Raw genomic sequence first — 144,179 nt, 5'->3', positions numbered from 1 at the left:
GAGAAAATACTGATAAAGGACACATATCTACAATATAGTGTCTTTTTTTTTTTTTTTTTTGAGACGGAGTCTCGCTCTGTGGCCCAGGCTGGAGTGCAGTGGCCGGATCTTAGCTCACTGCAAGCTCTGCCTCCCGGGTTCATGCCATTCTCCTGCCTCAGCCTCCTGAGTAGCTGGGACTACAGGTGCCCGCCACCTCGCCTGGCTAGTTTTTTTGTGTTTTTGTAGTAGAGACGGGGTTTCACCGTGTTAGCCAGGATAGTCTCCATCTCTTGACCTCGTGATCCGCCCGTCTTGGCCTCCCAAAGTGCTGGGATTACAGGCTTGAGCCACTGCGCCCGGCCAGCTTTATTTGCAGTAGCGGAAAACTGGAAAGAGCCCAGATGTCCTTCAACAGGTGAGCAGTTAAACAAGCTGGTACATCCACACCATGAAATACTACTCAGCAACAAAAGGGAATAAACTCTTGATAAACCCAACAACTTGGATGGATCTTGAGGGCTGTATGCTCAGTGAAAAAGCCCATCTTGACCCAGAAGGTGTAACTCCCTTTATATAACATTCTTGAAAGGACAGAATTAATGGAGAACAGATTAGTGTCTGCCAGGAATTAGGGATGGGAGGGAGAAGAGGGTGTAGGTGTGACTATAAAGGCATTGCTCAAGGGAGAGCTTTGACGGCGGTTGTGGTCACCCTGATCTACCTATGTGATGAAATGACATTGAACTATACATACTCTTTCTGCCAGTGTCAATTTCCGGCTTTTGATACAGTTATGGAAAATACAACCAATGGGAAGAAGTGGATTGGTCCACGGGACCCACTGAAAATGCTGTTTCTTTGCAACGTTCAGTGAATCCATAATTATTTCGAAATAAAAAGTGAAAAAAAAAAAAACTAGCCGGGCGAGGTGGCGGGCGCCTGTAGTCCCAGCTACTCGGGAGGCTGAGGCAGGAGAATGGCGGGAACCCGGGAGGCGGAGCTTGCAGTGAGCTGAGATCCGACCACTGCACTCCAGCCTGGGAGACAGAGCGAGACTGCGTCTCAAAAAAAAAAAAAAAAAAAAAAAAAAAAAAAAAAAAAAAAAAAAAAAAAAAAAAAACCTTGGCAAAAAACAAAAGAAATGAAGCTTGCATCGGTGTCAGGTAGGAGCAGCTATATAAATTGTGGGGCCATCCAGCTCCGTCTTTGTACCAGGGAGAGCAGAGCAACTGTTATCATTGAGGGCAGGAAGTCGACATCAAGATAAGTGTAAATAGGCCGGGCGCGGTGGCTCAAGCCTGTAATCCCAGCACTTTGGGAGGCCAAGACGGGCGGATCACGAGGTCAGGAGATCGAGACCATCCTGGCTAATGCGGTGAAACCCCGTCTCTACTAAAAAGAAATACAAAAAACTAGCCGGGCGAGGTGGCGGGCCTGAACCCGGGAGGCGGAGCTTGCAGTGAGCTGAGATCCGGCCACTGCACTCCAGCCTGGGCGGCAGAGCCAGGCTCCGTCTCAAAAAAAAAAAAAAAAAAAAAAAAAGATGAGTGTAAATAAACAGACCTTATTAAAATAGCCGTTCACTTCCCCTATCTATTTCCTGGTCACTTTCCCACAGTTTATCGTCATCCCTTGAAGCCCGAATCCTCTTTCCTCTGTTAAAAGGGTACAAAGTCTCCAGTATAACCACGTCTTTGAGTTTCACTTCCGTTACTTCCCCTACACATAATAATAAACGCTACGTGCCACTGAGCGCGGTGGTGGCTCATGCTTGTAATCCCAGCACTTTGGAGGCCGAGGCAGGTGGATCACCTGAGGTCAGGAGTTCGAGACCAGCCTGGCCAACATGACGAAACCCCATCTCTAGTAAAATACAAAAAATAAGCCGGGCATGGTAGTGGGCGCCTGTAATTCTAGCTACTTGGGAGGTTGAGGCAAGGGAATCGCATGAACCCGTGAGGCAGAGGTTGCAGTGACCTGAGATCGTGCCACTGCACTCCAGCCTGGCGACAGGGTAAGACTCCATCTCAAAAACAAAAAACAAAACAAAACAAAACCAAAATTATGTGCCTGTTCTCCTGTTAATCTGCCTTTTGTTATTTGAATTCACAGGCCTGCAGACACTGAACCTAAGAGGAAAGGAAAACTTTTTCCTCCTTGACACCCATAAAACTTCTGTATTATAACAAGCTGTATCACTGGATTTTATACTTAAGTCCCATAGACTTCAACTACTTTAGCAGACAATTACTCCTCAAATTCTTGTTACAAAGAGACACTCTTCTTGAGCTATTTCAGGAACCTTAGCAGGGGGAGGGAACTGTCCCAAGATATCCTAATTAAACACCTTATCACATAATTGTAAAAGAAACGATTCTAAATAAATAAATGCCCTGGCTAGTGCTGTGGCACAGGCCTGTAATCCCAGCACTTTCGGAGGCTGAGGCAGGAGGATAGCTTGAGCCCAGGAGTTTGAGACCAGCGTAGGCAACACAGGGAGACCTTATCTCTACAGAAAATGTAGGTGTGGTGGTGTGCACCTGTAGTCTCAGCTACCGGGGGATGCTGAGGTGGGAGATTTGCTTGAGCCTGGGAGTTCCAGGCTGCAATGAACCACGATTGCACCACTGCACTCCAGCTTGCGAGGCAAAGCGAGACCCTGCTTCAAAATAGATAGATAAATACCCCCTTGAATTCCTTTATTACAGTAAAAGAGGCGAGATTGAAGACGTGTTTGAGCATCTGCTTGTTCATTCATGCATTAATTCAAAAGGCTTTGTTTTTGAAATGGAGTCTCGCTCTGTTAGCCATGCTGGAGTGTAGTGGCGTGATCTCAGCTCACTGCAACCTCTGCCTCCTGGGTTCAAGTGATTCTCCTGCCTCAGCCTCCTGAGTAGCTGGGAGTATAGGCGCCCGCCACCACGCCGGGCTAAGTTTTGTATTTTTAGTAGAGATGGGGTTTCACCATGTTGGCCAGGTTGGTCTCAAACTCCTGAGCTCAGGTCATCTGCCTGCCTCGGCCTCCCAAAGTGCTGGGATTATAGGCGTGAGGCACTGCACCTGGCCATGAATCAAAAGGCTTTCTATTTTTTTTTTTTTTTTTGAGACGGAGTCTCGCTCTGTCGCCCAGGCTGGAGTGCAGTGGCGCGATCTCGGCTCACTGCAAGCTCCGACTCCCGGGTTCCGGCCATTCTCCTGCCTCAGGCTCCCGAGTAGCTGGGACTACAGGCGCCCGCCACCGCGCCGGGCTAATTTTTTGTATTTTTAGTAGAGACGGGGTTTCACCGTGGTCTCGATCTCCTGACCTTGTGATCCGCCCGCCTCGGCCTCCCAAAGTGCTGGGATTACAGGCGTGAGCCACCGCGCCCGGCCCTCAAAAGGCTTTCTAAAGAAGGTTATACAAATTGATACTTTACGTTTTTCTTTTATTAATACTGATTTTATTTATTTATTTTGTGTGAAAATTGTCAGGATAGAAATGAAGTCGTCTGTGTTTTAGGAAACCCTGACACGTAGAATCGGAGAAGGCTGTGAAGAGAGGATTCAAGCTTGTCTGCCCGATAACAAAAACCGTCACAACTGACTCTGCAAGGTTGGGCGCAGTGGCTAACGCCTGTAATCCCAGCACTTTGGAAGCCGAGGTGGGAGGACCACTTGAAGCCTAGAGTATGAGACCAGCCTGGACAACAGGATGAGACCTCATCTCTTTTTTTTTTTTTTTTTTTTGAGTAAAAAGACTGCAAAAACCACAGCATTGCACAAAGACTGTTGCAATCTTACACAAAAGATACTTCTGTAGGGACATCTAGGCAGCAACTGCCTGTGTAACCTTGGACTGGTGCCACCCTACTAGTAATCCTTGCAGCCAAGGATCATGAGCTCAAAACAATGTATAATCATCATTCTTTCCTTTATTATTATTATTATTTTTTGAGATGGAGGCTTGCTCTGTCACCCAGGCTGGAGTGCAGTGGCACGATCTTGGTTCACTGCAACCTCTGCCTCCAGGGTTCAAGCAATTCTCCTGCCTCAGCCTCCTGAGTAGCTGGGATTACAGGCGCCGGCCACTATGCCCAGCTAATTTTTTTGCATTTTTGGTAGAGACGGAGTTTCACCATGTTGGCCAGGTTGGTCTTGAACTCCTGACCTCAAGTGATCCACTCACCTCGGCCTCCCAAAGTGCTGGGATTACAGGCTTGAGCCACTACACATGGCAAAAACATATATATATACACACACACACACACACACATATATATATACATATATATATAATTTTTTATAGGCACAGGGTCTCACTATGTTGCCCAGGCTGGTCTTGAGCTCCTGGGCTCAAGCAATCCACCCGCCTTGGCCTCCCAAGGTGCTAGAATTACAGGCATGAGCCACTGCGCCTGTCCTGTCCAGGGAATTCTAAAGCCACCAAGGTTTGAGACTGAATTGTGTCTCCCCAGCACCACACAATCTGCCGGTTAAAGCCCTAGACCCTATGCAACTGTGTCTGCAGGTAGGATCTTCAGGAGGAATTAAGGTTAAATGAGGCCATCAGGGTGGAGCTCTAATCTGACAGGACTGTAGCCTTATAAGAAGAGGAAGGAGTGGCCAGGCGCAGTGGCTCACGCCTGTAATACCAGCACTTTGGGAGGCCGAGGTGGGTGGATCACGAGGTCAGGAGTTCAAGACCAGCCTGGCCAATAGGGCGAAACCCTGTCTCTACTAAAAATACAAAATTAGCCGGCTGTGGTGGCTCACACCTGTAATCCTAGCTATTCGGGAGGCTGAGGCAGGAGAATCGCTTGAACGCAGGAGAATCGCTTGAACTGGGGACGTGGACGTTGCAGTGAGCCGAGGTTGAACCACTGCACTCCAACCTGGGTGACAGTGAAATTCCACCTCAAAAAAAAAAAAAAAAAACGGAAGAGGAGGGGAGATATCCCCACTCCAGTCCTGCCCTGTGAGGACACCAGCAAGCCAGGAAGAGGGTCCTCAGCAGAGGCGAGTTGGCCAGCGCCCTGGAGGGTCCTCAGCTGAAGAGGGTCCTCAGCAGAGGCGAATTGGCCAGCGCCCTGATCTTGGATTGCCGGCCTCCAGAACCGCAAGAAACGAATGCCTGTTGTTTCACCATCCAGTCTGCAGGATTTTGTTTTTGCAGCCCAGGATGGCCAAGACAGCTTTGGAAATGAAAATGGCCACTGTTATCTGCGGAGAAGAGACCCTCATTCTAGACTCGTGACTCTCCAGTGCTGCACTCCCATTGAATTTCCCCAGTGCTGTGTTTAGAACGTATCCTCAGGGTTTGCCGATGCTGGTCATTCTCTGGAAGCCTTGCTTCCAGCACTCCTGGGAAATGTCAGCTCTGGCACAGACGGCTCTGGCCTTCACGTCAGGAGGCCTGGATTTGTGCCTGAGCTTTGCTGCTTTGCCTTCAAATAAGACGCTTTCCAGCTCTGGTCTCAGTCTCCTCATTTGTAGAATAAAGGAATTGGATTACATTTAGGGTTTTTAACTCCTAAGAAGCAAAACCCTCTTTTCAAAAATAATCTGCGGACTCCCAATATGAACACCTAAAAGTAGGCCGGGCGCGGCGGCTCACACCTGCAATCCCAGCACTTTCAGAGGCCGAGGCGAGTGGATCACAAGGTCAGGAGTTCAAGACCAGCCTGGCCAACATGGTGAAACCCCGTCTCTACTAATAATACTTAGCTGTGCGTGGTGACCGGCGCCTGTAATCCCAGCTACTTGAGAGGCTGAGGTAGGAGAATCGCTTGAACCTGGGAGGTGGAGGTTGCAGTGAGCTGAGATCATGCCTTTGCACTCCAGCCTGGGCGACAGAGCAAGACTTTCTCGAAAAAGAAAAGAAAAGAAAAAAGAAAAAAAGGCATATATACACTTTATTATTTATTTATTTATTTATTTATTTATTTATTTATTTATTTATTTACTGAGACGGAGTTTCACTCTTGTTGCCCAGGCTGGAGTGCGATGGCACCATGTCGACTCACCACAACCTCCACCTCCTGGGTTCAAGCGATTCTCCTGCCTCAGCCTCCTGAGTAGCTGAGATTACAGGCACGCGCCACCACACCTGGCTAATTTTATATTTTTAGTAGAGATGGGGTTTCTCCATGTTGGTCAGGCTGGTCTCAAACTCCCGACCTCAGGTGATTCACCCACCTTGGCTCCCAAAATGCTGGGATGACAGGCGTGAGCCACCATGCCCAGGCTTTATTTTTTTAAAGACAGGATCTGAATGTGTCTCCCAGGCTGAAGTGGCCAATCTTGGCTCATTGCAACCCAAGGTTCAAGTGATCCTCCCATCTCAGCTTCTCGAGTAGCTGGGACCACAGGCATGCACCACCATACCTGGCTATTTTTAAAATTTTTTCTAAAGATGGAGTTTCGCTATGTTGCCCAGGCTGGTCTTGAATTCCTGGGCTCAAGCGATCAGGCTGCTTTGGCCTCCCAAAGTGCTGGGATTACAGGTGTGAGCCACCATGCCTGGCCATATACACATTTTAAAGAGACAGAAGGAAACAGAATAATGGCTACGAACAAGGGCTTTGTGGAGACCCCAGGTCAAAGTCCCATGTCTGCCATTTTATTAGTTGTATGACTTGGGGCAAGTCAGTTTCTCACAGTGAGTCTCAATATTCGCACCTGATAAATGGGTACAGATGGTAGTGGAGACAGAACATCACAACAGTGCTGGCTGCACACATAACAAGTAATAGCAGCTCTGTCGCTGTGAGTGATGATAAAATATTACTTGTGTTTATCCCTGCGTCAGCTTTTAAGAGACTCATTTGTCTTCTCAACTCCTATAATGGGCCGTATACATTTATAAGAGTTTAAAAAAGAAAGAAGTTAAAAGAAGGGCTCTGCCGGACGTGATGGCTCACATCCGTAATCCCAGCACTTTGGGAGGCCAAGGCAGGAGGATCACTTGAGACCAGAAGTTCAAGACCAGCCTGGGCAAAATAATGAGATCTCATCTCTCCAAAAAAATTTAAAAACTAGCCAGGCGTGATGGCGTGCGCCTGTAGTCCCAGCTACTCGGGAGGAGGGCTGGAGCCCAGGAGTTCGAGGCCGCAGTGAGCTACACACTCCAGCCTGGTATGCACTATGCCACTGCACTCCAGCCTGGGGAGGAGACTGAGACCCTGTCTCTAAAAACAAAAAGAAGTGGTCTAGGAAGAGATGCTATGCCTGTGTGAGAACCTGTCTTCCTGCCAGAGTGGGAAGGGCCCAGAGCCTGCAGCGCTCTGGAAGGAGGAGCAGGGCGCTCTGGGTTCCAGACTCTGGAGGTAAGTTGGAGGCAGGGGATGTGACAGCGCATGCACAAGCCAAGGGCAGGTGATGGCAACAACCCCCCACTTGCTCCTTTCACTTAGAAATAAATTGTGGGGGCCGGGCGCGGTGGCTCAAGCCTGTAATCCCAGCACTTTGGGAGGCTGAGGCGGGTGGATCACGAGGTCAGGAGATCGAGACTATCCTGGCTAACATGGTGAAACCCCGTCTCTACTAAAAATACAAAAAAAAAAAAACTAGCCGGGCGTGGTGGCGGGCGCCTGTAGTCTCAGCTACTTGGGAGGCTGAGGCGGGAGAATGGCGTGAACCCGGGAGGCGGAGCTTGCAGTGAGCCGAGATCACGCCACTGCACTCCAGCCTGGGAGACACAGCGAGACTCCGTCTCAAAAAAAAAAAAAAAAAAAAAAAAGAAATAAATTGTGGGGTGCAATGGCTCAAGCCTGTAATCCCAGCACTTTGGGAGGCCAAGGTGGGCAGATCACAAGGTCAGGAGATCAAGACCACGGTGAAACTCCGTCTCTACTAAAAATACCAAAAATTAGCCGGGCACAGTGGCGGGCGCCTATAGTCCCAGCTACTCAGGAGGCTGAGGCAGGAGAATGGCGTGAACCTGGGAGGCGGAGCTTGCAGTGAGCCACTGCACTCCAGCCTGGGGGACAGAGCGAGACTATCTCAAAAAATAAATTAAATAAATAAATAAATAAATAAATAAATAAATAAATTGTGGGGGCTGGGTGCAGTGGCTCACACCTGTAATCCCAGCACTTTGGGAGGCCGAGGCAGGCGGATCACCTGAGGTCAGGAGTTCAAGGCCAGCTTGGACAACATGGTGAAACCCCATCTCTAAAAAAAAATACAAAAATTAGCTGGGTGGGTGGCGTGTGCCTGTAATCCCAGCTACTTGGGAGGCTGAGGCAGGAGAATCACTTGAACCCGGGAGGCGGAGGTTGCAGTGAGCCAAGATTGCGCTGCTGCACTCCAGTCTGGGTGACAGAGTGAGACCCTGTCTCAAAAAAAAAGAAAGAAAGAAATTGTGGGGTGGTCAAACTAATTAGGGTGAGTAGCTATCTAAAGACAGTGAAAAAATGTAAAACAAAGAAGCCCAGTGAAAGTGGAGGTAAAACAGGGGAACGTGAGAAATGGGATCCATGGCCCCATGGGAGGGCAGCGCTCCTGAACCAAGGCTGAGCTGGTGTTCCTACGCACCCAGTTCTGGGCTCACAGCATCTGGCAAATGTTAGGCAAGCTGACAGGAAAACACCGATGTTGGATCAAACAGGCGTATTCGTTTGCTCCTGTGGTTTAACCAGCAGCAATTTGTTTTTTCACTGCGCTGAGACTGGAAGTAAAAGAGCAAAGTGCCAGCAGGTTGGTTTCTCCCAGCACCTCTGCCCTTGGTTTGCAGCAGGCGCCTTCTTGCTTTCCTCACATGGTCACCCTTGGATCTGTGTGGTGTCTGTGTCCTAATCGCCCCTGCTGACAAGGCCACAGCCACACTGGCCTAAGACCCACTCACATGATCTCATTTTACCTTACTTATCTCTTTAGCGCCCCGTCTCCAAACACAGTCACGCAGTGGGGTACTAGGGCTGGGAATTCCATGGGTGAATTTGGGTGGGGAGGCAGGTCAGTCAAGAGCAACAAGCATGACCACACCCACTGAGTGAGGCTCAAGTACTTCCGCTAGAAAACAATGACAGCAGGGTGGTCCCATGATAGGACAAACCCTAGGAGACGTAACATTGTATAATAAACAATTTGCCGGCCAGGCGCGGTGGCTCAAACCTGTAATCCCAGCACTTTTCGGAGGCCAAGGCGGGCAGATCACATGGTCAGGAGATCGAGACCATCCTGGCCAACATGGTGAAACCCCGTCTCTACTAAAAATACAAAAAAATCAGCTGGGCGTGGTGGCACGTGCCTGTAATCCCAGCTACTTGGGAGGCTGAGGCAGAAGAATCACTCAAACCGGGGAGCTGGAGTTTGCGGTGAGCTGAGATCGCGCCACTGCACTCCAGCCTGGTAACAGAGCGAAACTCTGTCTCAAAAACAAAAACCAAAAAACAATTTGCTATCCCCTGTTTGTGGGAGGGAGTCTCTAAATCTTCAGAATTTTCTCAGTAATAGGAATGTCTTTGTTTGGGCCCGTTTGAAACGACCTGAGTGTCTGCTGGAGGCAGATGATTCAGGATGCGGCTGGTCCTAGAAAGACCACCCATGTGATTGGAGGGCTGGGGTTTGAGCCAGCTGGAACTCCGCAGAGGCGAGGGGGCTGCAGAGCATGTGCAATCAGGTGGCCATCGTTCAGTCATGCCTACACGGTCCAGCCCTAAGCTTGGTGGAACTTCCAAGCTGGTTAGCACGCCCGTGTGCCAGGAGGGCGCTGCGTTCTGAGTCCGCAGGGAGAGAGCCGGGAAGCTCCACATCCGGGAGTCCCAGGCCTCTCCCCACGTGGCTTCTTACTTGGCTGTTCTGGTTGTATCCTTTGTAATTAAACTGTAATTGTATGTGTAGTGCTTTCCTGAGCTCTGTGAGTCATTTTAGTGAACTATCAAGCCTGATGGGGATCCTGGGTATCTCCCAGATTTGTACCCAGTCTGTCAGAAGTGCAGATGTCCTGGGGACCCCGCTTGTGGGTGGCGTCTGCAGTGAGGAAGTCTTATGGCCCATGTCCTTAACGCTGTGGAGTCTGATGCCCATCACTGTGGGTGGTTCGCGTGGGGAAAAGAGCCGCAGTACGCCAGGCACTGAGCTATCTCTAAGCTGCCAGAATAGGCGGTGATGTTGGAAGGCTGTCAGCTCCACAGAAGTCCAGCAGGACAGGAACACTTTTACACTGTTGGTGGGATTGTAAACTAGTTCAACCATTATGGAAAACAGCATGGCGATTCCTCAAGGATCTAGAACTAGAAATACCATATGACCCAGCCATCCCATTACTGGGCATATACCCAAAGGATTACAAATCATGCTGCTATAAAGACACAGGCACATGTATGTTCACTGAGGCACTATTCACAATAGCAAAGACTTGGAATCAACCCAAATGTCCATGAGTGACAGACTGGATTAAGAAAATGTGGCACATATACACCATGGAATACTATGCAGCCATAAAAAAGGATGAGTTCGTGTCCTTTGTAGGGACATGGGTGCAGCTGGAAACCATCATTCTCAGCAAACTATCGCAAGAACAGAAAACCAAACACCGCATGTTCTCACTCATAAGTGGGAATTGAACAATGAGATCACTTGGACATGGGAAGGGGAACATCACACACCAGGGCCTATTATGGGGATGGGGGAGGGGGGAGGGATGGCATTGGGAGTTATAACTGTTGTAAATGACGAGTTGATGGGTGCTGACGAGTTGATGGGTGCAGCACACCAACATGGCACAAGTATACATATGTAACAAAACTGCACGTTGTGCACATGTACCCTAGAACTTAAAGTATAACAACAAAAAAAAAAGTCCCGCAGGGCACAGATTTACCTGATGGCATCCAGAGGCTTGAAATCATTGCTGGAGTCTACATGTAACATGTAGAGTTGGTTTAACAGAAACTCCTCCTCTGCTTTCCGCCTAATCCAAGTGTCTGAAAGGCAAAGATAGTTTTTTGTTTTGTTTTGTTTTGTTTTGTTTGAGACAAGGTCTCCCTCTGTCACCCAGGCTGGAGTGCAGTGGTACAATCTCAGCTCACTGCAACCTCTGCCACCCAGGTTCAAGCGATTCTCGTGCCTCAGCCTCCCGAGTAGCCAGGATTAGAGGCACACACCACCAGGTTCAGCTATATATATATATATATTTTTTTTTTTTGGTATTTTTAGTGGAGACGGGGTTTTACCATGTTGGCCAGGCTGGTCTCAAACTCCTGACCTCAAGTGATGCACCCACCCCAGCCTCTCAAAGCGCTGAGATTGATTACAGGCGTGAGCCACCATGCCTGGCCAAGAGTTTTAGCTCCATGCACTTTCTGAATTCATCTAGGAGGTAATGGGAGATGCTGTGGTATGATGTGAAGAGCTGGATTCAAATCGTTACTCTGGGTCCTTGGCCAAACTGCTCAATCTTTTTGGGTGTCAGGTTTCTTCTTAACATCAGGATAAATGCCTGTCTCTCATAACCCAAATGCCCATCAACAGTGGAATAGATAGATTGTTTGTGGCATATTCACACGTGCGACAAAAGCAATAAGAATGGGCTGGGTGTGGTGGCTCACACCTATAATCACAGCACTTTGGGAAGCTAAGGCAGGAGGATCACTTGAGCGCATGAGTTCAAGACCAGCCCGGGCAACACAGGGAGACCCTGTCTCTGGAGGGTGGTCAGACAAAAGTATAGAACGACATGTACAATATGGATGAATTTTACGTAATGTTGAACAAAAGAGGTAGACACGCTGTACCTTTACATAGAGTTCAAAAACCAGTTGAATCAAATCTATGATGTTAAGGGCCAGGTATGTGGCTATCCTTGGGGTGGCAGCTGGGACTCATGGCTGGGAGCTTCTGGAATGTTGGTAATGTTCTGTTTCTTGATCTGTTTCTTGAGCTGGGTGTGATTACACAGATGTGTTCACTTGGTGACAGTCCACTGGGTGGTATACTTAGGATTTGTGCTCTGTTATGTATGTAGTTACTGCTCACAAAATAAACAATATCCAGGCTGGGCATGGTGTCCTCCACCTGTAATCCCCAGCCCTTTGGGAGGCTGAGGCAGGAGGATCACTGGAGCCCAGGAGCTCCAGACCAGCCTGGGTAACACGGTGAGAAACAAAAACTTTTTAAAAATTTATTTACTTATGTTTTTCAGACGGAGTCTCACTCTATCGCCCACGCTGGAGTGCAGTGGCGCAATCTCGGCTCACTGCAACCTCCGCCGCCCAGGTTCAAGTGATTCTCATGCCTCAGCCTCCTGAGTAGCTAGGACTACAGGTACGCACCATCACGCCCAGCTAATTTTTTTTTTTTTTTTTTTTTTTTTTTAGTGGAGACAGGGTTTCACCATATTGGCCAGACTGGTCTCGAACTCCTGACCTCAGGTGATCTGCCCGCCTTGGCCTCCCAAAGTAGTGGGAATACAGGTGTGAACCACTGTGCCTGGCCTCACAAAAACTTTTTAAAAGCCAGGTGTGGTGGTGTGTACCTGTAGTCTCAGCTAATCAGGAGGCTGAGGTGGGAGGATCATTTGAACCTAGGTGTTCGAGGCTGCAGTGAGCCATGATTGTATCACTGCACTCCAGCCTGAATGACAGAGCAAGATCCTGTCTCTTAAAATATACATACATAGGCAAGGCGCGGTGGGTCAAGTCTGTAATCCCAGCACTTTGGGAGGCCGAGGCGGGCAGATCACGAGGTCAGGATTTCAAGACCAGCCTGACCAACATGGTGAAACCCTGTCTCTACTAAAAATACAAAAATTAGCCGGGCATGGTGGGACATGCCTGTAATCCCAGCTACTCGAGAGGCTAAGGCAGGAGAATCGCTTGAACCCGGAGGTTGCGGTGAACCGAGATCACATCACTGCACTGCAGCCTAAGCAACAGGGCGAGACTCTGTCTCAAAAAAAAAAAAAAAAAAAAAAAAAAAGAAGCAAGGCCAGATGAATGTGCCAAGGAGCACACTGGGCAGGGAAAAAATCATCAGTGTACAGGGAAGAGCAGAATGGTGCCAGGAGAGAAGGGCACAGACTGGGGGTTTGCATTTACACTCCACCACTGACCAAACAGGTCACGTAACCACTCTGAGCTTCAGCCTTCTCATCAGATTCACGACTGTCCAACAGGTGAGTTGTAAGATTAAATCACCTACGTGAAGCCGCCATCCGGGCACCCGAGGAGCTGCGCACACAGGGCAGCTCAGCAAGCTGTAAGCACAGCGGTGAGGATGCGGGAGGGCCACGGTCTTACAGTCGGTAGCCTCAGCCACTAGACCCACTCGTGGCTCCGACTGTGATGGCCAAGATGACAGGCAGGATCTGACTGGCATGGTCAGCGGGCAGCTGCAAAGAGCGGCTCTCCACGGCTCCCACCCTTCTGCATGTGTCAGCTGGAGCTTTCCACGTTGCTCTAGAAAGCCAACTTTCCAAGAAATGCTGTTCGCAATTTGCCTTCAAGGAAATCATCTGCAGTTACAGCTGCCATGTCCTCACATTAAGCTTATTGCTGGTGACGGTGGTGCCAAGACAGTGGTGCCAAATACGGTCTTCCTGAGTGGCCTTAAAAAGATTAAGCTAATGGCAATTTTAGTCTTATGGAAGCTGTTCTTATCTATTAACTGCCAACATCTCAGCCTGGACATTTCAGGAAACTCAGCAGGAAATTTTGTTTTTAATATTTGTGGGTACATAGTATGGGGTACATGAGTTTTTTGTTTTTGTTTTTGTTTTTTTTGAGATGGAGTTTCACTCTTGTTGCCCAGGCTGGAGTGCAATGGCACGATCTTGGCTCACTGCAACCTTCACATCCTGGGTTCAAGCAATCATCCTGCCTCAGCCTCCTGAGTAGCTGAGACTACAGGCACCCACCACCACACCCAGCTAATTTTTGTATTTTTAGTGGAGACAGGGTTTCACCATGTTGGCCAGGCTGGTCTCGAACTCCAGACCTCAGGTGATCCACCACCTCGGCCTCCCAAAGTGCTGGGATTACAGGCGTGAGCCACTGGGCCCAGCCAAGATATTTTGATACAGATATGCAATGCATAATGATCACATCAGGGCAAATGGGGTATCCATCACCTCAAGCATTTATCCTTTCTTTGTGTTACAGACAATCCAATTATACTATTTTTATTATTTTTATTTATTTTTATTTCTATTTCTTTCTCTCTCTCTTTTTTTTTTTTGAGACACAGTCTTGCTCTGTTGCCCAGGCTGAAGTACAGTGGCACCATCTCAGCTCACTATAGCCTCAACTTCCTGGGCTCAAGTTATCCTCCCACCTCAGCCTCCTGAGTAGCTGGGACTACAGATGTGCACCACTACACCTGGGTAATTTTTATCGTTGTTGCTGTTTTTTGGTAGAGATGGGGTTTTGCCATGTTGCCCCCATGTGGCTCAAGCAATCTGCCCACTTTGGCTTCCCAAAGTGTGGGGATTACAGGCATAAGCCACTGCACCCAGCCTGGTAACCAGCATTCTATTCTCTAGCTCCATGAGTTCAATCATTTTAATTTTTAGCTTACACAAATAAGTGAGAACATGCAGTTTGTCTTTCTATGCCTGGATTATTCTAATTAATGTAATGACCTCCAGTTCCATCCATGTTGTTGTGAATGATGGGATCGCATTCTTTTTTATGGCTGAATAGTACTCTATTGTGTATATGCGTGTCAGCAGGAAATTATGTATGTGCAGATTCAGATGCCACTTAGTTGTACTGTTAATTTTAGGAGATAAAGTCATACAACTAAGTTCCCATGGAAATACAACATTAAATGTACATTAACATGCACAGTAATAACAGCCATCACTTGCTCAGGTCCTGTTAGAAGGCAGACATAATGGCAGGTAGTTTCCACATATTTCTTCAACAACCGTTGCCAATGTTTAGCCACCAGAGGTGCTGAGGAGCTCCTGTCCCTCTCATGTCACTGTGGTCCTGCAAGGACTAAGAGGCCACACATCATAGTTTGCGTATATCAGGTCAATATAATACACTCATAGGCCGGGCGCGGTGGCTCAAGCCTATAATCCCAGCACTTTGGGAGGCTGAGACGGGTGGATCACGAGGTCAGGAGATCGAGACCATCCTGGCTAACACGGTGAAACCCCGTCTCTACTAAAAAAATACAAAAAACTAGCCGGGCGAGGTGGCGGGCGCCTGTAGTCCCAGCTACTCGGGAGGCTGAGGCAGGAGAATGGTGTAAACCCGGGAGGCGGAGCTTGCAGTGAGCTGAGATCCGGCCACTGCACTCCAGCCTGGGCGACAGAGTGAGACTCCGTCTCAAAAAAAAAAAAAAAAAAAAAAATACACTCATAGAACATACATTAGAGACCAAGAATGAACAGTCTTAGGGCCGGGCATAGTGCCTCATGCCTTTGGGAGACCGAGGTGGGAGGATCGCTTGAGCTTGGGAGTTTGAAACCAGCCTGAGCAACACACCAAGACCCTGTCTCTACAAAAAATAAAAATAGCCAGGTGTGGTGGTGCACACCTGTGGTCCCAGCTATTCTAGAGGCTGAGGTGTGAGGATCACTTAGCCCAGGAGGTAGAGGTTGCAGTGAGCTGTGATTGCACCATGGCACTTCAGCCTAGGCAACAGAGTGAAATCCTTTCTTAAGAAAGAAAAGAAAAGAAAAGAAATGAAAAGACAGTGGGCCGGGCACAGTGGCTCACGCCTGTAATCCCAGCACTTCGGGAGGCCGAGGCGGGTGGATCACGAGGTCAGGAGATCGAGACCATCTTGGCTAACATGGAGAAACCCTGTCTGTACTAAAATGTACAAAAAATTAGCCAGGCGTGGTGGCGGGCGCCTGTAGTCCCAGCTACTTGGGAGGCTGAGGCAGGAGAATGGGGTGAACCTGGGAGGTAGAGCTTGCAGTGAGCTGAGATCACGCCACTGTACTCCAGCCTGGGAGACAGAGCGAGACTCCGTCTCAAAAAAAAAAAAAAAAAGAAAGAAAAAAAGAAATGCTTTTAGGAAGTGCTAACTTACATGAATGTTTCATATTCAGATATATGAGAACCTACCTAGTATTTTAAAATGAGAGCAAATTAGGAACTTAGTTTTGTTGTGCTTTTTTCTTGAAGTGAGATGATAACATTATAGTTAATGTTTGCTAACATGATGGTGAATGAAAACGAAGTAGCAAAATTGTTAGGAAAACTCAGCCGAAGAGAAAGTTCTACCCTGGGAAATAAGTATGCAACATTTTTAACAGTCAAAAGGTTAATTTCCAGAGTGATTATAGATTATTGATTGCAAATCAATAAGACAAAAAAAAGAGAAATTGGTCATCACATGAATAGGCAATGCATAGCACAAGTAATGCTAATGGTTAATACACTGCACTAACATGACTGATCATTGTGGCAACCAGGAAGGCGTAAATTAGAACATTTTTCCAACTTAGGCTGGCAAAATTTAAAACCATTGACACTTGCCAATGTAAGAGAGTGTGGAAAAGTGGGGAAATGGTGGTGTGGCCTATTTGGAAGGCAACTTGGCAACATCTATCAAAATCCAACCACGATTCTGCTTTCATGACTACACAGACACCGTGATATATTTCTCTGTATGTATGTATGTATTTGTATACTTTTCTATCTACATGCCCCAGCCTGGAAAAAAAAAAAAGACTGGAAGGACACATAGCAGCTGTTAACAGCAGTTTCCTCTGGAGAGCTGTCACAACATCATTTCTTTCCTTCTTTTTTTTTTTTTTTTGAGACGAAGTCTTGCTCTTGTCCCCCCAGGCTGGAGTGCAATGGTGTGATCTCAGCTCACTGCGACCTCCACCTCCTGGGTTCAAGCGATTCTCTTGCCTCAGCCTCCCAAGTAGCTGGGATTACAGGCACGCGCCACCACACCCAGCTAATTTTTGTATTTTTAGTAGAGACAGGATTTCACCATATTGGCCAGGCTGGTCTCGAACTCCTGACTTCAGGTGATCTGCCTGCCTCGGCCTCCCAAAGTGCTGGGATTACAGGTGTGAGCTACCATGCCTGGCCCACAACATCTTTTTTTTTTTTGAGACGGAGTCTCGCGCTGTTGCCCAGGCTGGACTGCAACGGCACAATCTTGGCTCACTGCAACCTCAGCCTCCCAGGTTCAAGCGACTCCTCTGCCTCAGCCTCCCAAGCAGCTGGGACCACAGGCATGCGCCACCATGCCTGGCTAATTTTTGTATTTTTAGTATGGATGGGGTTTCACCATATTGGCCAGGCTGGTCTCGAACTCCTGACCTTGTGATCCACCCGCCTCGGTCTCCCAAAGTGCTAGGATTACAGGCGTGAACCACCATGCCCAGCCCCCACAACATCGTTTCTAAGTGTCATGCACATGTGCACAAAACACCAATACTAGGTGCACCGTTATTTGTGATGCAGAAAAGAAATTTTGCCACTTGATTTTATCTTTAAGAGAGAGCTTCATCATTAGGGAAAATAAGTCCTGATTTCACTATGACCTGTATTCTTTTGTTTTTTGAGACAGAGTTTTGTTCTTGTCGCCTAGGCTGGAGTGCAATATCACGATCTTGGCTCACAGCAACCTCTGCCTCTCAGGTTCAAGTGATACTCCTGCCTCAGCCCCGCTAGTAGCTGGGATTACAGGCATGAGCCACCATGTCCAGATAATATTTGCATTTTTAGTAGAGACGGGGTTTTGCCATGTTGGCCAGGCTCAAACTCCTGACCTCAGGTGATCTGCCTGCCTCAGCCTCCCAAAGTGCTGGGATTACAGGCATGAGCCACTGCGCCTGGCCTGTAATGTGTTTGTATAAGAAAACTGGGCTGGGAGCGGTGGCTCACGCCTGTAATCCCAGCACTTCAAGAGGCCGAGGTGGGTGGATCACGAGATCAAGAGATCGAGACCATCCTGGACAACATGGTGAAACCCTGTCTCTACTAAAAATACAAAAAAATACCGGGCGTGGTGGTGGGTGCCTGTAGTCCCAGCTACTGAGAAGGCTGAGGCAGGAGAATCACTTAAAGCCAGGAGGCGGAGGTTGCAGTGAGCTGAGATTGCACCACTGCACTCCAGCCTGGTGACAGAGCAGGACTCTGTCTCAGAAAAAGAAAAAGAAAAGAAAAGAAAAGAAAGAAAAACTATACAGCTGGGAAGAAGAGCCAGGTAGATCTCTACCCCCGATAAAGAAATTTTACTATGAAAAAGACAGCTGCACAACAATTACTCAGCCTCGTTCATGAGTGTGAAATCACTGCTATATGTCTCTGTACAACCATTCTTCAGAGACATTGCAGGTTCTGTTCCGGATGACCACAAGAAAGCAAATACTGTAATAAAGTGAGTCACACAATTTTTTTTTGTTTCCCAGAGCATATAAAAGGTATGCTGGCTGTGTGTGGTGGCTCACGGTTGTAATCCCAACAATTTGGGAGGCCGAGGTGGAAGGATCACTTCAGGCCAGGTGTTCAAGACCAGTCTAGGCAACATAGTGGAACCCCATCTCTACAAAACATGGAAAACTTAGCCAGGTGTGGTGGTCCACGCCTATAGTCCTAGCTACTCAGGAGGCTGAGGCAGGAAGATCGCTTGAGCCCAGGAGTTCGAGGCTACAGTCAGCTAGGATTGCACCAATGCACTCCATCCTGGATGACAGAGACACACCTTGCTCTCAGAAAAGAATTGTTTTCACTCTGCTGTAATCTATTAAGTGTGAAATAACATTATGTCTAATAACCACAGTGTACTTACCTTGAGGAAAAATACTTCATTGCTAAAAGATGCTAATGACCATTTCAATCTTCAGCGAATCCCAGTCTTTTTCCTGCTGGGGGGTCTTGCCTTGTTGACGGCTGCGGACGGATCAGGGTGGTGGCTGCTGAAGGCTGGGGTGGCTGTGGCAATTTCTTAAAATCAGACAACAATAATGTCTGCCACATTGATGAACTCTTCCTTTCGTGAAAGATTTCTCTCTCACGTGCAATGCTGTCTGATAGCATTTTATCCACAGTACAACTTCGTTTCAAAATTGAAGTCAATCCTCTCAAACCCTGTCACGGCTTTATCAACTAAATTTATGTCATATTAGAAATCCGTTGTCGTTTCAACAGTGTTCAAGCATCTTCCCTGGGAGGAGATTTCATCTCAAGAAGCCACTTTTGGCCGGGCGGAGTGGCTCATGCTTGTTATCCCAGCACTTTGGGAGGCTGGACGGGAGGATTGCTTGAGCCCAAGAGTTTGAGAGTAGCCTGGGCAACATAGTGAGACCGTGTCTGTATGAAAAATAAAAAATTAGCCAGGAATGATGGTGGTGCGCCTGTCGTCCCAGCTACTTGGGAGGCTAAGGCAGGAGAATCGCTTGAACCCAAGAGGTCAAGGCTGCAGTGAGCCATAGTCACACCACTGCAAGATCCTGCTTCAAAAAAAGCCTCTTTCTTTGCTTCTTCCATAAGAGGCAACTCCTCATCCATACAATTTTTGCTTGTTTGTTTGTTTTTGGTTTTTTTTGAGACCGGGGTCTCCCTCTGTCACCCAGGCTGGCAGGCAGTGGTGCTATCTCAGCTCACTGCAGTCTCTGCCTCCCAGGCTCAACTCTCACCTCAGCCTTCCGTGTGGCTGGGACTACAGGCGTGCACCACCATGCCCAGCTAATTTTTGTATTTTTTTTGTAGAGATGGGGTTTTACCATTTTACCTAGGCTGGTTTCGAACTCCTGGGCTCAAGTGATCCACCCACCTCGGCCTCCCAAAATGCTAGGATTACAGGCATGAGCTACTGCGCCCGGCATCCATACGGGTTTTTTTTTTTTTTTTTCAATTGTTATTGTTTTTTTGAGAGAGTCTCAGTGTGTTGCCCAGATTGGAGTCCAGTGGCATGATCTCGGCTCACTGCAACCTCCATCTCCCAGGCTCAAGAGATTCTCCTGCCTCAGACTCTTGAGTAGTTGGGATTACAGGTGCCCGCCACCACACCTGGCTAACATTTTATATTTTTGGTAGAGACGGGGTTTTACCATGTTGGCCAGGCTGGTCTCAAACTCCTGACCTCAAGTGATCCGCCCGCCTCGGCCTCCCAAAGTGCTGGGATTACAGGTGTGAGCCACCGCACCTGGCCCTCCATACAGTTTTATAATGAGATTGCAGCAATTCAGTCACATCTTCCGGCTCCACGTCTTTTTTTTTTTTTTTTTTTTTTTTTTTTTTTTTGAGACGGAGTCTCGCTCTGACGCCCAGGCTGGAGTGCAGTGGCCGGATCTCAGCTCACTGCAAGCTCCGCCTCCCGGGTTCACGCCATTCTCCTGCCTCAGCCTCCCGAGTAGTTGGGACTACAGGCGCCCGCCACCGTGCCCGGCTAGTTTTTTGTATTTTTTAGTAGAGACGGGGTTTCACCGTGTTAGCCAGGATGGTCTCCATCTCCTGACCTCGTGATCCGCCCGTCTCGGCCTCCCAAAGTGCTGGGATTACAGGCTTGAGCCACCGCGCCCGGCCCCGGCTCCACTTCTAATTCTAGTTCTCTTGCTATTTCCACCACATCAGCAATTACTTTCTCCACTGAAGTCTTGAACCTCTCAAAGTCACCTATGAGGGTTCTACTACTTTCAAAATCAACTACTTCCAAAATCCTATTGGTGTTGATATTTTGACCTTCTCCCATGAACACAGATGTTCTTAATGGCATCTAGAATGGTGAATCCTTTCCAGAAGGTTTTCAATTTACTTTGCCCAGATCCATCAGAGGAATCGCTATCCATGGCAGCTATAGCCTACAAAACGCATTTCTCAAATAAGACTTGAAAATCAAAATTCCTCTTTCATGGCTGGGCACCGTGGCTCAAGCCTGTAGTCCTAAGCACTTTGGGAGGCCGAGATGGGCAGTTCACTTCAGCTCATTGAGTTTGAGACCAGCCTGGGCAACATGGTGAAACCTTGTCTCTACAAAAAATACAAAAAATTAGCCGGGTGTGGTGGTGTGTGCCTGTAGTCCCAGCTACTTGGGAAGCTAAGGGAGGAGGATCACTTGAACCCAGGAGGTCAAGGCTGCAGGGAGCCATGGTCACACCACCGCACTCCAGGCTGGGTGACACAGTGAGATCCTCTCTCAAAAAATAAAAAAAGGCCAGGTGCGGTGGCTCACACCTGTAATCCCGGCAATTTGGGAGGCCGAGGTGAGTGGATCATCTGAGGTCAGGAGTTTGAGACCGGCCTGGCCAACGTTGTGAAACCCCGTTCTCTACTAAAAATAAAAAATTAGCTAGTGTGGTGGCAGGCGCCTGTAATCCCAGTTACTCGGGAGGCTGAGGCAGGAGAATCGCTTGAGCCCGGGAGGCAGAGATTGCAGTGAGCTGAGATCGTATTATTGCAATCTGGCCTGTGCAAAAAGAGTGAAACTCCAACTCAAAAAAAAAAAAAAAAAAATTATCAGGTTGTCCTTTGACGCTTTGAAGCCAGGCATTGACTTCTCCTCTTTAGCTATGCTAGATGACATCTTTTTCCTCTATGAGGCTGTTTTGTCTACATGGAAAATCTGTTGTTGAGTGTTGCCACCTTCATCAATGATCTTAGCTAGATGCTCTGGATAACTGGCTGTAGCTCCTACATTAGCACTTGCTGCTTCTCCATGAGCTTTTATGTCATGGAAAGGGCTTCGTTCCTTAAACCTCATGAACCAGCTTCTGCTAGTTTCAGGGTTTTCTTCTGCGGCTTCCTCACCTCTCTCAGCCTTCATGGAATTGAAGAGTTATTATAGGATCTTGCTGTGGATTAGGCTTTGGCTTTGAGGGAATGTTGTGGCTGGTTTGATCTATCTAGACCACTCCAACTTTTTCCATATCAGCAATAAGGCTGTTTGGCTTTCTTCTTATTTGTGTGTTCACTGGAGCGGCACCTAATTCCCTTCAATGACTTGCCCTTTGCATTACAGCTCGGCTGGTGCAGCAGGCCTTACTTCCAGCCGATCCTGGCTTTCATCAGGCCTTCCTCACTAAGCTTCATCATTTCTAGCTTTTGATTTAAAGTGAGAGTCGTGGGACCCTTCCTTTCACTTGAACACATAGAGATCATGGTAGGGTTATTAATTGGCCTAATTTCCATACTGTTGTGTCTCAGAGAGTGCGGAGACCGGAGGAGAGGGAGAGAGACACCGGGCAGGGGGCTAACGGCCGGTCAGTGGAGCACCCAGAACGCCCACAACATTGATTATTTGCCATCATATATGGGCGCAGTTGGTGGTGCCCCAAAACAATTACAACAGTAACATCAAAGATCACTGATCACAGATCACCTTAACAGATCTAATAATAATGAAAAAGTTTGAAATACTGCAAGTATCACCAAAATGTGACACAAAGTGAGTGCATGCTGTTGGAACGCCACGGCACCAACAGACTTGCTTGATGCAATGTTGCCACACACCTTCAAATCATACAAATGCAGTAGCTGCGAATCGCAATAAAGTGAAGCAATGAAACGAGGCCTGCTCGTGTGTACTGATCTACTGGAAAAAGATGGTAAGGGCACATACAACTGCTTACAGGAGTCCTCTGGAGATCAGAGGGCTATGCACGCAGGGTCTCACCCTGTCCTCCAGGCTGCAGTGGTGCGATCATAGCTCACTGCAGCCTCCAACTCCTGGCCTCAAGCGATCCTCCTGCCTCAGCCTCCCAAAGTGCTGGGATTACAGCTATGAGCCACCACGTCCAGCTAATTTTTTAACTTTTTGTAGAGATGGAGTCTCACTATGTTGCCTGCAATAGGGCTCTTGTTTTGTCCCCTTCCTGTGACTCACCTCGGTCCCTTGTTGCAGGGCGGAGCAGACTCTCATCATGCAAATTAGCCAATGTATCTTTGAGTGTTTTTACCTGTGTAATAAGAATAAAACTAAGTATTACTGGTATAAATTAATAAACACAAAGTATCCAGAATTGATATTAATTTTTATTAAAATAAGAAAATAGGGCCAGGCACGGTGGCTCACATCTGTAACCCCAGCACTTTGGGAGGCTGAGGCGGGTGAATCACGAGGTCAGGAGTTCCAGACAAATCTGGCCAATATGGTGAAACTCCGTCGCTACTAAAAATACAAAAATGTAGCTGGGTGTAGTGGTGGGCACCTATAATCCCAGCTACTTAGGAGGCTGAGGCAGGAGAATCTCTTAAACCCCGGAGGCAGAGGTTGCAGTGAGCCAAGATTGCACCACTGCACTCCAGCCTGGGTGACAGAGTGAGACTCTGTCTCAAAAAAAAAAAAAAAAAAAAGTATATTTATAAAAGAACAGAAGGAAATCCAAAATTTGAATGTTGGTCTTAGTTGCCATAATCATACATAACTGTATCTATTATAGAGAGAAGTGTAACCCCAGAGTTAGAAATTATCTGGTCCAGAAAGTTTGCTGTGCCGATAAGGAATTGAGCCCCAGAAGATATAGTGACCGCAAGTCACAAAATCATGGTCCGCAATGCCAGGAGCACTGGCCAGGTTTCAGAACCCAGGCCAACACTTATCCCAGCACTTTGGGAGGCCGAGGAGGATAGATCATTTGAGCCTCAGAGTTCAGGACCAGCCCGCGCAACATGGTGAATCCACATCTCTACAAAATACAAAAATTAGCCAAGCATGGTGGCGAATGCCTGTAGTGCCAGCTACTTGGGAGGCTGCGGTGGGAGGATCACCTGAGCCTGGGGAGGTCACGGCTGCGGTAGCCATGATAGTCCCACTGCACTCCAGCTAGGGTCACAGAGTGAGACCCTGTCTCAAAAAAGAAAAAAAAAAAAAGGGAAATTAAGTATCCCATTTTTTACATCCAATCTTGGGTCTCTGAGAGCCAAAATAAAAGCCTAATGGAATTATATGGGGATTGGGTCATCTGAAGTTTTCAGTGTTTCTTACTGCCTAGAAACTTTCTTGACACACTTATAATCCCAGTCCTTTCAGAAGCCGAAGCGGGAGGCTTGCTTGAGCCCAGGTGTTTGAGACCAGCCTGGGGAACATGGTGAGACACCATCTCTAACAAAAAAAAAAAAAAAAAGAAAAATTAGCCAGACATGGTGGCATGTGCCTGCAGTCCCAGCTACATGGGAGGCTGAGGTGGGAGGACCGCTTGAGCCTGGGAGGTCAAGCCTGCAGTGAGCCGAGATCACACCACTGCACTCCAGCCTTGGCAGCAGGGCGAGATCTTGCTTCAAAAAAGAAAAAAAAAGTTGTCTTGAAGCTGTGGGTGACCTAATGTCAAACGGACCCACTCTAGATCCTTTCACTGGAGGCCTCTTTGTAGGTGGCGTGCGCTCTACCAGCTTTTAGGAGCCCTTCCTGGGCTCATCAGTCAAGTTGTGGCTTGGCTCTGAGAGTCCCTTGAACAATTTAGCCAGTTTTTTCCCTAATTCAGAGCAGACAACCCAAATCCCTGCAAACATCTGAAAACTGGAATCACCAGCTAGTAGTAATTATCACTTACTGCAACTGCCACCAGTTACCTTTAAACATTGGAACTTGCCAGTGATCCCTTGCTCACCATAAACCCCAAAATGACATTTGCCCTCTCACAGCACTAATGAATCCTCAGTACTTGTACTGTCCATTCTTACATTGCTATAAAGAAACGTCTGGCTAGGCGTGGTGGTTCCCACCTGTAATTCCAGCACTTTGGGAGGCTGAGGTGTGTGGATCACTTGAGGTCAGGAGTTCGAGACCAGCCTGGCCCACATGGTGAAACCCTGTCTCTACAAAAAAAATTCAAAAATTAGCCGGGCATGATGGCGCATGCCCATAATCGCAGCTACTTGGGAGGCTGAGGGACAAGAATCGCTCAAACCCCAGAGGTGGAGGTTGCGGTGAACCAAGATTGCGCCACTGCACCCCAACCTGGGTGACAGAGAGAGACTCTGTCTCCAAAATAATAATAATAAAAAAAGAAATAGATGAGACTGGGTAATTTATAAAGAAAAGAGGTTTAATTGGCTTGCAGTTCTAGGAAGCATGATGCTGGCATCCGCTTGGCTTCTGGGGACCTCACGAAGCTTACAGTCATGGAGGAAGGTGAACGGGGAGCAGGCATGTCTTACGTGGCAGGAGTAGGAGCAAGAGAGAGAGAGAAGGGAGAGGTGCCACACACTTTTAACAACCAGATCTCATGAGAACTCACTATCATGAGAACAGCACCAAGAGGGGATGGTGCTAAACCCTTCATGAGAACTCCACCGCCACGATCCAATCGCCTCCCACCAGGCCCCACCTCCAACACCGGGGATCACAATTCCGCAACACAGATTCAAACGCTATCGGCACCTAAAGGTCATGTGTTCTCTCACAGCACAAATAGACCGTGGTACAAAAGCCAAAAGGATTATTGGGCTCAAGGCAGCCCAGACCTGAGAGGAACCTACTCGTGACCCCAGCTCCGTGAGAAAGAGAGGACCCAGCAGGAGTCAGTGACATCTTGCCTGTGTTCCTTAGGGACCTCAAGGGCCACCAGAAATCTCTTTCAGGTTGCTTCACAGGTCGTCAGAACCGTGAAAAGCCAAAATCACAAATAATTTGGTTAAACGATCCAATTGGCTTTTATTAGCAATTCATGAATAAGGACAGCATTCATTCTAAAAATTTAGAAAAGGTGCTCTGATAAGCTGAGCAGAAGAGATTGGCTTTATAGGTAGAAAAAGGGCGGAAGAAGGCAGATAGAAAACCAAAGGCAGGCCCGGCGCGGTGGCTCACGCCTGTAATCACAGCACTTTGGGAGGCCGAGGCGGGCAGATCACGAGGTCAGGAGTTTGAGACCAGCCCGGCCAACATAGTGAAACCTCGTCTCTAATAAAAATACAACAAATTAGCCAGGCATGGTGGTGGGCACCTGTAATCCCAGCTACTCCAGAGGCTGAGGCAGGAGAATTGCTTGAACCTGGGAGGCGAAGCTTGCAGTGAGCCGAGATCATGCCACTGTACTCCAGACTGGGCGACAGAGCAAGACTCTGTCTCAACAACAACAAAAAGAAAACCAAAGGCAGATTGGTCAGCATCAGGTTACTTCAAGGTATTTTCTTTGTAAGAGTTAAAGCAGAGGGGACTTCCTTAGCAAGCTGGCTAAAACTGGCTTGTTTGGAGATGTGGTTATTACCTTTCTCTCTCCTGACATCCTGGAAGGTCAGATAAAAAACTTAATTTCACTTTGGTGACACAAAACTTTAGCATGAGTGACCCCATTTTGGTTTGGTCTACTGGGGTCTGGTTCAGGAGCTCAGTACAAACCGATGGCTTCCAATACCTTTTATTTAATGTATATTTTTGACACTAAATTGGTATTATTCGAAGTATACTGTCATAAGTTTAGGATCTAAACTGAAATACCCAAGGTAACTCCTAAGAAAAGAACTTTAAAAATATACAGAAAAGTAAAGAAGAAGGGAATCAAAATGGTATATTATAAAAAACCAGCTAACTACAAGAAAAGGTAGTAATGGAGGAATTAAGAAACACAACTAGAAGATGAACAGAAAAAAAAATAGCTAAATAACAGAGGTAAATCCTTCTTTATCAGCAATCACCTTCAATGCAAGTTGACTAAACTCTCCTATTAAAAGACATAGGATGCGGTGGCCAGGTGTGGTGGTTTGCATTTTTGTATTCCCAGCACTTTGGGAGGCTGAGGGGGGAGGATTGCTTGAGCCCAGGAATTTGAGACCAGCCTGAGCAACATAGTGAGACCCTGTCTGTACAAATAATTTAAAAAATTAGCCAGTTTTGGTGGAAGATGCCTGTAATTCTAGCTCTTCAGGAGGCTGAGGTGGGAGGATAGCTTGAGACGGGAGGTCGAGGCTTCAGTGAGCTGTGATTGCGCCACTGCACTCCAGCCTGGGTGACAGAGAGACCCTGTCTCCAAAAAAAAAAAAAAAAAAAAAAGCAAGGCAGAGAATGAGGGGATGAAGAGAGGTTGCTTAATGGGTACAAACATACAGTTAGAAGGAACAAGCTCTTGTGTTCAACAGAACAGTATGGTGACTATAGTTAATAATATACCATACATTTCAAAGAAAACTAGAAGATTTGAAATGTTCCCAACACAAATGTTTGAGTGATGAATATCCTAAAGAACCTGATTCGATCATCACTTATTACATACGTGTATCATAACACTATGTGCACCCCATAAATATGCAATTATTATGTATCAATAAAAAATAAAGAAACATAAAAAAACAGGTTGGGTGCGGTGGCTCATGCCTGTAATCCCAGCACTTTGGGAGACTGAGGTGGGCGGATCACCTGAGGTCAGGAGTTCGAGACTAGCCTGGCCAACATGGTGAAACCCCGTCTTTACTAAAAATACACAATTATCTGGGTGTGGTGGCATGTGCCTGTAACCCCAGCTACTTAGGAGGCTGAGGCAGGAGAAAAGCTTGAACCCGGGATGCAGATTCAAGCGATTAGCACCACTGCACTCCAGCCTGGGTGACAAAAGTGAAACTCTGTCTAAAAAAACAAAAAACAAAAAACCAGAGACTGGCAGAATGAATTAAAATCTGGTCCGGCATGGTGGCTCACGCCTGTAATGCCAGCACTTTGGGAGGCTGAGGCAGGTGAATCACCTGACGTCAGGAGTTCAAGACCAGCCTGGCAAACATGGCAAAACCCTGTGTCTACTAAAAATACAAAACTAGCCAGGCCTGGTGGCAGGCGCCTGTAATCCCAGCTACTCAGGAGGCTGAGGCAGGAGAATCGCTTGAACCTGGGAGGTGGAGATTGTAGTGAGTTGAGATCATGTCACCGTACTACAGCCTGGGCAACAGAGCGAGGCTCTGTCTCAAAAAAAAAAAAAAAAAAAAAAAAAGGCCGGGCGCGGTGGCTCAAGCCTGTAATCCCAGCACTTTGGGAGGCCGAGACGGGTGGATCACGAGGTCAGGAGATCGAGATCATCCTGGCTAACACAATGAAACCCCGTCTCTACTAAAAATACAAAAAAATTAGCCGGGCGCGGTGGCGGGCGCCTGTAGTCCCAGCTACTCAGGAGGCTGAGGCAGGAGAATGGCGTAAACCCGGGAGGCGGAGCTTGCAGTGAGCCGAGATAGCGCCACTGTACTCCAGCCTGGGCGACAGAGCGAGACTCCGTCTCAAAAAAAAAAAAAAAAAAAAAAAAAAATATATATATATATATATATATATGCTGTCCACAAGATACTCATATGTTAAAAAGCAAGGAAGCCGCCAAGGATGGAAAAAGATTTTCCATGCAAATAATAACCAAAAGGGAGCCAAAGTGACTGTATCATTGTTAAACAAAATTGACTCTAAATGAAAAATGGTTTCAAGAGAGAAGGGACATTTCATGTAGATATAATGTTCACTACAGCAAAAAGATATAACAGTTATAAACATATTTATAACTAATAATACAGCCCCCAAATGTACAGAGCAAAAACGGATAGAATTGAAGAGAGAAACAATTCTTCAATAATAGTTAGACACTTCAATATCCCTCTCAGTAATAGATACGACAGATCAATAAGGAAATCAGGAAATTGAATAATACTATAAACCAGTTTGAGCTAACAGACATACATAGACCACCGAGCAACAGCAGAATACACATTTTTCTCCAGTGTATATGGAATATTCTCCAGCATAAACCATATGTTAAGCCATAAAACAAATCTCAATAAATTTAAAAAGACTAACATCAGGCCAGATGTGGTGGCTCATGCCTGTAATCCCAGCACTTTGGAAGGCCAAGGTGGGTGGATCACTTGAGGCCAGGAGTTCAAGACCAGCCTGGACAACATGGTGAAACCCTGTCTCTACTAAAAATACAAAAATCAGCCAGGCATGGTGGCAGACACCTGTAATCCCAGGTACTTGGGAGGCTGAGGCAAGATTTTGCTTTAACCCTGGAGGCCGAGGTTGCAGTGAGCTGCGATTGGGACACTGCACTCCAGCCTTGGCAACAGAATGAGACTGTCTCAAAAAAAATAAAAGAGAGAAAGAAAGACAGAGAGGGGGGAAAAAGACTAACAGTATACGCAGCATCTTTTCCAATCACAATGGAATGAAACTAGAAATGAGTAACACCAGGAAAACCAGAAAGTTCACAAATATGTGGAAATTAAAGTCTTAAACATCCAGTGGGCAAAAGAAGAAATCACAAGGGAAATTAAAAAGTATTTTGAGGCCAGGTGCGGTGGCTCACGCCTGTAATCCCAGCACTTTGGGAGGCCGAGATGTGCGGATTACGAGGTCATGAGATCAAGACCATCCTGGCTAACCCGGTGAAACCCCGTCTCTACTAAAAAATACAAAAAAACTAGCCGGGCAAGGTGGCGGGCGCCTGTAGTCCCAACTACTCGGGAGGCTGAGGCAGGAGAATGGCGTGAACCCGGGAGGCAGAGCTTGCAGTGAGCTGAGATCTGGCCACTGTACTCCAGCCTGGGCTACAGAGCGAGACTCCGTCTCAAAAAAAAAAAAAAAAAAAAAAGTATTTCGAGATGAATAAAAACAAAAACACAACATAGCAGTGCTAAGAGGAACTTATAGCTATAAATGTATGTGTTGAAAAAGAAGAAATATCTCAAATCAATAAACTAATTCTACACCTAAGGAACTAGTAAAAGCAAACTAATGGAGAAAGAAGGAGTCATAACGGTAGGACACAGATTAAGTAGAGAATCAAAAATCAATAGAGAAAACGAAACTAAAAGTTGGTTCTTAGAAAGATCAACAAAACTGACAAGTCTGTAGACTAGGGAAAAAGGGAGGAAACTTAAATTACTAAAATCGTTCATTCTTGAAGGGGGAATTAAAAAAAAGAAAAATTATTACTGAAATGAGAAAATGAAAGTAGAGATACTACTACCAATTTTATAGAAATGGAAAAGATTATAAGAGAATGTTATGAATAGTTACAAACCCACAAATTAGATAACCCAACCTAGCCACAACTTAAGACACCTAATTAGATGAAATAAATAAATTCTAGAAACACACAATCTGCCCGAACTGACTCAAGAAATGAATGCAGGCCGGGCGCGGTGGCTCAAGCCTGTAATCCCAGCACTTTGGGAGGCCGAGACGGGTGGATCACGAGGTCAGGAGATCGAGACCATCCTGGCTAACACGGTGAAACCCCGTCTCTACTAAAAAAATACAAAAAACTAGGCGGGCGTCGTGGTGGCTCCTGTAGTCCCAGCTACTCGGGAGGCTGAGACAGGAGAATGGCGTAAACCCGGGAGGCGGAGCTTGCAGTGAGCTGAGATCTGGCCACAGCACTCCAGCCTGGGTGACAGAGCCAGACTCCGTCACAAAAAAAAAAAAAAAGAAAGAAAGAAAGAAATGAATGCAGGCGGGGGTCCCACGGAAGGCAAGCTAGCGGTGTCGAGGGCTGTTGGGGGTGAAGGTGTCTCACACAACAGGACCAGGCGCAGACATGCGTGTCTTTCTAAAGCGAAACATTCAGTGACAACCTCCCTAATGTAAAGATGCTAACGACAGTTCTCATGCTGAAGAACACAGCCTGTATATCCCGGTATGAGAGCTCAGCTACTGGGGAAGACGGTTCTAGGAAAGCAGGCTTCCAACCAGACGGGGATCACTTTGGACCCACTAGCCTGCATTTTCAGTCAGCTTGACAGGGAGGCTTTTGAAGACTGAACAGTTTTCTATGATCCTTAGAGGAGAAATGCCCCAGAGAAATGCAGTAGTTACATATGGTCCATTGGTATATATTGGATCTCCAGGAGATACCAGAATTATCAGTGTAGAATATATTCAGTGGTTCATGGGTCACTACGAAGCATTATTCTATGGCTTGACAGTACAACTCCCAAAACCAGCTCCTGTTTCTCCTGTGAGGTGTTCTTTCCGAGTCGGTGATAATGGACCAAACCTGCAAATTCATGCATGGCACATTCTGAAGTGAAAAAAACAAAAAGGAAACCTAAAGATGCATTCTGTGTTGCAGGGATAACAATGATTGCTCTTAACCCAAGAGACACCTGGAATTTTGTGTTTGGACAGGCTTCTTTGACAGATGGTGTGGGGAATTCAGCTTGGCCAGGTATGGCAGTGATTTTTATTGTTCATGATATAAAAGCAATGTGAAGAGGTCCCAGAGAACATCTTCAAGGGACAATTACAGTCCTGGAATGGCAAGTACTTTGCCGCTTCAATCCCGCAGGACTTGAGCTGGAGATGGATGACTTACTTAGTGGGCACAGTGTGTGCTCCTCCAGGGATGGATGCCCTGAGGGCCCTGTCTTCACCACAGCGCAATATACCAGTGTAGCAAAACTGTATTTTTATTCCTTGAATATATACAAAGAAAGAAAAAAAGAAAGTTTTTCTGTAAGAATAATTTAGGCTGGGCGCGGTGGCTCAGGTCTGTAATCCCAGCACTTTGGGAGGCTGAGGCGGGCGGATCACCTGAGGTCAGGAGTTCGAGACCAGCCTGGTCAACATGGTGAAACCCTGTTTCTACTAAAAATACAAAAATCAGCCAGGCGTGGTGGTGATCCCAGCTACTCGGGAGGCTGAGGCAGGAGAATCGCTTGAACCTGGGAGGCGGAGGTTGCAGGGAGCTGAGATCACGCCGCTGCACTCCAGCCTGGGCAACAAGAGCGAGACTCCTTCCCAGAAAAAAAAAAAAAAAAAAAGAGAATTTAAACCCGCAATGCATAAAAGCATAACAACTCACCCTCTCTCTATATCATAAAATTCTGAAATTTCCAAAACAAAGGCCAAGTGCACTGGCTCACACCTGCAATCCTAGCACTTTGGGAGTCCAGGACAGGAGTGAGTTCAAGACCAGCTTGAGCAACAGAGCAAGACCCCATTTCTATAAACAAATTAAAAACTTAGCCGGGCATAGTGGCATGTGCTTGTAGAGCAGCTACTCTGGAGGTTCAGCGGCACAATCGCAGCTCACGGCAACCCACCTATTTGCCCGTCTATCTATGCAAGTTGCAATGTGCTATGGCTTCAGCACTAGAAAGATAAGCACGTGCTTGATGATGGCACCTCCTGACACTCCTGGAGTCACTCGGAAACATCATGGGAATAATGTGAATTTACCAGACCCATGGAACCTTTTAAGAGTGGATAATAAAATGCCTTGCAGCCCTCCAAAATAAACAATCTTTTTTTTTTTTTTTTGAGAAGGAGTCTCGGTCTGTCGCCCAGGCTGGCGTGCAGTGGCGCGATCTCGGCTCACTGCAAGCTCCGCCTCCCGGGTTCCCGCCGTTCTCCTGCCTCAGCCTCCCGAGTAGCTGGGACTACAGGCGTCCGCCACCACGCCCGGCTAGTTTTTTGTATTTTTTAGTAGAGACGGGGTTTCACCGTGTTAGCCAGGATGGTCTCGATCTCCTGACCTCGTGATCCGCCCGTCTCGGCCTCCCAAAGTGCTGGGATTACAGGTGTGAGCCACCGCGCCCGGCCACAATCTTTTAATAGGAGTAGTTAAAATGAAATAGTTACACACAAAAGAAAAAAGAAACAGAAAATCTCTAAACAGTCATCTGCCACATAATGACGTTTTGGGCGAGTCAGACCTCATAAATGACTGTGGTCCCATAAGCTTTAATAGAGCTGCGAAATTCCTATTGCCTGCTAATATCGTAGCCATTGTTGAGCAAAGCATTACTCACATGTCTGTGGCGATGCTGGTGTAAACAAACCTACTGCATTGTCAATCACATAAAAGCATAGCACATACAATTAAGCACAGTACATAATACTTGATGATAATAACCAACTATGTTATTGGTTTATGTATTTACTATACTATACTTTCAATCATTATTTTAGAGTATACTTGTTTTTTTTTTTGAAACAGGGTCTCACTGTCACCCAGGCTGGAGTGCAGTGGTGTGATCACAGCTCACTGCAGCCTCAACATCCCAGGCTCAAGCAATACTCCCACCTTAGCCTCCCAAGTAGCTGGGACTACAGGCATGCACCATCATGCCTGGTTAATTTTTTGTATTTTTAGTAGAGATGAGGTTTCGCCATGTTGACCAGGCTGGTCTCGAAATCCTGAACTCAAGGGATCCACCTGCCTTGCCTCCCAAAGTGCTGGGATTATAGTCGTGAGCCACTGTGTCTGGTCAGAAAAAAATTTGTAAGTTAATTTAGTGTAGCCCCAAAGCCCACAGTAGTATATAGTAATGTCCTAGGCCTTCACATTCACTCATCCCTCACTCACCCAAAGCAATTTCTAGTTCTGCATTTTCCATTCGTGGAAAGTGCCCTATATACAAGTACCATTTAAAAATCTTCTACACCATATTTTTACTGTACATTTCCTATGTTTAGATATGCTTAGATACACAAATACTTACCATTATGTTACCACTGCCTACAGTATTCAGTACAGTAACATGCTGTACAGGTTTGTAGCCTAGAAGCAATAGTCTATGCCATACAGCCTAAGTCGGTGTAACTAAAACCTGTGATGTTTGCGCAACAATGAAATTGGCTAATAACACATTTCTCAGAATGTATCCCTGTCATGGAGGGATACATGACTATAGACCTAGAACTATTAAGGAAATTGAATCAATAACAAAAAACCTCTCAACAAATAAACACAACCAAATGGCTTCTCTGATAAATTTTAACAATTCTACAACAATTACTCACAGACACTTCCAACATACTAGGGAAAGGGGAACACTTTCTATATCACCCTGTAAGTCCAGTATTACCCTGATGCTCAAATTAGACAAAAGTACAAGAGAAATATAGACCTATATCCTTTATGAATATACATAAAAAATACTCAATAAAACACTAGTAAACTAAATTCAGTGGCATGTAAAATGGATTATACACCATGACTGAGTAGGATTTATTCTTGGAAAGCAAGGATGGTTCAACATACTAAAATTAATGTAATATATCATATTAATAGAAGGAATAAAACCATATAATGACATTTTAAGCTAGATGATTAAAACAAACAAGTAAAAAAAACAAAAAAAAACACTATATGATCATCTCAATTGATGCAGAAAAAGGATTTGAAAAAATTTAACCTCCTTTTATTATAAAAATATTCAATGAACCAGGAATAGCAAGAAACTTCCTAAACATGGTAAAGCCCATATGAGAAAAATTTACAACTAACATAATAATCAATGAGTGAAAGACTGAAAGCTTTCCCTCTAAGGTCAGGATCAAAGCAATAGTACCCACTTTCACCTCTTAGAGTCTCACTCTGTCGCTCAGGCTGGAGTGCAGTGGTGCGATCTTTGCTCACTGCAACCTCTGCTTCCTGGGTTCAAGTGATTCTCCTGCCTCAGCCTCCTGAGTAGCTGGGATTACAGGCAAGTGCCACCACACTCGGCTAATTTTTGTATTTTTGTAGAGACAGGGTTTCGCCATGTTGGCAAGGCTGGTCTTGAACTCCTGACTTCAGTGATCCACCCGCCTTGGCCTCCCGGGATTACAGGCGTGAGCTACCACACCCAGCCCACTTTCACCTCTTCTGTTCACTGTAGTGGTGGATGTTCTAAGAATAATAATTAGGCAAGAACAAGAAAATGCATCTAAATTAGAAAACAAAGTTATCACTGTTTGCAGATGACAGAATCTTTTTTTGACGATCTTATCTGTGGAAAAACCTAACAACTCCACAAGAACTATTAGAAATAATTTAAAAATTCAGTAAACCTGCAGGATACAAATTAACTCCCAAAAATCAGTTGTATTTTTATACTTTTGCAATAAATAGTCTGAAAGCAAATTTTATTTATTTTATTTTTGGAGACAGAGTCTTGTTCTGTTGCTCAGGCTGGGTGCGATCTCAGCTCACTGCAACCTCCACCTCCCAGGTTCAAGTGATTCTCCTGCCTCAGCCTCCCAAATAGCTGGGATTACAGGCGTGTACCACAACACCCCCCACCCCCAATTTTTGTATTTTTAGTAGAGATGGGGTTTTGCCATGTTGGCTAGGCTGGTCTCAAACTCCTGACCTCAGGTGATCCACCTGCCTCGGCTTCCCAAAGTGCTGAGATTACAGGTATAAGTCACCACGCCTGGCCCGAAAGCAAATTTTTAAAAACAATTCCATTTATAATAGCTTCAAAAGAATACTTAAGAATGTAAAATGGGCCTGGTGCAGTGGCGCATGCCTGTAATCCCAGCACTTCAGGAGGCTGAGGCAGGTGATCACCTGAGCCCAGGAGTTCGAGACCAGCCTGGGTAACATGGCAAAACCCTGTCTTTACAAAAAAATACAAAAATTAGCCGGGCGTGGTGGCACATGCCTGTCGTCCCAGCTACTTGGGAAGCTGAGTTGGGAGGATCACTTGAGCCCAGGAGGTTAAGACTGCAGTAAGCCAAGATTGTAACACTGCACTCTAGCCTGGGTGATATAGAGTGAGACTCTGTCTTAAATAAATAAATAAATAAATAAATAAATTAATAAAATAATTTAAAATGGTGCAGCTACTATGAAAAATAGTTTGGTGGCTATCCACAGAATTATCATGATACAGCAATTCCATTCACAGATATAGATCCAAAGGAATTAGCCACTTACACAGATGCTTGTATGCCAGTGTTCACTGCAGTATTACTTAAAACAGCCAAAAGGTAGAAACAACCAAGTATCCATCAACACATAAATGAATTTAAAAAGTGATATATACAGTGATATATACTTACAATGGAAAATTATTCAGATTTAAAAAGGAATGAATGAAGTCCTGATGCGTGCTACAACATGTATGGACCCAATCACGTGCTACGTGAAATAAGCCCAACACAGAGAACATAGATTGTACAATTCCAGTTATACAAGGTATCTAGAACAGGCAAATCTGTAAAAATAAAGTAGATTAGAGATTACCAGGGGCTTACTGGTTACAAAGGAGTAATGAAAAACTTTTAGAATTAGCTAATGGTAATGTTGCATAACATTGTGAGTATAACGATTGCCAGTGAATTGTACACTTAAAATGGCGAATTTTATGTTACATATATTTTAATACAGTTTTAAAAATTAGCAATTGAATGTATCAAAAATCTTTGAACTGTATATTTAAAATGGGTAAATTGTATAACATATGAATTGTATCTCAATAAAGCTGTTTAAATTTTTTTTTTTTGAGATGGAGTCTGCACTGTTTCCCTGGCTGGAGTGCGGTGGCATGACCTCGGCTCACTGCAACCTCCACCTCCCAGGTTCAAGTGATTCTCCTTGCCTCAGCCTCCAAAGTACCTGGGATTACAGGCACCCGCCACGACGCCTGGCTAATTTTTTTGTATTTTTAGTAGAGAACGGGGTTTCACTCTGTTGGCCAGGCTGGTCTCGAACTCCTGACCTCGTGATCCACCTGCCTCAGCCTCCCAAAGTGCTGGGATTACAGCTGTGAGCCACTGCGCCTGGCCAAAAATGTAAAAAATAAAAAAATCAATTGTATTTCTATTATATACTCACTGGTATTGTAGTACCAGTGAGTACACCAAATATGAAATTAAGAAAACAATTCCGGCCGGGCACAGTGGCTCACGCCTATAATCTGAGCACTTTGGGAGGCTGAGGCGGGCGGATCATCAGGAGTTCAAGACCAGCCTGACCAACATGGTGAAACCCCATCTCTACTAAAAATACAAAAATTAGCTGAGCATGGTGGTGTGTGCCTGTAGTCCCAGATGCTTGGGAGGTTGAGGCAGGAGAATCACTTGAACCTGGGAGGCGGAGGTTGCAATGAGCCAAGATCGCGCCGCTGCACTCCAGCCTGGGCAAGTGAGTGAGACTCCATCTCAAAAAAAAAAAAAAAAAAAAAAATTCAATTTATAATAGCATCAAAAACAATAAAGTCCTTAGAAACAGGTTTAGCAAATGAAGTGAAGAACTTATACTCTGAATACGTCAAATGAAAGAAATTAAAGTAATACTAAATAAATGGAAGGACATCCCATGTTTATGAATCAGAAGTCTTAATACTAAAATGGCAGAATTTCCCAAACTGCTCAATAGATTCAACATAAACCATATCAAAATCTCAGATGACTTATTTGCAGAAGTTGACAGGCTGATCCTAAATTCATGTGGAAATTTAATGAATGCAGAACAGCCAAGTCAATCTTCAGAAAGACTAACAAAATGGAGAACTCACACTTCCCAATTTCAAAACTTTCTACAATGTTACAATAAGTGAAACAGTGGGGTGGTGGCTGTCACATACATAGAGCAATGGAACAGAATTGAGAGTCTATAAATAAATCTTTACACATACAACTTATTGATCTTTGAAAAACTGCCAAGACAATTCAATGGAAAAAGAATGGTTTTTCAACAGATGGTACTGGGACAACTGGTTAGCCACATATAATATTAAGAAAACCAAGTGGAATCCCTTTATATCACATAACATGCCAAAATTAACTCACAATAAACACCAAAATGAGGGTAATAGTTACAGGGTGGAGGATTTGTTTTGGGGGCAACAAAAACGTTCTCAAACTGATTATCATGATGGATGCCCAACTCTGTGACTATGGGACTACGGTAAAAGCCATTGAATTATATACTTCAAGTAGGTGAACTGTATGGTATGTAAATTGTAATATCTCAATAAATCATTTTAAACAATGAAACGACAAAGGGTTATCATTAATGATTCCATGGATGTGACCAGGATGATAAAGGAATTCTATGAACAACTCTATGCCCACAAATCTCATAATTTAGATGAAACGACCCAACTCCTTCAAAGACAGAAACGAGTGAAACATAAGGAGAAACAGACAATCCGACTAGGCCTATATCTATTTTAAATTGAATCAACAATTAATAATCTTCCAAAAAAGAAAATGACAGGTCTAAATGTTTTCACTGCTGAATTTTGCCAGACATTTCAGGAAGAAATACTGATTGTCTACGATCTCCTTCTCAGAAATAGAAGCAGAAGGAACACTTCCTCACTCATTGTATGAGACTAATGTTACTCTGATGCCAAAACCATGCAAAGATAGAGCAAAAAATAAAACCACAAACCACTGACTCTTATGAACATAGATACAATAAAATATTGGCAAGCTGAATCTAACGATGTATAAAAAGAACTGCACATCACAACCCAGTGGGATTCATTCCAGGTATGCTGGTTGGACTGGCTGTATCAGCAATAAAAATTCAGTTAATGTAATCTACTGTGTCAACGGTCTAAAAGGAAAATTCATATGATCATATCAGTTGATGTAAAAAAGCATTTGCCAAAATCTACCATCTATTCAATGGTTGAAAACTCTTAGCAAAGGAGGAATAGAAGGGAGCTTCCTCAACTTGATAAAATAAATCTACAAAAAACCCTACAGTTAACATCATAGTTAATAGTGAGAAACTGGACACCTTACCCTAGGGATTGGGAGGAAGGCAAGAATTTCCCCTCTCTCCAATCCTATTCAACATCTTTCTGGAAGTCCTAGCTAACGTATTGTCAGGAAAAGGAAATACAATTTATACAGATAGGGAAAGAAGAATTAAAACTATGTGTTCACAGATGGAATGACTGATTCTGTAGCAAATCTCTAAGAATTGACAATAAAGGCCACCAAAACAAAACAAAACACCACACTTCTGCAAATATTGCAATATGCAGCACCCAAGGTTAATAACATAGAAATGTCAATTGCTGCCAGGCACGGTGGCTCACGCCTGTAATCCCAGCACTTTGGGAGGCTGAGGCGGATGGATCATGAGAGGTCAGGATTTCGAGACCAGCCTGGCCAACACAGAGAAACCCTGTCTCTACTACAAATACAAAAATTAGCTGGGTGTGGTGGCGTGCGCCTGTAGTCCCAGCTACTCAGGAGGCTGAGGCAGGAGAATTGCTTGAACCCAGGAGGCAGAGGTTGCGGTGAGCTGAGATTGCCCCACTGCACTCCAGCCTGGGCAACAAGAACAAAACTCCGTCTCAGAACAAACAAAAAAAAACAACAAAAAAGAAATATCAATTGTTTTTTCTATATACCACCAGTGAACAACTGGAATTTGAAACTAAAAACCTAGTGCCCTTTACAATAGCACCAAAAAAATCAAACACTTATCAATCTTAGTGAAATATGTATAGGATGTATACGAGGAAAACTGTGAAAACTCTAGTGAAACAAATCAAAGATATAGATAAATGAAGGGATAGTTCATATTTGTGAATTAGAACACACACACTGTTATCAATTATTTGCAACTTGATCTACAAAGTCTACATAATGCTAATCAAAGTCTCAGCAAACTATTTTGTAGATGTCAACAGAGTCTATAATTTATAGGAAAAGACAAAAGACCGGAATAGCCAACACAAGAATGAAGAACAAAGATGAAGAGCTGACACTGCCCAACTTTAGGACTTACTATAAAACTACACTGATGTAGATTCATCAAGGAAGTGGATCCACGGAACAGAAGAGAAGGCCCCACACATAAGTCAGTTGATCTCTGACAAGAGAGCAAAGGCTTATTAGCAAAGGCTTCAAAGAGAAATCTTACTAGGATTTCAGTGGAGCAAGGAGAGGCTTTTCAACAACTGGTGCTGGAACACAACTGGATGCTCATACGACAAAACAAAACACAAAAGCCCTGGTTGATGCCTGTAATCCCGACACTTCGGGAGGTAGAGGAGGGTGGATCGTTTGAGCTCAGGAGTTTGGGACCAGCCTGGACAACATGGTGAAATGCTATCGCCATAAAAAATACAAAAATTAGCTGGACGTGGTGGCATGCGCCTGTAGTCTCAGACACTTCAGAGGCTGAGGTGGGAGGATTGCTTAGGTCCTGAAGATTGAGGCTGCCGTGAGCCGTGATCATGCCACAGCACTCCAGCCTGGATGAGAAAGCGAGACCCCGTCTCAGAACAAAAACAAAAACAAAAAATCCTTGACAGACCTTACATCTTTCATAAAAATCAACTCAAAATGGGTCATAAACCTAAATACAAAACATGAAACTATAAAATTCATAGAAAACAGGAGAAAATCTAGGTGCCTTAGGTTTAGCAATATCTTTAAATGTCCAAAGCACAATTCATGAAAGAAAAAATTAAAAAGTTGTTACTTTATTAAAATTAAAAACTTCTGGCTGGGCGCGGTGGCTCACGCCTGTAATCCCAGCACTTTGGGAGGCCGAGACGGGTGGATCACGAGGTCAGGAGATCGAGACCATCCTGGCTAACACGGTGAAACCCTGTCTCTACTAAAAATACAAAAAATTAGCCGGGCGTCGTGGCGGCGCCTGTAGTCCCAGCTACTCAGGAGGCTGAGGCAGGAGAATGGCGTGAACCTGGGAGGCGGAGCTTGCAGTGAGCTGAGATAGCGCCACTGCACTCCAGCCTGGGTGACAGAGCGAGACTCCGTCTCAAAACAAAACAAAACAAAACAAAACTTCTGCTCTTCGAAAGGTACTACTGGCCAGGCACAGTGCTGTAATCCCAGCACTTTGGGAGGCTGACACGCTGAGGTAGGAGATTCCTTGAGAACCCCTGAGTTTGAGACCAGCTTGGGCAACATAGTGAGACTCCATCTCTACAAAAAATACAAAAATGAGCTGGGTGTGGTGGCGCATGCCTGAAGCCTCAGCTACTCGGGAGACTGAGGTGGGAGCTTTGCTTGAGCCCGGGAGGTCAAGGTTACAGTGATCTGTGATCATGCCACCGTACTCCAGTCTGGGCAACAGAACAAGACCCTGTCTCAATTTAAAATAATAATAATAATAATAATAAAGGCAAAGATGCGAATAGTTATTTCACCTGAGAGGATACTAAAGAAGGCAAATGAACACATGAAAATGCTCAATATCATCTATCACCAGGGAACTGCAAATGAAAATGAAATACCACCACACACCTACTAGAAAGACTAAAATCCAAAAAGCACTGACAACACCAAATACAGGAACTCTCCTTCATTGCTGGTTGTAAAATGATACACTCCATTAGAGGGCAGTTTTGCAGTTCCTTACAAAACTAAACATAGTTTTCCACCTAACAACCCAGCAATCACACGCCTAGATTTTCACCCAACCGATCTGAAAAGTGATTTACACAAAAAGACCTGCACACAAATGTTTGTAGCAGCTTTATTCATAATAGCCAAGAATGGAAAGCAAACCAATGGGTCCTTCAATAGGGGAGTGGACGAACTGCTGCATACTCACACAGAATACCACTCAGCAAGGGAAACAACGTACTGATATTCCTGACAAATGGATGAAGCTCAAATTATGTTGAGCAAAAGAAGCCAGACACAAGTAAGTATGTACTGCATGAATCTATATGAAGTTAACGAACCAAACGAATCTGTGTTAACAGGTGGTAGATCAGTGTTTACGTTTTTTTGTGGGGGGGCGGGGTGAGGCAGAGGGGTACGTCATGACTACAGAGAGCTGCTCCTTTGAGGTTATAGAAATGTCATGTATCTTTATTTGGGTGTTGGCTTGGGTGTATATATTTGTCAAAACACAAGATTTTGACAAATCTTATTAAGAGTTGGACATTCTACTCTGTATTTGTACAATAAAAATGATTATTTGGAAAAAAAAAAGTTACTGGGGCAGTGGAGGGCTGTAATTGGATGTGGCAGTGGCGAAGCTTCTGGAGATGAATGACAAGTTTCTATTTCTTACCATGGGGGTGATCTGAAAGTTGTTCTTAAGTAAGAATTTATGAATCTATACATTTGTTTCATGTACTAGGCTTTCGGATGTGTGGCATTTTATAATGTAAAAAAAAAAAATGTTTTTAAGGAGTCCATTTCATCATTGGTTGGGTTGGACTACATAATCTGTAAATAAATATTCAACCCTATAATTGTATGACTCTGTATTATTACTGACAAAATCAGTAGGCCAGGTGCAGTGGCTCACGCCTGTAACCCCAGCACTTTGGGAGGCTGAGGCAGGAGGACTGCTTGAGGTCAGGAGTTTGAGACTGGCCTGGGCAACATAGTGAGATCCCTCCTCTACAAAAAATTTAAAAACTAGCTAGGCACGGCGGTGTGCGCCTGTAGTTCCAGCTACTCAGGAAACTAAGGCAGGAAGATTGCTCGTACCTGGGAGGTTGAGGCTGTGGTGAGCTGTGTTCGTCTCACTGTATTCCAGCCTGAATGACACCAAGACTATCTCAAAAAAACAAAACAAAACAACACTCGTTATGAAGACATAAAAATATTACAAGACATTTTCTTTCTAAATGTTTTTTGTAGAAGTGGGGTCCCACTATGTTGCCTAGGTTGATCTCGAACCCCTGGGCTCTCAAGAGATCTTCCTGCTTCAGCCTTCCAAAGTGTTGAGATTATAGGCGTGGGCCACGTCCTCTTTAATAAAACTTTGGGAGGCTGAGGCAGGAGGACTGCTTGAGGTACTTTTGTTTGTTTTTAGACAGGGTCTCACTCTGTCACCCAGGCTGGAGTGCAGTGGTGTGATCTCAGCTCACTGCAGCCTCTGCCTACCAGGTTCAAGTGATTCTCCTGCCTCAGCCTCCTGAGCAGCTGGGACTACAGGCGTGTGCCACCAAGCCCTGCTAATTTTTATTTTTTTAGTGGAGACAGGGTTTCACCACATTGGCCAGGTTGGTCTCGAACTCCTGAGCTCAAGTGTTCCGCCTGCCTTGGCCTCCCAAAATGCTGGGACTACAGGTGTGAGCCACTGCGCCCGGCCAATAAAACTATATTCAAAAACCATTGTTTGTCGGCAAGAATCATCCCCTCTGCCTCTCCTAACTGCTGACTGCATTGTCCTCAGAAGGGGAAGACATCCTGAAAACACTATTTTCTTTTTTTTTTTGTTTGTTTGTTTGTTTGTTTTTAAATTTATTTATTATTATTATACTTTAAGTTCTAGGGTACATGTGCATAACGTGCAGGTTTGTTACATATGTATACTTGTGCCATGTTGGTGTGCTGCACCCATCAACTCGTCAGCACCCATCAACTCGTCATTTACATCAGGTATAACTCCCAATGCAATCCCTCCCCCTTCCCCCCTCCCGGTGATAGGCCCCGGTGTGTGATGTTCCCCTTCCCGAGTCCAAGTGATCTCATTGTTCAGTTCCCACCTATGAGTGAGAACATGCGGTGATTGGTTTTCTGTTCTTGTGATAGTTTGCTAAGAATGATGGTTTCCAGCTGCATCCATGTCCCTACAAAGGACACAAACTCATCCTTTTTTATGACTGCATAGTATTCCATGGTGTATATGTGCCACATTTTCTTAATCCAATCCGTCACTGATGGACATTTGGGTTGATTCCAAGTCTTTGCTATTGTGAATAGTGCCGCAATAAACATACGTGTGCATGTGTCTTTATAGCAGCATAATTTATAATCCTTCAGCAAAGTCTCAGGATACAAAATTAATGTGCAAAAATCACAAGCATTCTTATACACCAGTAACAGACAAACACAGAGCCAAATCATGAATGAACTTCCATTCACAATTGCTTCAAAGAGAATAAAATACCTAGGAATCCAACTTACAAGGGATGTAAAGGACCTCTTCAAGGAGAACTACAAACCACTGCTCAGTGAAATAAAAGAGGACACAAACAAATGGAAGAACATACCATGCTCATGGATAGGAAGAATCAATATCGTGAAAATGGCCATACTGCCCAAGGTAATTTATAGATTCAATGCCATCCCCATCAAGCTACCAATGAGTTTCTTCACAGAATTGGAAAAAACTGCTTTAAAGTTCATATGGAACCAAAAAAGAGCCCGCATCTCCAAGACAATCCTAAGTCAAAAGAACAAAGCTGGAGGCATCACGCTACCTGACTTCAAACGATACTACAAGGCTACAGTAACCAAAACAGCATGGTACTGGTACCAAAACAGAGATATAGACCAATGGAACAGAACACAGTCCTCAGAAATAATACCACACATCTACAGCCATCTGATCTTTGACAAACCTGAGAGAAACAAGAAATGGGGAAAGGATTCCCTATTTAATCAATGGTGCTGGGAAAATTGGCTAGCCATAAGTAGAAAGCTGAAACTGGATCCTTTCCTTACTCCTTATACGAAAATTAATTCAAGATGGATTAGAGACTTAAATGTTAGACCTAATACCATAAAAATCCTAGAGGAAAACCTAGGTAGTACCATTCAGGACATAGGCATGGGCAAAGACTTCATGTCTAAAACACCAAAAGCAACGGCAGCAAAAGCCAAAATTGACAAATGGGATCTAATTAAACTAAAGAGCTTCTGCACAGCAAAAGAAACTACCATCAGAGTGAACAGGCAACCTACAGAATGGGAGAAAATTTTTGCAATCTACTCATCTGACAAAGGGCTAATATCCAGAACCTACAAAGAACTCAAACAAATTTACAAGAAAAAAACAAACAACCCCATCAAAAAGTGGGCAAAGGATATGAACAGACATTTCTCAAAAGAAGACATTCATACAGCCAACAGACACATGAAAAAATGCTCATCATCACTGGCCATCAGAGAAATGCAAATCAAAACCACAATGAGATACCATCTCACACCAGTTAGAATGGCGATCATTAAAAAGTCAGGAAACAACAGGTGCTGGAGAGGATGTGGAGAAATAGGAACACTTTTACACTGTTGGTGGGATTGTAAACTAGTTCAACCATTATGGAAAACAGTATGGCGATTCCTCAAGGATCTAGAACTAGATGTACCATATGACCCAGCCATCCCATTACTGGGTATATACCCAAAGGAAAACACTATTTTCTAATCTGCACTGACTTCAAGGCTTGTACTGACAAGCTTTCCGCAAAAAAGTAATCTCTAGCCTGAGCAACACATGACATCCCACCTCTTACAAAGAAAAAAAAAAAAAAATTAGCTGGGTATGGTGGCAAGCACTGGTAGTCCCAGATACTCAAGACACTGAGGCAGAAAAATTGCCTGAGCCCAGGAGTTGGAGGTTGCAGTGAACTATGATTGAGCCACTGCACTCAGCCTGGGTGACAGAGTGAGATCCTGTCTCGAAAAAAAAAAAAAAAAAAGCCATAGAGAACATGTCTATAATATAGGCTCCCACACACCTGAATCCCATCCTGCTCTAGCCAAAGACCCCATGTGACCACTGAGGCAACGTGTACACTGATGAGAAACTCCAGCAAAGGAGCACTGTTCTAGGAGTTACACTAGACTGGCGCCCAGTAAAACCTTTTCGAGTTTTCTCCATATCCTCATGAAATACTCTAGTCCGGCAGCCTCGACTGCGCCCAGGATGTCTTTAGTCTAGGCTCTGCAGGCCTGGGTGGTCTCCCCAATCCCACAGATGACAGCTTACCATTCTACTATGAGGAAGGCTGTCTCAGGCGAGCCAGGGCCTTGGTCCCAAAGGCATGGGCAGAAATGGAACACTGCCCGTCTCAAATCTGTTCAGGTCAGAGCGAAGGGAAGTGCTCCAGCCCCAACCTGGTAGCTGAAAGCAGGTGTCCTAAGGAAGGAGGGTGGTCAGGTCTTGTCTGCAGAGCGGAAGCCTCTGAGAAAAATCTTTCCTGCTCTGTCGCATGGAGGCCAGACAGAGGTGGTTGGTCTTGTGCCCACAGGAAGCGGATCTGAGTGACCTTTCCACTCAGGTTAGTTCACAGGAAGAGGAACCTGTGGAGAGGATCCACCCACTCGAAAGCTCCGCCCCCAGTACTGCAGCCTTAACAGTCCTAGAATTGGACCAATTTATATCCGCACTGGTCCACAATACAGGCTCATATTTAAGGGAGCCAAGATCCAACAGATTTCACCACTGTAGCATATTCTAACTACCCTGATAAGTGAAACTCTATGCAAACAGCGTAACTTCAACAAACAAAGTAGGCTCCCAACGTGTGAAAAACCGAAGCAGGGTAAACATTTCAGCGAAAGTCAGTGTGGCGCTGATTCACTTGACAGAAAGATGCAAACTGCGCATGTACAAAAACCTCTTTGAGTCCTTTATTAACGTCTGGAGATGTGTGGTACATACGATTAACAGCATCACACCAGCTACAGAAGTACAGAGAACCAAGAGAATGTACTTCAGAACAAGGATCTGAGAGCACCTTACGGTGTTGCCTGCTCTGAACCTCCACAAAAACCCAATTCTGACACACGCAAGACAGACGATATAACAATTTCACTTGGGAATGGTTCTTTTAAAAAAATGACAAGAACTAATAGTTCAAACCCTTTAGAGTGTGAGATGCGGCAGCTCGCTTGGTGCCGTGGCACTGCTGTAAAAGGCCAACGTGGGCATTTGAAGGTCAGGCAGAAGAACCGAATGGGGTGGGTGGAAGAGGTTTTATTTTCAGTGTAGAGAGATAACAGATGGTCCGAGTGGATACTTTCAGTCCAGGCTCAGTATGGGGCCTGCAGGAATCCACTAGATAAATACAGTCTATAAACCGGAAGGCTGAACAACCCCAGCCAGCCATCCTTGTCATTGCTTCCAACTGGTGGACACTGACGCATCCGGAGTCACTTATGACACAGAGCAGGTTTAACAGGGGTGCCCCGAACGCAAGGCGGCGGCTCACTGTGTCCAGTCAGCTCTGATCCTTTTACGCCACTGGATGTCACGGGGCCCTTGCTTTCACATGTGAACTAAGGAACACTTCCTTTATTTCAAAGTTCCACTTTGGAAAAACCAAAACCCTCCCCCCACCCCCACCATCATTCTTCATCAATTTGCTTCCAAACTCCTGATTCTTCTGGGTCTAGACTTTTTCCTTTCGCTTCAATTTGGACACTTTTTTGACAGTCCCGTTCTTGTTCAGAAGCTTCAGGACGCGGTCTTTATGATCTAAAACCTTAAGCATGGAGTCTCTGGCTTCACTGATTTGATCCATCACGAGTTTACACCTCTGCATATTTCCCTGAAACAGAAGACATCACATCATCAATCAGTGATCGTGAGGGCAGTGCGGCTTTTTAAAAACCTGCTTGCCTTCGGGCAGAGGCCGCGTTGAGGCTTCCACATAGAGAGAACGTCTTCTTGTTTCTCAGCAGTGCAGGCTGAAGCACATGTTTTTAACTGAAGATATGAGGGATACGGGGGGCAACAGGAGAAGTAGGGCTTTACAGAAAGCAACTTCATAAAGTGGATGATCAGAAGGGAAGGGGCTCACTCAAACCTGTATCAGTTCATTTATTCGGTGGAGATCATCATCGGTTGCTGCTTTTTTCTTTGGGATAATCCCTTCCTGCAGGTTGGTAAGTCTTTCATAGACATCATGTTCTAGATTTGTCTGCAACACACAAAAGGGAGAATATCATGACCTCGGAAATATTTTCCAATGTCAACCCCAGGCAAATGAACCCACCTTGAATCACCTTTGTAAACTGTCTAAGAGTTGTTTGGGTGACAATGTCCTTTCTCCTAAGGACTAAGATACTAAGGTTTAAAAACAGTAAAGGGGCTGGGCATGGTGGCTCACGCCTATAATCCCAGCACTTTGGGAGGTTGAGGCGGGTGGATCACCTGAGGTCCGGAGTTCGAGACCAGCCTGACCAATGTGGTGAAACCCCATCTCTATTAAAAATACAAAATTAGCCGGGCATGGTGGTGCGTGCCTGTAATCCCAGTTACTCGGGAGGCTGAGGCAGAAGAATCGCTTGAACCCGGGAGGCAGAGGTTGCAGTGAGCTGAGATCGCACCATTGCACTCCAGCCTGGGCAACAAGAGTGAAATTCCATCTAAAAAACAAATAAATACAATACAATAAAATAAAGGCAGTAAAGGAAACGGATCAACAAAGATTGACATTATAATTTGCCATAGTTCAGAGCCTATCTTCAAGGATAACTTTTGAATACTGCCTTGAATCCACAATTCTTCTGAAACACAAGTCTCCAAGTTTCACAGAAGTGATTTCTGCTAAGTCAGAAGTAGCCAAGGTACTACATTTTTTAGATACTGACAACAGACAATGTTCTTCAGGTCACTGCTACTGAAAAGAAGGAAAAACTTTATGAGGTTGTTGTCTCCTCTTCACCCAGCTGGTGAAGGAGGGATTCTTGCCCTAGCGTTATAGAAATGGCCAAACATATAAGATCCAACATTGGACAGATAAGATTAACAGCAGTTTATGAATCACAAATACAGTCATGCTCTGCTTTATGACAGGGCTATGTTCTGAGAAATGTCTTTAGGCAACTTTGCTGTTGTGTGAACATCACAGAATGCACTTACACAAACCTAGATGTTATGGACTACCACATACTTAGACTACATGATAGAGCCTACTGCTCCTGGACTACAAACATGTATACCGTGTCACACTGCAAGGAATAGTGCAGGAAACGGAAACACAGTGTTAACTGTTTGTGTGTCCACACATATCTACACATAGAAAAGGTATGGTAAAAATATGGCATGACAGATTAAAAACGGTAAAGAGCACTCACATGAATGCAGTCTATCAGGACGGTGAAGTTGCTCTGGGTGAGTCAGGGGGTGAGCAGTGAGTGAATGTGAAGCTCTAAGACATCACTGTACACTACTGTGGGCTTTACAAGCACTGTGCCCTGAGGCTACACTAAATCTATCAAAAATATTCTTCTTTCTTCAATAACAAATTAACCTTAGCATACTCTTTTTACTTTACAAACTTCTAAACTGTTTCAAACTTTTTGACTCTTTTGCAATAAAACTTAGCTTAAAATACATGTTGTGGGCCAAATGTGGACACTGTTGGGCAGTTACAAAAAATTATTTTCTTTATATCTTTATTCTATAAACTTTGTTTTCTTCCTTTTTTTTGAGATAGTGTCTTACTCTGTTGTCCAGGATGGAGTGCAGTGGGCAGCCTTGGTCTTCCGGGCTCAAGAGATCCTCCTACTTCAGCCTCCCAGGTTGCTGGGACTAGAGGTGTGCACCACTACACCCAGCTAATTAAAACACTTTTGTTTTGTAGAGACAGGGTCCCACTATGTTGCCCGGCGGGCCTCAAACTCCTGGGCCCAAGCAATCCTCTTGCCCCAGCCTCCCAAAGTGCTGGGATCACAGGCCTGAGCCACTGACCTTGGCCCCTTATTTTGGATTAAAAACGTTTTTAACTTGTTTGTTAAAAATTAAAGACACAGGACAGACTGGGCAACACAATGAGACCCCTTCTCTACAATTTTATTTTTCCCCCAAGACGCAGTTTCGCTCTTTTGCCCAGGCTTGAGTGCAGTGGCACAATCTCAGCTCGCTGCAACGTCCGCCTTCTGGTTTCAAGCGATTCTCCTGCCTCAGTCTCCCGAGTAGCTGACGCCTGCCACCATGCCTAGCTTATTTTTGTACTTTTAGTAGAGACGGGGGTTTCACCATGTTAGCCATGGTCTCAAACTCCTGACCTCGTGATCTGCCCACCTCGGCCTCCCAAAGTGCTGGGATTACAGGTTTGAGCCACCACATCTGGCCTCTACAAAAAATGTTTAAAAATCAGCCGGGTGCAGTGACTCACACGTAGTCCCAGCTGTTTGTGGGGGCTGAGGTGAGAGGATTACTTAAGCCCAGCAGGCTGATCATGGCTGTAGTAAGCCATGATCGTGCCACTGCACTCCAACCTGGGCAACAGAGCAAGACTCCGTCTCAAAGAAAAAACAAAAAAACAAAAACAAAAACAAAAAAGAACAAGGAGAGAGGGAGAGGTATGACCCGGTCTCTGAATGACGATGTGTTGACTGGCTTATCTGAATAATATTGGAATATTGGAAGCTGGCAGGGAACTGGAGCCTACTACTCAGCAAGGAGCAGGAGTTGTGTGCCTGGTCCCTGTGGTATGAAGGGCTGTTTGGCTAGGAGACTTCATCTGAGGGAGCAGAGTTGGGAGGAGGGACTCTCAGTTAGGCCATTTGAGGCTCCCCCTATTTCAGATGTCACAACATGACATAACACTGAATCTTAAATTTAGGTCTTACACCACAGTTGTTCCATATATTTTGGATCTGGGTACCAGAACTCAAATATATTTCAGTTTTAATCACATGTAACTGACACAGTGATATTACATAGCACACATAAAAATGCTACCATAACCCATGTTAGCTGGGAATGCTTCACAGTTACTTATAAAAAGTTCTATGAACTCAGCAATCTCCAGTGTCTTCTCCTTTCTTCAGCATGATGAACAACTGCTAGAACTCCACCTACCAGCTGTAGTAACTGGGCGGCACAGAGGTGAACTTTCCAGCCTTGAGCACGACAGGATACTCCTTTCTGATTAGCTATTTCCTGCAGCATAGCTTTCTTCTCCTCTGGAACCATAAAAAACAAAAATATGTGTATTTCAGTGTTTTAAAAGGTAAATGATTCGTGTTTAAGCAGTGTAAATGCCATTATTTTAATAAGAATTTTGTTATGTTTTTGAGACAGTGTCTGGCTGGAGTGCAGTGGTACAATCTCGGCTCACCGCAACCTTCGCCTCCTAGGCTCAAACGATTCTCCCATTTCAGCCTCCCAAGTAGCTGGGACTACAGGTGTGCGCCACCATGCTGGGCTCACTTTTGTGTTTTTTGTAGGGATGGGGTCTTGCTATGTTGACCAGGTTGGTCTTGAACTCCTGGGCTCAAGCAATTTGCCTGCCTTGGCCTCCCAAAGTTTTGGGATTACAGGCATGAACTGCCGTACCGGGCCATAAGAACTTCTTTCTTTGAGGTAATGGTTTCATCTAGGAGAGGTAAACCAAGAGGACTCCAGGCTGCTTACTCCCCTCCTTCCCCCTCCACTAAGTGCTACCTCCTAAAGCAGGGCTGCCACTCAGAGAGAAGCTTGCCACATGTCAAGCCGGGGCCTCCCCCATCTCCAAGGCCCTGGCTCAAACATTTGGCCGGAAGACGTGGGCTATAAAACAGATGCCTTCTAACTTCTTCCTGAAGGAAGTGAGTCCATTTGCAAGAGTGTGAAGAAGTTCAAACCTAAAGGTGCTCCTGAGAGCAGTGGAGGCTGTGGTGAAGGGAACTGCGGGAGATTTGTGGAACTAATGAAGATGTAGCCTAGACCATGTGCAGGCTGGTTTGAAGGAAAGAACAAAGCATAAGAGGTGCTGGGATTACAAGAGGGAGCCTTTCCAAGGGCAAAACAACTTTATCAAATCAAGAAAGAACTTTTTTTTTTTTTTTTTTTTGAGACAGAGTCTCGCTCTGTCACCCAGGCTGGAGTGCAGTGGCCGGATCTCAGCTCACTGCAAGCTCCGCCTCCCGGGTTTACGCCATTCTCCTGCCTCAGCCTCCCAAGTAGCTGGGACTACAGGCGCCCGCCACTTCGCCCGGCTAGTTTTTTGTATCTTTTAGTAGAGACGGGGTTTCACCGTGTTAGCCAGGATGGTCTCGATCTTCTGACCTCGTGATCCGCCCGTCTCGGCCTCCCAAAGTGCTGGGATTACAGGCTTGAGCCACCGCGCCCGGCCGAAAGAACTCTTCTTTTTCTGTTTCGAACACTGTTCATCATGAAAAGGTGTTTAGGCCGGGCGCGGTGGCTCAAGCCTGTAATCCCAGCACTTTGGGAGGCTGAGACGGGCGGATCACGAGGTCAGGAGATCGAGACCATCCTGGCTAACACGGTGAAACCCCGTCTCTACTAAAAGATACAAAAAACTAGCCGGGCGAGGTGGCGGCGCCTATAGTCCCAGCTACTTGGGAGGCTGAGGCAGGAGAATGGCGTAAACCCGGGAGGCGGAGCTTGCAGTGAGCTGAGATCCGGCCACTGCACTCCAGCCCGGGCGACAGAGCGAGACTCCGTCTCAAAAAAAGAAAAAAAAAAAAAAAAAGAAAAGGTGTTTAATTTTGTCAAATTTTCTCTATTGACTGATACAATCATGTGATTTTTCTTCTTTAGCTTTCGTTGTGGGTTGGCTTTCTTCCCGAAAGATATGTTGAAGTTCCTTGGTACCTGTGACTATAACTACACCAGAATGTAATGTAGGCCGAGCGCAGTGGCTCACACTTGTAATCCCAGCACTTTGGAAGGCCGAGGCAGGTGGATCACTTGAGGTCAGGAATTCGAAACCAGCCTGGCCAACATGGTGAAACCCTGTCTGTACTAAAAATACAAAAAATTAGCTGGGTGTGGTGGTGGGTGCCTGTAATCCCAGCTACTCAGGAGGCTGAGGCACAAGAATTGCTTGAACCCGGGAGGCGGAGGTTGCAGTGAGTTAAGACTGCACCATTGTACTCCAGCCTGGGGGACAGAGCAAGACTCCATTGCAAGAAAAAAAAAAAAAAAGGTAATTTGGTTAAGAAGTCATCCTGGATTAAGGTGAGCTGTAAATCCAGTGACTAGTGCCTGTACAAGGGGGGAGGGAGAGAGAGAGAAAAGGAAGGGGAGAGGAGAGGGAGAAAGGGGGATGGGAGAGGCAGAGAGACAAAGAGAAGAACGCCATTTGAAGACGGAGACAGACTGGAGTGGTGCAGGTGCGAGCCAGGAACGCCGAAGATTGCCGGCAATCCCAAGAAACCAGAGAGGCGAGGGAGGATTCTCCTCTACTGCTTTCACAGCCAGCACGATCCTATCAGACCTTTATTCCGGACTTCCAGCCCCCAGAACCATGAGAGAATAATTCGTACTGTTTTATGCCACCCAGTTCACAGTACTTTGTTATGGCAACCCTAGGAAATTAATAAGGCCAGTTAATAGGGTGAATTACTTTGGCTTTCAAATGCTGAACCAGCTTTGTACAGCAAAAATATATTCTACTTGGTCAAGGTATATACTGCTGGATTTCATTTGCTAATATTTTATTAATGCATTTTTACATCTATATTCATGAGGAATATCGATCTGTCGTTTTCTATATTTGTACACTCTGGTTTTGATAGTATGAAAATATTGGCTTCATCAAATAAATTTGGAATGTCCTTGCCTACATTTTAAAAGACACTGCTGAGAAGTGGATCATTACCTGGTGAGCCGATTATCTTATCAGTATGTAATGTCCCTCTCTGTCTCTAGCAATTTTCTTTCCTCAGAAGTTTACTTTATGTGACATTAATATGGCCACTCCTGCTTTTTTGTGAATTGATTTCATATTGTGTGAATTAACTTCGTATTGTGTGCATGCGTGGGTTTTTTTTTTTTTTTTGAGACGGAGTCTCACTCTGTCGCCTAGGCTGGAGAGCAGCGGCATGAACTCGGCTCACTGCAAACCTCCACTTCCCGGGGATTCGTGCGATTCTCCTGCTACAGCCTCCTGAAGAGCTGAAATTACAGGTGTGTACAACCATGCCTGGCTAATTTTTATATTTTCAGTAGGGGTGAGGTTTCACCATGTTGGCCAGGCTGGTCTCGAACTCCTGACCTCAGGTGATCCACCCACCTTGGCCTCCCAAAGTGCTGAGATTACAGGCGTCAGTCACCACACCTGGCTTGCATGTGTTTTTCTAGCCTTTTACTGTCAATCTACCTATGCCACTGTATTCAAAGTGAGTTTCTTGTACCCAGCACAGTTGGATTGTGTTTTTTCATTGATTCTGCCAATCTGTGTTTAATTGGTATGTTTAGACTATTTACATTTATGACAATAACTAGTATGTGAGGCTTAGGTCTGCCACATTACTACGTGTTTTCTGTACTACTTTTCTTTCCTGTGAGGTTTTTTTTTTTTTTGAGACAGAGTCTTGCTCTGTCGCCCAGGCTGGAGTGTGGGGCAGTGGTGCAATCTTGGCTCACTGCAACCTCTGCCTCCCAGGTTCAAGAGATTCTCCTGCCTCACAGCCTCCGGAGTAGCTGGGATTAAAGGCGCCCGCCATCACGCCTGGCTAATTTTTTTGTATTTTTAGTAGAGACAGGGTTTTACCATGTTGGCCAGGCTGATTTTCAACTCCTGACCTCCAGTGATCCACCCGCCTCAGCCTCCCAAAGTGCTGGGATTACAGGCGTGAGTCACCACGCCTGGCCTCCTGTGAGTTTTAGTCTATCTTCATGTATTTATAGATATAATTTATATGTTATTTTGTAGCTCAGGCAAAATAGTTGCACGAAAGTTTCCTAGTCAAGAGGCACTGTGTAAGGGGGTTAGTATGAATATAGTGAAACAAAGATTCAGGATCGTAAAAATTCAGCTGTCAAGTTATCTTTCTTGAGATAGTTTTTGAAGAGCAAGTCCCAATAAACATTTAGACTCTTGTAGTGTGGCTGGAAATGCTACCGAGCAAATTCCTAAATAATTTTTCTATGGAATTTTTGTGGCATGAAGAGCTGTTCAGTGGTTCATATCCTACTTCCACTAAAAGGCAGCACTCCCTGCCCTCTGGAAATCTCATTCCTTCCCAATCTCAGAGCACACTTGTGAGGAAGAAAAGCTGGGAAATGTAGCCGCCTCTGTACTTCCATTCAGAGACTGAACTGTTAGCTTCTCCACCTCTGCTTAATTAGTCAGTACTCCATCCAAGTGGGACTCATCTCGAGCCTTCAAGAAAACCCTTAGAGCAGTTTCCAAATGGAATTTATGTAAGAGAATGGGAAATGTGACCAATTATCTAGAGGCTCACATTTCTTTGTACATATATTATATCTGAGATTAATGGCACTTAAAGTCCATCAGTAGAAATATTTGCAGGTATTTGCAAAGTACTATCAGCACTTTCAATCATATGTGGGTTTATTAAAAGGTTATTCTCAGGTTCTACCAGAACAACAAAACATTCATTGAGGGCTTACCCTAGACCACTCCAAGAGCTTCGTATATATGTTAAACAAAAGATCCTTTGGCAGAAATGCTTACAATGCATGTATATTTTAGCATCTTAGGAACTACTGTGGACTTAACTGTGTTATACAGTAACCCAGTACAGCTCTTCCACAATGACTCTGGAAGCCACCGGTCTCCTCCATCAGTACTTTGGGAGCTGTTAACACGTGGCTTTTACAAAGACCAAGGCTGTCACTTAACCATTAAACTGCAATTCCAATAAATACACACAGCTTGCTAGGGCAAAGGGTAATTTTCTAAGTTTTATATTCTACAGGATATACTTAAACACTGAAGCCTCAAGATTTTGTAACAAAAATTTATGGTTTTTTTGAAACTGGAAAACTGTGGTTCTGTTTTTCTCTTCTATTTTAATTAAGTTTATACCAATTTCATGCATTAATACCAAACATTTCTGGAGAAACTAACCTTTGACCCGGACGTCACTGTACCTCTGAAAGTGGTGGTAAGCAGCTTTCCAGGGGTTCCGATAGTGACGAAGCAAAGTGATGGGGGGTCTTGGACGCACTGGGACATACCTCACACCTTCCTCATCTATTACAGAGAAGACATTAAACAACTTATTAACATTGTCAGCAATCCTCAAAGTTCAATTCCAGTAAGCGAGGCATGAGTGAGGCTGACTATGTAGCGAGCCTCTGGGTGGGACTCTGACTTTACTGGGAAGCGTCATAACACAAGTCAGCCTGTGACCATTACCAATATACTCCTTGGGAGGAGACTTGCGCTTCTCAGCCTTCACCAGAAGACTCTTGGCAGTGGACTTCTCATCGTCAGTGCTGTTTGTCTCCATCATGTCACCTTCTTCTGTTGAGATCACGTGCTGTTGCTTTCGAGGCTTCTTCCTTGGGGAGGCACCAGGTGGTAGGTCACTTGTAGGCATGGACAGGTTGTTTGCCAGCAATGAGAGAGATGGAGACACAGTGTTGGTAGCCAGCGGAGGAACTGCTGTCATAGGAAAAGGAGCACACATAGCTGTAAGAACTCAAACACAACGAAGTTTTACTTCCTTCCTTCCAACAAAGACAATGATTAAGAAGGCAGCACAGAGCACCAACATTTATTGAGTCTTCCTATGTGTCTGGCACTGTGCTAAGCACTCTGAGTCTTCCTATGTGTCTGGCACTGTGCTAAGCACTCTAAGTCTTCCTATATATCTGGCACTGTGCTAAGCACTCTGAGTCTTCCTATGTGTCTGGCACTGTGCTAAGCACTCTGAGTCTTCCTATGTGTCTGGCACTGTGCTAAGCACTCTGAGTCTTCCTATGTGTCTGGCACTGTGCTAAGCACTGTGAGTCGTCCTATGTGTCTGGCACTGTGCTAAGCACTGTGAGTCTTCCTATGTGTCTGGCACTGTGCTAAGCACTCTGAGTCTTCCTATATATCTGGCACTGTGCTAAGCACTCTGAGTCTTCCTATGTGTCTGGCACTGTGCTAAGCACTCTGAGTCTTCCTATGTGTCTGGCACTGTGCTAAGCACTCTGAGTCTTCCTATGTGTCTGGCACTGTGCTAAGCACTCTAAGTCTTCCTATATATCTGGCACTGTGCTAAGCACTCTGAGTCTTCCTATGTGTCTGGCACTGTGCTAAGCACTCTGAGTCTTCCTATGTGTATGGCACTGTGCTAAGCACTCTGAGTCTTCCTATGTGTCTGGCACTGTGCTAAGCACTCTGAGTCTTCCTATGTATCTGGCACTGTGCTAAGCACTCTGAGTCTTCCTATGTGTCCGGCACTGTGCTAAGCACTCTGAGTCTTCCTATGTGTATGGCACCGTGCTAAGCACTCTGAGTCTTCCCATGTGTCTGGCACCGTGCTAAGCACTCTGAGTCTTCCTATGTGTCTGGCACCGTGCTAAGCACTCTGAGTCTTCCTATGTATCTGGCACTGTGCTAAGCACTCTGAGTCTTCCCATGTGTCTGGCACCGTGCTAAGCACTCTGAGTCTTCCTATGTGTATGGCACCGTGCTAAGCACTCTGAGTCTTCCCATGTGTCTGGCACCGTGCTAAGCACTCTGAGTCTTCCTATGTGTCTGGCACCGTGCTAAGCACTCTGAGTCTTCCTATGTATCTGGCACTGTGCTAAGCACTGTGAGTCTTCCTATGTGTCTGGCACTGTGCTAAGCACTGTGAGTCTTCCTATGTGTCTGGCACCGTGCTAAGCACTCTGAGTCTTCCTATGTGTCTGGCACTGTGCTAAGCACTCTGAGTCTTCCTATGTGTCTGGCACCGTGCTAAGCACTCTGAGTCTTCCTATGTGTCTGGCACTGTGCTAAGCACTCTGAGTCTTCCTATGTGTCTGGCACTGTGCTAAGCACTCTGCGGCAGAAGCTGCAAACTCCTCCCTAGTAGCCCATGTCTTCACCTTCCTTAGTTTCAGGACCTCCCTTTGACAAGGGCACAATAATATTCAGCTAAAGAATGTACTTCCTAGCCTCCATGACAGGTGTGGTCATCTCAGATGCAAGTAGAAACATTTTGTAGCACTTTTAGGGGATTTCCAGGAGGGAGAGAGAGAGCAGGTGTGACCTACTCCTTGTGTTCTTTCTGTGATCCTGGAACTCAGATGAGGTGGCTGCAGCACCCCCAGCTGTCCTGAATCAAGAGCATGAAGGTCAAATCCTAGGGGTGGTGGAGTGAAGAGGTGGAAGGCGCCTGGCTTTCTAACAATTTGATGAAGTCCACACACCATCCCTGAACTGTCTGCCTCAGGACTTCTTCCAAAGGAGATAACAGGATCTTATGAGTTAAGCTACTATTTTTCACACTTTTTTTTAACATAAATGTCTAGCAGGTAACCTATTAACTCATTATCGTAAAAATCATCCTAATAAGTAGCCATTATTATTATCCTCCAATTCAGAGATGAGAAAATATGGCACAAGTCACACAAGTATGAAGTGGGCAAGCTGGGACTGACAGAGGCAGTCTGGCTTCAGAGCTTGCACTCTCACCGACCACAGGGTGCTACCTCCAGATAAAAAGATGTGTTGTGAGGATGTAAACATTTGCTTGAGCTTGTATGAATCACACATCTAGGAACTTAAAAATCATGTTAAGGGCTCACCTTAACTCTTATTTTCACTCTACCACATACTTGCCCTATTTTCCTCTACCCACTCTGCTGCCCACTCCCAACAGTCATACCCTAAACTTCCCTGTCGCCGTTAAATAGAAACTGCCTCACACCCAATCTCAATTTCTAGCATCCAACTCCCCAGGTAAATCCAACTCTCTTTCTAGGTTCTTCCCCTCAGTACTCAGCCTCCAGCACTCCTTAGGCCTACAAGGAACTATCACCTGTTCACCCAACCATGTTCCTGCAGTCACCCACCCCTCTCATGTCTATCCTCCCCCATCGCCTATAATCACTGTATTCCTTTTCTTCCTTCATTGTCCCTTCCTTTTCTTGCTTTGCTCACTTAGCAAAAGGACAAGAGGTTAAATCCTATTCTCCAACCAGTCTGCACCTATGCAACTGAATGTCGCCAGAGGGCGACACACTACCATGCTGACTGGCCTCACTCGGACAGCCCTCTCTGCTAAGTCCAGTCTTTCTCGCGATGCCTGCTTCACACCTTCCTCTCCCTCAAACACTCGATGCCTCCGCCACCATTTGTACTCTCAGTGGATGGCCTTGCTTTCTATTTTACTGAAAAAGATAGATGCAATCACAAGAACATGTCCATCAAGTCCCACCACCTCATTTCCCCCTCTCCACTGTGGCCCTATATTCTCCTGTTTTCTCCATGCTTTCAGCAAAGGCCAACCTCTTCAGGTACACACAAATCCCACCCACTCTCACCTCCTCAAACAATGCTCCAGGAATTCACAACTTTCTCCTGCATCCCCAATTCTTCTCAGTCTACTGGATCATTCCCATTAACATACAAAACTCTTATTTGTCCCATCTTAAAAAAATCTTCTTCTTGGCCAAGCGTGGTGGCTCACCTAATCCTAGCACTTTGGGAGGCCAAGGCAGGCAGATCACAAGGTCAGGAGTTCAAGACCAGCCTGGCCAACATGGTGAAAAACCCCATCTCTACTAAAAATACAATTATTAGCCCACTGTGGTGGCAGGTGCCTGTAATCCCCACTACTCAGGAGGTTGAGGCAGGAGAATTGCTTGAAACCAGAAGGCGGAGGTTGCAGTGGGCCGAGATCATGCCCCTGCACTCTAGCCTGGGGGAAAGAGCACAACTCCATCTAAAAAAAAAAAATCTTCTTGACATCATGTCACTTCAAACACCTTTTTTCTCTTCCTTTAGAACAAATGCCTCAAACATGCTGTTTACATATAATGTCTCTATCTCTCCCGGCTTTCTCCTGAACTTGCTCCCAATCATGCTTTTACCCCATCATTACACAGAAACTGCTTTTCTCAAGACCTCTGTGACCTCTGTTTGCCAAATCCAAAGGTCACTGCTCAGACCTCATCTTCCTGATCTCTCAAGAGCATGTGATCCACCTGATCATTCTCTCCTCCCTGAAATATTTTTGTTCTTGCAACTTCCAGGACACCACACACTGTAAGTGATATTCTTACCCTGTGTTCCCTCCATTCAGCCTCCTTTGCTGGACTTTACTTCCTCTCCCATCTCATCATAGTGCACTCTCCTAAGACTACATCATGGACTGCTTCTGTCTTTATCAAGATACATTCATTCCCTAGGTGATCTGAACCACGCATCCAGGCTCATGACTTCAAATACAGTTTATATATATAATGACAACTCTCAAATTTATATCTACAACTTCATTTTCTATTCCAAAAGCCAGCCTCATAGATTCAACTATTTATTTGATGTCTACATTTGAAATGTCTAACTGAAACTTACCCTATCAAAAACGAAACTCCCAATCTTTCCCTACAAAACATGGTCCCCCTGCAGGCTTTCCTGATTCAGTCAATGGCAACTCTGTGGCCTCCAATTGCTAAGGCCAAAATCTTGGAAGTTGTCCCAGATACTGTTCTCTCACACTCAACATCCAAATATGAAACACACTCAGCTCTACCTTAAAAACATAAACAGAATCCTACCACCTCATGCTACTTCCACCACTACTGCCCTGGCTGAGCCTTCATTGTTCCTTGCAATGAATGCAACAGCTGCTTGACAGGTCTCCCTGATTCCATCCCTGCTCCCAGAGTCTGTTCTTTTCCCCAGCAGCCAGTGTTTATCTTCAGTCCTAAGTGAGCGCTTGGCACTGCTCTGCTCACACTCCCTGCTCTGCTCCAACAGCTCCCTGCCAACCCCAGCAAAGCCAAAGCCTTTACAACAGCCTGTGGGCCCTGTTCAACCATGATCTGATCCCGCTGCCACTCCCCTTCTTACTTAGCTCCAGCGACCTTTGGTTCTTTGCTATATTTTGAGCACATCATGCATGCTCCTATCTCCAGATTTTTGTACTTACTGCTCTCTGGCCTGGAATACTCTTTCCCCAGATATCCTCATGGCTAGCAACTTCATTTCTTTAATGTCTCTACTCAATGGTCACTTCTTCAGTGAGGCTTTCTCCTAAAACCTTTATACAAATTCCAGTCCTGGCTACAACTTTCCCCTATATTTCGTCCCTGCTTTGTTTCTCCATAGCACTTATCACCCAAACATACATACACACACACACACACACACACACACACACACACACACGTAATTTAGTCATCTTTTTATCTTTGGTCTCCCTTGCTAGAATGTAAGATCTAACAGGATAAAGCTGCATTTGTCTAACACAAAGCTGCTTCGTCGTGCCCAGAACAATTCCTAGAACAGACCCCTGTAGGTTGAGGTAGGATTATCGGCAGTTCCCTAGCACAGAGAGGTAAAGGGAACCAGCCAAAGAGAGCAGATGAGCAGCATAACTGAGGATGCTTCCTTCCCCCTTCTGGATTCCTCATGGTATCTTTCAAAGAAAGGGCCAAGGGTAAAAATATCCACAGAAAGAGATTTCATGGCAGAATAAATAGATGAGTAAATAAACAGTAGATTAAAAAAACTATACACAGAGCACAATCACACCTCTATCAGGCAAACAACATGAGAAAGAAATGGAGGCCTTCTCACTGAAATAGTAGGTAATACTGGATACCAGAGAACAAATAACTTGCTTTCTTCTTTGGGTTTGTTTCTACTTCACACAGTTTGTATACTGAATATGTTACTTTTGTAGGAAAAACAAAATTACACAATAAATTATTTTTAAAAAAAAGAAAAGAAAAAAAGAAAACCTCTCAAGTGACTTGACCTTCTCAAACTGGAAGTTTAGAGTTAAGATGAAGTGGTAAAGGGAGAAATGAATTGCTTTAAGATTTTACTAATCACATATAGGCTTTTCAGCAACATAAATCTTACTTGATTGCATAATAAGGCAATGAAACTTGGAAATAAACAGTACTATAGCCACATTGTGACCCCTTTTACATAGTAGCATTTTCTTAATGCATGCAAGGAAACTACATTGAAGGATATCCATGGGGAAATATTAATCTCTTTCATGATTTTGGCCAGAAATTAAACTTAATTACAAAAGGAAAGCAAAATAGTTTTAGTTTTCACAATGAGTTTATTGCTTTCTTCTATTTATCAAAAACGAATGACATGCAACATCTAAAATGGGTATCAGGGAGTCTCGGCTGAGGGTCATAGAAGAATCTGGATGCTGAAGGAGAATTAGGGAAGGGGAAGAGGCAACTGCCAATGGAGAGTATTCTATGGACGGACTTACCAGAAACTGGCCTCATGATATCCATTGGTTCTACTTCTTCTTTCACTTTAATTTCAGGAACAGGAGGGCCCAAGACGGAGGACAGACTGCCACCCACAGTGACTGATGGAGGTGGTGCAGCTGCAATGGTGGTGATGGGTGGAGTGATGGGGACCGCTCCAGGAATGGTTGAAAGGGCAACGGCTGGTTGTGATGGGGGACTGGCTGCTGCAATCATAGTTGGAATGGTTGGTGGAGGCTGCTGGGCAGTTGGAGGGACGGCAATGGTAGGCTGATCATTATTTTGATTGGATACAGTCTCCATGGACACAGTGACGGGAGTGGCCATAGACACGTGGATTTCAGACTTGGGTTTGGCACTAAAACACAAAAGAAAAGCACATGTAGCAAATAAGAAAAAAACTGCCTTCATCTACAACATCTCAGAGGATGGGCATTTGTCCAATTATTTCTGTTCAGCACACTGCACAATTGATATTTTAATTTTTAATTTTTAAAAAATTTTGAGACAGGGTCTCACTCTGTTACCCATGCTGGAGTGCAGTGGTGTGATCTTGGCTCACTGCAACCTCTGTCTTCTGGGCTCAAGGGATTCTCCCACCTCATCCTCCCGAGTAGCTGGGACTACAGGTGTGTGCCACCATGCCAGGCTAATTTTTGTATTTTTGGTAGAGATGGGTTTTCACCATGTTGCCCAGGCTGATCTCTAACTCCTCAGCTCAAGTGATCCACCTGCCTCAGCCTCCCAAAGTGCTGGGATTACAGGTGAGAACCACCACGCCCAGCTTTAATACTCTATTTCTTGAGTTTAAAGTTTAACAAAGCAATTTTAAATGTCAATCAGGTTTTAAAAATATACTGTATGTCCTGCTCCCACCCAAGTTTTTATAAGCAGTAACAAAATTAACAAGAAAATAACACTTTAAAGAACTCATTCAAAGTCATATTGTCATAGCACAACCAATTTTCATAATATTAATATACATTTTCCCCCAGAATTCCTTAATATATATGTTGACTTTGGAGTTGTTATTTTTGTTTTTTTTCTTTCTTTTTCTTTAACTACAGTTGTAATTGAGAGGGACTGAGGTTGAGCTGATTACTAATGGCCAATGCCTAATCAACCATTCCTGTGTAAATGGAATTTCCATAAAAACTCGAAAAGACTGGATTCAGGAGCTTCTGGGATAGCTAGCACGTGAAAATTCCTGGAGGGGCGTGCCTGGAGAGGTCATGGAGGCTTCACATCCCTTCTCCCAGGCCTTATGCGTCTGTTCCAGTTGGTTGGTCATCTGCATCCTCTGTAATAGCCTTTATGAAAATACGTTAATGCACATAAAGTGTTTTCCTGAGTTCTGTGTGCTGTTTTAGCAAATTAATCAAAATGCATGGGAACTAGCTGGTCAGAAGAACAAGTAAAACCACCTGGGGCTTGCATTAGGGGGTGAAAGTTTGGTAGTCCTGTGGGACTGAGCCCTCAACCTGTGAGATCTGACACTATCTCCAAGTGTCATAATTGAATTGGAGGGCACCCACCTGGTGTCTTTTGCAAATCTGGTTGGTTGGTTGCCGGGGAGAAATCCTTCCCCAGTTCTTACTAACCAGAGGTAACGGAAGTTTCTGTGTTGTTGTTGAGTGAGAGAAGACAAAAACACTGGCTTTTACTCCTGTATTCTCAGATGAGCAACTGTACACTTGGGATTTTTAACCTATAGAAATGAAAAGACTGAGTTGGGCACAGTGGCTCATGCCTAAAAACTCCCGGCAGTTTGGGAAGCTGAGGCAGAAGAATCACCTGAGGCCAGGAGATCGAGACCAGCCTGGGCAATACAGTAAGACCCCATTTATTAAAAAAAATTTTTTTTTGGCCGGGCGCGGTGGCTCAAGCCTGTAATCCCAGCACTTTGGGAGGCCGAGGCGGGTGGATCACGAGGTCAGGAGATTGAGACTATCCTGGCTAACATGGTGAAACCCCGTCTCTACTAAAAATACAAAAAACTAGCCGGGCGTGGTGGCGGGCGCCTGTAGTCTCAGCTACTCGGGAGGCTGAGGCGGGAGAATGGCATGAACCCGGGAGGCGGAGCTTGCAGTGAGCCGAGATCACGCCACTGCACTCCAGCCTGGGAGACACAGCGAGACTCCATCTCAAAAAAAAAAAAAAAAAAATTTTTTTAAATTAGCCAAGTGCATTGGCGTGCACCTGTAGTTCCAGCTACTAAGGAGGTGGAGGCAAGAGAATTACTAGTGCCCAGGAGTCCGAAGCTGCAATGAGCTATAATTGTAACACTGGCACTCCAAGCCCGGGCAACAGAGGGACTAGAAGTTCCGGAATATAAAAATGTAAATGCTGAAAGAGGAAAAAAAAAGAAAAAACACTAGAGAGTCTGAACTGCATATTTGAATAGGCATAAGAAAGAACTGGCTAGGCATGGTGGCTCACGCCTATAATACCAGTGCTTTGGGAGGCCATGGCAGGAAGATCACTTGAGCCCAGGAATTCGAGACCAGCCTAGTGAACATAGGGAAACCCCAAAACTACAAAAATACAAACATTAGCTGGGCGTGGTGGTGTGTGCCTATGGTCCTAGCGACTCTGGAGGCTGAAGAGCAGGAGGATTGCTTGAACCTGGGAGGCTGAGGCTGCAATGAGTTATGACGGCACCACTGAACTCCAGCCACAACACAGCGAGACCCTGTCTCTTTAAAAAAAAAAAAAAAAGGAGAAGATGAATCACGGCAAAATATTAAAACAGTTACATCTGTTTGATTACTATTATTTTCTCTGTTTTCCCAGACATTTACAGATTTTCATATTGAGAAGGCTTTAAGATAAAAGAAAAAGAGAGAAGAGAAAGAGATAGTAAATAAATGAGAAAAGATAAAGAAATCAATTCTAGAAGTTCACCTAACAAATAAAGAGTTTCCCCCAAAAAAGGGATGAGATGGAAATTGAGTAGCAGAAAACAAATTATGAGAGAAATAATACATTAAGATTTCCCTGTACCGACCAACACAAGTTTTCAGACTGAAGAGACCACTGAGTATCCAGCACATGTAAAAACCACCAACTGGCACAACAAACCACCATGGCACGTGTATATCTATGTAACAAACCTGTACATTCTGCACACGTATCCCAGAACTTAAAGTATAAAACAAGGCCGGGCACAGTGGCTCGCGCCTGTAATCCCAGTACTTTGGGAGGCCGAGGCAGGAGGATCACGAGGTCAGGAGTTCAAGACCAGCCTGGCCAACATGGTGAAACCCTGTCTCTGTTAAAGATACAAAAAATTAGTGGGGCGCAGTGGTGAGCGCCTGTAATCCCAGCTACTCAGGAGGCTGAAGCAGGAGAATCGCTTGAACCTGGAAGGCAGAGGTTGCAGTGAGCTGAGATCGTGCTACTGCACTCCAGCCTGGGCAACAGGGCGAGACTCTGTCTCAAAAAACAACCAACCCAAATTCTACTGTCAAGTTTTTGAACATTGAGAACAAAGATCATTAAAGCGTTCAGAAAGAAATGAACATGTAAGATATAAAGATCAGCACTCAAAAATCGTATCTGGGTTTTCAAAAGTAAAAACAAAATGTAGAAGACAACAGAGTAATACCTTTATATGTATGCCACACTCTCTCTCTCATATATGTGAGAATGAGACAGACATAAGAGACAGAGAGAGAGAGAAAGAGAGAGAGAGAGAGAAAGAGAGAGAGAGAGAGAAAGAGAGAGAGAGAGAGAGAGAGAGAGAGAGAGAGAGAGAGACTCCCTCTCACTGTGTTGCCTAGGCTGGAGTGCAGTGGCATGATTATGGCTCACTGCAGCCTTAAACTCCCAGACTCAGGTGATCCTCCTGCCTCAGCCTCAGTAGCTGGGACTAAAGGTATGTGCCACCACGCTGGACCAGGTTTTGTATTTTTAGAGGCGGAGTTTTGCCATATTGACCGGCTGGTCTCATACTCCTGGTCTCCTGAAGCTCTGGGGTGAGCCACCACACCCAGCTAATATTTTTAAAGAGCAATGATTTCTCATCTAAAATTCTGCCTGCCATTCTATCATTTAAGTGTGAGGAGTTGTGTTTCAGGAATGATGGAGCAGACATACTTTTTCCTATTCCTCCCACAAAGGAGAGCTAAAACTCGGGCGTGTTACATATAAACCAAGCGCAACGACTGCTGAAAAGCGAGGAGAAAAAGGCACATTGTCTAGGGACCTCAGGACCCAGGAGTGGCACGGCAGTCAGTTCCCTGGATTTGCTTGTTGCCTTGTGTGTCCTGGACAGGGCGCTGGAGAAGCTGATAACGTGGAAATGCCAAAGAGCAGAGACAAAAAAAGTCCCAAGAAAAGCCTACTCTGTCTAGCCCAAGAACCAACAAAAAGGAGTGGCTTGACATGACGAAAATCCTGTAGACAATAATTGCTCTACTCCAGTGAAACGTCACAGAAACAACTGCGGCCTTGGCAAAGGCTGAGAAGAGTCTAGACTTCCCTGGCCAGGTTGTAATGAGGGGCCTCAATCTCCTCCCCATCCCACTACTCATGCAGTATCATCAGAGGCCAACCGGGAACCTGGCCTTCACTGATCACCTGGCAGTAACAAGGCAATGCCCCCTCTTCCCTGCTGGGGTAGTTGGAGAGGAGGCCTGCTAAAGTATAACCTATACATAAATCCAGTCTTATAATTTAACACTTAAAATGTCCACTTCCAAACAGAAAATCACTCATCAAGAAACAGGAAAATCACAACTTGAATAAGCCAAGAGATGAATGATAAAGGAATTATCTGACAAGGACTTTAAAGCAGGTATTATAAATATATGTTAATATGCAATTATAAATCCACTTGAAATGAATGAAAAAATAGAAAAATCTTAGTAAACAAATCAAAGTTATAAAAATTTTGGAACCAAATAGAAATTAAAGAAATAAAAAATATAATAACTGAAATAAGATGGTCTTGCTGTGTTGGCGAGGTCTTCACAGGCATGATCATTGAGCACCACAGCCTCCAACTCTTGGCCTCAAATGATCCTCCCTCCTCAGCCTCCTGAGTAGCTGGGACTATACAGGTAAGAGCCATCGTATCTGCCTTAGAATCAGTGAGGCCGAAGACAGATCAGTATAATTAGCCTAATCTGAACAATACAGAGAAAACAGACTGAAGAGTGTGGGTAGAATAAAGATGTTTTCTGATATGCCAAGTATCAAAAACTGACACCCTGGGCATTCTGTCACTGCTACTGAAGAGGTGCTCTTACAAATCGAGGGGGTAAATCAAGAAGAAGGAAGCATACAGGCTCCGGGTGACAAGGTGTAGGGAGTTCAGAGCCTGGCGGAGAGAAGAGGCACCGGGAACAACAGCTGGGCACCGAGACCAGACAGGCACCAACACAGACTGGGGCAGGCAGAAGCAGGGCTTCAGGGAGGGATGTGATCAAGAAAAAGCACAAATGACAGAGATCTGACAGGTTTCTCATTTAGAGCAGTTCTGTAGGTTTGGTGGAAAGTTTGAAGATGAACTAGTGATACCTAGAAAACCTACACAAACATTATAAGCCTTGTAGTACGACATGACTTAAAAAAATTAAACTTACTTATATTGACAGCTATTGGATTTCCTTTTTAAATGTTTTATATTTTTCAATATCTTAATTTTCCTTTAAAGTTTTTTTGTTTTGAATTAATAATACATTCATATGTTTCAAACGATATATGGAGAAAGCTCCTCGATATATTGGATGGGTTCATCCACTATTAACTTCCACACAATATCACTATATCTCAGCATTCCATTGACTCTAAGATGGCAACAGTTATAAAATGAACCATTATTTTGTGCACACTTAAAAATACAGTAACTGAATTCTAGAATATTAAGATGTCATCAGTTTTAAGATACTGATTTTAGAGATGCTATGGTTTTAAAACCTTGTTTCTCACAATTAATAAAATATAATAATTTCTTGTATGACCTTATAGTACTTATGTATGTAGACAAAAGCAAATACAAATGTTTTTTCTTTTCTTTTTTTTAAGACAGAGTCTGGCTCTGTCGCCCAGACTGGAGTGCAGTGGCACGGTCAGGACTCACTGCAGCCTCGACCTCCCAGACTCAAGCAATCCTCCCACCTCAGCCTCCCAGTAGCTCGGGACCACAGGTTTGCACCACCACACCCGACTAACTTTTGTATTGTTTGTAGAGATAAGAGTTTCGCCATGTTGTCCAGCCTAGTCTCAAACTCCTGGGCTCAAGCGATCCACCCGCTTCAGCCTCCCCTCCCCAACCCCTCTGGCAGCTGAGACTACACGGGTGTACCACCATGCCTGGCTAATTTTTTTTTTTTTTCAAATTTTAGTAGAGACAAGATCTTGCTATGTTGCCCAGGCTGGTCTCAAACTCCTGAGCTCAAGTGATCCTCCCATCTTGGCCTCCCAAAATGCTGAGATTACAAGTGTGAGCCACTGCACCTAGCCCAAATGTTACTTTCTTACCCAATTTGCCTGCTTATTTCAAAACTGTCATAGCATATACCTCGTACCTTTTTTTTTTTTTTTTTTGACTCATTTGGGTTGCTTTTTTGACTTGTAACCATATTTTATTTAGCCAGTCCCCTATTCGTGGAGTAGAGTATAAAGACCAATACAGATAACAACATTCGACAGACTAAAAAACTACAAATTTAACTGGGAATATCTGGAGGCGGAAGGTGAGCAGAATGCACACGATTCCCCAGGCTCTCCATCCTATCAAGAAATGCAATGCCCAGCCACGGTGGACAAACCACATGCTGTCAGAGCCAGATTTCCCAAAGTATGTCACTTCCTTGCTTCTCTACACTAAGGACTTTGGGGAAAGTGAAAGTGGAATGAAAACTACGGGGGTGAGAGGAGGTGCTTCTGAGCTCTGGTGCTGACTGTTCAGGAGAGCTGCATTTCAGAGTGGAGCTGTCCAGGGAGCAGCAAGCCAGCTATCTTTCAACAGAGCCCTTCCAACTCTGGCGTGTTAGCTCTCAGCACGTTGACACCTCTGTCATCTGATATGTGTGCTAGTGTATCCGATTAATACATTACCACATATACCTGGGAAAGAAAAATGCCTCTGTAATTTTGGTAAGTATTGCCAAATTGCCTTTCTGTAAGGGTTATAATAGTTTGCACTCTCACCAAGAATAAAAACACCCAATTATCCACAGCTTTTCCAACAGCATATTTCAAACTCCTGGTATTTTGCCAGTATGAAAGGTAAATGATGGTGTCTCAGTGTGCTCTCAGTTTGCTCATCTCTTGATATAAAGCATCATTCCACATGTTATGGACCTTTGATACTTCTTTACCTGTGAACTAATTGTTCAAAAAGGTCGTTCATTTTTCTACTGGACTTCTTTACTATTCACTTCTGGTAGTTATTTATATACTATGAAGATGAGCCGTTAGACTGTGATATGGTTGGAAATATATCTTTCCAATTCATCATTTGCCTTCCACTTTGCTTATAAAGTTTTTTCTTGACAAAAGTAGTTTGTTTCTTAAATAATTTTTACTAAGTCAAATTTCTCTCTCTTATTAAAGACAGGGTCTCACTCTATCACCCAGACTGGAGTACAGTGGCATGATCCTGGCTCACCGTAGCCTCGACCTCCCAGACTCAAGCAATCCTCCCACCTAAGCCTCCTGAGTAGCCAGGACCACAGGTGCGCACCACCATGCCTGGCTAATTTTTGTATCTTTTGTAGAGATGGAGTCAGTCTCGAACTCCTGGGTTAGAAGCAATCCGCCCACCTTGGCCTACCAAATTGCTGGGATTACAGGTGTCAGCCACCACATCCAGCCCTGAGTCAAATTTCCCAAAACTTTCTTTTTATAGATTCTGAATTTTGAGTCATAAAGTGATACGGTTTGGCTCTGTGTCCCACACAAATGGCTCCCGTGATTCCCATGTGTTATGAGAGGGACCCTGTGGGAGATGACTGAATCATGGGGGCGGGTCTTTCTTGTGCTGTTCTCGTGATAGGAACTAAGTCTCATGAGATCCGATGGTTTTAAAAAGGGAGAGTTTCCCCGCACAAGCTCTCTCTTTGCCTGCCACCATCCACGTAAGATGTGACTTTCTCCTCCTTGCCTTCTGCCATGAATGTGGGGCCTCCCCAGCCACATAAATTTATCCATGGGTTTTTCGATCGTTATTTGCATAGAACTACATTAAGTTCAATGTAGAAAAAAACTCCTTTTTAATTTTTTTATGGTTTATCTCGATTGAGTTAGTGTTAGGCAGGCAAACTAGAAATAGGAATGAAAGGAGAAAACAGAAAGCCCTTTTAACCCATTTTAAAATGTTCTCTGAGAGCTGGGCATAGTGGCATGTGCCTGTAGTTCCCTACTCAGGAGCCTGAGGCAGGATGGTGACCTAAGCCGAAGAATTCAAGGCTTTAGTGAACTGTTCACCCACTGCACTCCAGCCTGGATGACACAGTGAGACCCTATCTAAAAAATAAGGAAATTTAGGCCGGGTGCGGTGGCTCACACCTGTAATCCCAGCACTTTGGGAGGCCAAGGCAGGCAGATCACCTGAGGTCAGGAGTTTGAGACCAGCCTGGTCAAGACAGTGAAACCCCGTCTCTACTAAAAATACAAAAATTAGCCAGGTTTGTTGGCACACGCCTGTGATCCCAGCTACTTAGGAGGCTGAGACACAAGAAATCACTTGAACACGGGAGGTGGAGGCTGCAGTGAGCCAAGAATGCGCCACTACCTCACAGCCTGTGCAACAGAATGAGACTCAAAAAAAAAACCAGGCTGGGCACAGTGGCTCACGCCTGTAATCCCAGCACTTTGGAGGCCAAGGCGGGCAGATCATGAGGTCAGGAGATCGAGACCATCCTGGTCAACATGGTAAAACCCTGTCTCTACTAAAAATACAAATAAATTAGCTGAGCGTGGTGGTGGGCACCTGTAGTCCCAGCTACTAGGGAGGCTGAGGCAGGAGAATCGCTTGAATCTGGGAGGCAGAGGTTGCGGTGAGCCGAGATCGCGCCACTGCACTCCAGCTTGGCAACAGAGCAAGACCCTGTCTCAAAACAAAACAAAAGAAACAGAAAAACCCAGACTAACACTAACCCAAGTAGTCCTAGCTACTTTGGAGGCAGAACAGGGAGGATCACCCAAGCCTGGAAGGTCAAGGCTGCAGTGAGCCAAGCCATGATTGTGCCGCTATACTCCAGCTTGAGTGACACAGTGAGATTCTGTCTCAAAAACAAAAAAAGGGGGGGTGGGGGGCGGGGCGGGGAGCGGGCATGGGGGCTCACGCCTGTAATCCCAGCACTGTGGGAGGCCGAGGCGACTGGATCATTTGAGGTCAGGAGTTGGAGACCAGCCTAACCAACATGGGAAAACCCTGTCTCTACTAAAAATACAAAAATTAGCTGGGCACGGTGGCACGTGCCTGTAATCCCAGCCACTCAGGAGGCTGAGGCACAAGAACTGCTTGAACCAGGGAGGTGAAGATTACAGTGCGCCGAGGTCATGCCACTGCACTCCAGCCTGGGCGACAGGGCGAGACTGTCTCAGAAAAGAGAGAGAGAGAGAAAAGTGTAATTAACACGTGGAATTTAATCATATCTATTTCCCCTTATTATGATTTCGATTTATTATTATATCCTATTTATTTGTTGTCTGCTAGAACTGATGAGGCCTGAAAAACGTGAATTAAAGCCCCTGTGCTCCTAATCTGCTCTCTGAAACCCTTCTCACACTTCTTGTAAATTCTGCTTTATGAGCCTTAATGCTACATTATTTGGTACACAGATATTCTTAACTGTTAAAACTTCATTGTAGGCCAGGTATGGAGGCGCACATCTGTAATCACAGCACTTTGGGAGGCTGAGGTGGGCAGATCATGAGGTCAGGAGTTCAAGACCAGCCTGACCAACATGGTGAAACCCTGTCTCTACTAAAATACAAAAAAATAAGCCAGGCATGGTGGTGTGCACCTGTAATCCCAGCTACTCAGGAGGATGAGGCAGGAGATTCTCGCTTGAATCTGGGAGGTGGAGGTTGCAGTGAGCCGAGATCATGCCATTGTACTCCAGCCTAGGCGACAGAGCGAGACTCTGTCTCAAAAAAAAAATAAATAAATAAATAAAATAAACTTCATTGTAAATTAGATTCTTCAGCATTATAAAGGACCCTCTGTGGGCCGGGAGCGACAGCTCACGCCTATAATCCCAGCACTCTGGGAGGCCGAAGCGGGCAGATCATTTGAGGTCAGGAGTTCGAGACAAGCCTGGCCGATATGGTGAAACCCTGTCTTTACTAAAAATACAAAAATTAGCCGGGTGTGGTGGCACGTGCCTGTAATCCCAGCTACTCAAGAGGCTGAGGCAGGAGAAGTGCTTGAACCCAGGAGGTGGAGGCGGCAGTGAGCTGATATTGCGCCACTGCACTCCAGCCTGGGCAACAGGAGTGACATTAAGTCTCATGAAAAGAAAAAAAAAGGACCCTCTGTGTTCTGCTTTTAAGCTGAATTCCACCTTTTCTGATAAGATTTCAATTTGTTTACCTTTGCTTGATAAATCTTTTGAAAAAATATTTGTGTGTGTAACTTGAGTTCTCAGATGACATTATCTTTTTTCACTGGTATTTTAAAATTGGTTACCATGGGATTACAATCAGCAGTCTAAATTCATATCAATCTAGTTTGCATCGATACCAACTTAACTTCAATAACACACAAAATGTGAAAGGATGGAAAAAGATATTTCATGAAAACAGTAACTGAAAGAAAGCTGTGGGCCTGTATCAATATCAGAGAAAATGGATGTTAAATCCAAAACAAGACAAAGGACATACTATATTAATAAAAGATTCATCAAGAAGATCAAAGAACTGGGAGAAATGAGCAGTTACTAATGAAAGGGCATAAAGTTTCAGTTAAGCGAAACGAAATGGTTCTAGAGCTCTGTTGTGTGACACTGTGCCTGCAATGAACAACAGTGTACATTTAAACCTCTCCCCACCAGGGCAGATCTCATGTTAAGTGTTCACACCACACTAAAGAGAAAAAGATACAGCAATTACAAACCTTCACGCATCAAAGAACGGTGCCCCACGTAGCAGAATAAAGGAGATACTGACAGAATTAAAGGGAGAGACAGAGAGGATGACACCCACCCAGGCTGGAGTGCAGTGATGCAATCTCAGCTCACTGCAAATTTCGCTTCCGAGTTTCAAGCGATTCGCTGCCTCAGCCTCCCGAGTAGCTGGGATTACAGGCATCCACCACCACGCCCAGCTAATTTTTGTATTTTTAGTACAGACAGGGTTTCACCATCTTGGACAAGCTGGTCTTGAATTCCTGACCTCGTTATCTACCCGCCTCAGCCTCCCAAAGTGCTGGGATTATAGGTGTGAGCCACTGCACCTGGCTATAGCTGGAAATTTCAATACCCAACTTTCAATAATGGATGAAACATCCAGATGGAAACTTGGCAAGGACACAGAGAACTGGAGCACTAAACAAACTAGACCTAACATATACACAGAATACTCCACCCACCAACAGTGATTGCACGTTCTTCTCAAGGGCACATGGGACAATCTCCAGGACAGACCATACTTTAGGTCAAAATTCAAATTTCAAAAAATGTATAGACTGAACCCAAAGGATCTTTTCCAAGTACAATGGAACAGACCTAAAAAATCAGTATGAGAGAAAATGGAAATATTCACAATGACACGTGAGACTTCTTTCCTGAGTCAGATAATGGTTTCGAACACATGCAGAACGCTTCCTTAACTTTTTGGCATCTTCATAATGTAACAGCTATAGGAAAGCTTTTTTTTTTTTTAAAGACAGGGTTTCACTGTTATTGCCCAGAGTGGAGTGCAATAGCACCATCTCAGCTCACGCAGCCTCCGCCTCCCAGGTTCAAGCGATTCTCCTGCCTCAGCCCCCAGAGTAGCTGGGATTACAGGTGGCCCCCACCACGCCCAGCTAATTTTTTGTATTTCTAGTAGAGATAGGGTTTCGCCATGTTGGCCAGGCTGGTGTCAAACTCCTGGCCTTAGGTGATCTGTCTGCCTCAGCCTCCCAAGTGTTGAGATTACAGACGTGAGCCACCGTGGCTAGAGTTTTTTTTTGTTTGTTTGTTTTTTTAAAGACAGGGTCTTGGGAGGAGGAGGTTGCAATGAGCAGAGATTGCACCACTGCACTCCAGCCTGGGTGACAACAGCAAAGCTCCATCTCAGAAACAAAAAAAAGACAGGGTCTCACTCTGTCGCCCAGGCTGGAGTGCAGTGGCGCGATCTCGGCTCACTGCAGAGATCTGCCTCCTGGGCTCAAGCAAATCTCTCACCTCCCAAGTAGCTGGGACAACAGGTGCACCACCACACCCAGCTCACTTTTGTATTTTTAGTACAGACAGGGTTTCACCATGTTGGCCAGGCTAGCCTCAAACTCCTGACCTCAAGTGATCCACCCGCCTCAGCCTCTCAAAGTGCTGGGGTTACAGGCGTGAGGGCACTGCGTCCAGCCTGACAAGCACTTTCAAGTTGTGTATGACTAATGCTTTCTCCATTCCTTTCTTATGTCTGGACGAGGCGCTGACAAACTAGATCCTGGCCCAACATCAGTTCTGCAGATGAAGTCTTTCAGTACAGCCACACCAGATGTGAGGATTCACGGCAGAGACTACGCAGCTCACAGAACCTAAAATAACTTACTCTTTATTTTTCCCTTTACTGAAAACACGTACCAATCTCTGCTTAGATGATCAACAAAACAGTAAATGAAGTGCTATTGATAACTTCTGTGGAAGAAGTGCTCCGACCAGGGCCAATTTCAAGCTGCCAATGTGTTCTTCAATGTGGAGTGGGGCAGAGGTTGGTGGCGGGCGGGGGGGACGTGAAACAGCACACCATTCTACGTAATTATTCAATGGGAAGAAGGATAAAATGTAGTTGAATAATTAGTAAGTACTGGGTTTTAAGTATTTACTACATTTAATTATGACTTTTTACCCAGTAATACAATTTTTTCAGTGGTTGTCTATGACACCTGCCTCCCTCCCGATAACGTATCAATCTCCTCTTGTGAGTCAGCACAAGTCAAGTTCGCCATCCCTTTACTTACTGTTTCATTTTGACCTTCCTGAATCACTTTGTGTTTGGCCGGCCTCTGTACACAAGGCAGAGCAGAAGTGGGTTCTGCTTGTAATGCAGTCCGGAAACAGGCGAGGTAACACCTGTATTCGTTTGCTAGAGCTACCACGACAAACCATCACAAACGGTGTGGCTTCAACAGAAGCCGCTTGTCTCACAGTTCCGGAGCCAGAAGTCTGGGATCTAAGCGTCAGCAGGGCTGGCTCTTTCTGTGGGCCTGAAGGAAGGACAGACTATTCCAGGCCTCCTCTCCCAGCTGCTGGTGGCTTTGCTGGAAGTCTTCGTTACTCCTCGGCACCTTCCCAGTCTCTGCCTCCACGTTCACATCACGTATTTGTCTGTGTCCTCATTTCCCCTTTTTCTAAGAATACTAGTCACAGGTCAGGTATGGGGGCTCCCGCCTCTAATCCCAGCATTTTGGGAGGCCAAGGCAAGAGGATCACTTGAAGCCAGAGGTTGAGACCAGTCTGTGCCATACAGCAAGACCTTGTCTCTACTAAAAAAATTTATTTAGGCCAGTAGTGGTGGCTCACACCTGTAATCCCAGCACTTTGGGAGGCTTACTGGATATATCACTTGAGGTCAGCAGTTCAAGACTAGCCTGACCAACATGGTGAAACCCGGTCTCTACTAAAAATACAAAAATTAGCTGGGTGTGGTGGTGCGCTCCTGTAGTCCCAGCTACTCAGAAGGCTGAGGCAGGAGAATCTCTTGAACCCAGGAGATGGAGGTTGCAATGAGCCGAGATTGTGCCACTGCACTCCAGTCTAGATGAGAGGGCAGACTCCATCTCAAAAAAAAAAAAATTTTTTTTAATTTAAATTAGCTGGGCATGGGCCAGGCATGGTGGCTCACGCCTGTAATCCCAGCACATTGGGAGGCCAAGGCAGGTGGGCGGATCATGAGGTCAGGAGATTGAGAACATCCTGGCCAACATAGTGAAACCCCGTCTCTACTAAAAATACAAAAATTAGCTGGGCATGGTGGCGTGTGCCTGTAATCCCAGCTACTCAGGAGGCTGAGGCAGGAGAATAGCTTGAACCAGGGTGTCGGAGGTTGCAGTGAGCTGAGATCACACCACTGCACTCCAGCCTGGTGACAGAGCAACTCTGTCTAAAAAAAAAAAAATAAATAATAATAATAATTAGCTGGGCATGGTGATGCATGCCTGGAGTCCCAGGTACTCGGGAGGCTAATGTGGGAGGATCGCTTAAGCCTATATCACACCATATATCACACCACTCACTGTACTCCAGGTTGGGTAACAGAGCAAGACACTGCCTCCAAAAAAAAAAAAAAAGACAACGACCAGTCATATTGAATTGAGGATTCACCCTACTCCAGCAGGGCTTCACCTTGACTAACTACATCTACAATGACCCTATTTCCAAATAAGGTGGCATTCCGAGGTACTGGGAGTTAAGACCTCAACACGACTTTTGGGGGATACAACTCAACCCACAACGAAGCCACTGACACGACATGATATGACGCATGCTTGGTCTTACTTCTATCACAGTATGCTCTGTAGGTTTTTTTTTTTATCTTTCTCTCTTGCTTTTTTTTTTGACAGGTTCTCATTCTGTCACCCAGGCTGCAGTGGAGTGACATGAACACAGCTCACTATAAACTCAACCTGCCAGGCTCAAGTGATCCTCCCACCTCAGCCTTCTGCGTAGCTGGGACTACAGGCCCATACCACCACACCCGGCCAACTTTTTTATTTTTTGTAGAGCTGGGGTTTCGCTATATTGCTCAGGCTGATCTCGAACTCCTGGGCTCCAGCCATCTGTTGACCTCGGCCTCCTAAGGTGCTAGAATTACAGGCATGAGCCACGACACATGACTATCTTTCTTTCTATCTTATCCACTTTTTCATTTCTATCTTCTACGGCCAATAGCATCTTGTGCAGTTTGAATTTTGCCTTCCTTCTGTGGTATCCTCATTAGTTCTCTACTGAGTCCTGTCAACTCCTGTGTCATCGCTTCATGTTTTGCCATTTACTCCAGGAGTCTTTTGTGTTTGAACTTTGTGTTTTCCTCCACAGAGGGGGTTATTTGTTACGTTATTTAAATTCATGGTGGCATGTTTCATTACAAATTTCATCTGTCCCCTGTCAACGTTTTTTGGTCAGTGTCTTAGGGAACAGATTAGTTTACTTTGATGCTCCTTTCTTACGTTTTAATTTTAATTATCTTCGTATTAATCCTTTTTTGCTACTCATCAGTGAATGGAGTGGGGCTAGTTCTAAAACGGCCATTTACATGAGATTACTTTTACTTGGGTGTGGGAGTGTGGGGGGTTCATTCTTCCAGCTAGTTATTTCTTCACAATCCAAGTGCTCTCTACTTCCAGGTGCCACAGATTGCCTACTGCAAATAAAGCCAGTCGGAGTGCCTGTGCGGGCCCCACCTCCACAGCTTCTCTGAAGCATACCAAATCCAACAGCCTGAAAAAGAGCCCTGCTCACCCTACTTCTGCACCTGCTGCTGCTCACGGGGAGACTTTTGTACCTCATGGCAGGTTCTTCACCTCCGGGACCAACACTGGAAAACTAAGTCCATACGAGACTTTGTTTTAAAAAAGACAAAAACAAAAACAGGCCAGGTGCAGTGGCTCATGCCTGTAATCCCAATATTTTGGGAGGCTGAAGTGGGAAGATCAGTTGAGGCCAGGAGTTCAAGACCAGCCTGGGCTACACAGTGAGACCGCCATCTCTACAAAAATAATATGAAAATCAGCTTAGCAGGCTGGGTGTGGTGGCTCACCCCTATAATCCCAGCACTTTGGGAGGCCAAGGCAGGCAGATCACTTGAGGTCAGGAGTTTGAGACCAGCCTGGCCAACATGGTGAAACCTTGTCTCTACCAAAAATACAAAAATTAGCTCCCGGCACTTTGGGAGGCCGAGACGGGCGGATCACGCGGTCAGGAGATCGAGACTATCCTGGCTAACACGGTGAAACCCCGTCTCTACTAAAAACACAAAAAACTAGCCGGGGGAGGTGGCGGGCGCCTGTAGTCCCAGCTACTCGGGAGGCTGAGGCAGGAGAATGGCGTAAACTCAGGAGGCGGAAGCTTGCAGTGAGCTGAGATCAGGCCACTGTACTCCAGCCTGGGCGGCAAAGCGAGACTCCGTCTCAAAAAAAAAAAAAAAATAAGCCAGGCCTGATGGTGGGTGCCTTTAATCCCAGTTACTCGGGAGGCTGAGGCAGGAGAATCACCTGAGCCTGGGAGGCAGAGGCTGTCGTGAGCCAAGATGGTGCCAGTGCACTCCAGCTTGGGCAACAGAGTGAGACTCTGTTTCAAAAAAATAAATAAAATAAAAATAGCTGGGCATAATGATGCCCACCTGCAGTCCCAGCTACTCAGGAGGCTAAGGTGGGAGGATCCTTGTGCCCAGGAGTTCAAGGCTGCAGTGAGCTATGATCACGCCACTGCACTCCAGCCGGGGTGACTGGGCAAGACCCTGTCTCTAAAAATAAAACAAAAATAAGCAAATAAAAACCCGAAGTGTTTTCCTTAGCTGAGGACTAATTGTGGCACCAACACACCTCAGAACATCACATAGTATAGAGAAACAGTCACTTTTTCTGGTTTTTCATTTTCCTGACCTCTAAAGATGCTATGTCCTCAGGTCTGGTCCTTACACCACTTCTGTTCTCTATTTATACCATCTTCCACTCTCACAGCTCTAAAGAACATCTGCTTACAATTCCTAAATCTCTATCACCAGCATGGACTTCTATCTTCAATTCTAGAGCTGTATTACTTCAGAATTTTTTTGTTGCTGTTGTTGAGATGAACTTTTGCTCTTGTTGTCCAGGCTGGAGTGCAGTGGCGCAATCTCGGCTCACTGCAACCTCCGCCTCCCAGGTTCAAGAGATTCTCCTGCCTCAGCCTCCCGAGTAGCTGGGATTACAGGCATGCGCCACCACACCCGGCTAATTTTGTGTTTTTAGTAGAGATGGGGTTTCTCCATATTGGTCAGGCTGGTCTCAAACTCCTGACCTCAGGTGATCCAACCACCTCGGCCTCCCAAAGTGCTGGGATTACAGGCGTGAGCCACTGCGCCCAGCCTACTTCAGAATTTTATATCTGTCTATTTGACACTTCCACTTGGGTGTCCAACCACATAGATATTGCAAAAGTAAAACGACTGAAACTAACCTGATTTTTTTTCCTGCTCTTCTCAGAGCTTTCCTCATTTTAGAATGCTCAGGTAAAATACGGGAGCTATCCTTGACTCCTCTCTTTCTCTCCATTCCATCAGAAAATGTTGTCAGCTGTACCTTCAAATCGTATCCAGAATCCAAACACTTGTTAAGACATATGGGCAGGGTGGGGTGCTCATGCCTGTAATACCAGCACGTTGTGAGGCTGAGGTGGGAATACTGCTTGAGCCCAAGAGTTCCAGACCAGCCTGGGCAACATGGCAAAACCCGGTCTCGACAAAAAAAAATACAGAAAATGAGCTTTGGTATGGTGGCTCTTAAGCTACTCAGGAGGCTGAGGCAGGAGGATTGCTTGAGCCTGAGAGGTTAAGGTTGCAGTGAGCTGAGACTGCACCACTACACTACAGCCTGGGTGACAGAGTGAGACCCTATGTCATTAAACAAATGAACAAACAACAACACTACCTCCATGTAGGTTTAAGCCGTGAAGATAGTTAACGGTTTTATCAGCTCTCACTTGTCTTCCTGCTTCCACCCTTGCTCTGCTGCAGTTTATTCTCAGCACAGTAGCCAGAGGGATTCTTTTAAAATAAGTCAGATCATGTCACTCCTATGCCTTAATCCTCCAATGGCTCTCTGTCTTAGAATAAAATCCAAAGGTTTCTGAACAGCCCACAAGGGCCTAAATAATCCAGCTCTCAGTGTCATCTCTAAGCCATTTTGTGCAGCTCTCCCCTCCGGTTCCAGGCTAGTCTTCCTTCCTGGTCCTGTGATTCCGAATACACAGGTAGTCCTCACTGAGCACGAAGCTCACACGTGTAAATATCAGAATAGTCATGCAGCACATAAGGATGTTTCAATGAACAAGGGACCACGCACATGACAGTGGTCCCATAAGATTACAATTTCTGGCCGGGCACGGTGGCTCACGCCTGTAAACCCGGCACTAGGGGAGGCTGAGGCGGGCAGATCACCTGAGGTCAGGAGTTCAAGATCAGCCTGACCAACATGGAGAAACCCTGTTTCTACTAAAAACACAAAATCCGCCAGGCGTGGTGGTGCATGCCTGTAATCCCAGCTACTCTGGAGGTTGAGGCAGGAGAATCGGTTGAACCCCAGAGGCAGAGGTTGTGCTGAGCCGAGATTGAGCTACTGCACTTTAGCCTGGGGCAGCAAGACTGAAACTCTGTCTCAAAGATAAATAAATAAATAAGATTATAATTTCTATGTTTAGATACACAAATATGTACCACTGTGTTACTACTGCCTACAGTATTCAGTCAAGTCCTGTACAGGTTTTTAGCCTAGGAGCAACAGGTTGGACCATACAGTCTAGGTATGCAGTAGGCCATCCCATCTAGGTTCGTATAGTGACACTCATGATGTTCACACAACAATGAAATTGCCTACTGATGTGTCTCTCAGAATGTATCCCCATTGTTATGTGGCGAGCTCTACGGTCCCCAAATCACCACGGAACTAACAGAGGCCCATGATGATCAGTAACCAATCACATCACCTCTTAAGTCTGGTAATGACCAATCACTGACCATAAACAGTTCCGCATAAACAGTTCATCAAGCAAACAAAGCATGTCATTGTGTTGCTCTGGCGTCCCAGTGATAAACCAATGTGAAATTTTAAGAAAACGGAAGACTGAATGTGAGAATGGGTCAACCAAGATGAAAATGCAGCAAAAGACCAAAAAGGGATGAGGCCAGAAGTGAAATTATATGTGATTTGAAGATTTCAAAATGGACCAGCAAAGAGAAAAAAGGAGAAGACCTACACTTGTAAAAAGCTGTATGGACCATACTGAAAAATGTAGTGAATATAAAAAGGAAGGTAAAGTAGCTTTATATCATCTTTCAGTCTAAACTGCATCAGGAAAGCCACTTAAGGCAGAAATAGAGTGTTTATTTCTATTATGGACTGACAATAGTAATAACCAAAAAAAATTATAATTATTCAAGGCTGAAGTGTTGAAGTTAGCTCCCACACTGAAAGAAAATGGTAATTAGGAAAATGAATTACTGCTAGGGAAGGCTGGTTTTAGCATTTCAGAAGTCAATATGACTGTGAGTGGTGTTGAGTGAATCAGCAAACTGCCATCACACAGAAAGATGGTGCTATAGTGTGTACCCAGAGTCCAAGAAGAAGTGAAGGCAACGTGGTTTTGAGGAAAAGGATGAAGAGGTCTCAGCAGTTATGCTGGCAAAAACCTTCACATTTAATGAAGTCTTAGAGATGTTCCACAACACTGAAGGGCAAAGGGTGAATGATGGAAATAGACCTCAACTTAGAGTGTGACAGTTTGCCAAGGTTCACGAGGTCAAGAGATAAGAGACCACCCTGGCCAACATGGTGAAACTCCGTCTCTATTAAAAATACAAAAATTAGCTGGGTGTGGTGGCACACGCCTGTAGTCCCAGCTACTCCGGAGGCTGAGGCAAGAGAACTTGAACCCAGGAGGCGGAGGTTGCAGTGAGCGCCACTGCACTCCAGCCTGGTGACAGAGCAAGACTCTGTCTCAAAACAAACAAACAAACAAAAAGAATCTATCAATCTATCTACATGTGTATGCAGAAAAAGATGTGGAAAGATACTTATCAGAACTATTTTCCTGACCATAGAGGAAGTCTACAGGAAAAAACAAACAAACAAAACCCCAAAACTGTTACTGGTCAACATTATTCTAGGAAGTGGGATTGGCAATGTGGGTAGAGAATGAGACAATAATTTTCACTTTATACTTTAAGTATTTTTATATTCTCTAATTACTTTTTCCAATATAATATTACTTGTGGAATGAGAAGAGAAAGAACAAACACTGTCATAAGGCCGGGCATGGTGGTTCATGCTTATAATCCCAGCACTCTGGGAGGCTGACGCACGTGGATCACTTGAGGTCAGGAGTTTGAGACCAGCCCGGCTGACATGGCGAAATCCTGTCTCTACTTAAAAAACAAGCAAACAAACAAACAAAAAAACAAAAACAAAGCCAGGTGTGGTGGCACATGCCTGTAATCCCAGCTACGCCCGAGGCTGAGGCAGGAGAATCTCTTGAATGTGGGAGGCAGAAGCTGCAGTGAGCCAAGATTGTGCCACTGCACTCCAGCCTGGGCAACACAGCAAAACTCTGTCTCAAAAACAGAAAAAACAAAAATAAATACTGTCACGATGTCATTTTTGAATGCCATAGCAACTGGGTGTTTGCTATAAGGCACATACAAAGTGTTTTAAATGTATCATTTTGCTTAAATACACAACAATTCTATGAGGTAGATGTTATATGAATGCGCAATGCCCACTTTATGAGGCAAATGGGAATCAGAGAGGTTGAAAAACGCTTTCAGGTGATGCAGCTAGAAAGAGCATGTAAATTGGGGGTGGTGACACATGCCTATAGTCCCAGCTACTCAGGAAGCGAAGGCTTGTTACTTGAGCCCATGAGTTCAAGGCTGTCGTGTGTTACGATTTTCTATGATGGCGGCTGAGCATAGCCACTGCACTCCAGCCTGGGCAACACAACCTAACAAGACTATGTCATGCAGGCATATTAGACTCCCCGCCACTGCAACGACGTGTGGTTACAAGCAAGAGTGCTAAGAACACTTAGGTGCTCACCCTGCAGGCCTAGGTGACCCAGATGTACTCCGCATAGAGCTTTCCACTCGAGGACTAGCAACATCAGGAGGCTGAGGAGGAATGAGGGTTTTCCGAACCGCCATTCTGAAAGAGACAAGAGACAAACCCGGAAAATAGCAGTCCAAGGGCATTCAAGGGTAAGAAATACAAGATACGCATTTGCCAGGCATACCTAGGACAAAATAAAAGCCCTACATTGACTAAGTATTTTTTAAATGGATTTTTATTTTCTCAGATACCACAGACACATTACCAAAAAACCCAAATAGTACAAAAAGTCTTTAAAATAAAGACCCGTTCCCCATTCCTGCTCACTTCCTGTCAGGCTCCCTCCAAGAAGCAACCACTGTGACTCTTTTAGCTGCTGCTAGCATGCCACATCTCCCTTCTGCTGAATGTTATTCACACTGAAAGCCAGATTAAGTGTTTACTACGCCTGTGGTGTTTATAAAGACCTGGAAGCTAGGTGAAAAAACCTGATCCAGGAAGAGCTGGAGATCAATTGTGTTGTACAGCAGAGAGGCCACGGAAGGCTCTGATGGAGAATTAACCATCAGTTTAGCACTATGAAAACGGGAGCAATCTTGACACATTTAGTTTTGGTAAAGTGGTGGGAACAAATACCAGTTGAGAGTGGATTTGAGAGAGAATAACTAGACAAGAATATACCAGTTTACAACACTTAATCACTAATGGATCCGGGTACTGATCTTCAGAGCCACCAACATCTCAAAAAGGGTGACCGCCAGACACTGTGTGCCTTCTGGTAAGAGACCAAATCACCAAACTACGAAGCAGTCTTGCCACAAGCAGCAATAAAAAAAAGAAAAATCAGATCAAACCTTCAGAGTTAAGTAACAACTTACAGAAAATGTGGAGGACAGAACAAGTGAAATTACACTATGGGTGCAACAGGTTGAACTGAGTTCTTTAAGATATATGTAAGTCCCAATCTTTAGTAACTGTGAATGTGACCTTACTTAAAAAAAGGGCCTTTGCAAATGTAATTAATGTAATCTCTTATCTTGAGATCCTTAATTACATTTGGATGTAGAGTTCTGGATGTAGAGTTTAGTTTAAGATCCAGTGACAAGTATCCTAGTAACAGAAAGGGAAGGGAGATTTGAGACACAGGTACGAGGGCAAGGCCATGTGATGACGGAGGCAGAGATTGGGGTGCTGTGCCTGCAAGCCAAGAACACAAAGATCAACAGCAGCCACTGGCAGCCAGCACGAGTAGATTCTCCCTGAGAACCTCCCAGGGGAACCAACCCTGATGACACCTTCATTTCAGATTTCTAGCTACTGGAACTATAAGATATGCATGTCTGTTGCCTTAAGCCAGAAGATTTGTGGTAGTTTGTTACAACAGCCCTAGGAAATGAATATATTGGGGATACCATCAACAAAATCCAGAGAGGGTACGGCCCAGAAGACCAAGTTTCTTCAACAAATAAACTGCAGGAAAAAAAAAAAAAAAAGAGGAAACCTCAATAATAAAATGGTTTTAAAAGTCATATTAACTAATCACAATGTATGCATCTTATCAGAATACTCATTCAAATAAATAATATAAAATATAACAAATTGTGTGACATTTCAGACCACTGGAAACCTGAACAATGACTGGCTATTTGATATTAAGGGGTTATTGGTTTTTTAATGTTATGTATCTCTCCATAGGAACATGCTGAAAGACATACAAATGAAATGACATGGTATCTAGGATTTGCTTCAAAATAATATGATAGGAGCGGGTAGGTAAGCATATAGGTGAAGCAAAATTGGCCAAGAGCTGATAAGCTGAGAACTAAAGTTGGGTGACAGGCATATATTCATGTTCAAAAAAAAATTTTTTTTTTTTGAGACAGAGTCTTGTTCTGTTGTCCAGGCTGCAGTGTGGTGGCACGATCTCAGCTCACTGCAATCTCTGCCTCCTGGGTTCAAGTGATTCTCCTGCCTCAGCCTCCCGAGTAACAGGGACTACAGGCGCCCGCCAGCATGCCCTAGCTATTTTTTGTATTTTTAGTAGAGACGGAGTTTCACCATGTTGGCCAGGCTAGTCTCGATCTCCTGACCTCAGATGATCCGCCTGCCTCGGCCTTCCAAAGTTGTCTTTTGATTTTCTTTTTCTCAAAAAAGGAGCAAGTTTGTCGACTAACAGTGAAGACGGAAGAAGCCTGGGAGTTGTGAAAGAAGGAAACATAAAACAGTTGTCTGGAGTGGTGCAGGCGAGTGTACTTTGATGGGCTGCTTTAAGACCGTAGTGCGTCTGTGAGGCTGAGCAAGGCCAGTTAGTTGGCAAGGTGGCTTTCCCTGCCATAATCTGCTGTACATGCCACATAAACGAAGCAGAAAATTGGACTTAAGTCTGGTTTTGACAAAGTGAAGTGAGGTGGGGGTAAGGCAATGACTGCCAGTGACCACAGACTCTGAATCAGGAAGAGCAGAGAAAGATGCCATGAGAGGCAGGGAGGCACATGAAAAGGTGGATCAATGGACTGGAGGAGGCTGCTGGGGTCCCTCTGGAGCTGGAGTTCCGTTGGGAGGGAGGTGGGAAGAAAGAAGACGGGCGAGGGGCATGGGAGTACACAGACAGGGTCAGGAAGGCTCACTGAGCTTATGTGCTAAGTGCTCACACTGGGGGGTGGCGGTGGTGGAGGCAGGAGAAGCATTCAAGCACCTGAGGGGCCAGGGAGCTGGCAAACCATTTCCGATCATTAAAGGTGAAGACAGGGTTCCACTATCACTAAAAAGTGCCAGCCATCATGTCCTTCCAAAGGGCATACAGATACACCTGCACAATCTAACTTGACTCTCTCAGCCTGTAGCTCTGCCCTGCCCAACAAGAAAGCCGTATGGTACTACTGAGCGCCTGAAATGTGCCAAGGGCAACTCAGGAACAAAATTTTTAATGTCATTTCACTTTAATTAATTTGAATTTTATAATGGATACTTGATCCAGTTATTGAGAAACTTTTTATTGTCTGGAGTAACTTGGTTATGTGAAACTACTTTTTCAATTGTAGGTTTTATGAAATCTAAATGCAGATCAAGTGCTTCTGAGGAGACGTGGTCTGAAAATGGCAGTGAGGCATGACAAGGTCACCTAGCCTACCTCTAGGCTGAGTGACAGCAGGGATGTGGAAGAGAGGCAGGGACCACTTTAGACAGCTGCAGGGCAAGCTGAGTTCCTGAGGAAGAGCCAGGTTTAAGGCAAGAAGGCGTGGAGAAAGAAGAGAGAAGGGCACGGGGGTGAAGGCTGGAGTGTCGCGTGATGACAGGCTGTGAATTAGGGGCACAGTACAAGCGTCTTTGGGAGGAAGTACGGGAGATGCAGGCACATCTTTTTGTCTTCCAGTGCGGCAAAATTTCAAAATACTGGCCTGAGTTTATTGCATCCACCGAATACTGTGCAGGGCATTTCTGTAACCAGGAAACTCATTTCTTTCCATTTTGGTAATTTTCTATTACTTTATAACTCCTCACGTTGTAACGATCCCTGCTCCTTTTCTCTGATCTCTCTTGCTGAAACCCATTACCTGGAGGCTGGATTTCCTGAACTGGTTCTTTTTATTGTTGTTTTAAATTTTCTCCTTTTTCTCCAATTTTCTTGTCTTTTTGTTCTACGTTTGACATTTCTTCAATTTTATCTTCCAACTCTTCTACTGATCTTTCAATTTCTGCTATCTTATTTCAGGACTGGTTCTTTTCTCCTCTGAATGTTCTTTTTGCATAGCACTGTGTTACTGTTTCATGGATGTAACCTTTTGTTTTGTCTTTCTGAAGGCATCACGGATAGTGTTTGCTTATCCTTGTTCATTTGTTTTGTGTTTTATTCTCCCTGCCAAGCCTCTACATCTTCCAAGGTGCTTTGGGCATGTATTTATTGTCGTTTCTGTCGTCCACCATTAGAGGTCCCCTCAAATATGTGTCTATCTTTGGTTGTATGTTCATGATTAAGAGTAGGGGAGTGGGGAAGAGGGACTGAAATGCTGGCTGGGGGCTCTGAGCTTTGGAAGGGCATATCTACTATGAGGTTCACTGCAGGGTCATCTAACCCTGTCCTTAGGGAAGCCCTCGTGTCAGTATCTTTAGAGCTTCCCCTTGGGCCGGAACGACTCCCCAGAAGGAAAGTAGAGTCCTCTTCTCATTTTCTATCAAGAATCAAGTTCACCTGCCACAGTTCTATCAGCTGAAAGCAGGGAGTGGACTGGGAAGTGTTCAGCATTCCATACACTCATGGTGAGTCACAATTTCTTTCTGGTAAAATACCCATGACCTCCATAGCGCTGGGTGATCCCAGCGGACCATCTGCAGAGTTTGAACTTTCAGGCTCCTGCTGAAGCTGGGAAGGGGCAGTACACCACATGGCATACGTAGAAAACGGGATTCTGGGCTCTAACTTTAACACTTTTCAAACTCAAAGGTTTTAACTTATCCTCCTTAAAAGAGAGAGCCCCTTCCTTCGCCCCCAGGATCTTCCTGTTGTTGGTCCTTTTGAAGATTTTCCAATTTTAAAAGAGAATGGTTCTCAACTTTCCCCTATGCAAGCTTCACATTTAGCTTTCTCAGAGCCAGGATGCCATCACCTGACGGTCTGCTTCCCAGCTTCAGTTGCTACTGTGTCCTCTCCTGTTCTCCCCTTCCTTGTGTGTTTACAACTTTTTTGGAAAAAAGTTATATAGGGTTATGAGAGGGAGAGATTTCAGACCTGTGTAATCAATCTGTCATCTTAACCACAAGCTTTGCCTTGTGCTTCTACTTAATAAGGTAACTTTGTCACGGACTGACTTATCCTTTAAAAAAGTACAAAGTATTCACAAGCAGCAAAGATAGGGACTCTGGTCTATGCACAGCTCTGTGGAAATAAAAACCCTGCAGGGACCCTAGTCCCAGCAATTTAAGTTTGCACTTGCTTTAATCTGTTGATGTTGATGCTATTAGCTCAGGTGAGCCACAGAAACTCTGCTCTCTGAAACATATCTGCTCATCTCCCACCTCCAGAATGTTTAAGTTGAACAGCACAGCACATACCTTCCTGCCTATGATCCACCAACTGAGAAGCTTACATGGCAACACAAAACACTATCTGCTACTAAATATGACCCTTACTACACTTCAGAAATTGCCTGCCCACAGTGATTTAGAAGGGGAGCAGGGAAGTGCTGGAAAGGGCAGGTCCCTGGCGAGGACTTTACCCCCGGCTGTGCCCACGGATCTAGGTGATGACAGGCATTTTTGTTTTCCTGCCCAAATGCTGCATTTCCCCCAGACCACCATGGCCTGCAACACCCTGATCCTGTGCCTATAAAAACCTCCGAGACCCTAGCAGGCAGGCACACAAGTGGCTGGACATCAAGAGGAACACCCTGGCGAAGGAAGACACAAGCAGCTGGACGGCAACAGGACGGCGAGGAGAGCATGCCGGTGGGAGAGCACGTGACAGACGCTGGCACGCCAGCAGGCCACCGACCAGCAGAACGACGCAGTTTGGCCAGGGCAGTCAGAGAGCCGGGGCCGTTCCATGTCCCTTCTGGCTCCCCCATCTGCTGAGAGCTACTTCTACTCAGTAAAACCCTACACTCCTTCTCCATGCCCACGCGTGACCCCATTCTTCCAGTACACCAAGGCAAGAACCCTGGGAAACAGAAAGCCCTCTGACCTCGCCATAAGGCAGGGGTCTAATTGGGCTGGTTAATGCAAGTCATCCACGGACGGCTAGAGGAAAAGAGCACTCTGTAACACATGCCCACAGGGTTTCGGCTGTAAACATTCACCTCTAGACACCGCTGCAGGGTTGGAGCCCCACAGTCTGCCCGTCTGTACGCTCCCCTAGAGGCTGGAGCAGCAGGGCAATGAGGAAGCAAGTCACTCCCCCATTGCACGCCCTGAGAGGGGGACAAGGGAACTTCTCCTGTTTCAACAGCAACGATTCATGCTGAATGAAGTATATAGTATGAGTTAATGTAACTACCTACACAAGCCCAAGAGTTAATTATAAACTACTTTAAAAGTTCTATGATTGAAGTTCCAGAACTAGAGAGAATTAAAGCAGTATGCAACAGATGCTTACACACTAACACCTCACTGACTCCAGGATTTGTTAAGATCTCACAGTCTCAGCTGGGTAAGGCTCCATTGAATAATCCTGTGGTCAAGCTGTTTTGGAGGAAATTTTAACATGCCACAGAAAATGAGAGATGAGTCTAATACCAGCATTAGATAAGACTGCCTATTCTGTATACCAGTTATATCCAGAACCAGAGGTGTCATTTGGCACCACCAGGTCTACTCACCCATCTGTGGCAGGTTTCTTGCGGAGTATGCTTGGCCGTGGCGATGAGCCCTGGGCAGGAGCATTGGTGCTAGCACTCTGGCTGTGGGTCTGCACCACGGTTGTTGCTGCTGGAGCAGCACTGAATGGATTGCTAATAGGGTTGGCCACAATTGTGGCTCCATCTGCCAACACCACTGCTAGAGGAGAGAAGCAACAGGAAAGAACATTGAAGAGAGGGAAACAACAGAAACAAAATGCCGCAGAAGACACAAATACAAACGACGAGACCACTAGAATTAGGGATCCATGTTCTAACTGTCCAGTTTCCAACTGATAAGGGACAGGAGCACAATGTCCGTCTGACAAAGAGCAGACAGCTAAACGGGAGCAGTTACTAAGTCTACTGGTGCGTGATCCACACCATTATTTTTTCTTTTTCCTTTTTTTGAGAGGGAGTCTTGCTCTGTTGCCCAGGCTGGAGTGCAGTGGTGCAATCTCAGCTCACAGCAACCTCTGCCTTCCAGGTTCAAGTGATTCTCCTGCCTTAACCACCAGAGTAGCTGGAATTACAGGCACACACTGCCACATCTGGATAATTTTTGTATTTTTAGTAGAGATGGGGTTTCACCATGTTGGCCAGGCTAGTCTCGAATTCTTGACCTTAAGTGATCCGCCCGCCTTGGCCTCCCAAAGTGCCCGAATTACAGGCATGAGCCACTGCGCCTGACCCGTACCATTATTTTTTCTTTGCTCTATAATCACAGTTACTAATAAATGAGATAAGGTGAACAAAGTGTATGGTATCTAGTATAGTCTCTCACTCTACTAGTGACTTCACATTTTTACTGATAGAATTCTTACCATCACTGTAATTCCCATTTCAGAGAAAAGAAACCTGACAGGCGGGAAAGGCTTGATACAAGAGCCACAAATAGAAAACACCATCTACCAGCCTGACAGCACGCTCCCATGTACACTTCAACAAACGTACTCACTCAGTTTTTCTAAAATACCAGCCTCTCTCAGCCCTCAGTAATGGTGCCCTCCCCAGTCTATCCTCACAAACACATTCAACTAACAGATATTTTAACTATACACTTAAAGTGAGCATCGAAATACTGGTGAGCATGAGATCATAATCAGAAAATATCAGTGTCTGACAGTTTTTGACCTATAAAAATGGCAATTTCATAGGAGTCAACTTAATACCATGCATTTTCTGGCAGGTGCCCTTAAAGATGTAGTACACCATCCTACCAGGTGGGTCACTATGGGTAAATTGCATCTCTCTCACAGACAGTTAGTTTAGTAATAAAAAATCGGAGAGACTTTGCTTAAATAGTTGAACTGTCTGCAGAACAATTAAACGCATAGCTCCAGCCAGGCGCAGTGGCTCATGCCTGTAACCGCAAGCACTTTGGGAGGACAAGGCTGAAGGATAGCTTGAACTCTGGAGTTTGAGACCAGCCTGGGAAATGAGCAAAATCCCGTTTCTACAAAAAATCAAAAATAATTAGCCGGGTGTGGTGGCATGCACTTGTAGTTCTTGCTACATGGGCGTCTGAGGCGTAAGGACTGCTTGAGCCCAGAAGGTCAAGGCTACAGTGAGCCACGATTGTACCATTGTACTCCAGCTGGGCAACAGAGTGAGTGAGACCCGGCCTTAAAAAAAATAAATCAGCACGTTGGCTGAGAAACAGCCATTTTGCTTTTTTAAACTACATCAGAGAAATGGCTAATTAATAATAATTCAAGTACATGGAATCTTAAATTCAGCCGGAAAAAAAATAACAACCCGGCTGGTGTAATGACTCATGCTTGTAATCCCAGCACTTTGGGAGGCCAAGGTGAGTAGACTGCTTGAGCCCAGGAATTTGAGACCAGCCTGGGCAACATGGCAAAACTCTGTCTCTATTAAAAATACAAAAATTAGCCGGGCGTGGTGGCACCTATAGTCCTAGTTACTCAGGCGGCTGAGGTGGGAGGATCACTCGAGTCCAGGAGATTGAGGCTATGCTGAGCCAAGATCACACACCACTGCACTCTAGCCTGGGTGACAGAGTGAGACTCTGTTTCTGTCTCAAAAAGATCTAATTACAGTGACTTATTCCACTTTTCTTTTTTTTTTTTTTTTTTTTTTGAGACGGAGTCTCACGCTGTTGCCCAGGCTGGAGTGCAGTGGCGCGATCTCGGCTCACTGCAAGCTCCGCCTCCTGGGTTCCCGCCATTCTCCTGCCTCAGCCTCCTGAGTAGCTGGGACTACAGGCACCCACCACCGCGCCCGGCTAATTTTTTGTATTTTTAGTAGAGACGGGGTTTCACTGTGGTCTCGATCTCCTGACCTTGTGATCCGCCCGCCTCGGCCTCCCAAAGTGCTGGGATTACAGGCTTGAGCCACCGCGCCCGGCCTTTATTCCACTTTTCAAAATGCTATTCCACTAGTATTTCTTTTTAAGCATTCATAATATTAGCTAACATCAGCATAAGATTTTACAGCTTTATGTACAACTCTGAAGAAAATCTTCAATGAGAACACTACTTATAAGGTGAATTTTTCCCCACAACTAGGAGCTTTTAAAAAAGATAACACTTCTCATTATGTGCAAATGAATACTAGGGCTGCTGATGTTTATTATTTCTTTTTTTTTTTTTTTGGAGACAGAGTTTCACTGTTGCCCAGGCTGGAGTGCAGCAGTGCGATCTCAGCTCACTCCGCCTCCCGGGTTCACGCCATTCTCCTGCCTCAGCCTCCCGAGTAGCTGGGACTACAGGTGCCCGCCACCACACCTGGCTAATTTTTTTGTATTTTTAGTAGCGACGGGGTTTCACCATGTTAGCCAGGATGGTCTCGATCTCCGACCTCATGATTCACCCACCTCGGCCTCCCAAAGTGCTGGGATTACAGGAGTGAGGTATATTATTTCTAACGTTTACAATGACCCTGAAATTATAAGTTCTAAGCAACTCATTATTAATACAAAGAAACGAAGGCCTAGAGAAATTATAAGACGACAAAGCCAGTGGCAGAGAAAGGATTTAAACCCAAATGTATTTCTTTTCTCCAAACCACCTTCTATGCAAAAATTTAAAATTACCTGAAGTCTTTCCTTCAGGCTGAGGCTGCTGAGTACCAATTGGTGCAGGCTGAAGCCCTTGTGTGTTGATTGGGGTTGCTGAGTGAATTCCCTGTGTGCCAAGTGGTGCGGGCTGTATCCCTGGGGTCCCGATGGGGGCCGGCTGGATGCCCTGGGTACTGATGGGGGCTGGCTGGATCCCTTGAATATGTCGAGCATGTGATGCATCCACTGTCATCAACTGCATGGGGTTTAGGTGGACGGTAGACGCTACCCCCACACCAGTCTGAGCTGTGATGGCAGAGTTTGGAGCCTGAGCTGAAACTAAAAATGATGTAAAAGGTAACTACAAGAAGGTTAGCTTCATTCCACACACTCCACATAAAGAGAAAAACACTAAAATAAACACGGATTTCTTCCATTGTATAAGATCTAAATTCACGGTTTGAAAAAAAAAAATAAACACTGTTACTTGAACCTTCATATACTTGGGATTGTTATTTCCTTTCACTTCCTACCAATATGATGTTGTCTTTCTACAGATTACTAGAAACATGATAAAAACCAGAAAAAAGGCAATCAGCGGCCGGGCGCGGTGGCTCAAGCCTGCAATCCCAGCACTTTGGGAGGCCGAGACGGGCGGATCACGAGGTCAGGAGATCGAGACCATCCTGGCTAACACAGTGAAACCCCGTCTCTACTAAAAAATACAAAAAACTAGCCGGGCGCGGTGGCAGGCACCTGTAGTCCCAACTACTCGGGAGGCTGAGGCAGGAGAATGGCGTGAACCCGGGAGGCGGAGCTTGCAGTGAGCTGAGATCCGGCCACTGCACTCCAGCCTGGGCGGCAGAGCGAGACTCCGTCTCAAAAAAAAAAAAAAAAAAAAAAAAAAAAAAAGGCAATCAGCTATTCAATTGCAAATATTAGTCAGGCAACTGTGTTAAATAATTAATATAAAACGTCAGAAAAACACCCAGGGGTCCCAGGTCAAGAACCTCTGCTTTACTTGATAGGGCCACTAGCACAGGCAGTTTTGAAATATGGCAGTTATGAATTTCAAATGGCATGTATCCACCAGAAAGAGAGAACGAGCAAGTGTCCTGTGTCCTACAAGGCACACACCCCATCTACTGTGTATATTTAAAAAAAAAAAAAAAAAAAAAAAAAAAAAAAAAAGAAAACAAGAGCATTCACAGAAAGCAACAAAAAAAGGAGGAATTTCTCACTATCTGTGGAAAGAAAATAAACACAGAGGACTTTTTCCTTAGTCATCAAAACAATCCAGAGACGTAGGAACTTGTTTTCAAAGCCATTTAAATATCTTACACTTATAAGCTACCTTTTCCCTAAATAAACAAGTATCTTACAATGTTTGAAATTTTAGACCAGCACTGTTCAATGGCATATTGGGTCACTCACGCAACTTTAAATTTTCCAGTGGCTACAAAAAAAAAGTAAGAAGAGCCCGGTGTGGTGATTTCTGCCTTTGATCCCAACATTTTGGGAGACTAAGATATGAGGAATGTTTGAACCCAGGAGTTGGAGACCAGCCTGTGCAACATAGCAAGACCCCATTTCTATGAAAAATTAAAGAATTAGCTTGGCATCATAACACAGGCCTGTGGTTCCAGCTTGGCCCACCTCGGCCTCCCAAAGTGCTGGGATTACAGGCACGAGGTATGTCAGGTTGAGATGGGAGGATTCCCTTGAACTCAGGAATCTGAGCAGGCAGTGAGGTGTTATTGCACCACTGCACCCCAGCCTGAGTGACAGAGAAAGACTGTCTCAAAGAAGAAAAAAAAAAAGTTTGAAACAGGCCAGGTGCGGTGGCTCACGCCGGTAATCCCACCACTTTGGGAGGCCGAGGCGGGCGATCATTTGAGAGAAGGAGTTTAAAACCAGCCTGGTCAACAGGGTGAAACCCCATCCCTACTAAAAATACAAAAATTAGCTGGGTGTGGTCGCGCATGCCTGTAATACCATCCACTGGGGACAGTGAAGCAGGAGAGTCGCTTGAAGCTTGGAGGCGGAAGCTGCAGTGAGCCGAGATCACGACACTGCACTCCAGCCTGGGCAACAGAGTGAAACTCCGTCTCAAAAAAAACAAATAAATAAACAGGCCAAATTAATTTTGATCATATATTTTATTTAACCCAATATATTCAAAATATTACCATTTCAATATGTTATTAATAAACTTTTTTTTTTTTTTGAGACAAGGGTCTCGCTTTCTTACCTAGACTTGAGTGCAGCGGCGCAAACAACATGGCTCACTGCATCCTCAACCTCTTGGGGTCAAGCAATCCTCCTGCCTCAGCCTCCCAAGCAGCTGGGACTACAGGCACGCACCACCATGCCTGGCTAAGTTTTGTATTTTTGGTAGAGGCTAGGTCTCATCTAGCTTGATCTCAAACTCCTGGTCTCAAGCGATCCTTCCTCCTCAGCCTCCCAAAGTGCTAGGATTACAGGCGTGAGCCACTGCGCCTGGCCTAAAAATTCTTAACAAGATATTTCACATTCTCTTTTCTATACTATGTCTTCAAAATCTAGGGTATATTTTGCTCTTCGAGTACATCTCATGAATTTTTATCAGATGTGCTTAATCTGTATTTTGATTTCATAAAGCCTACAACTGAAAAAGTAGTTTTGCATTGCTAAGTTGTTCCAAACATACTTGAAATTTCTCAAAATTAAACAAAATTAACAATCGAGTTTTTCATGTACTAACCTACTTCAAGTGCTCTGTGGCCACACATGCCGCTGGCGGCCATACAGCACCGTGTGGCAGGAGGGCAAGGTCCACAATCCAGGCAACAATAACACTTTCTTTTGTCTTTTTCTCTCTGTTTTCTGAAACGGCTCTCACTTTGTTACCTGGCCTGGAGTGCAGTGGCGCCATCATGGCTCACTGCAGCTTCAACCTCCTAGGCTCGGGCAATCCTCCCACCTCAGCCTCCTCAGTAGTTGGGACTAGAGGCATGCACCACCATGCCCGCCGAATTTTTAAATTTTTTGTAGAGATGGGGTCTCCCTATATTGACCAGGCTGGTCTCAAACTTCTGGGCTCAAGTGTTCTGCCTACCATGGCCACCCAAAGTGCTGAGATTACAGGTATCAATCAGCCACAGTGCCCGGCCCCAGGCAATAAGGCTTTCTTTTTTTGGAGAAAGTCTCACTCTGTCACCCAGACTGGAGTGCAGTGGCACAATTGTGGCTCACTGTAGCCTCTGCCTCCCAAGTTCAAGCGACTTTCCTGCTTTAGCCTCCCGAGTAGCTGGGATTACAGGCATGTGCCACCACGCCTGGCTAATTTTGTATTTTTAGTAGAGATGGGGTTTCTCCGTGTTGGCCAGGCTAGTCTTGAACTCCTGACCTCAAGTGATCTGCCTGCCTTGGCCTCCCAAAGTGCTGGGATTACAGGCATGAGCCAATGCACCTGGCTGGAAATAAGGCTTTCTGGCGCCCAGAGTGACCTGAGGGTCCCACAGGAAAAGATTACACAGACTCTAACATTTAAGGATTGTTTTTCCTGGATTAGCAAAAAGAACACTATTTACATGTCATGAGAGGAGAGCATAACTGAACTAAAAAACATATAACTGGTACACCAAATCCCTGTGACATGTAGTTTATCTATATAACAAACCTGCACAAGTACCATGGAACCTAAAGTAAACGTTATTATAAACAAACCTTTATACATTTTTTAAAACTACAACTAATATTTGCATAAAACAATGGAAACCCTATAAAAGTGCAGCTCTATTCATTGTAACTACTGTCATTTTAAGGAGAAACAAAAATTGCTAACATGATTATCCTCAGGGTGGCATAATACTATGCAAATATCACTAACGAGTAACAACCTTTTATAGATCACAAAGACGATTATTTAAGACCTTCAAGCTTCACATTTTATCTGAATCTGAAAACAGAAGCTGAAATAATTAATCTCATACTAGAAATAACCCCTAATCAATTTCTAGGTTATTGCTGGCAAAAATGAAACTGTGAAAAGTCATCTAAAAAGCAGGATTCGTACCTGGATACTGTCGAATAGTGGACACGGAACTGGTGATTGGGGTGTAGGTATGTGCCGCCAGTGGGTATGCAGAAGGGGGGTAAGTTGGCAAAAAATATTGGAACTGAACAGGAACAGACGGTCTAGAGACAGAACAGATGATAGCAAACAAAATAGTCATTTTCTTCTTCACTTTCAAAAGATCCTATCCCCCAGCTCCTCTTTGTATCAGAACTGCCAAATGAGCTTTGCTCAAATTTTTGTGTCCCAAACAAACTCTTACATCACAGGACACACACCAAGAATGCAAAATTAAAAAAACAAAAACAAAGTGGATACTATAAATACCTATATTAATAAATGTAAAAAACACAGATAATATTCTATGGGTGATTTTTGAAAGTCTGAAAACCAATTCACAAAAACTCAGTAATCGAATCTTCCCTGCTCAACTCCTCATGAACTACATACACTCAACTCAAATTGGTTTTACTGGCCAATTTCGCTAAAAATACATAAATAATCCCAATTTCATCTGAACTGCTTCAGAAACAATGGAAAGAAGAAATGAGATCCAACTTATTTTTATGTTTTCAGAGACAGGGTCTTGCTATGTTGCCCAGGCTGGAGCGTAGTGGTTATTCAACAGCACAATCATGGCACACTACAACCTTGAACTCCTAGGTCCAATCAAGCCTCCTGCCTCAGCTGCCTGAATTCTGGGACTACAGACATGTGTCACTGTACCTGGCTCCTAGTTTATTTTTTAAGCTTAATATAGCCTTGATACTAATATTGGAACAGGAGAATAAGACAAAATAAAGATTATAAACAAATCTAACTCACTACAACAACAAAAAATCCTACATAAAATTGAATTAAGTACCATATAAAGTTAAATACATCATAATCGAATAAAGTTTATCACAGGGAGAGAAATGCTTCAACATCAGAATGTCTATTCATGTTTTAGATAAATTTTAAAAATTAAAAGAGAACAATAATTTAAAACATAAAAGATAAAAATATTCGAGAGCAGTCAATAGTTATTCATGATATAAATGCCTAAGAAAATAGAAGTAGGCCAGGCACAGTGGCTCATGCCTGCTATCCCAGCACTTTGGGAGACTGAGGCAGGTGAGTCACTTGAGCTCAGGAGTTCGAGACCAGCCTGAGCACTCTGGGAGGCTGAGGCAGGCAGATTACTTGAGGTTAAAGTTCAAGACCAGCCTGGCCAACATGGCGAAACTCCGTCTTCTACTAAAAATACAAAAACTAGCCAGGTGTGCTGGTGCAGGCCTATAATCCCAGTTACTCAGGAGGCTGAGGCACGAGAATCACTTGAACCTAGGAGGTAGGGATTGCAGTGAGCCGAGACCGCACCGCTGCACTACAGCCTGGGCAACAGTGTGAGGCCTCATCTCTACAAAAAATAAAAAAACTTAGCCAGGCATGATGGCATGTGCCTGTAGTCCCAGCTACTTGGGAGGCTGAGGTGGGAGGATCATTTGAGCCCAGAAGTCAAGGCTGCAGTGGGCTATGATGGTGCCACTGCACTCCAGCCTGGGCAACAGAGCAAGACCCTGTCTCAAAAACAAAACAAAAAAACAAATGAAAATGGTAAGACCCTCTTGCTTTCCCCTCAAACTGTCCTTATTTGTGGGCAAAATAAACATATACATAGGAAATTTATAAATCTATAAACATTTAGAGCTAATTTACAGAATTATTTAGATAATCTATAAACATTGAGAGCTAAAAGGAGTATTCAACAAGGTGGATGGACATATCAATGCATCAAAATCTGTAAGCACTCCTAGACACAAATGATCAAATTAGAACACTTAACAATCATCTGCTTTTGAAATGACTTTGTGTACACTGTATAGGGTACTTTATGGGAGAGGCAGGTACAGACATGGAATGGGGGAAGCGATGGGGTTGAAGTAGAGGTATCGGTATGAACTCAAATGTTCTTAAAATACTATATACCTCCTACCTCTGCCTGCTCAAAGGGCCTGGAAGAATGACAACCCACAGCAACAAGCAGGGCTAATGCCCAGATCTTGGTTTGTAAATGACAAAGGGCTCCTTGGAGAAACAGCAGATTTCAGAGCCAGACAGATAAAGTTCAATAGGACTCTAGAATATCTCATCATGGAAAAGAAGGAAAGGCTAGAACAGAGGGGACGTGGCGAAATCCAGAGAAGTAGAAAGAACCCCCAAGGACCAAATGAGATCATCTGAGCACCAAAATAGATGACAGCAATAGATTCTAATGAATAAAAGCAAATCTACAAGCCTGAGCCGATTAAAAAACAGTAAAATGCTCAACATAAAAAATAAATGGGGGTGGGTAAGAGAAAGTCTCTTTACATCAGAATGCCAGCTAATGTATATAGACAACGCGTTAGAAAAACTCACTATTTTGCAACTATCATATTAGTAATGGATTCAGCCAGGAATTAATAATAGATCTACAACTATTGAATGAATGTTTACTGGAGAACAGGATAATTACACTCAGATATTTCCAGATAGATTACTTGTTTACGAAGGAGAAAAACATGCCTTTCCAGTAGAAAAAAACTGGCAAACATCACCTTCACTAAGTAATGAATGTTAACATGACCAATACGGGGAAAACAGACCGCAGGAGCTCTCTGATGCAATGGGAAGGACACACTGCTTACCTGGTATAACCTGAATGTAACCGTGAGGAAACAATGTGACAGTATCAAATTCCCCAAAACAACCGGCTTCTCCCCACTCTTCAAAAACACCCATGAGTCAAAGAGAAGGGAGAGCTCGGCGTCCGTTCAGATAGCTGTACCGCGGTGACGTCACAGAACGTCTTTACTCTTCTGTGCTACAAATACAGGTACTTATGGATAAACGGTCATAATGCTACAACCCTTACTCTCAAAATAGCCAAAAAATATTAAACACACAAAACCAAAAAAAATGGATACTAGGAAAACATCCGTCAAAAGGAGACTGGCTTGAAAAACATCGCACATAAAAAAGGAATTATACGAAGAGTTACTTTCGGGGGAAAATCTGAAAGCATGAGTAATACATACAGGCCGTATTTGTGGGACATTTTGTTTTATGCTGATAAAGCAGAACAATTAGTGACACAGTGAGGCAGAATAGCTGACACGTGGCCTCCTACCTGTTGTCGCTTCGGGTTTCCATGGCCACAGGATTGGGAGAGGCCCGATGTCCGGAGATGGGAATCAGGCTGCTCCTCTCAGCAGGGTAGTCTGGCTGGATCCGAGGAGAAGTGTGTGTGATCTGCTGGGGCACCACCTTGGCTGCAAACAGTAAACGCCAATTCCATGACCACGCTACACTTTTTTTTGGCATGCCAAAACATTCTTGGCTAGCAGCAATCTTAGGAAAGCAAACAATTAAAGCCTGGACTTTTAATCAAAATAAAAAATGAAAAATAAGTACAAAGTTCAACAGAATTATTTCAATTCTACATTCACTGATATATTCCTACTGTTATTAAAGCAGGGTTCAACATTAATACTTAAACAAAGACAGAAGTGACCGGGCTCTTTTCTCTCAACCTGGACCTGTTTTTGAAAGGATTAAACTGCTTAAAAAGTAAACAGGCCAGGCACGGTGGCTCACATCTGTCATCTCAGCACTGTGGGAGGCTGAGGGTGGAGGATAACTTGAGTTCAGGAGTTCAAGGCTACAGTGAGCCATGACTGCACCACTATACTCCAGCCTCACTCACAGACTGAGACCCCGTCTCAAAATAAATAAATAAATGAACACACACAATTTTGGATTAAAAAATGGAAAAAAAAACAACCACCCTTAGATTCCACTCTGGGTCCATAGATAATTATAAAATGTAGCTAATTAGCAATGAGAAGACCACTTTAATTCCCAAGTCTATTTCTTTACCTATAAGGATCCCTTCTTTGGATCACTTAATAATTTCTAAGGTCCTTTGAATGTCCTACAATTTTATATAAAACTTTAGAGCAAAATCAAAATCAATGACCACAGAGTTTTCAAATTCAATCTGAGGCTCCAAATGTGTACTCCTTTAAAACTTGCATCCAATTTTGTTTGGAAGGTGCAGCTGAACTAGAACATACTTGGCACTATTCTTTATAGCCCTATCTATTAACAGTGTGCCTGGGCGTTCAGAAAGAAAAGCCGTGATCCATCTCAGAGACACAGAGGGCCAGCTTCTATCTGTGTAAAAACCCAAGTTACACCAGGGACAGGCACATTAACAAAGAGACTAGACTAGGAGGATGCCAACGCATTACCCTAAATGCAGAGCATTTAACAACAACGCCAAGCTACAAAGACCCACTGCGATGCCAGCCAGCTCCCACGGGAGGCAGATGGAGAAGTTTTTGCAGGGTGATAGCAGGAATGCCCATCTGACCACTCAAGATTACATCTATTGGCCAACGCAAAGAGAAGCTGGCATGACAGGGTTATCCATCAGGGAGGTAAGCAGTGGGGATGGTGAGGAGGGGGCAACTAAGCCTTGTTTTATCACTGAGCCCCATGAAAGGTAGGAGAAAATGATGCTTCCAGTAGGAATGAAGCTGCCATGTGACAGAGCAGCTAACCAGTGGTTGGTAACCAGACACACCTCACCACTCAGCCATTCATTTACATCTTTACTTGTTTTCTAATTTAAAAAGCCATACAGGCTGGGTGCAGTGGCTCAAGCCTGTAATCCCAACACTTTGGGAGGCCAAGGCGGGCAGATCAACTGAGGTCAGGAGTTTGAGACCAGCCTGGCCAACATGGTGAAACCCTGTTTCTACTAAAAAGACAAAAATCAGCCAGGCGTGGTGGTGCGTGCCTGTGATCCCAGATACTCAGAAGGCTGAGGCAGGAGAATCACTTGAACCTGGGAGGTTGCAGTGAGCTGAGATCATGCCACTGCACTCCAGCCTGCACGACAGAGTGATACTCCATCTCAAAAAAAAAAAAAAAAAAAGCCACACATTCTCAATAATTACATAAAAACCAAGGAACTATATAGTACAGAAAACAGTAAGTCTGTCATAACGTTATCTCCAAAACTTATCCCTATTTTCTGAATAATGTGATCACCAGATTTCACTTTCTATAATTCTGAGAACATGATCATATGTTGACCAGAACATGGAGAAAATAAGAATGGTATTCTATTGGAATAGAGGCAAAAACCTTATACTTGTGATTTAGCAGGCTTTTTTTCTGAGCCAACATATTCCTAGTAAGAATAGCTGAATTTGTATTTAATATCACCTGGAGAGGGCAAGCTCACTTGGAAAAAGTCACTTAGGTGATTTTAATATGTATGTTCTACTTCTCGACTGCAAAATCAATGGTCTAGGGTTTTATCAGGTTTCCCTTCTCAACTGAGCTACCTTTCCTGGAGAGATCCTATTATAATACAGAAATATTGGGGTTAGCATAAAAGAGAAAAACAAAATGACCGTAAACCCCATGGAACGTAGGAACACGTGTATCTATGTCTCCTGGTACTTTTTAGTGAGTCTGCTTCCACAGTGGGATCTCTTAGGAAGACAGAGGGACATTCACAAGAACCAATCTCTAAAAAATTCTTCAAGGTGGAGGGTCAGGAGGAAACTAGACAGTCCCTCTGGGCCACAACGGCCCCTCCTTATCGGTCTTTCGATCATAGATTCAAATACCCGAGTGAGGCTCCTGACTTGATAAATATTAAGTGTCTCAGGGCTTGGCTTGCCATGATAGCACTCAGCAGAGCTGACGACGCAGGCAGAGGAAGGAAATGGGCTGAAATGGCAATATGGACAATTTACTACCTTTTTCAACAAGTGTGTTAATGCTAAACAGATACAAACAAAACAAACTTCTTTTGACAAATAGGAACTAAATTCAGAAGGTTATGGAAAAAATTTGGTCTCTCCAATGGCAAGTCATAGTGAGGAGCGATGCAGAAAAGACCCAGTAGCAGCACCCTCTGTGCTAAGGGACTTCTGTGGGGCTGAGCACCCATTTAAGGGCTGGTATAGGCCGGTCACCCTACAACAGGAGTAGGGACTTCCTGGGTACTACCATTATTCCAGAAAATGGGCTTCAAAGTTTGCTCAGAGAGGCTGGAACCCACACTTTTATGTCCAGTCACCAGTATGTCAGGGTGTCCTCTTCACAAAAAGCAGTCTTAGCTCTAAGTGGATGCTATGGCAGCTGTCCTGTATGTATCTTAAGAGAACAATAAGATGATATGCTCTTCACTATAAAAGCAAGGCAGAGACAAAACTAGAAACTATTAATAAAGCCTGTAGCTGGCAGGCTAATGAAAGCTGTGTTCTGCCTCAGAGGCCACAGTCCCTGCTTCGGATGCTATGGCAGTAAGATATCAGTCCCCTGCATAGGTGTTGGCAACCTATGGTTTACAGGCCAATCCAGCCTGCTGTCTCATGAGCTAAGAATGAGTTAACACTTTTAAATGGATGAGGGCAAAAGGATCAAAAGAATATTTTGTGACTCATGAAAACGATATGAAACTCAGGCCAGGATCAGTGTCTCACACCTATAATCTCAGCACTCTGAGAGGCTGAGGGTGGAAGGACTCCCTGACGCCAGCAGTTTGAGAGCAGCTTGGGTAACACAACAAGACCTTGTTTCCACAAAAAAAAAAAAAAAAAAAAAAAATTTTTTTTTTGAGACGGAGTCTTGTGCTCTGTCACCCAGATTGGAGCGCAGTGGCACAATTTCAGCTCACTGCGACCTCCACCTCCCAGGTTCAAGCAATTCTCCTGCCTCAGCCTCCCGAGTAGCTGGGAATACAGAGGCATGTGCCACCACACCCAGCCAATTTTTTTTTTGTATTTTTTTTTAGTAGAGATGGGGTTTCACCATGTTGGTCAGACTGGTCTCGAACTCCTGACCTCAAGTGATCCCCCTGCCTCAGCCTCCCAAAGTGCTGGGATGACAGGTGTGAGCCACTGCTCCCAGTCTACAAAAAATTTTTAAAAATTAGCCAGAGCCCAGGCATGGTGGCTCACACCTGTCATCCCAGAATTTTGGGAGGCCGAGACAGGCAGATCATGAGGTCAGGAGTTCAAGACCAGCCTGACCAATATGGTGAAGCCCCGTCTCTACTGAAAATACAAAAATTAGCCAGGCGTGGTGGCACACGCCTGTAATCCCAGCTACTCAGGAGGCTGAGACAGGAGAATTGCTTGAACCCGGGAGGCGGCGGTTGCCGTAAGTGGAGATCATGCCACTACACTCCAACCTGGGCGACAGAATGAGACTCCATCTCAAAAAAACAAACAAAATAATTAGCCGAGTATGGTGGCAGGTACCTGTAGTCCCAGCTAATGGGGAGCTGCCGTTGGGGGTTAGCTTGAGCCCCAGCTACAGTGAGCTATGACTATGCCACTGTACTCAAGCCTGGATGACAGTAAGACCTTATCTCTTAAAAAAAAAAAAAAAAAAAAAAAAAAGGCTGGGCGCGGTGGTTTAAGCCTGTAATCCCAGCACTTTGGGAGGCCGAGGCAGGCGGATCACAAGGTCAGGAGATCAAGACCATCCTGGCTAACACGGTGAAACCCGGTCTCTACTAAAAATACAAAAAATTAGCCGGGTGCGGTGGCAGGCGCCTGTAGTCCCAGCTATTCGGGAGGCTGAGGCAGGAGAATGGCGTCAACCCGGGAGGCGGAGCTTGCAGTGAGCCGAGATCCAGCCACCGCACTCCAGCCTGGGCGACAGAGCGAGACTCCGTCTCAAAAAAAAAACACACAAAAAAGAAAGAAATCAAATTTCTACATCCATAAGCAGAGTCTCCTCGGCGCACGGTCGGTTTACATACTGTCCACGGCTACTTTCACGACACAGAGTTGAGCACTGGCGACACACACCTATGTGGCCTGCAAAGCCTAAAATGTTTATAGAAAGTGTGCAAACCCCTGATCTTGATGACTGAAGTTGGACTGCTAGAAACTTTCCAGGGATTTTTTTAACAATTCAAAGTATACATATACTTAGAAAAAGAATAAAGAAAGCCTAGAAGAAATTCTAGGATGGGCGTGATGTGGCAGGGCAGCACTCAGATGAAAACCTGGGGAACACACCTGAGCTTTGGTGTTCTTCCCACTGTTGTGTCACTGAGAACTTTCCCTGAACAATCTGTCAAAGTCTACAAGTTTTCCTCATTCCAGATCTTTGCTTTTCCTGTTGTTTTTGTCTATGTCAGTATTGCTTATTTTTATAAAAGGTACAGTTTGATAAGAAAGCAAGTCAAAACTAAAGTTTGAGTACTCAAGAACTATTATACTCTTTTTCCCCTACCATCAATGCCAAGTCTGCATGATACATAATGTTACAAGTCATATTCAGTGTTGCTTTGAAAATCAACAACTGGGCCGGGCACAGTGGCTCATGCCTGTAATCCCAGTACTCTGGGAGGCCGAGGCAGGTGGATCACGAGGTCAAGACCAATCTGGCCAACATAGCGAAACCCTGTCTCTACTAAAAATACAAAAAAATTAGCCAGATATGGTGGCACATGCCTGTAGTCCCAGCTACTTGGGAGGCTGAGGCAGGAGAATTGCTTGAATCCGGGAGGTGGCGGTTGCAGTGAGCTGAGATCGCGCCACTGCACTCCAGCTTGGACAACAGAGTGAGACTCAAGGAAAAAAAAAAAAGGAAATCAACAATTGTAAAAATCAATACTAGCCATCACCATGAAGGCCTAGTCAGAGGGGCTACAGCACTCCGTGTGAGCTTCTGTCGAAGGCAGCATGCCACTTACCGACGGGGATGTTCGAGGTGGTCACAGCAGTAGCATGGGAGGAATGGGAGGGCACCGTCATGGTAACAATGGTACTGGTGGGAGCCTGCGTGTGGGACACAGATCCTGAAATAGGGGAAAAAAGGAAATTCTTTAACAAGAACTTCTCTGCACACATTACAGATTCTCAAAAACCTGGGAAAACTCTTGGAAAAAGTTAAGATAATTTTTCTAGCCCATTGTTTTTCTCTGACTGAAGGTGAGAAATGAAAAATTAACCCACCACTCTTGCTTTCTCTTTCCCCGGTAGAAGGAAGAAGTGGGTTATGGACTTACCGGCTGTAGTCGCTGAAGGAATGGTGTTGGTTGCCAAAATAGGTGCTACTGTGGCTGCAGCCACTGGGGTGCCAGTACTGAAGATCGTTTTCTATGAGGGAAACCCCACAACACAGTTATAAGAACATTATCCACTGTATCCCAGGTAAACACAATCAATGCCTTCAGTACTGCCAGGCCCTCAGCACACTTTGCCCACTTTTGGTTTTACCCAACCAAGTACACAGGTGGTTCTCCACCTTTGGTTTTACCTGAGCCATTGTATGAAGCTGCTGTTTTGGCGTCCCTAATGCAGGGTGAGATGGTAGTGTGATTCTTGTTGTGACATCTCGTGACTGGGCAGGACGCTGAATACTGATTGCTGCAGATGGTGGGTGCTGGATAGACAAAGTTGGCCTACTGAAAAGATAATAAAGACACAATGCAGACAGGAAAGGTCATTTATGATCTTTTGCTAGGTTACAGTCCTGCAAGTCATACTTTTTCATAGGTCTATGAAGTTCAGAGTTAAACCAATACTTGGTCTTTAATCACACCAATGAGGCAAAAGGCGCACTGAGTTTGTCTCGTTTTAAAAGCCATCAATTTGTACCACAAACTGAAGAAATTAACCCTTAGTTGTTCTCAGTATCCTTAATATAGTTAATCAACACTCCAAAACGGACTTGAGTTAATATCATCATAATAACTGCACTTCAGGTCAGGTGTGGTGGCTCACACCTGTAGACACAGTGCTTTCGGGGGGCGCCAAGGCTGGAGGACAGCTTGTGCCCAGGAAGTCAAGGTTACAGTGAGCGATGACTGCGCCACTGCACTCCAGCCTGGGGCACAGAGTAAGACCTTGTCTACATAAAAAATTAAAAACAAAATAATTGCACTTAACTGTGGATAGATCTGAAAATATACTATAAATTTACACGCTCTAAGTTTTTGACAAATTTCCTGAAGAAATATCAGAGACAACTTTGATTAACAGCAGCTTAAACTATGACTTTTGAAGCAAGGACCTTCCCCCCAATTTTACATCATTCCTTAGCAAATGTAGGAACATTCCTAAAATGATAAAATGTTACAGTTATGACTGCCTCAGGATTGGAAGGGAAATCAACAGAGGATGCCAAATTAATTGGTAGCAAGCTACTGAAATGGCAACACTGGCAAGAAAATTTGACAACATAACAAAGCTGGATATTCAAATCAGAGGGGAGGCCACAGGCGGCAGCTCACACCGAGGACCGCTTAAGCCAAGGCTAAAGTGAGCTGTGATCACACCACTGCACTCCAGCCTGGGTGACAGAGTGAGACTCTGTCTCCAATAAAATAAAATAAAAAGAATCACTTCAAGTGACATTCAAACCCATTGCCACTCTGGTTAGTGGGATCTAGCTGGAGGACAAAAAGAACCGTGAAGTTAGTTACTCAGTATTCTTATTGTTAGTAGTAATCTACAAAAAGTAAGAGGCTAATTTATGTCAGATGGACAAGTGATACAGGTGCCCCTTTTTAAAATCTTTTCCACTGTATTTTTACTGTACCTTTTCTGTATTTAGATATACAAATACCATAGTGTTACAACTGCCTACAGTATTCAATACAGTCACAGGCTGTATAGGTTTACAAACTAAGAGCAATAGTTAGAGCACCATAGCCTTGGTGTGTAGCAGGCGACACCATCTAGTTTGTGTAAGCATACTCTTACGATGTTTGCATGTCAAAACTGCCCATTCATTTCTCAGACTGTAACCCCATCATTAAGTAATGAATGAGTATAAAACCTTAGAAAGCAAAAAAAAACCCAAAAACCAAAAAACAAAAAACAACTCTAATGTTAAATTTCATTTGTAAATACCAATATGTGTCCATTACCAGTGAAGGAGTGAAAAAAAAAATTGTTTTCTTGAGACGGAGTCTCACTCTGTTGCTAGGTTGGAGTGCAGTGGCATTATCTCAACTGACTGCAACCTCTGCCTCCCAGGTAGAGGCAATTCTCCTGCCTCAGCCTCCCGAGTAGCAGGGACTACAGGAGCGTGCCACCACGCCTGGCTAATTTTTCTATTTTTAGTAGAGACAGGGTTTCACCATGTTGGCCAAGATGGTCTTGATCTCTTGACCTCGTGATCCACCCGCCTCAGCGGTGCTGGGATTACAGGTGTGAACCAACGTGCCCAGCCAAAAATGTTTAATTAACATAAGATTTTAAAACATGTGGTCGCTCAGGTCTGTAATCCCAGCATTATGGGAGGCTGAGGTAGGTGGATCGAGTTTGAGACCAGCGTGGCCAACATGCTAAAACCCCATCTCTACTAAAAATACAAAATTAACCAGGTACAGTGGTACATGTCTATAGTCCCAACTACTCCAGAGGCTGAGGGAGAAGAACCGCTTGAACCTGGGATGCAGAGGTTGCAGTGAGCTGAGATTGTACCACTGCACTCTAGCCTGGGTGACAGAGCAAGAGTTTGTCTCAAAAAAATAAATAAAATAAAATAAACCAATAAAGAGGAAAATATCAGCAGGAAAACATGACTATCTTTACTATACTGAGTACCTCTGTCGCCAGAAAGAGCCCAGAAGCAATGACACACCAGAAACAATGAACACTTTTAAGACCCAGAACTTGGGTTACAAATACTGCTCTCCACTAAAAAGAACCAAGGAGAAATGGCTGATTTGAAAACTTGAAAAAAAAAAAAAAAAAACAGGAGAAAGCCTGATACATCATGTATCAAAAAGAATAAAGTACTCAAAGGTTAACGGGAGTCATCAAAAGGAAACTTGGGCCAGGCCCAGTACAGTGGCTCATGCTTGTAATCCCAGTACTTTGGGAGGCCAAGGCAGGCAGATTGCTTAAGTCCAAGAGTTCAAGACTGACCTGGGCAACATGGCGAAATTCCACCTCTACTAAAAATATAAAAATTAGCTGGGCGTGGTAGCACACACCTGTAGTCTCAGCTACTTGGGAGGCCGTAGCAGGAGGATCACTTGAGAGCCCAGGAGGCAGAGGTTACAGTGAACTGAGACTGTGCCACTGCACTCCAGCCTGGGCAACAGATGAGAGGGTCTCAAAAAAAAGACATCTGAGCCAGTTCAAAGGGGTTCTCACTAGCCCAATTTGGGGCACCGGGAGCAAAAGAAAGAGACTTTTTTTTTTTTTGAGACGGAGTCTCGCTCTGTCGCCCAGGCTGGAGTACAGTGGCCGGATCTCAGCTCACTGCAAGCTCCGCCTCCCAGGTTTATGCCATTCTCCTGCCTCAGCCTCCCGAGTAGCTGGGACTACAGGCGCCCGCCACCTCTCCCGGCTAGTTTTTTGTATTTTTTAGTAGAGATGGGGTTTCACCGTGCTAGCCAGGATGGTCTCGATCTCCTGACCTCGTGATCCGCCCGTCTCGGCCTCCCAAAGTGCTGGGATTACAGGCGTGAGCCACCGTGCCCGGCCAAGAAAGAGACTTTGACTAAAACATTTTGAGGCTGGGAGCAGAGGCTCACACAGCCCTAGCACTTTGGGAGCTGAGGCAGGAGGACTGCTTGAGCCCAGAAATTTGTGACCAGCCTGAGCAACATGGCAAGGCCCAGTCTCTACGAAAAATAAAACAATTAACCAGGCATCTTGGCATACACCTACAGTCCCAGGTACTCAGGAGGCTGAGGCGGGAGGATAGCTTGAAGCTCAGAGGTTAAGGTTGCAGTGAGCTGTGATCGCGCCATTGCAACCTTGACCTCTGGGGTTCAAGGTATCCTCCTACCTCAGACTCCTGAGTACCTGGGACTATAGATGGGCATCAAGTTGTGATTCAGCCTGAGTGACAGAGTGAGACGCTGTCTCCAAAACAAAAACAAACGACAACAAAAAAAATCCAGTTTGAATATTTAACATTGACAGGTTCATAGTGACTCACACATACCAAAAACAGTCAAAGGGAGTAAGGTCATTCAGAAAGCGCTCCCTAGTCTGTTGTCTTAATCACCATATTACAGGTTGAGTATACCTTATCTAAACCGTTCTGGATGAGAAGTGTTTCAGATTTTGGAATTATATACTTACTGACTCAGCATCCCCAATCCAAAAAGCAGAAATGCTTCAATCAACATTTCCTTTAAGTGTCATGTCAGTGCTCAGTTTCAGATTTTGGCTTATTATGGATTTTGGGTTAGGGATACCCAATTGTGTACTTCTCCCACAGATTAGCTTTTTTTTTTTTTTTTTTTTGTTAACAGTCTGAAAGGCAACTCCAAGGATAGAGCCCCAATTCAGTGATCTGACATCTACAGAAAATATGGGGGTTAAATGATAAATGGACTTGTGATTATCCTCCAGTGTTCAGATAGGTCCTTGTATGACTGGCTTATTTGGAGGACAAGGGTATCGTAGGCAGAGACTGCCAGTGTGGTATTTTCTCCTTCTCCTCTCAGAATAGTAAAGAAAACAAAAAAGAGAAATATAGTATCCTCCTTTCGCAAAATTGGGAGACATCTGAAATCTCAAACCACAGGACAGAAGAATTGCCAAAGGTAGGGATAACCAGAGACTCAGGAGCCAATGAAGGAAGGATTGCTTTCTTTTTTTCTTTTTTTTTTAAAAAAAAGAGATAGAGTCTCACTATGTTCTCACTATGTTGCTCAGGCTGGTCTTCAACTCCTGGCCTCAGACAATCCTCCTGCCTCAGCCTCCCAAAGTGCTAGGATTACAGACATGAGCCACCCTCCCCAGCCTGAAGAGAGAATTTCTGGGGCTATAACTCTGGGGATAAAATCCAGTAATGAAGTATAATGCTCCAAAATGAGGAGCACAAACTGACAGAGAAAACCAGAATCTTCGTGTAACAGCGGGAATGGAGCTGGCAGTGGAGCAGCATTTGGAACAGTTCCAAGGGTTAAAAAGCAAAGGATCTAGGGTTAAACCAGGAATCACACAGACACAGAAAAGTCCCATCTATGGGGAATTGCGTGCAGGGGACCTAGGGAAGAGAGGCTTTGCCATTTTAAGTGGTCTATCTGCACTGACAGGAATGAAGTAATGGCCAACAAATTTCAAACGCAGGACACTGAGTCATTTGGAAAATTTCTCCAAACCCGGTAAATAGTCCAGGCTACAGTAAGAACCAATTACAAATAAGGGATCCAGAATAAAGTCAATCCAATCAAAGATGAATACTCAGAAAAGATCCAAAACAGGATCTATTTAAAGATGCTGAAAGACAAAAGGTGGAACGAGACACACCAGAAGTGCTTTTACTACGCAGATGAACACTGTACCATGAATTTAAAACCTTAATGAAGTAACCACTTCTGTGAAATGGAAACACAAAGCAAAGACTAAGAGCTCAGTGGAAATGATGAGAGAACAACAGAAGAAGACAAAATATACAGGCAGAGCTCGAGAGAAACAGAAGGCAACTGTTCAGCAGTTTCAAGAATGAAGGCAAAATTAGAAGTGGAACATGAGACACAATGCTGAAAATGCAGTCAAGGATGGAGAAGACTATGAAAACAACGTTAAAGGGAACAGTTAAAAAAATTACATAGGAGTGCAAAAAGATTCAACACTTACGAATCGCCCGTAATCCCAACACTTTGGGAGGCTGAGGCGTGCAAATCACCTGAGGTCAAGAGTTCGAGACCAGCCTGGCCAACATGGCAAACCCCCGTCTCTACCAAAAATACAAAACTTAGCCAGGGGTGGTGGTGGGTGCCTGTAATCCCAGCTACTCGGGAGGCTGAGGTGGAAGAAACGCTTGAACCCGGGGGGGGCGGAGATTGCAGTGGCCGAGACTGTGCCACTGCACTCCAGCCTGGACAACAGAGCAAGACTAGGTCCCAAAAGAAAAAAAAAAAAACATATAACTCACAAAAACTGTTCATAATTACAGTTTTTTTCTTTTTTTCTTTTGAGACGGTGTCTCGCTCTGTTGCCCAGGTTGGAGAGCAGTGGCATGATCTTGGCTCACTGCAACCTCCGCCTCCCGTGTTCAAGTGATTCTCCCGCCTCAGCCTTCCAAGTAGCTGGGATTAAAGGCGTCCGGCCCCATGCCCAGCTGACAGATAAGGTTTCACCATGTTGGCCAGGTTGATCTCAAACTCCTGACCTCAAGTGATCTGCCTGCCTCAGCCTCCCAGAGTGCTGGGATTACAGGCATGAGCCACCGCGCCCGGCCCATAGATACAGTTTTATGCTACAGATTGAAAAGGCACACCATGTTTAGAACAAAACCATAAATAATGGTCATTACAAAATAAATGCCATTAAATTTGCTGATATTCAATGAAAAGAATCAGGCAATGAGGCAAAAAGACTAAGGCCTTTGCAAGGGGTTAAAAAAAAAAAAAAACAGACTCTGTGCAGTAACATCCAGATCTAGAAGACACGGGAAAAATGACCCCTCAAGTAGTCATGGAAAGAATATAGAAACAATAAAACACTTAATCAGCCAGACTACTGCCTAAGTATAAATGGGAAATGATTCTCAGCATGTAAAATTTCAAAATATTTGTGCTTTAAGATATGCCCTTTTTGAAGAAAGTGATAGAAAATAAATTTCTTTCAACCAAGTAATGACTGAAAAGACAAGGGTCAGAGAACTGACAGAGTGAATGTATTTAGCAGAAAAATTAAGATATGACTTATATTTTTCTGGAAGTTTACTATTTTCTCTATACCTTGAACCAATTTCTTTATTGCTGGTTTATCTGGCCCTTTGAAGGTTTGGTAGAATTCTATGAAACCAAGGCTGGGTGTGGTGGCTCACAATTGTAATCCCAGCACTTTGGGAGGCCGAGGCAGGTGGATCGCTTGAGCCCAGGAGTTTGATACCAGCCTGGGCAACATAGGGAGACCCTGTCTCTACAAAACATTTTAAAATTTGCCAGGCATGGTGCATGGTGGCACGTGCCCGTAGTCGCAGCTTTGGGAGGCTGAGGTAGAAGGATCACTTGGGCCTAGGAGGTTGAGGCTGCAGTGAGCCGTGACTGAGCCACTGTTCTCCAACCTGGCTAGCAGAGCAAGACCTTGTCTCAAAAAAGAATTCTATGAAACCAGCTGGATCTGGTGCTTCTGTGAGAGATAGTGCTTAAAATTTTTTCTATTTCTTCTATGGAAATTGGTCTCTTGAAAAATTTCTATCTGCAGAATTCAAAAAAAGTTAGACATTAGGAATTTATTGTAATTGTAGATATAAAGAGAAAAATCATCTGATTAGGGTTTTTGTTTTCACTACTTGCAGTATATTGCTAGTGTTATATGAGTGAATGCTAAAAATGCATTCAACAAAATTCAATATCCAGTTTTTTATTAAAACATTCAACACAATGGAAAAGATACTTTGACAATATGATTAAAAATAAAAAGCCAAAAAATAAAAATAAAAAGCCTACCCCTAGTTTTCATCATACAGTTGGCCCTCAGTACCCATAGGTGCCACATCTATGGATTCAACCAAGCATGGACTGAAAATATTCAAGGGGGAAAACAATTTCCCCAAATTCCAAAAAGCAAAACTTGAATTAGCTGAGCACCAAGTGCTACACAGAATCCACATGAATGAAGTGATGTGTAGGCATCATAATAGGCACTCTAAGTAACCTGGAGATGATTTAATCATCTCCAGGTTACTTAGAGTGCCAGAGTACATGGGAGGAGGTGCGTAGGTTATATGCAAATACTATGCTACTTTATATGAAGGAACTTGAGCATCCTTGGATTTCAGCATCTGCAGGGGCTCCTGGAGCCAAGACCCCATAGATAGAGATGACTGTATATCCATTTATACCTTGTGAATTTCCTCATACCACCTGAATATATTAACTTTTATAAAGTTAAAATGAGCAACAACAAGTAGTCTATTTTATGTTGGGCGGTTCTGTCGCTTTGTACCTCAGGTAATACATTTATTAATAACTGCCACAAAGTAAAGTATCCCTTTTATTGAAGAGAGAACAAAGGATCAGGGGAATTGAAAACCTGCTTAATGTCATACAAGTAAATAATAGAGCTAATGGCTAAAGATAAGTTCCAGGCATTGCTGTTCATTTAAATATAATTTTCTTCAGAATTCTGTTCTAGGTTCTCTTCTCACTCTCTAGTACCCTTGGATAGACACCTGAAGGCTTTCATTGTGGCCCACGCATTGATCACTCCCAAACCCATTATCTCTAGCACAGACCCCTCTTCAACCACATACTGACAACAGCCACCTGGCTGTTCCACAGATAAACTCAGTATCCCAGAGTTCAATCTTTTCTAAAACCTGCTTTCCTTCCCTTGTTTTCCTTCTCATTTACTAGGACAGGTAAGGAGGAAACCAAAGAGGCATCTCCAGTTCCTCTTTCTTCCTCACCACTCTGCCCAGCTTCCAGCTGACAGGTCCCAGTGGTGCCTCCCTAGCTTCTAACGGCTCCTCTCTCCAACCTACTATCCTCGCTTTGATTCAGTGAATCCCTTCTTGTCTGCGCTATTGCCAAAGACTCCCTTCCCTCAATATAACCCATGGCAAGGATCAACTGCTCTCCCCAGCCTCCCTGTAATGTGACTTGGAGATCATGAGGAAAAACAGCATCATGTCATCCCTGATTGTGTCACTCACAAAAAGCCTTTAAGATCATCCCTCACCAACCAGACTTTATTCCTGTATGGCTCTGCAAATCTTTTTTGCTTCTTTTTTTTTAGAGACAGGATCTTGCTCTGTCGCCCAGGCTAGAGAGTAGTGGCACAATCATAGCTCATGTGGTCTCAAACTCCTGTGGTCATATGATCCTCCCACCTCAGCCTCCAAGTACCTAGGGCTAGAGGTACATGCCACCACGCTTATCTTTTTTTTTTTTTTTTTTTTAATTTGTTGAAATGGGATACTGGTATGTTGCTGAGGCTGGTCTTGAACTCCTGGCCTCAAGTGATTCTCCCACCTTGGCCTCCAAGAGCACCAGGGTTATAGGCACGAGCCACTGCACCCAGCCTAAATCCTTTTTTTTTTTTTTTTTTTTTTGGTGGAGATGGGGTCTCGCTCTGTTGCCCCAGCTGGAATGCAGTGACACGATCACAGCTTGCTATAGACTCAACCTCCAGGGCTTAAGCGATCCTCCCACCTCAGCTTCCCGTGTAGCTGGGACTACAGGTACACACCACCATGCCTGGCTACTTTCTTATTTTTTATAGAGATGGGATCTCCCTATATTGCCCAGACTGGTCTCAAACTCCTGGACTCCAGTGATCCTCCTGCCTCAACCTCCCAAAGTGCTGAGATTACATGCACGAGCCACTATATCTTGCCATCACAACCTTAAAATGCCTAAAATCAAAGTATAAAACTCCTTTCCCAAAAATCCCACTCTCCTCCACCCTGTTAGGTGTATAGGCCAACTAGTACTGGCAAATAAATAATCCTGACTCCCCTCCTTCTCACACTCCCATACCCCCGCCCCCTGCTCCAGTGATTCTCAGAAATCTCCCTGACTCTATCCTTCAAAATCTACCCAGGGCCAGGCATGGTGGCTCATGCTGTAATCCCAGCACTTATGGAGACAGGAGGATCACTTGAGCTCAGGAGTTGGTGACCAATCTGGGCAACAAAGTGAGAACCTGTCTCTACAAGAAAATAAAAAAATTAGTTAGGCATGGTGGTGCACATCTGGAGTTCCAGCTACTTGGGAGGCTGAGGCAAGAGGATCACTTGAGGCTAAGAATTTAAGGCTGCAGTGAGCCATGATCATGCCACTGTACTCCAGCCTGGGTGACAGAGCGAGACCCTCCCTCCAAAAAATATAATCTATCCAGAATCTAACCATGTCTTTCTACATCCATCTTCATCTCTCCTACATGCTGGCTATACCCTTCTACCCAACCTCTGCTTCTAACTTGGCCTCTCCATAGCCTATTCTATCCAGCAACCAGGCTGAACCAAATGAAACTTCAGATCATTGCATTGCTCTGCTGAAAATTCTGCTAAGGCTTTCCATCATGCCCCAGCCGAGTCCATGTCCTTAGCGTGGCTCCTAAGGACCTATGTGATCTGGAGACCCTGCTACCTCCCCAAACCTAACTCTTGCCACCTTGGCCTCATCGGTGCTCCTTGTAAGTGGCAAATAGAATCCTGTCTCGGAGCCTTGCACTTACTAGTATTCCCACTGCCTAGAATACTCTTCTCTCAGATAACCACACAGCTCACTCATTTCATTGTATCTTTTCATTTTCTACTCAAATGTATTATCAACAAAGCTCTCTCCGACCACATTACATGAAACTCTAAGTCCCCTGCACCACCCACCCTGTCACTCCCAATCCCTTTTACCCTTATTTTTTCCAAAGCACTTTTCACCATCTAAAAACCTACATATTTATTGTGTCTCCAGCCCCTAAAAACAGAAGCTCTGTGTGGGCAGGAATTTCTTTGTTCACAGCTTTAGCCCCAGGATTTAGAACACTACATAGCTCATTAAAGAAAAAGTCACTCAATAAATATTCACTTAAATGAAGGAATGAAAGAAAAAAGAGTGGAGGAAGCGGAGGAGGAGGCAGGAAGGTTCAAACGTCATCCTCCCCATGTATACCTAAGTGCTGAGTCAGTAGCATGTGCCGCTGTCGTAGTGATGACTGGAGACTGAGCTCTGGTGGCTGAGACGGTTGCTACCACAGCAGGAGGGATGGCATTGGAGGTGGTCACAGGTGGCCGAGACTACCAAAAGAGAAAAAACAGTTCATTTAAAACAAAAATAAAATAAAATGTAGGAAGCCAAATACTAAATGTGTAATTTGAAACGAGCCTACAGATAAGTATGTTTCTGCCCAAATAAAAATAAATTCTCACCATTCCAATTAAGGAATTCTCTTTTCAGATAGGTTGTCATAAGACCAAGCGCCAGGCCAAGCGCGGTGGCTCACACCTGTAATCCCAGCACTTTGGGACAGTGAGGTGGGCGGGTGATCCCTTATTAAGACAACATTGACAAATGTTTTGGGAAAAAAAATCTCATTTTGATTGAACAGTACATGAGTCCCTCCCGTGCAAATGTGATTGGAATCAAAATTCTGCTCTACTACTGGTACCACTGGGACCTCACCCTTCAATCTAGAGTTGCCACAGGTCTGTGGTTGGTCCTGGTGTAGACATCTTATGCTGCCATCCAACCCAACACCTCCACAGAGGGCCTACTCAGGTGCTGAATAGAGCTGTTGGCTCTCAGGCCATCTACGTTAGCGAGTACAAGGGCAACTCAGAGTAACAGTCTTCTTTTCTAGGTAATGGTTCAGGGTGCCCACATGCTTGCTGAATGTTTTCACATGGACAGAGTGCCCTTATCACACTTATGTGTGAAATCTTCCTCTGAAAAATGAGCTCCACACTGGGCTTCATCCACGTATCCACCATTACTCTTCGAATCACCTGAGTTCTGATTCTTCCCTCGCTCTTAACCCTGAAACATGCATCTAAATGGCCGAGCTCTGCAGCCCTTTTACCTGCTGCTCCTACCAAGTGCAGGTGCGTGTCTTACACTAAGGCTACAGCACCAGCTTCCTCACTTGGGAGCTCCTTGTCTTGATTCTCGTCTCCCTCTATCCCTTCATATGTATCACGTATACTACTAGATGCCTAATACTCCTCCGACTCTGTTTTCTTGACCAGAAAGGTCTTTTATCTTGAAAGCTGTAGGCTAGACAGATACTACCCAGTGTCATAATCAAGACTCTTCCTTATTATCTTAAACCCAGTTGTTTCATACATGTGTCTCTCCCCTGAAAGTGCTTACGGGGACAGACCTCCTGTATGTGATTCAGCTAGATTCATCTTATCTTTCTTCTTTTTTGTGAGATGGAGTCTCACTCTGTCGCCCCAGATGGAGTGCAGTGGCATGATCTTGGCTCACTGCAACCTCTGCCTCTCGGACTCAAGCAATTCTCCCACCTCAGCCTCCCAGGTAGCCAGGATTACAGACGCGCACCGCCATGCCCAGCTAATTTTTTGACATTTTAGTAGAGACGGGGTTTCACCAGGTTGTCCAAGGTGGCTTCAAACTCCTGATCTCAGACAATCCGCCTGCCTTGGCCTCCCAAAATGCTGGGATTACAGGCATGAGCCACTGTGTCCAGCCTAATCTCATCTTTCAACAATATTACTTCAATGATACACAAAGCCACTGTGTTTAAAAAAAAAAAAAAAGATTTTTGGCCGAGCACAGTGCCTCGCGCCTATAATCCCAGCACTTTGGGAGGCCAAGGCAGGCAGATCACTTGAGGCCAGGAGTTTGAGACCAGCCTGGCCCACAGGGTGAAACCCTGTCTCTACTAAAAGTATAAAAATTAGCCGGGCATGGTGGTACACACCTGTAGTCCCAAGCACTTGGGAGGCTAAGGCAGGAGAATCACTTGAACCCAGGAAGCAGAGGTTGCAGTGAGCTGGGATCATACCACTGCACTTCAGCCTGGGCAACAGAGTGAGACTCTGTCTCAAAAAAACAAAAACAAACAAAAAAACGCAGTGGCTCTCTACTGTATATAAAAAGTCTAGTTTATATTCCATATTCTAGAGCACCCAAATTATAGATACTATATTTCCTGCAAATATATTATACTTCAGTAGTAATGAAGCCATAGATTTCCTTAAAAAAAAAAATGCTGAATGGCATGGACCACGTTCTTGGAACAAACATACATATATGCATAACTTTTAGGAGTCCACAGATCCCCCCAATCCAAGTTAAAATCCCTCAATCCTAGCCAGCCTTTACTAACTGCCGTCTACAACCATCACTGCCTCCTTGCTGCTGTTCATCTCCCCCTTCACTTCCTCTTCACTTCTCTGATTCCTCATTAGCACAGCCTTTCCAACAGGAAGCCTTCCCACCACCTCTCCTTTGCGTTCTTACAGCTTGCCACATGATACTGTGCATCTTTCAAACTTCCCTACGTCTTGGCAACTCGATGGGAAGTCCCTGAGGTCAAGGATGTGCCTAGTGCCTGGTGGCGTGAATAACTCCCATGCCGCCCTTCATGCACCCCGGGCTCCGACGTGCCTGGATTGGTTGGTGAATGATGTGCTGCACTGCTGGCTGAGCAGTAGCAGCATTTGGCAGCTGCGAGGTCGGCCTCAGGACTGTGGTTACTTTAGAACTGGACATCACGGCAGCAGCAGCTGCACCTGAAAAACAAAAGTGTTTATTATATTTATTCTAGTTATACTCCCTAGGAAAATAATCAATATATTTCCTAAAACTCAGATAGTAAATCAGTAGGGAGCTGAAGTATGGTATGTATACTTCCCATTTCATCACAGAGAAAACAAAGAAAATGTGTATTCAAAAGATTTAATAATTTATATTGCCTCTTCACAGACAATCTTAAGTGAAACTGCTGCTGCTTTTTGTTTCTGGTAACTGCAAGTGTGCACAGCGGTAAAGCACACAGTGAACAGCAGCGTGACGCCACCGCCTCAGCTCCGACGAGGGCTCGAGTACTTTGCCTTCCACTGTCTTTGTTCCATTAGAGCAGACGTCAACATTGCGAAAGGGACACATTATGAACCCTAACTTCAACCCTAACCCGAACCCTGCAGTTTTCACCCAGCAGACCCCCTGTGGGTCTGTGGACCACATTTGGAGAAACACTGAGTTATGCTATAACCAAGCAAACCTGGTCTTATGTGTGCTAACTTGATTTTGCCAACCATCTCCAACTGTTTCACACTCTCCAATAAAAGGTAAAATTTTCTAGTCAAAACTCATTTATTACCTCACAACCTACTAGAACTTAAGTGTAAAAATAAATTACTCTTAGCCAGTGTGGTGGCTCACATCTGTAGTCTCAGCCACTCAGGAGGCTAAAGCGGGAAGATCGCTTGTGCCCAAGAAGTTTGAGACCAGCCTGGGTAACACAGTGAGACCTCATCTCAAAAAATAACTATCATCATCATCTTATTGTTACGTAAGTTTAAAAACTCGGTAAAGATCATCTTTAACTTAAAAAATATTCAGTATTAGTATTTGTGACTTAGGTATTAAAAATGAAGACCATGTTGCAGATAAGCAGTCTAATAATAATAAAGACCATGTTGAGATTATCAAAGCTTGGGGAGTTCCTCAATATAAAGGACAATTTTAGACCATATTAAACATTTTAATTGCCTAAGTACACACACTGGTAATGCAACTATAATAAGCACATATTAAACCACGCTAAAAACATGGATTGCTCTAAGTTTATTTCCACTGTCTTGCAATTTTTTTTCCTTTTTCTTGAGACAGGGGAGGGCAGCGGCGCAATCGCAACTCATTTCAACCTCTGCCTCCCAGGCTCAAGCCATCCTTCCATCTCAGCCTCCTGATAGCTGGGACTGCAGACACTTGCCACCACACCTGGCTAATTTTTTGTATCTTTGCAGAGACAGGGTTTCGCCATGTTGCCCAGGCTGGTCTCGAACTCCCGGACTCAAGTGAACCTACCACCTCAGCCTCCCAAAGTGTTGGGTTTATAGACATGAACCACAGCACCTGGCCTTTTTTTCTTTTTAAATAAAAGAGGTTTACTTGGTTCACGATTCTGCAGACTGTTGTCCTGCAACTTTAACAAGCTGATTCTAGACACATTCTGTGTTACACATTTCAACAAATGTATATCTGCTACGGCATTTTGAGAGTTTGAACAAAACTTGCAAGTCGTTACCTCGAGGTAAATGAGAAGCTCCAATGTGAAGAGGGGGCCCAGGAGCATTGCTGCGGATGATAGACATCTGCACGTTTGTAGTCATGATGTGGTGCAGGTTACTGGGATGGCCCTGAGAGAAAGAGGATAGAACGTTATTTTCACAGGTTTGGTCTTAGCCATTGCCTCTAGGAAGTCACCTGCCTCCAAATGTGGGTCAGGTTTTTTCTTTTAGATAGTGAGTATCCCAAGGGAAAGGGCTAAGGACATTTAGCTTGAGCTACTTTTACATGCTGTACTGTATAATGAACTGTGCTAACAGGCATGTGAGAAGTATGAGGACCCCACAACTGCTGCAGGCCCAAATAATAACAGATAACATACTTTCAACAGATAACATACTTTGATATCTACTTTTAGAAACTCTCATCTGTGATATTACCTTTCACACTTGTTTTTTCTGTCCTGGCCAAATGCTTATTTTTTCCCATTCTCACAATTTCCTTTACATACCACTGCATCCATCCATTCTTTAAGCTTTGTGTTTCTAAGTAAATGTCAGTTAGCATCCAACAGGTGCTCCGCTACCAGTTCTTCAGCTCAACCCTGAAATGTCCCTTACTCACATTCTCCCAAACCACAGAGAACAGTGCTTCTCAGCTAAGGGTTCTGGTACTTCTGAGAGTACTCAGCAGTATGACAAAAGGAAAAAACACAGTACACCTCTTTGGAATATAAATTTTTCTTGAAAACGTGAAGGGAACGTTTTTAGATTTATTTTTTTTCCCCAGGTAAAAAATTTTAAATATTTAATTAATCAAGTACACAGCAGAATAGGATTGCAAAATTTCACAAAAAAAACCTTAAAACAGAAGACTTCAAAATAAATGTTCGCAACTAAGGCCAGGTGCAGTGGCTCATGCCTGTAACCCTAGCACTTTGGGAGGCCACAGCGGGCGGATCATTTGAGGTCAGGAGTTGGAGAGCAGCCTGGCCAACATGGTGAAACCCCGTCTCTATTAAAATAAAAAAACTAGCCAGGCGTGGTGACGCACGCTTGTAATCCCAGCCACTTGGGAGGCTGAGACAAGAGAATTGCTTGAACACGGGACGTGGAGGTTGCAGTGAGCCAAGATCCCACCACTGCATTCCAGCCTGGGTGACAGCGTAAGACTTTGTCCCCAAAAAAAAAAAAAAAGTTTGCAACTAGAGAGCTGCTTGAGGTAACCTACCAGTACCCCAAAGATGCCCATCTGCTCTCCTCAGAGAAACCACAGAGAAGCACTGCCCACCACTACCCCTGGGAGGCTGTTCTTGACGCTAAAATCAAACACAAACCACACTCCGGACTCAAGGACACGGACTGTTTTATCCAGATTTATACATCACACTGAGGGTCAAATCGAGCAGCTAGTAGCTGCTCAATAAATTCTAGCTAAATGACCACTATGGATACTGGCTTCTACTCCCTACAGTTATCCTTCTCTCTCAAACCTACTACCTTCCCTTGCAGGTTATGAGTGAGTGTTTAATCTTTTTTTATTACCATGCCTAATGTACTGCTAGCATTCAATAAATCATGATCAATAGTTTGGCATTTCAGTTGAAAATCAGCAAATTAAAAGGAAGAAAAACCTGTTGTCCACTGATTGTTGCCACAGGAATGGCTGAAGCTTGAGGGATGCTACTCTCCATGGTAACGGTAACCTGCCCTGGAACCTTGGGCGGAAGTGACAGGGTGGAAGGTGGAGCAGGAGCAATGGGACGGCTAGGCATGGTAGGCTTCGGGGGCGGCTGCAAACAGAAAACCACACAAAACATATCAATGGCCTCATACTGGTGATGCGTCTCAATCCAGAATTAAGAGTACACAAATCGAACCTGGAGAGTGCCAGGAAAGATGCCATAAGCTTTATACATTTTATCTATTAGCATCACAGTGTTTCCACTGAAGTACTAGCATTTCTATTTCACAGATAAAGAAACATACAAAGCAAGGCTAACTGACTTGCTCAAAGCCACACACACAGTAAGAAGAACTGGGAACAAAGCCCAGAGCTGTATGGCTCACAGCCCACACCCTTTCTTCTACATGATGCCGCCTCCCAAGTCTGGGTGGATTGAACAAAACTCCCAGTAACTGAAACAGAACCCCCAGGTAACGCACAGGCGATATTCTCAGAAACCCCCAAATTAACCAGTTGCTAAAACAGACCTTAAGGAAGAGTGCTACTCCAGTTGGTCCCATGATACTGGGTTATCAGAACTTACAACATCACTGTCAGCCGGGTGTGGTGGCTCACACCTGTAATCCCAGCACTCTGGGAAGCTAAGGCGGGCAGATCACTTGAGGCCAGGAGTTTGAGACCAGCCTAGCCAACATGGTGACACCCCGTCTCTACTAAAAATACAAAAATTAGCCAGGCGTGGTGGCGTGTGCCTGTAATCCCAGCTACTTGGGAGGCTGAGGCGGGAGAACTGCTTGAACCTTGGAGGTGGAGGTTGCAGTGAGCCAAGATTGCACCACTGCACTCCAGCCTGGATGACAGAGAAAGACTCTGTCTCAAAAAGAAAAAAAAAAAAAAAAATTAGTGTCATTAAGCCCCCACTGCTAAAATCTGATTGGCTTAAAAAAAAAAAAAAGAGGGTCCCTTATCTAACTTAACATGCCCATAGGTTGAATAATATCAGTATCAAAATGGATAACAGCAAAGATTCTGTGATGCCAATGGCCCAGCAGCACAAGACGAGGCACTGCAGAAAATCAGGGCTGAGTTACAGGCTGAACTCATAGGTCATAAAGGAAAAATGAAATACGATCCTAAGATACAGCCTAAGATTTTTTTTTTTTTTTTTTTTTTTTGGAGACTGAGTCTCTCTCTGTCGCCCAGGCTGGAATGCAGTGGCCGGATCTCAGCTCACTGCAAGCTCCGCCTCCGGGGTTTACGCCATTCTCCTGCCTCAGCCTCCCGAGTAGCTGGCACTACAGGCGCCTGCCACCTCGCCCGGCTAGTTTTTTGTATTTTTTAGTAGAGACGGGGTTTCACCGTGTTAGCCAGGATGGTCTCGATCTTCGTGATCCGCCCATCTCGGCCTCCCAAAGTGCTGGGATTACAGGCTTGAGCCACCGCGCCCGGCCATACAGCCTAAGATTTTGTACAAATTGTTATAGAGATGAGCCAGTCTTGAGCTCTGGTTCAGTGTGAAGTTTTAACCCTCTCCATTACCTTCATAAGTCCCTCCGAAAATGAAAGTGGCACTGCTGGCGTCAGGTGTGCTGGCGGGGCTGTCACTGCAACAGGTGTGGCTGATGCGACAGCATGGTGTGTAGACAACATCTGCACCTGTGGATAGGGCCTTACCACGACAGGCTCTTGCTTCTCCTCCCGGGACTGGAGGGAGCTGCTGGAACTCATGTGCTCCCTGGCACCGACTTCAGAATCTCGACCAGATTCATCATTGACTAGTAAAGACATTAAACGTGAGACAGTATGTCACAGTCTCCCAATGTAAGATAGCGGCACAAACAAGAGCGGCACCTGAAGTTAAATCTCAGGATTGACCAAGTGGCCACTTCCTTGTGATGTTTTCTTAACAGGGTCAATTTAGGCACTGGATTCTCCTGATGGACATCAGACAGAAGAGCCACAACTGTGGAATGTAGAATTCATTCTGGATATTGTAGCCTTATGAATAAACTACCTGAAAATCATCTAAAATGAGCTGAAATAGTTAAAAGTACAATACAGAGTATAAGACAATTTCATTTAAAACATCTTCTTAAAAAGTTATAAAAGCCTGACATTAAAAAGATATTTTACACTGTGCTGGCCAACATGGCAAAACCCTAACTCTACTAAAAATACAAAAATATAAAAAACAAAAAAAAAAACACCTTTTTTTGTAATCCCAGCTACTTGGGAGGCTAAGGTGGGAGGATCGCCTGAGCCCAAAACGCAGAGGTTGCAGTGAGCCAAGATTGCGTCACTGCACTCTAGCCTGGGCGAGAGAGGAAGACTGTCTCCAAAAAAAAACAAAACAAAAAATGTATGGCTGGTGCAGTGGCTCGCATCTGCAATCCTAGCATTTTGAGAGGCCAAGGCAAGCAGATCCTTTGAACCCAGGAGTTCAAGACCAGCCTTCGTAACACAGTAAGACTCCATCTCTGTAAAAAATATAAAAATTAAATGGGCATGGAGGCACGCACCCGTAATCCCAGCTACGCTGGAGGCAGACAGAGGAGGATCACTTAACCCTGGGAGGTCAAGGCTGCAGTGAGTCAAGCCATGATTGTGCCACTGCACTCCAGCTTGGATGACACAGTGAGACTCTGTCTCAAAAAAAAAAAAAAAAAAAAAAGGTGGTGGCGGTCTGGGCACGGCAGCTCACGCCTGTAATCCTAGTACTTTGGAAAGCCAAGACGGGCGGATCATTTGAGGTCAGAAGTTCCAGACCAGTCTGACCAACATGGTGAAACCCCGTCTCTACTAAAAATACAAAAAAATGAGCTAGGTGTGGTGGTACACACCTATAATCTTAGCTACTCGGGAAGATGAGGCAGGAGAATCGCTTGAACCCAGGAGATGGGAGGTTGCAGTGAGCCAAGATTGCGCCATTGCACTCCAGCCTGGGTAACAGAGTGAGACTCCGTCTCAAAAAAAAATTAAAAAAAAGATATTTTAAGTACAGTTCCTAAGTTTAAGAACATAGAGTTTTTCAAAACTTAAGGACAGAGATAGGAGACATATTTTCCACTATATGCTCTTTTTCTTTTGGTGTTTTGGACTATCAGAAGACATAACATATTAAACTTTTTTTTTTTTTTTTTTTTTTTTTTTTTTTTTTTTAAGACGGAGTCTCGCTCTGTCGCCCAGGCCGGAGTGCGGTGGCCGGATCTCAGCTCACTGCAAGCTCCGCCTCCCGGGTTCACGCCATTCTCCTGCCTCAGCCTCCCGAGTAGCTGGGACTACAGGTGCCCGCCACCTCGCCCGGCTAGTTTTTTTTGTATTTTTTTAGTAGAGATGGGGTTTCACCGTGTTAGCCAGGATGGTCTCCATCTCCTGACCTTGTGATCCGCCCGTCTCGGCCTCCCAAAGTGCTGGGATTACAGGCTTGAGCCATCACGCCCGGCCTTTTTTTTTAATTTTTAAAAAAAATTTTTTTGAGACAAGGTCTCACTCTGTCTCCCAGGCTGGAACACAGTGGATATCAGCTCACTGTAGCTTCAAACTCCTGGACTCAAGTGATCTTCTGCCTCAGCTGCCCAAGCAGCTAGACTACAGGCACACGCCACCACCCCTGGCTAATTCTTTTATTTTTTTATGAAGACAGAGTTCCACTGTGCTGCCCAGTCTGGTCTTGAATACCTGGGATCAAGTGTTCCTCCCACCTCTGGCTTCCCAAAGTGCTGAGATTATAAGTGTGAGCCACCGCACCTGGCCTATTTAAAAATTAAATATTTAAAAATTAAGTGGAGGCCGGGCGTGGTGGCACACGCCTGTAATCCCAGTACTTTGGGAGGCCAAGGCGGGGAGATCATTTGAGGTCAGGAGTTCGAGATCAGCCTGGCCGACATGGTGAAACCCTGTCTCTACTAAAAATATAAAAAATAGCCAGGTGTGGTGGTGCACACCTGTAATCCCAGATACTCAGGAGGCCGAGGCCCGAGAATCACTTGAGCCCGGGAGGCGGAGGTTGGGGATCCCGCCACCGCACTCCAGCCTGGAGAACAAGAGCAAGACTCTGCGTCAAAAAAAAAAATTAAGTGGAAAAAAATCAGAGAACTAATGTAATAAAAGAAGAGCTTGTGAAAATATTAACTCATATTTGTCTATAATTTTTCCAAAATATTAATATTCTTTTTTTCCTGAGCATAAAGATATTTACTGATGTAGAGAATGTAAATTATTTGGAGTACCATAAACAAAGTAAAGTTGTCCCCAAACTCACCCCACAAAGGCACCAACACTTAAAGTTCTGGTGACAGTTCTCGTCTCTTTTAAATTTTGGGTGGGTTTTTATTCATTTGACTTTTTTCCTTGAAGTATGATCTTCACAAAGGTAAGTGCACAAATGTTAGTTGTGCAGCTCAGTGGACTTTCATAAACTGAATACACCTAAGTAAATACCACCCCGCTCAAGACAGAAAACATTATTGGTCTCCCCGAGACCCTTAGTTTGGCCCTATTCTAGCCACTATCCTCCCAAGGAAAGCAATCGTCTACCTTGTAACACTATAGATTAGTATTGTCTGTTTTTGAACTTGATATAAACAGACTCATAACAAATACACCCTATTGTGCTTTGCCTCTTTAACTTACAGGTGTGAGATTCATCCACGTTAGTGTACACAGCTATAGCTCTTTCATTCTCAAGGCTGTATACAGTATGACGTGTGAGCAACGTACAAATTATCCATTTTACTCTTAAGAGGCACTTTACATAGTTTTCAGTTTTTTCCTATTTTGAATAGTGCTAGTAACGTTCCTGTACATGTCTTCTGGTAAACACATGTATCACTTCTACTCAATATATACTTAGGAGTGGAACGACTGAGTAGAGAATACTGCATTTTTTAAAGGTGAAATGGGGACAGGCACAGTGGCTCCTGTCTATAATCCTAGCACTTTGGGAGGCCGAGGCAGGTGGATTACCTGAGGTCAGGAGTTCAAGACCATCATCCAACATGGTGAAACCCCGTCTCTACAAAAATAAAAAAATTAGCCGGGCATGATGGCGGTTGCCTGTAATCCCACCTACTCAGGAGGCTGAGGCGGAAGAATCGCTTGAACCCAGGAGGCAGAGGTTGTAGTGAGCCAAGATTGTGCACTCCAGCCTGGGCAACAGAGCAAGACTCCGTCTCAAAAAAAAAAAAGGTGAAATGGGATTCTATTGTATAGATGTACTATAGCTTTTAAAATCACTGTATCATTGATGGGCTTTTAGGTTATTTCCAAATTTTTGCTTTTATCAACAATCTTGTCCAGAGATCTCTTCAGGAAAACGTTTCTAAAAGTACAAGTGCTGGATGAAAAGACTGATAAGGCTGGGCGCGGTGGCTCAAGCCTGTAATCCCAGCACTTTGGGAGGCCGAGGCGGGCGGATTGCAAGGTCAGGAGTTTGAGACCAGCCTGGCCAATATGGTGAAACCCTGTCTCTACTAAAAATATAAAAATTAGCTGGGTGTGGTGGTGGGCGCCTATAGTCCCAACTAATCGGGAGGCTGAGGCAGGAGAATTGCTTGAAACCGGGAGGTGGAGGTTGCAGTGAGCCGAGATGGCACCACTGCACTGCAGCCTGGGCGACACAGCGAGACTCCATCTCAAAAAAAAAAAAAAAGAGAGGAAAGAAAAGACTGATATACATTTTCTTTTTCGCTATATATTGACTTTTCTCCCAGGTCATTCAGAATTTTAAAAATTTTCATCTATAAAACCTCTTCATTGGGGAATAAATTACATAGAATAACACCACTGTTTTACAAGAAAAGTTCAATAATTTTTTTACAAATATCCTCAGTAACACCAAAGAGGAGAATGGTTGGGTCAAATGGTAAGTATATGTTTAACTTTCCCAAAGTAATTTCCAAAGCGATTGTAGCACTGTCTGTTCCCATTAGCAGTATATGAGAGTTCCAGCCGCTCCTCTTCCTTACTCACGTTTGATATACAGCCATTCTAGTGGGTTGTAGTGTGTGTCTCCCTGTAGTTTTAATTAGCATTCCCATGATGACTAGTAATGTTGAACATCTTTTTATGTGATCACAGTCCATTCATATATATCTTCTTTTTTTTTTTTTTTTTTTTTTTTTTGAGACGGAGTCTTGCTCTGTCACCCAGGCTGGAGTGCAGTGGCCGGATCTCAGCTCACTGCAAGCTCCGCCTCCCAGGTTTACGCCATTCTCCTGCCTCAGCCTCCCGAGTAGCTGGGACTACAGGCGCCCGCCACCTCGCCCGGCTATTTTTTTTGTATTTTTTAGTAGAGACGGGGTTTCACCGTGTTAGCCGGGATCGTCTCTCGATCTCCTGACCTCGTGATCCGCCCGTCTCGGCCTCTCAAAGTGCTGGGATTACAGGCTTGAGCCACCGCGCCCGGCCCATATATATCTTCTTTAGTGAAGTGCATGTTTATCTTTTGTCCACTTTAATCAATTAGCTTTACTGAGGTACAATTTACACATAAAATTCACTAATTCTTTGTGTAACATTAGATAAATGTTTGCAAAAGTATACAATGGTATAACACAATCATGACACAGATCATTTCCTGTTACTGCAATAAGTTCATTCATACCCCTTTGTAGTCAATTCCCTCTCTGCCACCTCTATTACCCAGAAGCCACTCATCTGCTTTCTGTCACTATGGTATATAATCTTTTCCGGAATTTCATATAACACAGTCATACCATCTGGAGTCCTATGTATCTGGAATCTCTCCTTAGTGTAACGTTACTGAGGTTTATCCATAATGTTGTGTGTGTAGGTAGTCTGGTCCTTTTTATTGCCAAGTAGTATTCCACTGCATGGATGGATACACAACAATTTGCTCATCCAGTCACCATCTGATACACATTTGGTAAGATCCCTGTTTTGGCTATTATGAATACAGTTTCTATGAACACGTGAGTATAAGTCCTTGTACGAACACACGTTTTCATTTACCTTTGATAAACACCTATGGAATGAGATTGCTCAGTGCTGTGGTAAGTGTATATTTAACTGCATAAGACATTGCCAAACTGTTTCTGGAAGTGGTTTGCCACTTTGCATTTCCAACAATAAAGCGTGAGTTCCATTTGTGCCACAACCATACCAACGCTTGGTATTGTCAGTCTCTGTAATTTCGGTCTTTCTAATGGATGTGCAGTAGTTTCTCAGCAGTTTTAAATTGCACTGCCCGGAGGATTAATAATGGTGAGCATCTTCTCATGTGCTTCTTTGGCACTTATCTAGCTCTTCTGGTGAAGTATCTACTCAAATACTTTCCCATTTAAAAAAAATCAGGTTGTCTGTCTTTCACTACTGAGTTATGAGTTCTTGTTTTTTTTTTTTTCCTGAAGATAGGATCTCACTCTGTCACCCAGGCTGGGGTGCAGTAGTAAGATCTCAGGTCACTGCAACCTCTGCTTCCCAGGCTCAAGAGATCCTCCCGCCTCAGCCTGTCAAGAAGCTGGGACCACAGGCATGAGCCACCATACCCGGCTATTTTTTTTTTTTTTTTTGAGACGGAGTCTTGCTCTTGTTGCCCAGGCTGAAGTGCAGTGGCACGATCTTGACTCACTACAACCTCTGCCTCCCAGGTTCAAGTGATTGTCCTGCCTCAGCCTCCCAAGTAGCTGGAATTACAGGCACCCACCACCACGCCCAGCTAATTTTTATATTTTTAGTAGAGACAGGTTTCACCATGTTGGCCAAGCTGGTCTTGAACTCCTGGCCTCAGATGATCTACCCATCTTAGCCTCCCAAAGTGCTGGGATTACAGGCATGAGCCACTGTAAAATTAGCCTGGCCCCGGCTAATTTTTGTATTTTTTGTAGAAATGGGGATTTGCCATGTTGCCCAGGCTTATCTCAAACTCCTGAGCTCAAAGCGATCCACCTGCCTCGGACTTCCATGTTGCTGGGATAACGTGCATGAGCCACTGTGCCTGGCCTTTATCCTCCCATAATGTTGTTGTGATCTTCCAGCACTATTTCACTGAAAAGACTTATAGGGCACGGTGGCTCATGCCTGTAATCCCAGCACTTTGGGAGGCCAAGGCGGGTGGATCACAAGGTCAGGAGATCGAGACCATCCTGGCTAACACGGTGAAACCCCGTCTCTACTAATAATACAAAAAATTAGCTGGGCATGGTGGCGGGCGCCTGTAGTCCCAGCTACTTGGGAGGCTGAGGCAGGAGAATGGCGTGAACCCGGGAAGCGGAGCTTGCAGTGAGCTGAGATCGTGCCACTGCACTCCAGCCTGGGTGACAGAGCGAGACCTTGTATCAAAAAAAAAAAAGAAAAGACTATCATTTCCCTATTGAATTACTTAGGCACTTGTATCAGAAATCAATTGGCTATATATGTCTGGTTCTATTTCTAGATCCTCCACCTGAGTTGTTATAGAAGATAAAGTCTCTGTTATGCTACAGAATAATAATAATTTGAGAAAATAACATTTAAGTTGAAACTTGAAAAAGGAAGGAATTAGGCCGGGCGCGGTGGCTCAAGCCTGTAATCCCAGCACTTTGGGAGGCCGAGACAGGTGGATCACGAGGTCAGGAGATCGAGACCATCCTGGCTAACCCGGTGAAACCTCGTCTCTACTTAAAAAAATACAAAAAACTAGCCGGGCGAGGTGGCGGGCGCCTGTAGTCCCAGCTACTCGGGAGGCTGAGGCAGGAGAATGGCGTGAACCCGGGAGGCGGAGCTTGCAGTGAGCTGAGATCCGGCCATTGCACTCCAGCCTGGGCGACAGAGCGAGACTCCGTCTCAAAAAAAAAAAGAAAAGAAAAGAAAAAGGAAGGAATTAGCCAAATAAGCAACTATATGGAAAGGAAGAAGGAAGACTATGGCAAAAGGAAGAGAATGTGCAAAGTCCCAACGTCATGAAATTGGGAACTTTTTAATCATTTATTTAGAAATATGAGTAGATACCATTGAGCAGGAGTCATAAAGTAGCTTAAAGTCACTTCAAGTCTAAAGAGAAAATAAATTTATAACAAAAACTAAGTTGGCGGCCATGCAAGTAGCTCACACCTATAATTCCAGAGAGGCCTAGGCGGGAGGATTCCTTGAGGCCAGGAGTTTGAGACAAGCCTGGTCAACATAGCAAGACTCCAACTCCATTGGGAAAAAAAAAAAAAAACTAAGTTGGCAGGAGGAGGGCAAAATAAGAAATAAGGCTGGAACATTAGACAAGGGCAGCAGCTCATAAGAAAATGCAGAGCAATTAAAGATGCCGCCAGCCCTGCACAGTGACTCACACCCGTGATCCTAACACTTTGGGAGGCTGACAGTGGAGGATTACTTGAGTCCAGGAGTTTGAGACCAGCTTGGGCAACACTGTGAGATCCCCTCTTTACAAAAAAATTTAAAATTAGCTGAACATGTGGCTGGGTGCGGTGGCTCATGCCTGTAATCCCAGCACTTTGGGAGGCCAAGGAAGGTGGATCACTTGAGGTCTGGAGTTCGAGATCAGCCTGGTTAACATGGTGAAACCCTGTCTCTACTAAAAATACAAAAAAGAAAAAAAAAAAAATTACCCAGGGATGGTGGCGCATGCCTGTAATCCCAGCTACTCAGAGGCTGAGGCACAAGAATCGCTAAAACCCAGGAGGCAGAGACCGAAGGGACCTGAGATAGAGCCAGTGCACTCTAACCTGGGCCAAAGAGTGACACTCTGTCTCAAAAAAATAAAATAAAACAAAATAAAGTAAAATAAAATAAAATAAGCTGGGGAGCTCAAAAGATCGAGGCTGCAGTGGGCTGTGATTAGGCCACTGTACTCCCGCTTGAATGACAGCATGAGATGCTGTTGCAAAAAAATAAGCCTCAGCTACTGGTTTAAGCAATGAGTAGACAGTGGTATCATTTACCATAAGGAACACCAGAATCGAGTGGTGAAGAAAAAGGAATAGAAAATAGTTTATTCATGGCCGGGCGCGGTGGCTCAAGCCTGTAATCCCAGCACTTTGGGAGGCCGAGGCGGGTGGATCACGAGGTCAGGAGATCGAGACTATCCTGGCTAACATGGTGAAACCCCGTCTCTACTAAAAATACAAAAAACTAGCCGGGCGTGGTGGCGGGCGCCTGTAGGCTCAGCTATTTGGGAGGCTGAGGCGGGAGAATGGCGTGAACCCGGGAGGCGGAGCTTGCAGTGAGCCGAGATCACGCCACTGCACTCCAGCCTGGGAGACACAGCGAGACTCCGTCTCAAAAAAAAAAAAAAAAAAAAAAAGAAAATAGTTTATTCCACTTTGCAATGTCACATATTTACTTAATACGTAGCGAAAAAGAGTATTTGAAGGAATTCCTCAACTTCAGCGCTGCTGACTAGACTGGATACTTCTCTGTTGTGGGGGCTTCCCGTTATCTTGTAGGATGTGAAGCAGTATCCCTGGCCTCTACCTACCAGATGCCAATAGCACTGTTGAGTTGTGACAACCAAACTGTCTTTAGATATTGCCAAGTATTCCCCTGCAGGAAAAACCACCTCCCCAAACACCTGTCACTGAGAACCACTGATTTCTAGCACTCAAAGGGCATGAGACGAAAAACCAAGTCTTATCTGTGTGTATGCAATCAGCCCTCTGTATCCATGGGTTCCCTGATGTGAATTCAAACAACTTTGGATGTTAAATATTCAGGGGGAAAAATAAAATATGGTTGCATCTGTACTAAGCACATACAGACTTTTTTGTCTTCTCACTGTTCTCTTAGCAATACGGAATAACAACTATTTACATACTATTTACTTTGTAGTAGGCATTACAAGTAATCTACAGCTGATTTAAAGTATACTGGAGGATAGATACAGGTAATATGTAAACACTATACCATTTTACATCACAAAGTGGAGCAACATGGATTTTGGTATCTGAGGTGGGTCCTGGAACCAATCCCCCACAGACACCATAGGGAAACTGCATATCCTTTGTTTTCCACTTATTTTCCTTGATAATAAACTCCTAAAAGGCAAGATCTGTTCCTTAAACAACTCTGGGCTCCCTCACAGCACTAATGCTATACTCATGGACATTAATTAAACATGAATATATTAATGCATTTCAAAAATAGTTCTTACAGGCATGCTTCGCTGTAAGTTGCATGTGTACTCTATGTGAACGACGTGGTTAAAACAGGAAGAAAAAAAGCCTTGTTTAAATTAGAATAGTAATATACCCTTTCTTCAAATTCAAGAAATAAGAATTTACTAAAATCCTAGAAGGAATCTGCTAATTTTTAAGTTAGAAAACTGGCAATATTCGTAAAGTTGGAAGAAATATATTAGAATATTACATATCTCACCTGTAGCAGCTGGGTTTATCAATCCAGCAGTACCACTGTTTGCAATCTGAGAAGGGGCCTGGCTCAGCCCAGTAGAAGGGGCTCCTAATCGAGGAAACTGTTGAGAACTCATTTCCACCTGCAGTACATACAGTTATATGGTTATTACTAGATTCTGAGATCTGAATCAATATTGAGAAATTAAAGCATCTTTAGTACCTATGAGATAGTCCCTCGGAAAAGCAAATGTTGCATCATCTATTTAAAAACAATAACGTAGGATCAATATAAATGCAGACATTATCTAAACTACCTAAGTTTTCTACCAATATCGTTTATACGGAGCTGGCGTGTACTATAACCCTCCATAAATACTTGTGGATTGCCATGCTAAAAAAATCACCATTGAATCCTGTACAAGAGTCACATGACAGGTATTACCACAATGCATGTGTATTTCTCTGTGTAAAGTTTTATGGAAAATGGCATGTCTCTTCGAAACACTCAAACCTCACACCAAGGTGAACAGAACTGTGATTAGCATGTCATAGGAACATTCGGAGGAAGATACCCAGCCCTAAGAAAGGATCGGATGTTTTACATTCAGACCTGATGCAAAAGGAATTCTCCAACGCTTTTCTGCAAAGGCTTCCATTTACGGATTTCCTTTTCTTTCCCTTTCATAGACCCCCACAGAGCAAGAGGACCCTACACCTTCTCCATCTTCCCTAAAATCGTCCCCCACTTTTCCCCCAGGAGCCAAGCGATCTCCCCTGATTCGCCCGCAACCCCACCCCACCGCGAAGCCCCCGCTGAGATGGGAGGACGCCGATTTCCAGACACCTCGGAGTGCGAGATCCCCGTCTCCGGGGTAGGGGTGCGGACGGGCGTTCTGGGGACCCGACCACAAGGCGAGCACTGTGCCTCTTTACCTGTAGCCGCCGCCCGCCGCCCGCACCGCCCGCTTCTAGCTCGCCGGCCTGGGGGTGCCGCGGAGGGCCCATCTCGGCGGCGGCGATGCGCTCGGGGGGCGCGGGGAGGGATCGCGGCGGCGGCGCCCGGGGCCCGCCGCTGTCCAGCCCCGCTGGCCCCACTCACCCCCAACACCCGGCCGCCGCTGTGCTCGCAGTCCTCTTCCCCCGAACCTGCCCCTGCCTCCCCCGCCCGCCCATTGGCCCCACGCCCGGCGCGTCAGTGGAGGCCCAGGACCAATCCACAGCGACCTACACGGTCAGGACCCGCCCCACCCTCCCGCCGACCGCCAGCCAATCAGGCGCGAGCCTGGCCGGGGCAGCCCAAACCCCTCGAGGCTGAACCAATGGCAGAGGAAGACAGGCGCCCCCGGCGAGGGGGGCGGGGAGCGGGGAGGCCCCGCCTTGGCCAGGGTCTGAAAGCGGCGGGCGCAGGGCCCGGATGTGGAGAGTCACTTTAAACTGCTCCAGGAGCCAAACTCCCTGGGCCGCCCGCCCGCCCGCGCTCCCCCGACCGCTCTGCTTCCCCGCCAAGGCCCACGTCCGCCACGCCCCCACGCCCGGGTCAGCCCACCCCTCCCGGTGCCTCTCCCTTCCTCGCCACAGGACACCCAGCCCCTGTCGCCGGCCCAACTGCCGTGCCCAGCTCGCCAAAGAGCCGCGGTCCGAGCTGCAGGAGACGAGGATCCTCTGCCCTTCCCCGGGGACGCGCAACGGGACGGACGCTGCAGCCCGGCTCGGCCGCCCCGCCCCCTCGTCTCCTCCCCTTCCCTCCCGGGCTCCCGTCCCGCCATTACCTGGGTGCTGCGCCGAGTGGCCGCCGCGCCGCCTTGAGCTCGCTCCCGCGCGCTCTCTGTCTGCGGGGCCGACGTCCCCAGGTTCCCGACCCGCAGCCACCGCCGGGGAGCTAGCACTCTGCCCCCCACCCCTCACTCCAGCGCCGCTGCTTCCGCCGCCGTAACGAGCCTCCCGTCTATTGGCTGGCGCAGGCCCCGCCCCCTGCCGAGTCAGCCAGTCGCCGGTGGTCGTGAGCGGGAGAGCGGACGGGCCCGCCCCTCGGAGCCGCGGCGTCCTCTGGGAAATGTAGTCGCGGGCGCCAAGAGGGCGGGCCGCGAAGGAGGTGGAGAGCGCCGGGGCGGGGCCGCAGGCGACCCGGCCAGGGCAACACACCCCTTTGCTGTCTGAAGTCGGTTCTGTCTTTTCTCTTGGCTAAGTGAGAAGACAGTGGATCCCACCCTGTGTCTCAACCTGAGGGCACTAGGTTTCATTTTCCCCGCGGGGAGGCGCGGCGCGGGAAAGGGTAATGGAGGCCAACTGCGGCGGCCAAGGGATCCGCGGGCCGGACCAGTGTCGTGACGGTGCCCGCCTCCCTACGCCGCGAGTGGGACTCGGTGTCCCCACCGGGGACCGCGGTCGGCACAGCCTACGCGCGGCGGGAGCCCCAGGCGCGGCGCGGGCGCGGCTCTGTGAAAGCAGGCCGGCAGGATGCAGGACTCCGGGCGGCCGGGGCGCACCTGCGCGCACTTTCCAGATTATGAAGGCGCTGAAGGGGGCAGTTTTATTTTGTCATTTTGTTTGGGGTTCAGGGTTGGAGTTTATGCGCCTGTAGAAGACATAGCCATATCTTTTGAGGCCACATTTGCATAAGAGATTAAGTCTCCCTCTTCCCTTACCAGATGGTAGTTTAGGCCTGGAGTTTTGTGATTAGTTAGGAAATAAATGGGGCTCAACCCCCTCTCTTGCTGTCATGCACAGCTGTGTAAGACAACTGTTTGGTTAGAAGAGAGTAGCTCCTGGCTATAGCCCAGGGATGAGTCTCAGATACTCCTCCTTTTCTTTCTTTTTTTTTTTTTTTGAGACGGAGTCCCGCTGTGTCGCCCAGGGTGGAGTGCAGTGGCCGGATCTCAGCTCACTGCAAGCTCCGCCTCCCGGGTTTACGCCATTCTCCTGCCTCAGCCTCCCGAGTAGCCGGGACTACAGGCGCCTGCCACCTCGCCCGGCTAGTTTTTTGTATTTTTTAGTAGAGACGGGGTTTCACCGTGTTAGCCAGGATGGTCTCGAACTCCTGACCTCGTGATCCGCCCGTCTCGGCCTCCCAAAGTGCTGGGATTATAGGCTTGAGCCACCGCGCCCGGCCAAGATACTCCTCCTTTTCAAGCCACTTTCCTTTTCCACCTTCTTCCCTTCATTCTCAAACTTCTAAAGAGTGACTGCTGTGATCAGCCTCCTGTCTGCCTAGGCAGTCCTTATCCCTTTTGGAGTTGCCGCTCTTCTCAGACTGCTCCCCAAAAGTTGCCAACACCTACTCAACTTCAAACTCATCGGTCCTCGCTTAGAGCTCATCTCGTTTAGCTTACTGACCAGCAGTAACTCCTCCTCGTGTCTTCCCTTGGACTCTAGAACCAGGGTGTCTCCTGCTTCTACTCCTATCTCAAGCTCCGTTATACCTCCTCTTTCTCATGAATACAGCATTCTTCAGGGCTCCAACACTCAAATGCTATACTGCCTTCCTAAATGGTTTAATGTGTTTCCACAGTTTCAAATGTCTTCCTTTTTGTTTTTTGTGTTTTTTTGAGACAAGGTCTCAGTTCAGCCAAAGCTGAAGTCCAGTGGTGTGATCATAGCTCATTGCAGCCTCAACTTCCTGGCCTCAGCGAACCTATTGCCTCAGCCTCCTGAGTAGCCGGGACTGCAGGCACATGCCACCACACCCTGCTAGTTAAACATATACATATCCATATCTATATCTATATATCTATATCTATATCTATATATGGATATATATATGCCGGGCATGTGGCTCACGCCTGTAATCTCAGCACTTTGGGAGGCCGAGGCAGGTGGATCACCTGAGGTCGGGAGTTTGAGACCAGCCTGACCAGCATGCAGAAACCCCGTCTGTACCAAAAATACAAAATTAGCTGGCCATGGTGGCACATACCTGTAATCCCAGCTACTCGGGAGGCTGAGACAGGAAAACCGCTTGAACCTGGGAGGTGGAGGTGGCTGTGAGCTCAGATTGGGCAACAAGAGCGAAACTCTGTCTCAAAAAATATATATTTATATATATGAATATATTTATATATAAATGATATATATGTCATTTATATATAAATATATTTTTATATATCATATATAAATTTATATATAAATATATATAAATTTATGTATAAATATATATAAATTTATATATAAATGATATATATAAATATATATAAATATATATAAATTTATATATAAATGATATATATATAAATTTATATATAAATGATATATATAATTATATATAAATTTATATATATATGATATATATAAATATATATAAATTTATATATATATGATATATATAAATATATATAAATTTATATATAAATGATATATATAAATTTCTATATGAAATATAGAAATATATTCATATATATAAATATATATGTTTTTGAGATGGAGTTGTGTGTGTGTCTGTGTGTATATATAAGTGTACATATACGTGTGTGGTGTGTGTGTGTGTATATATATATATTTTTTTTTTTGTAGAGACAGGGTTCCACCATATGCCCAGACTGGTCTGGAACTCCTGAGCTTAAGTGATTTGCCCACCTTGGCCTCCCAACGTGCTGGCATTATAGGCATGAGCCACTATACCCAGCCTCAAATATCTTTGAAAATGTTACCTGTGCGTAGGTGACCACTCTGAGTTGTATACCTGTATTTCCACCTCATGGGCCAATCCACACAGAAGTCTTACAAGCCCCTCAAAGTTAATGTATTGAACACCGTTATTGATTTGCCTCACCTATGTACTCCCCTTGATACCTGGGTTTACTTACTGGCATCACCATCCTTTCTGTCTTCGGCTTCGTATATGTTGTTTCACACTCTTCCATCTCCCACAGCTGCCATGTTACATTGATATGCACCTCTGCCTCCTTTCCTATTGTTTCCATAGCTGTGGCTCAAGTTGTCACTATTATCTGAATTGCAGCAATGCTGCTGCCCCCACTGAAATCTCTTCCTACACCCAATATGTCCTCCAGAATTCTTTTTCTAAATCACTAATCTGGATCTATCCTTCCCATCCACAATGCTTCCATATCTTCAGAATATATTCCAAATCCCTATGCCCAGTATCCAAAGGCCTTAATAATTTTGTCTTTCCTACCTCTCCAAAAACTGGATACTCTGCCAACAACAGTTTCTACTACTTATCTGCGCAGTTTGGCTTCCAACATTTTGCTCTGGCCTGAAGTGCCTTCTAATAGGCTAGGATGCTCAGCAATCATCTAGAAGAGTTCTGCCAATTCTATAATGCTTAACCGGAAAGAAAATTGTTTCCCTTCTGCAAGAAGCCTTCCTCCAATTCCTCTCCTTTCTCCACCCTTTAGAATACTTCCATAGAACTTCCTCAGTACCTCTCTTACAGCACTGATCTGTGTCTGCCCATATTCCTCCTGGAGTAGGCGGAGAGAGAAATTATTTGTCTTTATATCTCCTGTCAACAGGGTTTTAGATCCAGGAAGCATTCAATAAATGTTTGCTAAATATAATCACAAATACATCGGTGCTACTACATGATTGAAATCGGAATTTTCCTGAGTTACTTGGGACAGTAGCTACGGCTTTATTCATCCATGTCTCTAGTCTCACACACAGTGGACACTTAAAGGAAAACAGGTGCTTCACCCACCTTTTATCACTAGGGTTTAGAATTCCCATCAATTGAGCTTGTTGTGCAGAAAACACACGTTGTGCCCCAGCCAGACTGAACCTTCCACACTCCTCAAGTATTGAAGCTCTACGCCAGTTTCAGGAGCTTATTAGTATTTGAATATGGTTCTTGAAAATTGGCCAAGTGTGGTGGCTCACACCTGTAGTCCCAGCACTTCGGGAGGCTGAGGCGGACGAATCACTTGAGGTCAGGAGTTCGAGACCAGCCTGTCTGACATGGTGAAACCCCATCTCTACTAAAAGTACAAAAATTAGCTGGCTGTGGTGGTACATGCCTGTAATACCAGCTACGTGGGAGGCTGAGGCAGGAGAATCATTTGAACTCGGGAGGTGGAGGTTGCAGTGAACCAAGATTGCACTAGTACACTCCAGCCTGGGCGACAGATCAAGACTCAGTCTCAAAAAATAAACATAAAAAAAACTGTTGTCCACCGATGATCTTTTGAACAGATTAAGCAAAGATACCATAGGCATCATATCTGCTCAGTGATTTTCTAGAGAAAAGTAAATAACTACTGTTTTCTGCCAACAAAGCAGACAGGTTCTCCATGTGAGTGTTCTGTGGAAGTCAGTCAGATGTCAGCGAATGGTCCGTGAGACTTGGTGATGTGATTGAAACCACTTTTGCAAAATCATGACAGTGAGAGATATCTAACATGGTTGACTCCATCTTACTTCTGACCTCCAAGCCGTCTTTGGTTATTCCTGGGTATAGACCAAGCTACGTTTCAGAATTTAGTTTATAGTTTAACTTGAAAGCAAGGATGATAATAGTCCCTTTCTAAAACTAACCCCCTCCTTGCTTGGGGACCAAAACCACCTTTATAAACCAACGAAAGGCCACAAGAATAGGATTATGAGAGGGGCCTGAACTCTGCTAAAATGTAGTCAGTTTCTATAATCCCTTACTGCTCAGGAGACATGTGGCCAGAGGTCTCAGATTTGTGACTTTCCCAATTGCTCCTGTAGATAGCATCACTGTTGTAAGGATTGTTTTTTTCTGAGGTATCTTTCATACTGATCCTATCTGAACTTGTGACTCATGGCTCCACCGGTCCTGTGGCCCTACCTAGAGGCCGACTCAGCACATAAGAAATATTTTCCATACCCCTATGATTTCATCCCCAACCAATCAGTAGCACTCATTCCCTATCCCCCTGCTCACCAATTTGTTCATAAAAACCTTAAGCTCTAAGCCTTCAGGGAGACTGATTTGAGTGATAACTCTAGTTGTTTCGTGTTGCCCGCCTCCTGTCAATTAAACACTTTCTCTGCTGCAATGCCAAAGTCTCAGTGGATTGAGTTTTGTCTGTGCAGCAGACAGGAAGAACCTACTGGGTGATCCAACACTTTGTTGCATTTTTTTTTCTCTTTAAAAAAAATTTTTTTTAAGAATTCAAGGGCAAACTGGTGGCGGTAGCCTGCCACTTTTTATTGAACAGTGCTGCTCCTTGTGGAGCAGGGCTAACTCATAGGCAGTGTGCCCAGAGTCAGCCAGGTGATTACACTTTGGTGGGCCTCTTTACCACTGGGCCCAGATGGTTCTCACTTAGTCACTGCATGAGCAGTCTAATGATATTGACTCTTCGCAGTTGCCCTCTGTCCAAATCCTCCCCTTGACTCAACCTCCCAGTCAGGGAAAGCCTAGTGTCTTCCAGGTCACTCGTGTAACAGGAGCATACCCTTACTTATCTCCAGCTTGTTGTGTAGATTAAATGAGCTATGCACATAAAGGATGTGTTGCTTTTGAACTTGCCAATATCCATTGTTTTTATAACTTCCATCTGTGTATTACCCCAGGCAAAGTCAGCGTCTCTCTCCTCCTGGTATCCCATTCTATACCACTGTCCCCACCCCAGCAGCACCTATGCCAGGTGTGGCAGAAGACTCTAGGATGGTCCCCGATGATCTCTTCCCTGTGGTCCTACCCTTATGTAGGAACCAAAGCAAAGGGATCATTCCTTTGCCTTGAGTGTGGGTAGGACCTGTGACTTTCTACTAACCAATGGCAAATGGCGGAGGTGGTGGGATGGCACTTCCTGTACCATGTTAACTTATACAAGCATGTGGTCCATAGCAATGTTTTGGTCAAGGACAGATTGCATATATGACTAGTTTCATGAGATTATAATGGAGCTGAAAACTTCCTGTCATCTAGTGACCTTCTAGCTGTCATAATGTGTAGTGCAAAGCATTACTCATATATTTGTGGTAATGTTGGTGTAAACAAAACTACTGAGTCAGGTGCAGTAGCTCATGCCTGGAATACCAGCACTTTGAGAGGCTGAGGCAAGAGGATCACGTGAGCCAAGGAGTTTGAGACCAGCCTGGGCAGCATGGTCAGATGCCATATCTATTTTAATTTTTTTTTCAAGACACAGTCTTACTCTGTCACCCAGGCTGGAGTGCAGTGGCATAATATCAGCTCAACCTCTGCAACCTCTGCAACCTCCGTCTCCTGGGTTCAAGCAATTCTCCTGTCTCAGCCTCCCGAGTAGCTGAGATTACAGGTGTGCACCACCATGCCTGGCTAATTTTTGTGTTTTTAATAGAGATGAGTTTCACCCTGTTGGCCAGGCTGGTCTTGAACTCTGGACCTCAGGTGATCCGCCTGCCCCAGCTTCCCAAAGTGCTGGGATTATAGGCGTGGGCCAGTGTACCCGGCTGCCATATCTATTTTAAAAGACAAAACAACAAACAAAACTACTGCTCTGCCAGTTGTATAAAAGTATAGAATATACAATTATGTATATACTTGATAATGGTAATAAATGACTATGTTGGCTGGGCGCAGTGGCTCACACCTGTAATCCCAGTACTTCAGGAAGACAAGGCTTGCAGATCATTTGAGGAAAGGAGTTCAAGACCAGCCTGGGCAACGTGACGAAACCCCATCTCTACTAAAAATACAAATATTAGTCGGGCATAGTGGCGCAGGCCTGTAATCCCAGCTACTTGGGAGGCTGAGGCACAAGAACTGGTTGAACCCAGGAGGTAGAGGTTGCAGTGAGCTGAGATGGTGCCACTGCACTCCAGCCTGGGCAACAGAGAGAGACTCTGTCTCCAAACAAAACAAGCAAAACAAAACAAACAACTATATTATTGGTTTCTGTATTTACTACATTATACTTTTTATCGTTACCTTAGAGTGTACTCCTACTTACTTAAAAAAGTTAACTGTAAGCCCAGCACAGTAGCTCACACCTATAATCCCAGCACTTTGGGGGGCCAAGGCCGGCAGATTACTTGAGGTCAGGAGTTTGAGACCAGCCTGGCCAACATGGTGAAACCCCATCTCTACTAAAAACATAAAAAATCAGCCCAGTGTGGTGGTGGCGCCTGCAATCCCAGCTACCCGGGAGGCTAAAGCAGGAAAATCACTTGAACCTCGGAGGTGCAGGTTGCAGTGAGCAGAGATTGCACCACTGCACTCCAGCCTGGGCAACACAGTGAGACTCCCTCTCAAAATAAATAAATAAATAAATAAAGTTAACTGTAAAACAGGCTCAGGCAGGTCTCTCAGGAAGTATTCCAGAAGAAGGCGTTGTTATTATTCCTAAAGACCTTCCAGTGGTACAAGATGTAGAGGCGGAAGACAGTGATGTTGATGATCCTGACCCCGTGTAGGTTTAGGTTAATGTGTGTGTTCATGTCTTCGTTTTTAACAAAAAAAGTTGAAAAAAATTTTTTTAATTGAAAAAAAAAAAAGGGCTTAGTGAGGTTTGGACTTAAAAAATAATAAATAAAACATTTTAAAAGCTTATAGGTCAGGCACAGTGGCTCATGGCTATAATCCCAGCAACTTTGGGGGGCCGAAGGGAGCGGATTACCTGAGGTTGAGAGTTCAAGACCAACCTGGCCAACGTGGTGAGGCTCCACTAAAAAAACAAAACCTTGGTCGAGCATGGTGGCTCACACCTCTAATCCCAACAGTTTGGGAGGCTGAGCCAAGTGGATTATGAGGTCAAGAGTTCAAGATTAGCCTGGCCAACATGGTGAAACCCCTGTCTCTACTAAAAATACAAAAATTAGCTGGGTGTGGTGGTGGGCACTTGTAATCCCAGCCACTTGGGAGGCTGAGGCAGAGAACTGCTTGAACTGCTTGAGCCCGAGAGGCAGAGGTTGCAGTGAGCCAAGATTGTGCCATTGCACTCCAGCCTGGATGACAGAGCAAGACTCCATCTCAAAAAAAAAAAAAAAAAAAAAAAAATCTCATCTGTAATAAAAATATAAGAATTAGCCAGGCGTGGTGGCAGACACCTGTAATCCCAGCTACTTGGGAGGCTGAGGCATGAGAATCTCTTGAACCTGGGAGGCAGAGGTTGCAGTGAGCTGAGATTGCACCACTGCACTCCAGCCTGGGCAACAGGGAAGACTCTGTCTCAAAAAAAAATTGTTTTAAAGTTTATAGAATAAGGATATAAAGAAAGAAGGCCGGGTGTGGTGGCTCATGCCTATAATCCCAACACTTTGGGAAGCCAAGGTGGGTGGATCGCTTGAGGTCAGGAATTCAAGACCATCCTGGCCAACAGGGCAAAACCCTGTCTCTACTAAAATACAAAAATTAGCTAGGCATGGTGGCGGGTGCCTGTAATCCCAGCTACTCAGGAGGCTGAGGCAGAGAATTGCTTGAACCCGGGAGGTGGAGTTTACAGTGAGCCAGGATTGTGCCACTACACTCCAGCCTGGGCGACAGCTCAAAGTTCCATCTCAAAAAAATAAAAGAAATATTTTTGTCCAGCCATACAATGTGTTTGTGTAAAAAAGTTACAGTGAACCTATATTAATTTATTATTGGAGAAATAAATTTTTTTGTAAATTTAGTGCTAAGTGTACAGTGCTTATAAAGCCTACAGCAGTGTTGGGAGGCCAAAATGGGAGGATCACTTGAGGCCAGGAGTTTGAGACCAGCCTGGTCAACATAGCGAGAACCCCCCATCTCTGTTTGGAAAAAAAAAAAAAAAAGCCTACAGTAGTGTACAGTAATATCCTAGGCCTTCACATTCACTCACCACTCACCCACTGACTCACCCAGAGCAACTACAAGCTCCATTCATGGTAAGCGTCTTATACGGGTGTACTATTTTAAATCTTTTATACCATGTTTTAACTGTACCTTTTCTATGTTTAGTTATGTTTAGATGCACACTTACCATTGTGTTACCATTGCCTACAGTATTCAGTACAGTAATGTGCCGTACAGGTTTGTAGCCTAGGGACAATCAGCTCTATTACGTAGCTTAAATGTGTAGTAGGCTGTACCAGCTAGGTTTGTGTAAGTACACTCTGTGATGCTCGCGCAACAACAAAATCGCCTAATGATCCATTTCTTAGAATGTACGCCTATGGTTAAGCAATGTGTGACTACACACAACTCTGTCTTGCTACCAGACTCTGTCTAGAGACTGTCCTTGCTGGTCTGATGCAACCATGTGACCTACCTGGCAGTGAACTGCAGGTAGCCTGCAGGAACTGCAGCAACCTCTAGGAACTGAGGGCAGCCTCCAGCCACACACCTACAAGAAGCTGGGGCCCTCAGTTCTACACACCGAGGAAATGAATTCTGCCATAACCTGAATGATCTTGGAAGCTGATTCTTCCTTAGTCGAGCTTCCAGATGATAACACAGCCCAGTAGATACCTTAGTTGCAGCCTCATGAGATCCTGAGCAGAGGACCTGCTAAGACATGCCTGAACTCCTGACCCACAGCAACTGTGACTTAATAAATATGTATTGTTTTAAGCTGTTGTTTGTGGTAACTTGTTACACAGCAATAGAAAACGAATACAACAAGAGGAGGGTAACATCTGATCATAGGGCAGATGTTCTGTAGGCTGTAGGTGAGGACCCACAAGCCTCCCCATCAGCAACATGGTCTGGGTGAGCTGACTGTTCTGGCTTACCAAGAGAAGTTCGTCCGTCTCCCACCCACCCCCTGGTGACTTGGCCTCTGTGTGTCAGTTGTTGCAGGCTGCCCCTGACTGCTGGTTGTCCCTGGAAACTCTACACTGCACTTCTGTTTCTTATGGCTTCAGCCAATGCATGGCTTAGCTTTCCTATGGCTGTCATGGGGCTCAGGCTTTTCAGCTTTAGCTCCTTCTGTTCTTTCTATATCATTTTCAAATTCTGGAGAAAACTGGGGAGGCTG

The 144,179-nt window shown here is 44.9% G+C and overlaps 1 protein-coding gene across 26 annotated transcripts; it reads right to left on the bottom strand.

Moving 5' to 3' along the window:
* Nucleotides 1-45,800: 45,800 nt before the first annotated feature.
* SAP130 (Sin3A associated protein 130) lies at nucleotides 45,801-134,256 on the bottom strand. 26 transcript variants are annotated; one of them, XR_012421013.1, is made up of 22 exons: nucleotides 133,267-133,481; nucleotides 132,356-132,473; nucleotides 122,573-122,808; nucleotides 120,981-121,139; nucleotides 119,367-119,478; nucleotides 117,722-117,846; nucleotides 115,262-115,386; nucleotides 104,977-105,124; nucleotides 104,726-104,816; nucleotides 104,411-104,515; nucleotides 98,807-98,948; nucleotides 95,653-95,774; nucleotides 91,632-91,934; nucleotides 88,556-88,733; nucleotides 82,236-82,340; nucleotides 63,836-63,983; nucleotides 61,285-61,643; nucleotides 55,260-55,508; nucleotides 54,969-55,094; nucleotides 50,006-50,109; nucleotides 47,001-47,114; nucleotides 45,801-46,742 (listed from the first exon to the last, which is right to left on the bottom strand). XR_012421013.1 is itself a non-coding variant. In XM_005572837.4 (21 exons), the coding sequence occupies exons 2-21, from the start codon at nucleotides 132,465-132,467 to the stop codon at nucleotides 46,584-46,586; spliced, it is 3,174 nt and encodes a 1,057-aa protein (XP_005572894.1). In that variant the 5' UTR covers nucleotides 132,468-132,473; nucleotides 134,103-134,256; the 3' UTR covers nucleotides 45,801-46,583. The 26 variants fall into 26 exon arrangements, 23 of the variants coding, with proteins under 23 accessions (XP_005572894.1, XP_045222799.1, XP_015287422.1 ...); XR_012421014.1 differs by having other exon boundaries at nucleotides 104,977-105,121; XR_012421015.1 differs by having other exon boundaries at nucleotides 88,556-88,730; nucleotides 104,977-105,121.
* Nucleotides 134,257-144,179: the final 9,923 nt, after the last annotated feature.

The sequence above is a fragment of the Macaca fascicularis genome, chromosome 12 (assembly GCF_037993035.2).
Source record: "Macaca fascicularis isolate 582-1 chromosome 12, T2T-MFA8v1.1".
NCBI classification, from domain to species: Eukaryota; Metazoa; Chordata; class Mammalia; order Primates; family Cercopithecidae; genus Macaca; species Macaca fascicularis.
The sequence above is the reverse complement of the archived record's forward strand: the minus strand, read 5'-3'. Positions and strand labels throughout refer to the sequence as shown.

Bases quoted from the DNA above. Each gene is read 5' to 3' on its own strand.
- SAP130 (XM_005572834.4), bottom strand. From the start codon at position 133,338: ATGGGCCCTCCGCGGCACCCCCAGGCCGGCGAGCTAGAAGCGGGCGGT. The intron at 105,125-115,261 runs GTATACATGGGG...TTATCTTTTCAG, and splicing joins GCTACTGACTCAGCACTTAG to TAGGCCAACTTTGTCTATCC. The intron at 88,734-91,631 runs GTAATTTTAAAT...TCTCTCCTCTAG, and splicing joins GCCTGAAGGAAAGACTTCAG to CAGTGGTGTTGGCAGATGGA.